The following is a 125,919-nucleotide window of genomic DNA, read 5'->3' as shown; positions in this document are numbered from 1 at the left end:
TAATTACTTCATTATATCCTCCTCACTGAGACACATAGGTGTGTCTTTAGATTCCTAATTGGACTTGTCAAGCAGGGATTCCTTCTTATAATAAAAATAACAAGAACTGGGAACAAAACTTGCATGGAAATTGAAAAGTATTTGACGGTCCAAATTCTATGGTGTGAATATGATTAAAATAACTCACGGAAGTTATGTCATAACTATCTTACCAGAGTATACACACCGTTTTTGTCTTTACTTAGTAAGCAATTAAGTATTACAAACACAATTTTGATAATGCATTTGAAACAGGAAGTTATAAACTTGATTTAATTAATATATTGCTATCACTAATCATGTTCTCATAAGAGTCTCAATCAAACAAACTAGATATTAAAAGATATTAAATGAACCTGAATTAAGTGACAAACTAGATTAAAAATAGAATAACTCAAATTATTATTAGATTAAATTAATTCACCACAGTATAACTAAAGAACTCCGAATTTAAAGATATGAAAATATGTTCTTATATGTTAGTTTAAATTTTAAGTTTTTAATAATCTAACTCTTTCCAATTACTTAAACTCTAAAACATAAAATAAGTATATAATATCTAACCAATTCTTAAATCTAGTTTAGTTTAGAGTTACATGGAAAAAAAAGCCCTTACCTCTAAGTGCTTTCCTTAATGATAATTCTTATGAATACTCTCTCAAAGACACCGGAATAAGATGAACAAGTAGTTGATGATGGAGGTTGAACAAGCAGAAATATTGTGATCACTTGGTATTGAGCTTAAGATAAAAGTGGACTAACAAGACTACCAGTACTTCATGAGTGTTGAATTGGAAACAAAGCAGGATCTTTATATACAGTAACAATTCGTTCTAAATTTCAGTCATTGCGGTATACTTTTTGTCTTCCCTATCCTTCTTTATTAAACGCTACAGACACAAACAAGTCAAATTAGCACCAAGATATATAATGACAGAAGCAAATTTTTAACAACTTTAAGACAATCCTAGTTACAAGAGACTCTACCTCTGCTGAGTATGCACGAAATATACGCAAGAATCACCATTGGCAATAATAATTAAAGATAAGAGTGAGTACTGGTAGAGGACGCGTCCAAGTCGGAGTTGGAGAAAGTTTTTTTATGCATAAGAACTAGAGAAAATATCATTGAATCGTGTACGATAGACCAGAATCTTCACGCAGTTTCATACTTTGATGTATATACATTTATAAATTGCATAATACAAAATCATCACATCAGTGCAAGCCATGTAAAAACCATTTTCTTTGAGTCTCACATACATTATTCACGTCGATAAAATGACTTTTCAAGATAAGCATACAAAGAAATCTGACTTGGTTTCGGTAAATGATGTATGCGAGACAGATAAACCAAGAGGAATGGTAAAATTAGCGAAGCTAAGAAGAAATATGAAATATCAAGTCCAAAGAAAAGGATCCTTGGAAGATCTCTGTTGTAAGGTATATACCTAGCTTCGAATTCACTTTCATGCTTTGTGAAGGGACTTTTTATCAAACTGAGAATGAGATGAATCATCTGAAATAGTTCCAATGAAACGTTTGTCTATCCTGTAGTGGCAATGTAAGTAATAAAAAATGATGCTAAAGTAAAATCAATATAAATTAAATTAAAAAGACATGGAAATAGAAGATTGTATCATAGTTAGTTGTTCATTTAGTATGCAATTTTAGACTTGAATATTGTGTATACCTGCGCCGGGACTGCAACAGTTAGTTGTTCTGTAATTTCCAACAGTTAGTATGTATATATATATATATATATATATATATATATATATATATATATATATATATATATATATATATATATATATATATATGTATGTATGTATGTATATATATATGTATGTGTATATATATATGTATGTATGTATATATATATATGTATACATACACATACATACATACACATACATATATATATATACATACATACATATATATATACACATACATATATATATACACATACATATATATATATACATATATATATATATATATATATATATATATATATATATATATATATATATATATATGTATGTATATATATATATATATATATGTATATATATATATATATATATATATATATATATATATATATATATATATATATATATATATATATATATATATATATATATATATATATATGTCAGGTGACATACACCTCGCAAATTATTGGAGTTGCGCGGTGCAAACCACCTCTCAACTCAGTTTTTTTTTAAAAAAGTATATAAATGTTTTTCCATCTCGCAACGGAGGGAGGGAAATTTGAAATTTTGAGGAAAACGTTGCAGAGTGTTAATCACCTCGCAACAATGTTTTAAAAAAATTATTGGAAAATCAAATATTACATTTACTAAAAAGTCAGGGTGGCAGGTGACTGTTTGGTGATTTTACTGACACAAAAGTCGTGATGTGCAAAGCACCCCGCAAGTCTCAAGGCCTGTGTGTGTTGTTGGGTGAGGACCACTTCGCAAGTTTTTTTTTTTTTAAATTTTGGAGAAAAATAAATTTGGCAATTAATGATGACACAGAGTAGCAGGGGTGCTTGTCAGACACATAGGTTGCGGGGTGGAATGCACTTCGCAACGTGCAATGACTTTTTTTAATTGCGGGGTGATTATCACTATACAAGTTTTCTAATAAAATTGGGGGGAAAATAAATCTGAAAATTAATGATGGTACAGAGTAGTGGGGACATGTGTCAGAATGGAGGTTGCGGGATGATTAGCACACCGCAAGTTCCAACGTCAAAAATATTTGCTGGGTGTTTCTCACCTCACAAAATTTCTTCAATAATACTTTTCATTTTCATTTCCCATATTCAGTACTCACCCAAAAAACCCTAAAACTCATCGTCTTCACCCCAACACCACCAGTCTTCACCCCAACACCATTGTCTTTAGTACTCACCATCAAACCACCACAAATTTTAGTCTCTTTCGCTTTTTCCCTAAAAATCACCGCCTTCAGTTCATCTTAATTCTATTTTTTTCTACAAATCAACACATCAAAACAGCTTCTAATGCCTTGTTGGATACCTTCGCTCAACAACAACTTCTAAATTTCGAAGCATAATGTAAGCTATTGCACTTAATTTTAGGGTTTGTTTGATTTCACTTATTTGAGTTAAATTGTTCAATGTGAGTGATTTTTGTTTTTTGTTTTTTTTGCATCAGCTTATGTTTATAAAATGAGGCTTGCAATTTCTGTTTCAGGAGTTCTATAAGGTTGGATTGGAGTGTTAGGGTTATTAGAATTACTGCTTTGGTTTTTGCAGGAAGCTTTTCTCTTCCAGTTGCTTAACTACTCTTTGATTGTGATCTTCAACTTTGTTTGTGAAGAGACCAGATAGCTCTTGGTATAGATACCGAGAAGTAGAAAAGTTGGCATCTCTTTTAGGAATTTAACTAAGGGTATGAAAGTCCATTTCTGTATTTTCTATGCTTTTTTGCTTGAAATAATTTTGAGAATTATGCAATATAGATAAAACTGACTTTACCAATTTCCTGAAATTTGATGTGAATGTTTAGTATCTGTTATGAGTTTCATATTAAACGAGATAAGATCTGAAAATGAAGATCAAACATATGCATGACTTGCTTGTGGGCTGGGGTGAGATTAACAAAACAATCCACCAAAAACTAAATATGCTATTGATGCAATTCCTTAAACTCTTGTTCATTTCTAAACATGAACATTGTCAATGTTTTTTTTAATGAGCAACAGAGAGAATATTATTAGACCAAACATTTTTAGAACAACACTTGCTTCTAGGCTGAGACTAAAACCTTCCTGACACTATTAGATTAGAAACAGTAGGGTTCTTCCACTCTAAAGATCCATCTATAAGAACTGTGGTTGAATGTGAAAGCTTGAAGAACAGTGATGGTATAAGAAAGTAAAAGAAAATGGGAAGAGACATTACGATGAAAATGAAATGGATTTGTTTTTTTCTTTCAAGGAAAATATTAGAGAGAAGTTAAATGAGAAGAGATATTTGTGGCCTTTATGTTCTATGAATACTAGTAGAAGATCCATGCGTCCGCACGGGTACAATAATATAATTGTTAGAAGGTTGAAATAATAAGAAAAGTGTAGACATTAATGTTGTAGATAAAATGAGGGATAAGACTATAATTACATAAGATAGAATGATTAAACAGAACTTAATTATACAAAATAAATTAATTAATTAAAAAATAAGAGGGAATGTGGATGTGGAGGGTTAGCTTTATATATGAGTTTTTTATTAGTACGTGGGATAGTTTTTTTTTTATTATTAGTTATTATTGATTTAATTAGTTTTTTATTTAATTAATTTTTACTATTATTTTTTTTGCGAAAAAAGGAAATGCACTGACAGTGTAAAGTATTTTTACACTGTCAACCAATGAGAGACATGCATCAGAATAAAGTCCATTTTTAATTTTAAAAAGCTATAATTACATGGCAAATTAAAGCATTTTGATTGGTTGTATGTGTAAAACTGATTTACACTGTCTTTAAACTCATTTTTTTTTTATATAAGAAATGGTTAGTGGAGTTAGTGGGTTAATAAACAGTATATTATTAATTTAATTTATTTTTTATTGTTAATTTTGATTTAATATTATTTTAATTATTAACTAATAAATTTATTAATTAATACATAAATTAGTTTTGGAGGGAAAATTTTATAAGAGAACTTATATGATTATAATTTAGTATGATGATAATACTAAATTTTATTTTATAATTTTATAATTAAATTTTTAATTTCTTTCTCAAAATACATCCAATTTTAATTTTAATTTATTTATAAAAGTTAAACTTTAATTCCTTTTTTTTTAATAAGCAATTGAATATAAGAAATGGCACTAGGGGTGCAACCCTTACATCAAGAAAACGTTAGGAATGATAGTTACATTGTAAAGGAAATTTGTACCAATCGTAAAAATTGGTCTTCCGCAAAGGTTCCCTACTACTAACCCATCTCCAAGAGAAAAACATAATATTAGAAATCACCTCCTCATGACTAAAAATACCACTATCAAATATGATTGTGTTTCTCATATTCCATATGCACCAAATTAAAGCTATCCATATAGAGTTTAGAATCTCTTTGGTTTTGGTGTTTTTCACCTTTTCTTGGATCATCCCGAAGCTCTTGAAATCCTCTTGAGATAAGTTAGCAACCTTGCCCAACCACAAGATAATTCTATTCCAAACCTCCTTTGTTACTTGGCATTGATAAAAAAGATGATCTAACGATTCCGGAAAAATAGAACAAAAAGGGCAATTAAACTTTAATTCCTGATAATATATTTTATAAAATTTCACGATGCATGCATCAAATGATTTTTTTTATAACATTATCATTGATCAAATTTTATATTATTTAAATAGATTTTTTATTTAATTACTAGTATAATTTTTATTTTAAAATCTTAATGTGAATAATAATCATTTATTTCTAATTTGTATTTATTGCTTGTATGTGGTCGTTATAACTTTTATTATAAATATACTTGAAGGATGACTAGCATATCTCTTACAAATCCATTATGAAAATGACATTGTCAACCAAAAGTATAAGAGTGAAAGTTTAGATATCTTTTTAGAACTATTAGGTATAACACAAATTCATTATCAATGTGATGTAACAATTTGAGATTATATTTGAAACCTATATATGATTTGGCTAGAAGGTTCAAAAATTCGAGATAGATGATGATGATACTAAGGAATTGATAACATTAGCACGGCCCTGAGCACGTGGAAAGAATACTACAGCACAGGGCCTCAATATTGTAGGGGCCTCCAAAAACAAATATATACTCCCGAGGTAAATTAATTAAACAGTTATGAAAAAGTTAGTTTCTTTATTGGAGACAGTTGGATACTTTATTTATAGTTTATATTTTCTCTTACTAACTACCTCTTTGTTCTATTCATGTCATAAGTATTTTTATTTTAAACAATATATCATATAAATATTTTAACCTCAAAGAGTTGGCTCAGTTGGCAAATGAGCTTTCTCCAAAAAGGGACGGAACTGACAAGTACCCGGGTTCGATCTCGGCTGGGACCACGGTGCCGTCGCATCTGAGTCCGGGTCCGGATTAGTTACGTGGGGCCCCTTTCTCCCGCGGATACCGATCAGTTAACACCAAAAACAAAAAACTCAATAAAAATCTTAAGACCCGATTTTTTTTACTACTAGATATACCAAAAATACAATAAAAATTTAGATGAACCAAAAGTCGAAACGATTATAATTGCACTCATTTTTTTATTACTATTATATAAAATGCATTTTTTATGCATCATTTTAATTAGTAAAAGTAATTTTGTTAATTTGAACCCAATTTTTAATTTAAACAAGGTCCCCAAATTGTTCCGGTCGATCCTAAAAATAGTTTTGAATAGGACTGAGAATGAGTCGAGTCGAGTCGAACTCGCCTCAGCCCAGTTCGATTCGTTAAGAATGGTCGAGTTCAAGTTTGAGTTCGTGACGAGCTATTTTTTTAGTTCAAACTCGACTCGTTAAGAATTGGTCGAGTTTGAGTTCGAGTTCGAAATAATCACGAATTTTTTTCAGCTTAAACTCGACTTGTTAGTAATTCACAAACATCTCGGTTCAACTCATTAGGTTTATCTTGTTAGGTTCAACTCGCTTATTTCACGCACTTGAAAATAATTTTTAAAGTCTACTTTAATAAAGTAAAAGTTATAAGATTGAAATTTATACGAAGTTAATTTTATTTGTAGAAATACTTTACTCACTTGAGAATATAAACTATCAATTAAAATCGTTAGTTTTAAAGAAAATATGATACTAAGATTTAGAGCAAATCTTAAACTTTATTCTTAAAGACAATGTAATCTATCTCATATATAATCGAAATGACTCATGAACCTAACGAGTCAAACTATGTATAGTTCAAGTTCAACTCATTTAGTTAACGAACTTAATTTTTATCTCATATTCAGCTCATTTGGTTCATGAACCTAGTTCAACGATTTAATTTTCGAATCGAGTTTCGAACTATTTTCGAGTTAGTTTGGTTCATTGTTAGCCCTAATCTTAAGAATGTAGAGGATGATAATAAAGGCTTAGTTAAAGATTAGCTAAAATGTATATTGTTTTATAGTGCAATTTGTAATAAATCTGTGCATACGCACGGGTTCTAGTTTTGTATGCGCATTTTATTCATAATATATTTATTTTAAATAGAAGGTTAAAAAGAAAAAACATTTAACTCAATAATAGATTTTTTCTTATATAAAATATTTAAATAAATAAAAAAATTTCCGTATATAATTTTTGAATCATAAATACCATCTTTCGTATATAAAAATATTCAAATTTAATAATAGATTTTTTCCTATATACAAATATTATTTATGTTTCAAGTTCCTGAATTATCTCACTCAGGATACTAGTTTTTTCCCTTTGGTTCAGGATAGCTGGCAGCAAGAGGTTAGAGGCTCAGCCATGTATTGCCTATGGAGTAAACTTAAGAGACTACAACATGTTCTTAAACCTCTGACCAAACAAATGACTGGAATTCAGGTTCAAATCCAACAGGCAAGAGATAGTCTTCTGCAAGCTCAGACCAACCTGCAACAGGACCTGTTTGATAATAGGGCTATAGAGCTGGTGAGAAGTTGCACTGAACAGTTGGAGAAGTTGAACCAGATGAAGGAAAATATGCTGATGCAGAAGGCTAAAATTGATTGGTTGAAGCTGGGAGATAGTAATAATTCCTATTTCCATGCTTCCATCAAGGAGAAAAATAAGCACAAAGGAATCCACTCTATGACAACAATGGAGGGAAATAAAATCCATACCCCTGAAGAGATTGAGAATGAGATCCTTCTTTTTTATAACAAGCTTGTGGGGACCAGATTGAGTAAACTGGAAGGAATTGAACTACCTGCTATTAGAAATGGAAATAGCTTGAGTAGAGAAAGTGCAAAGAGGTTGATCAAACCTGTGGAGGATAAAGAAGTATGGGATGCTCTGGCTAGCATTGGAAACAATAAAGCCCCTGGCATGGATGGGTTCAATGCCTATTTTTTTAAGATCACTTGGAGGATTATAGGAAGAGATGTGACTGCTGCAGTGAAGGAATTTTTCCAGCAAAAGTACATGTATAGAGCCTTTAATTGTGCCCTTGTGACTCTCATCCCTAAACATGCTAGTGCTGAAACTGTGAAAGACATGAGACCTATATCATGTTGCAGCATTTTCTACAAGATTGTGTCTAAAATTCTGACTACTAGATTGGGACAGGTGCTAACAGAGGTGATAGATGATAGCCAGTCTGCATTTGTACCTGGTAAACTCATTCAAGACAATATTTTGATGGCTCAGGAGCTGGTCAAAGGGTATGGTAGAAAGCATATCTCTCCTAGATGCATGGTGCAAATTGACATTCAAAAAGCCTATGATACTGTAGAGTGGAAGGCTTTGTTCAAAATCTTGCAAGAGCTAGGGTTTCCTAGGATGTTTATTGAGTGGATAGCTGCTTGTGTTACTACTGTATCCTACAGATATTCTATTAATGGGAACCCATCCAAGCTACTCAAAGCTAAGAGAGGCTTGAGACAGGGGGATCCCATCTCCCCCTCCTCTTTGTCATGCTCATGGAATATTTGCATAGACTTCTCTTAACTCTAGAAAACTCACCTAATTTCAAATACCATCCAAGATGTGACAAGCTGCATATAACAAATTTATGTTTTGCAGATGACTTGCTTATTTTTACCAGGGGAGATCTTGGATCAGTGCAACTTATGATGGGGAAGATCAGGAAGTTTTCTGCCAGCACAGGACTTGTTGCAAGTCATCCCAAAAGTAAGATCTACTTTGGAGGGGTGAAGGAGGATGTACAGGATCTTATTCAGCAAGAAACAGGTTTTGCTATAGGAACTTTACCTTTCAAGTACCTAGGGGTACCATTAGCTAGTAGGAAGTTGACTATCCATATGTGTCAACCTCTGATTGAGAGAATGACTGGCAGACTAAACCATTGGTGCACTAGGTTACTCTCTTATGCTGGTAGAATTCAATTGGTGAGGAGTGTGTTGTTTTCTATAACAAATTACTGGATGCAGGTTTTTCCACTCCCAAAAAGAGGAAAAGAACTGATCTCCAGGAAATCTCCTGTGTCTTGGGATAGCATGTGTGATCCTGTAGCTGCTGGTGGTAGGAATATGACTGATCTGAACCTATGGAACAAAGCTACCATAGGCAAGCTGTTGTGGAATGTATGTGCCAAAGCTTACAAATTATGGATAAGGTGGATTCATCTATACTACATAAAAGAAAGAGACTGCAGCAACTTTGTCCCTCCTCAACAATGTTCTTGGGTTGTGAAGAGTATGTTCAAACATGGCATGGACCTTAGAGGGACTCAGGCCTGGGTTGGGCGAATAACCAGCAGAAGTATAGCACCAAAATGATGTACAAGAGTTTGCAGGGGAGGAAGCCAAGTGTGCCTTGGAGAGGAGTTTGTTTTGGTAATGGTGCCAGACCAAGAGCTACCTTTATTCTTTGGCTTGCTTGCAGAAACAGACTTCCGACCAAGGACAGAATTTGCAAATTTGGAGTACAAAATGATGAGAAATGCATCTATTGTGGAGAGAAGGAAAGCTGTCAACACTTATTTTTTGAGTGCAGGGTAACAAGACTTGTTTGGCTGCAAGTGTTGAAGTGGCTGAAGATACATCATATGCCCCACGGATGGGACCTAGAATTAGTATGGATAAGCAAAAATGCTAGCAGGAGCAATGGTAGAAGCAGAGCACTACAAATAGCGATAGCTGAAGCAGTGTATGTTGTGTGGAGTGTGAGAAATCATAAGATATTCCAAGAGGACAATCATATGGAGCTGGATAGCAACCAGATTATACAGAACATAAAATGGAGAATGAGTGGGAATCCTAAATTGGAAGCATATTGCCATACCCTTGATAATGAGTAGTTGTTTTGTATTTTGTTTTATTAGTCTGTTTTGATGCCTGGATCGGATGCGATCGGCGTGTACTTAACGTTCAGTTTTGGAATAAAATTATTCATATTTGCTCCCAAAAAAAATTATTTATGTTTAGGTATCATTTAGAAACATTTCTGGATCAATAGTAAATTTTCGTATATAAAAGTAATAGATTTTTTCACTTACCGTTTTTGAATAAAATTTTTTGATCACAAATACCATTTTTCATATATAAAAATATTTAGATCATTAATAGATTTTTCCCATATACAAATATTATTTATGTTTAGGTATCGTTTACAAAAATATCTAAATCAATTGTAAATTTTCGTTTATAAAACTATTTGAGTCAATAATAGTTTTTTTCCGTATAACTTTTTAGAATAAAAAATATTTGGATCATAAATACTATTTTACGTATATCAACATATTTAGATCAATAATATATTTTTTCCCGAATACAAATATTATTTTTGTTTAGGTATCATTTACAAAAATATCTGAATCAATAGTATGTTATAATTGAATAAATAATACACATTTTCCACACACACACACACACACACACACACACACACATATATCAAAAAATTGGCCTCACGATAGATGTGAGTTATCAAAAAATCAATCGTAAGAGTGTGTCATACCCCAAAATTCGCCCTCCTCATTTCATCTTCAATGACTCAAGGTTCAATGGTTAAACTCAAGTCACTCTCTCCTAACCAAAGGGTTTTCAAATTAGGGTTTTGGATTTGCTAAGGAGAAAAGATGTATCTGTGAGGGCAACGGTGTAGTTTTCATGATGTCAAAATATTGTGAATCAACTACAACTAGAATGGAATCATAGAAATCAAGTAAATGCAACAAAGACAAGTATTTTTGGCTACAAGACATTAACAGGTCGACTCATAAACACTATAGGTCGACCTACTGCAAGCATTTTCTGAAAGATTTCATGTAAGGGCTGAATGCGTCGACACATTACCTCTTCAGGTCGACGCATGGACCTTTGGTGCAATCTCGGGTATGCGCACGCCGACCCTTCAGGTCGACGCATCAATTTTGGGTGATTCAAGTGCAAGATCAAAATGCGTTGACGCATTGATGGATTAGGTCGACACATGGCATTTTGAGGAACTCACGGGAATGCGCACGCCGACCCTTCAGGTTGACGCAAGTGTCACACTTAACTCATCTCCAGGTGCAATACTTTCAACAGGTCGACCTATGCAGGGGAGCAGGTCGACCTGTCGCTTCTCAAATTGGTTTTTGCTGTATTCAAATTGGTTTATGCAATGTGTATGGTATAAATATTCAAATGATCATTCTCAAGCATTTAACAAGAAACGTGAAAGATATACTCAAGCTTCTTCTCATCTTCAACCTTTCGCTTATTGATCGAAAATCACACATAATCATCTTTTTCGATCGGAGTAAGGAACGTGTGTTGATAAGGTTCGACGGTAGACATTTGTCTTGTTTGAGATTCGACGGTAGACATTTATCTTGTTCGAGTGAAGATTGTTGAGGGTGTTTCTTGTATAAAACCTTAGGGTTTTTCCTTCTTCATCAACGATTTTGTACGAAGGTTTTTGAGGATTGATTCGCTTTGGTAATCAATTCAGCTGTGCATAAGGGATTGAGGGATTGAAGATCCGCTCAACAAGCTTTCTACAACCGGAGGATTGAGAAAGGAACGATCGGGGTCTTGATCGGTGAAGATCATTGACATTGACTTGATTCAACTTGAATCAAGGTGAGGATTGAATTGTATTCAATTTTATTGCATGTGTGTAGTTGGTGATTGGTACATTCTATCCTTGTTAAACATTTTGCAATCAAATAAAACTTTCCTAATTTCATTTGAAATTAGGGGCAGACGTACTCCTGCAAGGACGATAGAGGAACTGCCTTAACAAATCTCGTGTTCTTTATTGTTCTTACTTTTATCTTGTTTCTATTTGTTTCGTTTTATTTCCATTGTTGAGCAAAAACTAAGGTTTAGTAAATATCGATCACCAAGTGTTCGATAAAATTACTCAATCAATTTTTGTTCTAATTTTAGTGTAAACGTTCATTGTGAGTAATATACCATCAAGTGTGCAATTGAAGCAATTGATATATTCGTTAAAACGTAGTTCATTATTCGCCATTTTTCATCCGTTCGGTTTAGTGCACATATCCGGTCCCCAATAACGCAGTCGCTCTTAGACGATTGAGTGATTCAGGGAAGTCACGTTTCAAAAGCTAAAATTTTCTTAAGTCGGAAAAAGGTGGTCTATTCACCCCCTCTAGACCATTCCTATCGTCTAACAGTATCAAGGGTTCCAATGGATTTCATATGGTTTATTAGGGTTCAATGTATCTCTATGTCAAAATTCAAGCTTCAATTCCAAGGATGGCTCATTCAATTGCTCAGATGATCCTGTTGCACCCTGATTTTTACCCTACGATCTTATTTCATTCGCATCATTGCATTTCATCTGATTGTATCATATTTTTACTAATTTTATTGCTTCATAATCATCTGCATCATTTTTTATTTGCATCTCATTCAAAAAAATTCAAAGAAAAATATATACATACATTCATTTTGCATTCATAATATTTTTGATCATTTTTACTAATACTTTCGATTTACAATTTTAAAAAGATAATTCAACTTAACTTTTGAGTTGAATTTCGATTTAAAATTCAAAAATCATCTTTTCTTTTACTTTTATTATCATTTTGTTTTTTTGTTATTTTTATGGTTGTTAGGTCCAAGACTTTTGCAAGGCCCATTGTATTTTTCTTTGGTCCAAGCCATTTCCATCACACTTCTAGAAGTTCACTAAAGACAAAAATGCAAAATTTCTCTTCCTCTCCAACTACACGGTTTTTGTCCTTCCATCCCACTACTCTGCCATTTTTCAAAATTCTGCAAAACCACCTCCACTACTCCACTACTCCACAAAATCAGCCTCAAATTTGTACAACAAAACAGAAAATGTTCCCTTTGATCTTATCCCAATCCTCATTCAAATTTCTTATTTACCCTCACTCTCATTGTGCTATAAAAGAACACACTCATACACACTGCAAGGGAGGAAGAAAAAGATACAAAAGCTCTGCAGAAAACTTGTTTGAATCTTCCTCCAATTTGTCTCCAAAACTTCAATACTTCCATTACAAAATTCTGCATAATCCTCATAAATCTCCACAAATACCACACCACCGTCCTTTCATCACTTTAAACAACAACTTTTAACATACACATACCATAACACATACAACTTCTTCAAATTTTCATAAACTCTGCAAAACCGATTCACAGCCACACTTACAGAAACAACATCATCAGTTTAACGAAGCATCAGACTTACACAACAACTCAGCACCGCCACTCATCAATTCATAACCGAAGCAACATAATCTTCACGGATCAATTCAAACGCTTGCGTCGATCTACAACAGCAATTATCTTCAATTTCTCAACATTAACGCTTCAGTTCAACTTGGATTCGTCACCCCGGTAACTTCCGGGTGGTAATCTTTCTCATTACTATTATCACTCGAATTTAATTGTTGTATCTTGTACTCATACTTGCATCGATTTCGTGTTTGGTTTGTTGTCGATTTGAAATTGCATACTGTTCTTGTTATGATTTGTGTGAAGAATAGAGAGGATAATAGGTTGTTTGTGTGGACCGAAAAAAGTAAAGCTGGAAGTAGAGAGTTTTAGATTGAGATGTTTTTTGTTGTTTGTTCATGGAGAGGCCGAGAGATTTGTGAGCGTGAGAAACCAAGAACGAGATCGAGAGAAGCAGAGTTTTGGCTTGAGAACAAAGTGAGAGGGACTGAGTGATGAAGATGAGATGGTGGGGCGGTTTTGCTCCACTTTAGTTTTAGGGTTTCTTCACAATTTCGTTTTGGGCTTATTGTAGATAATAGAGGCCCATCCGTTTTGCTCCAATACACTGCATGTTTACTATTCGTACCCCCTCTGATTGTTATAATTTTAACCTTGGGCTTGCATCCAGAGGCCCAGCGCCCCATTCTCTTTTATCACCCCATTTTACTTTTTGTTTTGAGCCCATTTCATTTGATTATTTAGTTTCATAGTTTCCTTTAAATTTTTGTTTTAATTTAAAAAAAAATACAAAAATATGTTTTAAATTTAGTTCTTTTATTTTCTCTTATTCTTAAAAATACAAAAAATATGCTTTTAATTATGATTTTATTTTCTTGTTAAAATCCAAAAATATTAGATTAGTTATATTAGATTAGTTTTTAATTTCCAACTTTAGGTAGAATTAGATTAACATAACAATTTTAGACATAGAATTCCCTCATTCGTCTTTCATTTTAGTTTTCTTTTCAACTTTTAAAATACCTAATAATTATCAAAAGTGGAGAAGGGTGAGTATCCTTGCATTGGGATTTAATTCACCACTATTCACATTTCCCTTTAAAAAATACCCAACCATAAAACACACTTAATTTACTTAATATTTTTAGACTCTTAAAAAAGTAGAGAAGGGTGAGTATCCTTGTATTGGGATTTAATTCACCATTATCTACATCAAAAAATACCAACCAATTCCATTTTTCTTTTTCTTTAAGAACATGTTAATTCCTTTCCACGACAATTGTGTAAGTCTCCAAAGGTCGAGCAGCAGTGGAATGCGACGTTTAACATCGTTCATTTAAAAAAACATAAAAACATATAAAAATTTGTAAGCCGAACTACGGCTGCTCTGATTCCTTAAAGGGATACGTAGGCATTGGGTCGCGGGGCCTGAACGAGCACATCTTTGTAAATATTTCTTTCTTTTCCCCGTGTTTATTTTCTTTTCTTTCTTTGTGCGTTCCCTTTAGCTTTTAGATAACACCCTTAGATTTAGACTAGCAAGAGCGGATCCCGTCGAGTACGACGGACGTGAGGAGTGCTAATCCCTTCTCCTTGCGTAACCGACACCCTTACCCTTTTCTCTGGGTCGTATGACCTTTGTTTGTTTTCTCCCTTTAGGTTTTACTCGATGTTTTTCCTTTCCCATCTCTTGGGATAAATAAACAATTGATGGCGACTTCATTGATCTTTAATCATCAGTTGATGTTCGATCCAGTTGTCACAGATCCACAATCGACTAGGTTGACATAAAAGTCAACTGTGGTCAAAGTACTGGCAAAACTCCTGATTTTTGGTCAACATCAACATTTTATGTTATATTCATCATTTGATCAAAGTTTAATCATGATTCATCAAGGAGAGATCAGAAATTGACAAAGCTCATAGTTTCTAAATTAGGGTTTTATAGGAGAAAGTCAACTCAACTTTGACTGGCCATAACTTTCATATGGAGTATCAAAAATTTCCCAACCAAAGCCTATTCTGAAAGAAATTGGATTCTCTACAACTTTGTCTCTACATGCCAAGGCCAGAAATGCTTCATTCAAGAGATATGGTTCAAAACATTACAGGTCCTTCTAGAAGATCGCAAGAAAGCTGTTTTTTGTCAGGAGCAATATCATCAAGATAAAATATCCAAATGAAAAATATGTTCCAAAGTGGCTTGTAGAGGACATCTTGAGGTTTCCAAAAAGTCCTAGAACTCTTCCATATCTTAAAAATTGAGGGAGATATGCCTTGTCAAAGTTGGGCAATTTTGGAGGCAAAATGTGAAATAAAAGTGGTTCAAATTGGAGTTTCTTGCGAATGGGCCCAACTTTATAAGGATTCAATTTTGATCCACAAGTTATCCAAGACTCCAAATGTCATTACCACGAATTTATATGGTTTATTGGATTTATTAGGAATTTTTATTCATTTTAAAAAAGATTAAAATCAAATAAATCAACGGAAAATCAAAGATATGATTCAAATCCATATTCCAATCATATTCAATCAATATTTAAGTCATATTGTGTATCCAAATTCGTGCACATGGTAATTGGAAAGATTGAATGGAATTTAAACCAATTTAGAAAGATTTCATAACTAATTTCAATCAAGTTTCAATCAAATCTTATTCATGGGAAATACTTGATTCAGTCCAAATATGTTGACCTAAATCAATCCCCTATAAGTATATAAGAATTTCAGATGCCAAGGGGGGAGGAGGGGACAGTCAAGCGTACATTGGAGCATCCAAAATTTTCAAGAAAGAGCCAAGGTTGGTTTTGGAGATAGGAGTAAATTCAAAGCATTTAGAGGATTCAAACGCGTTCCTTAATGATTCATGAAGCTATTTGGATTATCACCAGACCTTCAAGCGCTCAGAATTGTCCCCAGGTCCTCACGGTTTGGTCCAATATTCTCTAACTCGATTTCATCTTTTTATGTGTCCTGAATGAATTTCGATTGCATATTTGTGATTATCGTGATGCTGTGGGTGATTCTGAAAAATTAATTTCATTTCTTCGCTCGTATGAACGATGTGCCATGGTTAGGGTTTGGGAGCTTGAATGAGGAATTTTTGTTTTAGGATGAATCACTTGAAATTGCAGGTACCAATGAGTTGAGAAGGATGAGACAAACTCATTCATGGTTTCAAATATGATTTTTGTTGCGTGTGTGTGATTTTATGTGCTTGCAGAGCTATAGCGACGAACAATGGTCGTAGGAAGAACCCAGAACCTAAAACGACGGTTCTGGGGAAGAAGGTGAATGCGTGGCTCGTGCCCATTGGTTTATTTTGAATTTCGCGCATTTTTTTATCATCTACCATATGTCTCATATATTAATTAACGATTGTACTTATTAAACAAATGAAAAGCGTAGCACATCTGGCAAAGGGGTAATTTGTGAATCATGGAGAGCATGGGTTTGATACCCAGGGAAGACTTTTTCTTTTACGTTTTTTTAGGTGTCTTTGTCATCACAGATCCTGTGTGCGCTACTAGGGGAAGGTTTATGATACGTCCTCGCACCAGGACCCTTGAAAGACTTCAAGGATTGATCTAACGACCATGGATCTGGAGGCGCACGGTGGACACTTAGAGAACCACCACACCTGATCCAGCGCCGGGTTTTATAAATTTCTATATGTTTTATTTTTTTTTGATTTTGTTTATTTTCATGTTTCTTTTTCCATTTTTTTTGTAATTACTCTTTCCTAAAATTAATTTAATTTGACTTTTTTTTTTCTTTTAAAACTAATGATTTCTTTTAGATTAATGATTTTTATCAGTTTGAATTTAATTAATTAAAATAGGGTAAATCATTAAGATTAATTTAATTAGGATTAGGTTTACTATAATTAGGTTTAATTCGTTATTTATTTTAATCAAACCTATTGATTACGATAATTAAAATTCTTCATTAACTTATTAATCGTTTTAATCAAACTAATTGGTTGCGATGGTTAATAATAAAATAATTCAATCCCCAAAAAACAATTCAAATAACCTATTAAAACACATCAATTTGCTAACGGTGATAATCGAATCAATCGATTAGAATAATTAGCAATTCTTTATTAAATCTATTAATTATGGTGATTAAACCTATTAATCATCGCGATTAATAGAACATATTAAAATCAGGGTTGTACGCCATTCAAAACACATTTTTCATCTTCAAACTACGGATTTTCAAAACTGCGATAAGGTAATTTAAAATACCTTGCAAAACTGCGAATTTCACAACTGCGATAAGGTAATTCAAAATACCTTCGAACAACCTCATACTAATTCTAAGGCGTACAATCCTGCCCCAAACTATGTAGACTCTGATCCTCCCTAAGGAGGTACGTAGGCACTTGGATAACCAAGGCGAGTCCCCTTCCCCAAAATCTCACTTTTCACCCTATTCATTTCCTTAGCTATAAACCCTAAACCTTAACACTTTTAGCCACAAACCTTTGCCTTAAACTCAAAAACCTTAGGAAAGGGTTAAGGGTGCCTAACACCTTCCCTGGACCTGAATATAATAACTTACCCCGAATCTCTTAACTGCGTAGGGTTTCCTATTCGCCCTGGTAGAATAGGTGGCGACTCTAAAATCTTTAATTTTTAGGGCACGTTGCTACAGAGTGTAGTTACGACAATGAAGCCAACGAGATTTGATGCACAAAGGCACAAGGTCAATCCGACTCAATCCAATGCTTCCTCCAATTAAGATCTTTGGCTTTTTCAATAGCAATCATGGCCGGTGTAAGCTCTGCAATATCAGCTCTACCCCCACCAATAAAAATGCCACCACAAGAACTAACCGCTGGAGAGCCAATAGCCGAACCGTCGATGTTGCACTTAATCCATACAAAAGGCGAAGGTTTCCACGAAATGTTTACGGTGGTGAGGGACTTACCAGGATTAATTATGATATCAATTTTCTTCAAGAATAAAAAATTAGAGATTGAATTGTTAGACCTTCTGTTAGTATTGTTCCCAATGAGCTTATCCTGAGTTGAGATAAGAATAATACAAGTTTTCCAATGCATATTCTTGTCTTGGTATCTTCTTAAATTCCTAGACTTCTAAATATGGTAAAAAATGTTGACAGTACACGCCACCACCACAACCAACGCTTGAGGATTCCAATTGTCATCAAGCAAACGAAGGCAGTCTTTCAAATTATGAACCGAAAGATGAGTATCTAAATTTTTTGCAACCACTTCCTGATGTTTCTAGCGTATGAGCATTCGAAGAACAAGTGATTTAAAGATTCTTGCTAAGAGAAGCATAGAGAGCAGACTGAGGGAAAGGAGAAACCTCTAATGCGTAAATTGTCATCAGTGGGAATTTTGTTATAAAAGAGTCTCCAAACCATCATGGAATGGGAATGAGGGATGTGAGGATTCCAAGGGAACCTTTTCCAAAAAGATTTCGGAGATAGGCATTTTGGAAAATCGAAGGATTGCTTGAGACTCAGCAGGCCATTATCAGAATGTTGCCAAACCAAAGTGTCATCCGATTCTGCATCAGGCAAAACGTAGGAGACCAATTTGCTTAAACTAGGGAAAACCAAAAGCAGATTTGTAGGAAAAACCCAATCATTATCTTGCAAGAACTCACCAACTTTGGTAGTTAAAGAGCTACGAAATCTTTCTAGAATATTTAATTTCTTCGCCAAAGTATATCCCCTCCAATTATCAAGCCAAAAATTCACCCTAGTGCCGTCATCAATAAACCATTGAGTATTTTCCATGACAGTTCCAAAATGATCTTTGATGCTACTCCATATTGACGATTTTATAATGTATTTAATAATTCTATTGTTTCTACGCACTCTGGCAGCCAAGACTTTAGACCAACTGCATATGTCGTTAAGAAATGTCCGCGGATAAAATCTGTCACGGGTACGAGGTGGATAGTTTAAAAGATATTCACGGATAAAATAAATGGATATTTTAATACCTGTTTATTAATGGATATGGATACGGGTTTAATGTTATCCATACACGCGGATATCCGTATCAATTAATAAATTATAAAAATTATTTAAATATTATTAGTTCATTATACTCTATCTTTTCATCCTCTAAAAAACTAGAAAATTAGTCTCTTTTATATTCTATACAAATTTTATTTGTCATTTCATATTTAAGAATCTTCTATACTCCATACCTCACTTCAATAATTCCATTGTCCAACCAATCAGTACCGCTCTTTTCCCGTCCAACCAGTGTCATCCTTTCTACTTCTCTGTCGTCCGTTCTTCCACCATAACTCACAATCGCAATATCATTGTTTTTTTGTTAAAAATAAAAGGGTTAAATACTATTCACCCCCTGCCAAAGTAGCGAGATTCGGTTTTCCCCCTTATTAAAAAAAAATTTAGCCTTCACCCCTTAGAAAACAAGATTCTGTTTTCAGGAACCCCCTATCACCTGTTTGGCTGACTGGGAGTGTTGAGATGGCGCTGAATCTGTTGAGCTGACTGGGAGTGTTGAGATGGCGCTGAATCTGCTTGCTTAGGTGGCGTGGATAGGTTGCAAAAATCCCAATTTGTTTTGCAAAACCTAGGGTTCGAACCCAGATCTTAATGCATATAGGGGGACCCTCCAACCATTGCACCATTTTCGTTTTCTTATATATGTGTTTATTATTACTATTTATATATTACTTTATTTATTTATTTATTAATATACTTTATTTATTTATTATTAATAGTTATATATTACTTTATTTATTATTATTAATATTTAAATTTAATTTATTTATTAAATGGTTTATTATTAATATTTATATATTACTTTATTTATTTACTTATTTATTATTAATAAACATATATATAAACATATATTAATAATAAAGTATATTAATAATAAATATAAAAAAATGTAACATATATATATTACTTTTTTTAATTTACGTTTTTTTAATAATTTTTTTTTAATTTTCGTTTTTTAATAATTTTTTTAAATTTACGTTTCTTTAATAATTTTATTTAATTTACGTTTTTTTAATAATTTTTTTAATTTACGTTTTTTTAATAATTTTATTTAGTTTTTTATTTATTTTATTTATTTATTTATTTATTTATTTATTTATTTATTATTAATATTATTAATATTTATATATTATATTTATTTAATATTTTATATATTACTTTATTTATTTATTTTATTTATTTATTATTAATATTAGTTATGTATTAATTAGTTATTATTAATATTATTAATATTTATTTATTACTTAATTATTTATTATTAATATTATTAATATTTATTTATTAATTAATTTATTTATTTATTTATGTACTTAATTATTTATTAAAAAACCGTAAATTAAATAAAATTATTAAAAAAAACATTTAAAAAAAATTATTAAAAAAACTTTTATATAAATTAAAAAAACTGAATAAAAATATTTATGAAAATTATTAAAAAAATGTTTATATAAATTATTAAATATTACATTTAAATAAAATTATTAAAAAAACGTTTATATAAATTAAAAAAACTGAATAAAAAAACATTTAAATAAAATTATTAAAAAAACGTTTATGTAAAATAAATAAATAAATAAATAATACATAAAGTAATATATACATATTAATAATAAATTTATAAATAAATAATACATTATAAATATGAATATATACTTTTATTGAAAAAAAAGTAGAAAAGTAGAAAATATGTTACATATACAGATCCTTCCATATGTAAAACATGAAAGCTTCTATAGCCTAGTGGTAGAGGGAATGCATGTGAACCCCTTGGAGTTGGGTTCGAATCTTGGGTTATGCAACTTATTTATTTGCTATTTTATCTCACCTATAAAAAATCATGATGTCATCGACATAAAAAGTGTGTGAAGGACTAAGAACCTCTTTTGCAAGGCAAAAGAGGAGAGGAGACAAAGGATCTCCTTGTCTAACCTCGTTGGAACATTTAAAAAACCCAACTTGCTAATATTTACATTGATAACATATATTTGTGAAATGACATTAATAACAAATAATTTTTCTAATATTTAATTGTGCAAATATTATTTTAATTGTATAAACTTTATTAATGACATATATCAATATAATAATATTTTGAATCATATAAATTAAAGCTAATAATAAATGACACAATTTTTGTATTTTATCCAATAACACACCTTTTCAAGTATATTTTTAAAAATTTTTTAATTGAAATAAATTTTTAACTAAAATTATTATTATTTTCTTAAAAAATATTGTATCTTAAAATAAACATTATTTTAAATTATATTTCTTCATTATTAATATTCAATTACTAAAGTTAATTTTTAAAAACTGAAATATTATTCTAAATGTAAATTAACAATCATTTAAAACTAAAAACCAAAAAAAGACTTTTTTTTCCCAAATTATTAATTTAGACTAAGCTAACAAAAGTGTATTTTTGTGATTTCCATAACAACAACTTTTCTTATATTATAGATTAGAATTTATCGGCAAATGAGGGAGAGTTTGTTGCGGTGGTTTTGTATTTTCGATGTAATGGAGAAGGGATTAATCTACAAGATTAGAATTCTAACGCTTAAGTTAGTAAGAGAGTGAAAGTGATGTTTGAAGAATGAGTTTCAATATACGAGGAATGACGTGTTTTCCTTCTAAAATAAGAGAAACGTTGACAACTAAAAGAATAAAGTGAGGCGTGGATCACGGCCAGCCGTCAAATTGATCTGGACAGTCAATAGGGCTTTCGTGGGCTTTCGTATGCAGAATTGCCTATGAAAAAGAGAAAAAGGTCTATATGTTCAACGCTTTAATCCTTTGCATTACTATTAGGCTTTTATCCTTGGGCCTCATGGTGGCGTATAACACTTGCCCCTCAAGCCTTTGTTTCACCTTTGCAGGATGAAGATTTGCAGCACGTGCTCCTACATGCCCATTAAACCTGGGAATGTGTGTTGAACATGTGACACCATATACCTAAATGATACTAACAAGTAGGACTGTTCAAAAAAAAATTATAAACTGTACCGTCGAACAAACTTTATTGAATTTAAAATAATTGAACTGTTATGATTGATTGGTGGACTAAACCATATTGTACAAACAGTTCTAGAACCGAATCAAAACTATAACCGAATTGATTCAAAATTATAAGCGTACAGAACCGAAATAGAAAATGAAAAAATACAAAAAAAAACAAGTTTTATTTTTTTTTAAATATTAAAAATAGTTTAATGATTCGGTTCTTTAATAAACGGTTCGGTTAAGAAAAATTAACTTTTAAGAGTTTGACACGATTCAAAATTTCAAAACGGTATACCAAACCAACAATGATTATGGTTCGATTCGATTCTGACTAAATTAAAATGGTTTGGCTCAGTTGAATAAATATTTATTTATGATTTAGTTCGATTCAGTTTGATTTTCTCAATAAACCATACCATGAACAACCCTAGTGACAAATAAAAAGATGTACCATTACATCAAACATTTAACCAAATGTTAATTAACATGTTATGAATTATCGATATTAAAGAGATTTTGTATTATAAAATAAGTAATTCTTAAAAACCCCCTCCTCTCAAAACTCTCTATTCTTTATACTTTATTATTCTTTTTCAAAGTTCTCCCTCTCAAAACTTAGAAATACTATAAAGTCAGACCCATGAAAAGTAATATATTCTACTTAGATTTTGATGTGAAACAACGCAATTTGGAATTACCCAAGTCAAAACTATAAAAAATGTATTTTCTTTCACCAATGCCACAAGTTTCCAATCTAATTTTTTTGTGACGGACGCAGCGCCGCATTTCGTACACGTTCCCGTTTTGCTTCAATAATAATCCTCTTTATAGTCCTTTTATTATTTAAACCCCCAACCGTGTGGCTTGTTTTTGAATAATAATAATAACAAGCTTATATTAATATATATGACTTCCTTGAACAAACCCACCTTTCTTGAGCTCCAAGAAATTGATTCCCCTTGTGTATTCCTTCACGTCAAACTGTCTACATTTGGAATGGGTTCATGTGAGTTAGGCTTAGAGTTATTATTACATGATTAATTACAAATTGAATAATGAGGAAGAAAAATTCATTATATGCATAGAAAGCTAAAAGTATATCAACAAGTAGAGTAGTCAAAATGGGCTCGGCCTATTGGGCCAGCTCATAAATCCAACAATTTAGCACGGGTTAGACTGCAAAATATCTTAAAAAACACAACCTTGTCTTTTGGGCCAGTTCATAGGGCCTATGTTTATTCATGGACCGGGTTGGGCCAAGCAGGCTTTGGGATGACCCATTAAAAAAAGATTTTAGTAAATTTTAGAGAAAAAAGATTGAGATAAGTAATTGGGTCGGACTCACTTTATGTAGTCCATTAAGTAATTGGGTCGGGTCAGATTAGCCCATTTAAATATATTGGCCCGTCGAACTGAAGCAGTCTGGGCCGGACCGTCCCATTTGACAGCTCTTTCAACTAGTTAGGTTAAAACGGGTCAAAAAATAAAGCACCATTATATATTATTTCTAGGGGTCAAGAAAATTATATATTACTTCTAGAGGTCAAGAAATTTTACCAATGTAAAAGTTTTTTAAATAATAATATTATTTCTAGAGGTCAAGAAATTTTACCAATGTGAAATTTTTTAAATAATACTCCCTCCGTTCCAAAATACATGTCATAGTTGGTCATTTCACATAGATTAAGAAAATGTGATAAATAAAAGAGAGAAAATAGTATTTTTATAAAACTATCCCTGTTTATTATTGGTGTATTTGAATGATCATAAATGCAGAGTGAGAGAATAATAAATTAAGAGTATTAATTAGAGGACATAACTGGAAGATAAAAATTAAAATTGCATTGGAAACTTAAAGTGACACTTATTTTGGGACAAATAATTTTATGAAATACGACACTTATTTTAGGATGGAGGGAGTAATAATTGGTCAAGTCATTATTTTTGAAAAAAATGGTTGTCAGAACTTGAAAATTAGTCGTGATGTCAAATTATTGCTCTCAATTGTGATTCTTTTTATCAGAGATAAAAACTTTGTATCTTAACTTAGGAGGTCGCATATGAAGCATGCTACTGATAGGAGGGAGGAAGATTGGTGTAGCCTCTGGAATATTAAAGCTCCACCAAGAGTCAAACATCTCTTATGGAGAATTTGTAGAGACTGTCTACCGACTCGTATTAGACTTCTTCAGCATTATGTCCCTTGCCCGTCAATCTGTCAGCTTTGTGAAAGTAGTAACGAAGATGATTGGCATGTTCTCTTTGGATGCAGTACGACTAATCGATGTTGGAGAGTAGCGGGTTTGTCCAATATTCTAGACTCTCGCTTACACTCTTTTAATAATGTTAAATTCATTATCCTAGACATATGTAGTTCAGGGGATAGAAAGGTTGCTGGGAGATTTGCTGTTATGTTAGAGATGATATGGAAGAATAGAAATAATCTTATTTGACATAACGAAAGTGAGGGTGAAACCAACTTGGGTAAGATTGCGTTTCATAATTGGTAGTATTAGTTTAAGGCTCAAGTAGAATAAGATAACGAGAATGCCCATCATCACATCCTGAATTGGAACCCGCCACCTGAAGGGTGGTTAAATGCAATGTAAACGCAAGTTTCAATAAGCAGCGTGGTACTACGAATAAGGGCTGGTGTGTGCGTGATAACGTTGGGAATTTCATTTTTGCAAGTGTAGCGTGGGATTTCGGCACCCCCACCATCTTAGAAGCTGAAGCCACGACTCTTAAAGAGGCTATTCATGGAGCCATAGCTATGCACCTTGACAAAGTTACTTTTGAAAGCGACTCTCAACGAGTGGTTCAAGCCATTCAGTCTAAGCATAAGGGTGATTCTGAATTCAGTTTAATTATCATGTCTATTATAAATTTGTTACATGTTTTCCCCAACTTCGAGGTGAAGTTTACCAAACGCCAGGCGAATTTGGTTGCCCATTCTCTTGCGAAGACGGTCAATTCCTGATCTAGGCGTAGTTTTATAAATCTAATTCCTCCTTGTATTGAACAACAGTTGACTAATAATATGCATTGAGTTTGCTTTTGTCAAAATAAAAACTTAGATTTGTTAACTACTCTAAAGAGTGTTAACTGCAAAAAGTTTTTAAAGCTACATTAAAGAATGTATAAAATAAAGCAAAAAGGTGAAGAAATAAATGTGAAAATAATTTGTTTTGATTGAGTTGTGTCACTCTATATAAAATTTTGCAATGTTTTATCTTCTATCAATGTAGGATTTGGAATTTCTCCAATACACTCTCTCACGCCTAACACTCTTTTGGGTTTGGTGCTTGAATATAAACAGTTGGGGGCCCATGATCCGATGGATATAAACATGTGGATTTTAACGAAAAAACTATTAGAAAAAAATCGTATATTAAAAAAACCTGCGACCTGTATAAATATATTTTCGCAGGAAAAGTGACAGGTTTTGTAGAAAAATTCGCAGGTAATTAGCAAATAAATATAAGAGTGGAGATTCATTTTGGTCCCTCACTAAAACTACAAAACCCAAATTAATCCCCGATAAAAAGACTTGATTTAATCCCTTATAAAATTTACTCGGGCCTATTAGTCCCTCTGTCAATATTTTTCTCAAATTGATTTTTTTTCCTACTTTTAAACCGTGATTGGACTGTCACTTAAATTTTATTTTTATTTTTAATTTTTTAAATACTTAATTGATTTTAATTTTTTATTTCAATTTTATTTTTTAAAAAATTCATATTTAAAAACTTAAAAAAAAAAGTTAAAATTTTTCCTAAAAGAATCGAACCAATGACTTTTAAGCCACATCTTATGTCTTTACCACTAAGCTAACGAACAGAAAAATTTACTCTGTACCCCTACAATTGTCTTTGTACCCCTACAGTCAAAAAATTTGGACGAAATTACCCTCATATAAATAAGTAACTTTTTTTTTCACATTTTCACCATTTGTTAGCGAAAACGCTTTGAGAAATTTACAATACACAAACCGGAACACTTTTTGCAACTCATCTGGTTCTCTATTCAAACAAACCAGAACGCTTTAGGTAAGTCTTTCGGTTTTCAGAAAACACATCGGAACACTTTCAAAGTCTGTTCCGATTCACACACAATACACACTGGAACGCTTTCAAAAACTCTCCCTGTCCGCTTGCCTTCACACCGGAACGCTTTTGGAATCTGTTTCGGTTCATTTGCCTTCACACCGAAACGCTTTTGGAATCTGTTCCGGTTCAGTTGCTTGCAGATCGGAACCTTTTGGAAACTGTTCATGTTCATCAAGTTAGCACACCGGAACACATATTTGAACTGTTCTGGTTATGTTTTTTTCTGATTTTTTTTAATGTTTTTTTTAAGATCAACAACATGCGTACACTAGGATCAAACGGGAGGCCTACTAGCCGACGACGATGCACCGTAGATGAAGCTGGTCCTTCTGTACAAGTTCCAGAGCCACCACAGCCAGCTCCAGAGCCACCACAGCCAGCTAGGTATCATGGAGGACCTTCAGATCTGTCATTACTTATTCGATACGAGGACCATGTTGCTCGCCGTCTATGGTTCGGGGAGGTAAGTAAAATAAATTTATCTATTTTATTCTACTTTTATTATTTTAAAATAAATTTATGATTATATTTCATTATGTGATTTTTTTATTTTCAAGAAAGAGGTCCTAAAAAGGAGCTCAAAGTTGCAGGACATGGGACGAAGCTGCAAGATAGAGTTCATCATTTGCTCCCACCAGAGATGGAGGATTTGGTTTCTAGGTCAGGTCTGACTTCTCTCCAGAGAACTAGCCTGACAAAGATAGATGTTAATCTTGTCTCAGCATTTGTGGAGAGGTGCCATATAGAGACATCGTCATTTCACATGCCATTTGGTGAGATGACGATTACATTGGATGATGTTGCTAGTCTGCTGCACTTTCCTATTGGGGGTTTGTTCTGGTATCCAGAGGAGCATGTCACTGAGGAGATGGCGGTTGAGCTTGGCATCGAGTACTTGGGAGTAGAGAGGGGTGAGATGGCTCGACATGTGTGTGACTGCAGGGGATCTTATTATTCAATATAGTGGTTTGTTGTGGCGGTAAAGCGGCAAGCAACAAAAGTTTTGGAAATTTTTATCCGGGAAATTATCGTGTCCATAGAGATCGGTGCTACTGAATTGCCGTTCGGCAGATTCTTAGTTCTAGAGTTTGGGTTCAATGGGTTTAGACGTTAAAACTGAAAAGTAACTATGAACATAAAAAGAATTCATTCTTCAAATAGAAGAAACTATCAAGTATAGCATATAATCTACTCTTCACAAACTTAAACTTATTGACCGAATATACTCAACTTATAACCTATCAATATTACCACATGTCAACAACACAACCCAAAACATTATGTAAGTGACGATCTCTCAGACACCTAAACAACACGTGAGAAATTCGAACTTCCCGTAAATGTCGATCTCTCAGACAAACACGACCACTCAGACGCATTAAGCACTGACACTAAATGATTATCAACCTAATCCATCTCTGCAATTAAGTTAATAGAAAATCATCCTAGATAAGCATTAGAGCCCTACATCTCTATAGCAACTCAAACACATAGCCACAAAGCAACAATCTAAGACAATAATCCATAAAAATATGAAAGCAGGCTTTATATAACATAAAAGTCAACAAATATACATGAGATCAAAGTATATATATACAAAACCCACAAATGAAACCACAAAGAGAAGAAAAGAAGAAAAACCCAAAAATCTCATGGTTTGTCGGCTCCGATTGATGAAGGATTCAACCTCGGATCATCCATTTGACAGCTCCAATGTGTTTTCTAGCATCTTTCCACTCAAAAAATGCTATTGGATGGATTGGAGCTCTAAAATATCCAACCATGACCTAAAAAATCTATTTTCCCCCTATTTATACAATTCTGGTTCTGGTACAGCGCGCGTCGCACGCAACTCGCTGAGTTGAAAAAAAACAGCTTTTAGTAAAAATGGCGTAACTTGAGAACCGTAACTCCGATTTGCGTCCGGTTCGAAGAGTTGGAAAGCTTATTCAATTTCCCATCTAAAAATGACAATATATCAACCAAATTGGTGATTTATTATTCTTTGGTTTTGAGCTTTATTCGCCGAATGAATTGATTCCGCCGCTCAAAATCGCGCGTTTGAAGCCGTGTCTTAGCCACGTTATTGCTCATGCTCCAAATACGCCTCAATACCTACAAAATGAATAGAAAACTATCAAAAAGTATAAAAGTATATGAAAATACATCTATTCACAAAGTATACATATTTATACACAAAACGGGGTATTATTCGAACGGTATTAACAAAAAGTATCGATAAGTGTCACTATTTACAAACACAAAATAACTACATTTTGGCACTTAACAACTCTCCCCAACTTGAATTTGTTTGTCCTCAAACAAGGCCAAACACTCATAGAATCAAAAGTAAAAATCCAAAGAATCAAGAATCAACACAGTTTAGAAAACAAAACAATTGCACAATTCAAACCAAAAACTTACAAACAAAGTAAAAACTTACCACAATCCTACAACGACGCATGAAAATGAAACCAATCCTAAGTACAATAATCATACAAAACATTCTAAACAAAAATAAGCTCAATAATGAATCACGCCTAGCAAAAACTCATCGGTAGATGAAAAACACCGAAATGTGAGGACTTTGAACACTTATCCAACAACCTTGCAAACAAAAGACAAAATTATGCGTTCATCTAAAAATAGTATTGAAAATGCAACGACATGAATCACAAGGGCTTTCAAGGTTGTAATGTGGCTCGGTTAACAAACAAGTGATAAGTCCTAAAGCTAATCGAAACAAAAACTTGCCTAAACCTAAGGGAGTAATTACTTCCACAAAGTTTCAAACAATACAATTCCAATCCAACTTTCTTCTTCAACACAAGTTTCACACCAAACACAAAACTTATTAGCACACTCTTATTCATACTCTTTTTGTTATTTTCTTTTTCAAACTTTTTATCTTTTTTCTTTCTTTTTCTTTTCTTTCTTTTTCACATTTTTTCTTTTCTTTTCACAACCTCATAATCAATCAACCAAAAAAATAAGTAAACATTCTCTCCCCAACTTGAATTCAACCATATTATCAAAGTGTGAATACTCCTTACTTTCTTAGGCAAGGTAAAAATTCAAACCAAAAATCATAGATGAAGGGTCAAGAAAAACGATAATCAAAATCCATCAAAAAGGTGAACCAAATGCTCATAGACAAGCATTAAGCAAAAACAATATGGATATTGACCAAAGGCTCAAAGTAGGTACTAATGGTCACACACTCACAAGGTGAATTGATATTTGGCTATGGTAGTTGTGCTCAAAATCAAACAAGTGCCTTGATCACTTTCGTGCATTCACAAAACCAATACAAACGAAAGATTAAACATAATAATATCCATTTAGAACAAGAAATGTCGGTCTCTCGCATATATATACAATGGAAAGCTACATTTATGGTAAAAAGGGGAACTAATTGTGATTCAAGTCATGAGCAAGTTAGTTATGCAAAAAGAATGAGTAATATGAAAATTGTACAAATGAAAAGTCTCCTAAACATGTTATGCTATAGAAAGCTATAAACGAGTACCTTTCTATGTAAAAATTTGATCAATCATTACCGCACAACCGGCATGTTGAACCAATCAAAATCAGAGAATTACCAAATGCGACCACAAGCGAACAGGCCAAAATTTGAATCTAAACACAAACAAAAGATTTAAACAAAAATTAAAACTATAAAATACTATACTATAAAGCATTGGTGTAAGTGGGAAAAAGGTGGGCCAAGCGAATAATTAAAAATAATTCACTAGCCAAAAGCAACACAGCGCGCGACGCGCCCTTAAAACCGCGCGACGCGAGCTCAGTTCTGCCTAACCAAGCTCTTCAGCTCCCAGGCCGCGTAACGCGCGGATGAGCGTGCGACGCGCGCTACACCAGAAAAACAGAACCAACTTAGAAAAATAGAATTTTAGTGCGCCACCACTTAACACCTACACTACTCATTTACAGAAAACTAAACAGAAAAATAAAACCATTGGGGTGCCTCCCAACAAGCGCTCGTTTAACTTCGTTAGCTCGACACCTTTATTGTTTCGCGAATGGTAAGTAACTTCCCCGTGGTACGCCAATGCTTTCGCCTCAAACACAACCTAAAGAAAGCGACCTGCCCAAACACTTAACAAATGAATCAAAAGCAAAAGTATACACAAGTATGTGTAAAAACACAAATATACATAAAACGCAATATTTACAAAATCCTTAATTGGCTAAACAAATTGAAAAGTGAAGATTTAGAATTTACGAACTATCCGAGTTCAATTTGTTTAGCCAACTTCACCTTGCTAAATAGAAAAAGTGAAGAGGAACAAAATCAAACACACAAACATGTATAAGTATGAAAATATAAACATGTATCAATATACAAAAATATACAAGTATGAGAATATGCACAAAATATACGATATTCACAAAACTCAAAAACAAAGAAACTATCGCAATGCGAATTCAATAGAAACACCAATCCCCGGCAACGACGCCATTTTGTTAGAGCGGTAAAGCGGCAAGCAACAAAAGTTTTGGAAATATTTATCCGGGAAATTATCGTGTCCACAGAGATCGGTGCTACTGAATTGCCGTTCGACGGATTCTTAGTTCTAGAGTTTGGGTTCAATGGGTTTAGACGTTAAAAACTGAAAAGTAACTATGAACATAAAAAGAATTCATTCTTCAAATAGAAGAAACTATCAAGTATTGCATATAATCTACTCTTCACAAACTTAAACTTATTAACCGAATATACTCAACTTGTAACCTATCAATATTACCACATGTCAACAACACAACCCACAACATTATGTAAGTGACGATCTCTCAGACACCTAAACAACACATGAGAAATTCGAGCTTCCCGTAAATGTCGATCTCTCAGACAAACATGACCACTCAGACGCATTAAGCATTGGCACTAAGTGATTATCAACCTAATCCATCTCTGCAATTAAGTTAATAGAAAATCATCCTAGATAAACATTAGAGTCCTACATCTATATAGCAACTCAAACACATAGCCACAAAGCAACAATCTAAGACAATAATCCATTAAAATATGAAAGCAAGCTTTATATAACATAAAAGTCAACAAGTATACATGAGATCAAAGTATATATATACAAAACCCACAAATGAAACCACAAAGAGAAGAAAAGAAGAAAAACCCAAAAATCTCACGGTTTGTCGGCTCCGATTGATGAAGGATTCAACCCCGGATCATCCATTTGACAGCTCCATTGTGTTTTCTAGCATCTTTCCACTCAAAAAATGCTATTGGATGGATTGGAGCTCTAAAATATCCAACCATGACCTAAAAAATCTATTTTCCCCCTATTTACACAATTCTGGTTCTGGTACAACGCGCGTCGCGCGCAACTCGCTGAGTTGAAAAAAACAGCTTTTAGTAAAAATGGCGTAACTTGAGAACCGTAACTCCGATTTACGCCCGGTTCGAAGCGTTGGAAAGCTTATTCAATTTCCCATCTAACAATTACAACATATCAACCAAATTGGTGATTTATTATTCTTTGGTTTTGAGCTTTATTCTCCGAATGAATTGATTCCGCCGCTCAAAATCGCGCGTTTGAAGCCGTGTCTTCGCCACGTTATTGCTCATGCTCCAAATACGCCTAAATACCTACAAAATGAATAGAAAACTATCAAAAAGTATAAAAGTATATGAAAATACATCTATTCACAAAGTATACGTATTTATACACAAAACGGGGTATTATTCGAACTGTATTAACAAAAAGTATCGATAAGTGCCACTATTTACAAACACAAAATAACTACATTTTGGCACTTAATATGGTTATATGATAGATTTTTGGAGCATCGAGCTGCTAGTAGCTGGGCATTTGCAACCAGGACATATCTTATGATGTTGGTGGGTTCTACGATTTTTGCTAACAAGAAGACTTTTACTCTTGTTGAGGCCCGATATTTGCTGTTGTTTAGAGACTTAAAGAGACTTAATGCTTACAGTTGGGCATCTGCTGCACTGGTCACTCTCTATCGACATATTGGAGATGCATCTCTATTTAGTTGCAAGTAGCTAGGCGGATATCCTACTCTTCTACTGGTAGTTATGTTATTTTAATTTTTATCTTTTAATTAATTGTATGTTAATTCATATATTTTTATTTATATTCTTTAATATATGTATATTAATTTATATGATATAATTTATTTGGTAACAGTGTTGGATTACTGAGTACTTTCCCACACTTGGAAGGAAAGGAGAGAATTGGCGTCCATCTGAAAATCATGGGATTCCTCGGGCGATGAGATGGTCGTACAAGCAAGGAGCCATGAAGGTGGATGAGTTGAGTCCAGTTTTGGACCAGCTGACACCTACAGACGTCATATGGCGCCCATCTGAGGATCACAGACGTCACCTTCCTTTTGACGAGCTATCTCTGTACAGAGGTTTTCATGTTTGGGGTGACATGCATGTTCCATACTTACCTGACATGTGTCTTCGTCAGTTTGGTCTTCATTAGTATATTCCGCCCCCACCTCTTGCTGGTATGTTGAGCGTGGTAGATGTGGTTAGAGACACCGCACCAGTTAGATACCCCTATGAGACGGTTGTAGGATATTTGCAGTGGTATTACCGTGTGTCACATCCTCAGTTGGTTCCACCCCCACCTCGTGCACGTAGAGAGGTTCCAGTTCCTGTCTTTGATGCAAGACTCGCTGATCAGGATTGGGTTCGTGCTTCCACATTGGTTCACTATTATCTCCGACAGGCGGAGGCAGCGGAGGATGATATAGCATATGCTGATTTGTTCGAGGTTTTACGCATCGCTCGTCAGCATTGATTATTGTTGTATTTTATGATTTTTTTTGTTTTATTTGATACACTTTATGGATTGTGCTTTATTTTGATACACTTTGAGATTTATTTTGTGTTTTATTTTATACACTTTATGGATTGTGCTTTATTTTGATACACTTTGAGATTTATTTTGTGTTTTATTTGATACACTTTATTTGATACCCATTTGCGTGGATAAGATTGCACCGACACATTAGCGTGTATAAGATTGCACTGGCAGTGGATTGCATGGATAAGATTGCACTGTCATTGGATTGCGTGGATAAGATTGCACTGACAGTGGATGGCGTGGATAAGATGGCCTATAAATAGGGGTTAATGTTGTTGAGAGAAAATATCATATTTTCAAAATGCCTCTTTATAATTTTATGGTTGACACAGTTTTTTTTTACTAGAACTAAGGTTCCCATGAAGTTTCCCATACCTGATGGATGCGGGAACCTTAAGGCATTGACAACTTGGTTGAATGAAAAATTGCCTGAAACTGATAACTGACTGGTAAGTAAAATCCCGTACCGTGAAAACTGGAGCATGGACATTGATGGGAGGGTAAGTTATAACGTTGTGGAGTTGAAGTGCGATGCTGATATGAAAGACATGTGGAAATCACACCAACATAAGATAACTAATGGGCCGATCGAGTTTCCTAAATGCACAAGAATGATGTTATACCAATTCGCGATCAAATAGCCCATGTCTGGTAGTGACAACCATTTCTCCGGTGGTTGAAAACAAACATTATATATCATTAATCCATTTCTCACTTCGGATAATCGAGTGTCGAACAATCTCTCATATAAGTCCTTCTTTTCTCTTATTTCCATGTCCAAGTCACGACGAACCATTGCCCAACCATCCTTACTATACCCATGAAATGATGCAATGGCTCTAAATCCACAATTACCATCTGATTCAACATTAACAATCTCAGTAATATATGGCCTAATATGACAAGAAAACTGAAGAGTAAAATCCTGCTTCTTTGACTGTGATTGCTTCTTTGACTGTGATTGCTTCCTGGAAGTTTATGATGCTTGCAATTGTATTAGTGAGGATTGAGACGCCTAGTCAGCATACTCAAAACCCGAGGGATCCCTATAAACATCATACCCAACTGGTTTCTTCCCTTTCCTCTTCACTCCTCCTTTAGTTTTTATTTTCTCAGGTGGTGGACACAATGAAGTTGTTGTGGGATATAAAACTTCACAAACCCTACTTTTCAATGCTTTTTTTCCAACAACATCTAGTGATTTAAACCTTCTCCACAATTCATCAATTGCATTACCCATATCCACCTCTGAATCAGCTTCCTCATCTAAAGGCAACTCACCTTCCATAGATAGTATCCTCCATTGAAGATGAACAAATTCTATTGGTAATGGGAGTCCAACAACAAAATATTTTCCCATCTCACAAGCACAAGATAACCCATAACCTGTTCTCATACTACAACCACATCTTTCCCTACTATTTAACACATAATCAAGCCTCAATAACTCTTCAGCAATGTGTCTCAAAGCAGATCTCGATACCGAACCACGCAAATTACCATAAAATGGACTAATGTGTGTGTGCTGAACCTCATAAAAACTTTTTTGAAATGAAGCTCGAATATTACCTATTTGTATTTTCAGGTTAGAATTCATAGCTTCCCAGACTTTGACCATGTCACCAAGACTGTTCCCTATCATCTGCTTTAGCTTCCAATGTGTAGACTCAACCCTAAAAATAGACAAACCAAGTGTTTTTCACGTAATCGAGGATGTCACTATAAGCAAAGCATGCTTGCTCAAGATGTTGCAACCGTACACCATACTCAACCTCATTACTGGCTCATACAACATCTTTCCACAATGTGTCTATCGGCTCTTGCATGTCTTTCATTACATATTCCTTGCATTTCATCCCAACATTTTTGTTAATGTGAAAATGACATAGCAAGTTATGCGTCGTTGGAAACACAACTTCAACTTCTTTCATCAAAGCAAGATCTCCGTCCGTCAAAATCACTTGTGGACCCACATCTTTCTTTATAAACAATTGCTTCAGCTTATCCAAGACCCAACAATAACTCTCTGTCTGCTGACACTCCATATAAGCAAATGCAACTGCAAATGTCAACTCGGTCGATTTCATGCCAGCTATTTCAAACAGAGGTTGTCTATATTTGTTGGTCTTATATGTGGCGTCCATAATCAAGACAGTTGGAAAAAGATTCAGCAACTTTACTGAATCTGGATGAGCCCAAAAAATATCTCTCACAACTTCGAATCATCCCTTTTCCTACTCCAATAAACATAGTTCGCCTCCTCTATAAGCTTAAGAAAATGTTGTATCTCACTTCTTGGACCTCTTATCTCTACTTCTATCACACTCTTATGCTTGTATATTTGCGTGATCCGAGTGACATTTTTAGGATCTCGCTCTTGCAAGGAAATCAATATGTGTCTAGGCGGAACATGTCTCTTTGTCAAATCAGCAATATTCTGCTTCTCATTTGTGGTCAACCTACCAACAAAGGAATGACCTTCTAATCTATCTAGTAAACCATGATTATGAACTCCACATTTTACATCAACCTTCCATCCAGACCCATCTTTTGCTGGGGTCGACCTGATTTTGAACGGACATCCACGTCTCTTAGTATCACTTTGAGTCTCACTTTTATCCTTATATTTCCCCCCTTTATCGCACCCAAATATCACTTTGTTGCTTCTTCCTCTTTTTCCTATTTCGGTGTCCGAACTGGTGATGATAACGGTCTCTTTAACCCATCAGATAACCTCTTGCCGTGTGACAAATCTTTGTGAAGTTGTGAAAGCATCGGTGGTATCTACAGTTGTGTTGTTTTTTTGACAAATCTGGAGAAGAATGTCCATACCTGAAAAAAATCAAAAAATGGAAAAAGCATTTCGGAAGACATATGAAAAGAGTTCCGAAAATGCATTCCGGAATACATTAGGAAACTCTTCTGGTTTGTAAAAAAGCGTATCGGAACACTTTATAAAAGTGTTCCGGTTTGATTTTCCCCTTTCCGAAACAATTTTAAAAAGACTTCCGAATTGTTTTTCTTGTGAACCAGAAGATTGGGGAATGAGTTTCGATTTGTTCATTTACATACCAGAAGACTTGCATAAAGTATTCCGAAATTGAGGCGCGTAGGGGTGCAGTTTTCAGTTTTTTTTTTACTTTTTGAGTGAATGGTAAAAAGTAAAATGGTAAAATAGTTAATAACTTTAGAGGGTAAAATTGCCATTTTTAAAAATTGTAGGGGTACAAAAGCAACTGTAGGTGTACAAAGTAAAATTTTCAAATGAACATTCGTGACAAATAATTTTCATGATCTGTGGTAATATTAAATATTTCCAAACTTAAAATAAAAAAATATGAACCTAAGTCCTTTTAGGTTAAATGGTAGTTACTTTACAACTATACCAATCGGTTTCTATTGTTAATATTTCTAATGATGAATACTAAATTAAATAATTCTGAATAAACATTTACTTATTTATTTATTTCAAAAAATACACAAATTTAAAAATAAAATTAATAAAATATAAATCATAAATATAATTAATTAAATAAAAATTAATATTTACATGAATTACTATTTAATTAATTTATTTTTATTTTATTTTAATCAAATAATACTTTTAAAATTAATTGATTATTTAATTTGAATTAATTAAATATTTTAATAAGTAAATAAATTGTTAAAATTAATTAATTAATTATTTAATTTTAATTAATTTGAAACAAGTAAATATTTTTTTGTGTATTATTTAATTTCAAGTAAATATCATTAAATTTATTTCTGTTTGATTAATTATATTTATAATTTACATTTTATTAATTTTATTTTTAAATTTTTGTATTATTTAAAATAAATAAATATTTATATATGAATTATTTTAAGTAAGTAAATGTATATTTTAAATTATTAAGTTAGACATTCATCATTAAAAATATTAAGAACAATTAGTGTAGTTCAAAAATAAGTATCATTTTATCTTATAAATTTTTTATTTTTTATTTTAAATTCAAAAATGTTTAATATTACTACAAATTATTGGAGTAATTTCTCATCAATGTATATTAGTCTAGTGATCAAAGCATATAAATTAAAGCATATGATGTGCTTTAAAGGTTCTTTGTTTGATTCATTTAGGAACAAATTTTGGCTTTTTTATATTTTTAAATATGAGTTGTTTAAAATTAAATTGAAATTAAAAATCAATTTAGTGTTTAAAAAATGAACAATAAAATAAAATCCAACGTGACAGTCCAATCATAGTTTAAAAGTAGGAAAAATATTGATTTTAAACAAATATATACGAAAAAGACTAATATGGTCCGGTTAAATTTTTCAAGAAATTAAATCGGATTCTTTTTTTGTCAAAATTATTTTGAGTTCTACAATTTGTGAGGATCAATTTGGATCTATACTCTAAATCGGGTCCTTTTTTGCCGAAGCATTAGTATAGTAACAAATATATATATATATATATATATATATATATAAATTAAAAAAGAATGGTAGTTTGGTGAAAAATCCTATCTTCGACTATGATTAGGGTTTTTTTCGGTCCGAGTATGCAGGCTCCCGAGGAGTGGATCGGAACCCTAATCGGGTAAATCAACATCGGACAATAACAGTGATGGCCAGAAACCAACAGATATCAGACCGAATTTAAATTACTTGCCTTATGATAACCGAGACCGGTCCGATGATTTTTCATTTGGGTAATCGGACCACTCGAAATATAAGCAAAAAAAACTTCATAATTTCCAACATATTTAATTGACAGTCAGAGTTTCCAATTTGTTTGAAAAACTAAATAACAGAATTTTCAACATAATATTGTGCATGAATTCGATACGAAATTCACATTATATCATTAGACATTATATTACAAAATCAACTCAAAAAACTTTTTAAAACATAAGTTATGAAACTTATGTTTTCAAAAAAATACAAAATATCATAACATTATATTAATATTGCCTCAGAACAATCTTATCATTGGCATTGCAAGTACAAATCTTCAAATTGCAGTTGTAGAAGAAGCGACACCTGAATCTTCACCAAAATGATATGTCAAAGTTTCATCTTGTGGTTCCTCAAGCTACAAATGGAAATGTATTAATGAAATAGAATATTAAACAATATACATATTAAATTAAAAAAAAGACATGAAAAATTTACTTACAATACTAGCAATGCTTTCCTTTTTAATCTCATACTTCTCCTTCACCTAATCACCTCCGCAAAGTACCATTTTAACTGTCTTAATTTTCATAGATGATCATTTCGGATCAATAACCCTTTTCCAAGCACTAAAAGTTGCTTCTGAAGCAGTAGTAGTAACTGGAACAGTTAGGATATCCTTTGTCAATTTAGTAAGTACAGGATACTTGACTTCATTCCCCACCACCCATGATAAAACATCAAATTTAGCTTTAGAGAAAACTTTTAAGGGAGACTCCTCAAGATATAATTCAAGATCAGATTTCGACTTATTATTACGTACCCTAAATAGTTTCTAAAATCCTCTCAAAATTCCTCCTTCTCAATCCAGAAGTAGATCATACTTCTAGACTTTCAGATACAACAGGGACAAACTCATCATTAGTTCCATAGGTATCTTGATACAATTGGAAGAGGAAATTTAAGTTGGTTGACAACTTTTGTTCATAGGCAGTTGCTTGAGTAGGATTTAGATACAAGAAAGGATATACCAATTTGATGAAGATCATCTTATACCTATTGGATCAAATAGAATATAAGGTGACAATACTGTCATAATTCACAAGACAACATATTAGTAACTAACTCTTAAATCGGAGAGTCTTTGATTTCGACTAATACTTTAATAAATTTAAAATATAAACATAAATAAATCAAATAACAATATTAGTTTAACTATTCATTCATTCGTCTCTTCGCATTTGGCTAATAGCTTAATACTCAAGTAATATTCTATGTGATTATGAAATGATGTCATGTACTTCTTACAACTTACAAAACTATAGTACCTTACATTGAACCAAATGATCCAAACCCTAAGAAGAGTAATAAAAGTTAGGCAACCAAATTTGATAAACCTAGCTTACATTAAATAATGACTCCCATTCAACAGAAAGCAACCAAATCCTCAGTTCTTACCATCTTTCAAATCCTTCACGTCTCCTCTTTGCTTCACAATATAGCATGTATCAATGAATTTGAGAATTTAATTAATTTCAATATTCAATGCATAGAATATGCAAATTCTACATGAGAGATAAATATCCAAATGATTGAACAAGCACACAAGTCAAAACCTAAACAATAATATAATGTCCACGTATCAATTTATAAACATATCTTAGTGTTGAAAAATCATGAATCCCTCCATAAACCTAGCTGGTCAATGCATTAATAATCAAGTTTCCAACTCATGTAATCATGTTAAAGCAAAATCTTAGCTGTCAGATACCCTTCACACTATATCTATAGCTTTATATATAACTTCACTCATGAATCATAATATTAATATCTATTTCTTTTTACCTCTTTGTTCATGTGTTTATACCAAGATGGAGAATATTCACGTTCATAATAGTAATAATAATCATCATCATCATGCAAGTGCTGAAGAGACTATTCTTGAGAATGTTTGGGCTAAGATTACAAGCAATGATGATGGAAGAACAAAAGGAAATGAAGGTGAATGTTCTAACACATGGGAAGATTTGCCTAATCTTGGTGAAAGAGATAATGGATCCGTTGAAATTCTTCAAAGACTACCGAGTTTAGGAAGATGGATATCAATGGGAGCTGATTTCTGGGAAGAGGTGTTAAGCAATGGAGAAGATTTTTCTAGCAACAAAAGCACGGAAAAAAGTGAAAGTGCTAATAAATCAAAGAAAAAAGTAGAAGATGTTGTGGTGAGAAAAGAGAGAAAAAGAGATGAAAAACATTATAGAGGAGTGAGGAGAAGGCCATGGGGTAAATATGCAGCTGAGATAAGGGATTCTTCGAAGAAAGGTGCGAGAGTTTGGCTTGGTACATTTGATAAAGCTGAGGAAGCTGCTTTAGCTTATGATAAAGCAGCTTTGAGAATTAGAGGGTCAAAAGCATGTCTTAACTTCCCAGTAGAGAGAGTTACTAATATGAATACAAATGCTTTAGGGTGTGGTGTGAAAGGAATTGATGGTGTTGCAAACAGTGAAAGGTTATTGGATTCTAGGAAGAGAGGATTTGTTGATGTGATGAATATTGAAGAACCTGCAAGAAAAAAGATGGTAGAGTTGGAAGAAATGTTGGAGAATGATGTTTTTGTGTTTCAGGACTTGGGAGTTGATTACTTGGACAGTTTGTTGTCTTCATTTTGACAGAAAATAAGTTATGTTATTAGTTTGTCTTAAGTGCTAGAAATATTTTAGCAATTCATTTATTTATTGCGTATATTTGTGTATTTTGTTATATTTGTTATCAAACTGAGAAATTGATGTAAACTTAGTTTGATCTGGTTAATAAGGTTTCAGTTCACATTCTACAAAGATATGAGTTTAAATTCTGATGGATAGAGGATATGAGAACTATTCATACTTCCATGGAAACTAAATTGAAAACTGCAATTATGATTCATGATTACATGTCAAACTAATGAAGCCTGAGCCATCGATGGATCTGTTAAAGCATTTCTATCAACATTGAGGACTATGGTATCATCATGGACGAGCTTACAGTCCACATCTCTTAAAGGGTGATCTGAGAACCATAGGACACACCACCATAGACTTGCTTGTTGGAATTAAGGTTGTTTTCTGTGTGTAGGGCAAGTGTTTAGAAATATTGGAGGCTTGAATAAAAATTTGATAGGTAGGAGAATTTTTTATGGAAGAAAGAACTTTGTATTTTACTTGATGCAAATGTGTGACATTACATCTCTATTTATAGTACTCTAAGGAGAACTCTAGACTAATTAATTCTAGAGAGTTCTCAATCCTAGAAATTCAAAGAGTATTCTAGAGAATATTACAATAATAAGAAAAATCTAGACTCTCCAAATACTGAAAGAATTCTCTAGAAACTTTACCCAAAATTACTTAAGCCCAAAATAACTAAGCTCAAAATAACTAAGCCCAAGAATACCAATAATAATTAGGCACAAATCAAGTTTATTATTTCAACATCCCCTTAAACTTGATTTGTGACTCTAAGCATGCTCCTTAGCTTCACGAAAGTTTTCAACTTGAGTGGCTTGGTGAAAATATCGGTAGCTTGATCTTGAGACATCACATACTTCAACTTCACCTCCTTTCTCTCTATGCATTCTCGTATGAAGTGGTAACGTGTGTCGATGTGTTTACTTCTTTTAAGAAAGACGGGATTCTTTGCTAAAGCACGTGATGATTTATTGTCAACACATATTTCCATAGGATCTTTTTGTGGCATCTTTAGCTCTTTCAACAAGTTCCTTAGTCAAACTGCATGAAAACACATGACGAGTCGGCGACATACTCGGCTTCACAAGTTGATAGTGTGACTATAGGTTGCTTCTTTAACATCCAAGTGAAAGCAGTATCTCTCATAAAGAACAGAAAACCAGTAGTGCTCTTTCTATCATCAAAGTCTCCACTCCAATCACTATCACTATAACCAACAATCTTATAATTATTAGAAGAGTAATAGTGCAAGCCAAAGTTTATTGTACCTTTGATGTATCGAATGATTCTCTTTGCTGCCTTGAAGTGAGTTGTTGTTGGAGCTTCCATGTAGCGACTTATGACTCTTACGGCATAAAGAATATTCGGCCTTCTACATGTCAAACATAAACTTCCAACCAAACTTTTGTAAGGAGTTGGATCCACAATCTCTCCATTTTCATGCTTGCTTAACTTGCTTCCACATTCCATCGGGGTGCCAACTAGATTGGCGTCATCCATCTTGAATTTCTTAAGTACTTCTTTGGCATAGCCTTCTTGGATGATAAAAATTCCTTTGCCTCCTTGCTTTACTTCGATGCAGAGATAATATGCCTTAAGCCCCATATCTGTCATCTCAAATTCATTTGACATTTCTTTCTTGATCTCTTCGAACATGCTTGGATTGTTCCCGGTGAAAATCAAGTCATCTACATACAAGCATACAATCAAAATATCTCCATTTTGCACTTTGATATAAAGTGCATGCTCATATGGACACTTGATGAAGTTCTTGTCTTGAAAGTACTTGTCGATTCGAACATTCCAAGCTCTCGGTGCTTGCTTGAGACCGTACAACGCCTTCTTCAACTTCAAGACTTTTTCTTCTTGCCCTTTTACTTCATAGCCCAATGGTTGCTCGATATAAACTTCTTCTTCGAGGAAACCATTCAAGAAGGCCGACTTCACATCCATTTCATAGATCTTCCATTTATTTTGGGCTGCCAAAGAAATGATCAGTCTAATAGTTTCAAGACGAGCAACGGGAGAAAATACCTCATCATAGTCAATTCCTTGTCTTTGACTATATCCTTTTGCCACCAATCTTAATTTATATCTCTCCACGTCTCCTTTTGCATGCTTCTTTACCTTGTACACCCATCTTACTCCGATTGCTTTGTGTCCTCGTGGAAGTGTAGTAAGTTCCCACATATTATTCTTTGTGATTGACTTGATTTCTTCGTCCATGGCGTCTCACCACTTTATGTTTTCCTCCGCTTCTTGATAGCTTAGAGGCTCACAATCACCAAAAAGACAAAAGAGGTTAATGTCGTTTAGGTTTTCGGTTACCTCATAAATCTCTTCAATGCTCCTTAGTCGCGGTGTCCTCTCACTTGATTTTGTTTCTTCCAACCTTGGTAGCGGTGAGGTCGGTGGTGTAAGATGTTCCTCTATCATTGGTTGTTCAATTTCTTCTTCTTCTTCAAAGTAAGGAAGAAAATCATACCTTTCTTCTTGAACACTCTAATCCCAACAATCTTCTTCATCGAATTCCACTATTTGGATTATAAAGCTTGTATTCTTTGGAGCTTGAGTCGTAACCTACGAAGACATATTTCTCACTTTTCTCATCGAGCTTTGTTCTTCTTTCGTCTAGAACATGGGTATAGGCAATACTTCCAAACACTTTAAGTTGGGAGATCCCGGGCTTCCTTCCACTCCATGCTTTTTGTGGTGTCTTCTCGTGCACACTTCTTGTTAGGGAGCAATTTGTCAAGTAAACTGCACATGCCACTGCTTCGGCCCAAAACTCCTTCGGCATCTTCATGCTCTTGAGCATGCTTCACACCATGTTAAGTATGGTTCGGTTCTTTCTCTCTGCTACTCCATTTTGTTGTGGCGATCTTGGCACAGTCAGTGGACAACAGATTCCATGATCTTCATAATATTTGTTGAACTCATTTGAAGTGAACTCTCCTCCTCGATCAGATCTCATGGCCTTAATGGAAAGACCACTTTCTTTCTCCACAAGGGATTTGAACTTCTTGAAGTTTTCAAACACTTCTAACTTCTCCTTCAAGAAATAAACCCATGTTTTTCTGGAATAATCACCAATAAATAGGAGAAAGTAATTACTCTTGCCAAAAAAGTTGGGTTTGATTGGCCCACAAACATCTGCGTGTATGAGCTCTAGCGGCTTTGTGGCTCTTGATGTTTATTCCTTTGGAAATATTTTTCGGAATTGCTTCCCAATTAGAAATCTTTCGCAGAGTTGGTCTGGGTGGTTGATGCTAGGCAAGCTTCTCATCATCTCCTTATTTTTCAAACATTCTGACCATCGAAGTTGAGATTCCCGAATCGTAAATGTCATAGCCATGAAGAATCGGTATAGCAAGTCTTAAGACACTTTGCCACATCATTTTGAATGTTCAAAAAGAACATTCTATTCTTTGACATAGGCACCTTAGCAATCAAGTTATGTCTACAATCTCTTAAGAAAAGACTATGTTCTTTCAAGTGGATGTCATAGCCTTTCTCTAATAAATATTATTCTTCATGTTAGGCACATAGTAGACATTGGATATGAATTGATGACTACCATTCTTCAAGCGTATGAGAATTTTACCTTTGCCTTTGACCGATATCTTTAAGTTATCTCCAAATGAAACATCACAGTTGTCGCTTCATTGATCTCTACAAAACATGCTTTGATCTCCGCACATGTGGTTGCTTGCTCCAGTCTCGAGGTACCACTTGTTTCTTTTCTCTTCAACTTGGTTTTGACATGCGAGTAGCAAAGTTTCTTCTTCTCCACCTTTTTCTTCTACAAAATTAGCTTTCTCTTCAACCTTCTTCGAGAATCTACACTCGGATGCATAGTGACCATTCTTGTTGTAGTTGAAGCACTTGATTTGTGATTTTTCATACCTCGACCATGAATTTCCTCTTCCACGACCTCTTGTCACTTTTGGATTCCAAATTCTTTCTCCATTGTTGAAGTTGTTAGAGTAGTTGTTGTAACCTCCTCTTCCTTCTCCTTCATGTCCTCGTCCATGTCCACGATCTTGGCCGCGACCTCGTCCTCTTTGGATCTTGTAGTTTACATAGTTTGCTTCCTTTATGTTGACTTGTAGTAGTTGCTCTATAGCCTCCTTTTGTTTAGTTTTTCTCTTTTGTTTTTCTTCATATGCTTGTAAGGAACTCATGAGTTTCTCTATGATTATGGTCTTTAAATCCTTGTTTTCTTGAATGTTGGTAACAATGAAGTCAAAAATTAGATTTAAAGTGCGAAGTATTTTCTCCATGACTTTCACATCATCAACATCTTCACCATTTCTTTTAAGTTGATTGACTACGACCAATACTTGAGAAAAATAAATAGAAATTGACTCGGATTCCTCCATAAACAAACGTTCAAAGTCACCTCTAAGAGTTTGAAGACGAATCTTTTTTACTTGCTCAACTCCTTTGTTGCAAGTTTAAAGCTTGTCCCATGCTTCTTTGGCCGTCGTTGGGTTGGATATCTTCTCAAAAGTATCTTTATCCACCGATTGATAAATGATGAATAGAGCTTTCTTGTCTCTCTTTCTTGACTCTTTCAACGTATCTTTCGCACTTTGGCTTAACGAGGCTTCATCTTGCTCCATGAAGCCTTTCTCAATGATATCCCACACATCTTGAGATCCTAGTAGCGCCTTCATCTTGATACTCCAATTATCATAGTTGTTCTTTTTGAGCATCGGTATTTGGAAAGGGAAACCTCCATTCTCCATTTTTTGAGGACCTTAAAGCTCTGGTACCACTTTGTTGGAATTAAGGTTGTTTTTGTGTGTAGGTCAAGTGTTTAGAAATTTTGGAGGCTTGAATAAAAACTTGATAGGTAGGAGAATTCTTTATGGAAGAGAGAACTTTGTATTTTACTTGATGCAAATGTGTGAGATCTCTATTTATAGTACTCTAAGGAGAACTCTAGACTCATTAATTCTAGAGAGTTCTCAATCCTAGAAATTCAAAGAGTATTCTAGAGAATATTACAATAATAAGAAATATCTAGACTCTCCAAATACTACAAGAATTCTCTAGAAACTTTACCCAAAATTACTCACGTCCAAAATAACTAAGCCCAAGAATACCAATAATAATTAGGCCAAAATCAAATTTATTATTTCAACATTGCTATGTAAGATCAGTCGAACATTATGGAAAACTAGTTTATTTCTTGAACACCAATTGTTATGTTGAGAAAGATTTGTTATTCCTACACCACTTTTCTAGACCAGCACCTACACCATATATACAGTTCCCGTAATTATACGGTACGGAGAACAGTATTTTTAATAAAATAATATTATTTGTAAAAAGTATATTTTGTTTTTTTAAAAAAATTATTAACCAACTTCACAATTGTATTAACTACAAAAATATAAGTCATTAGTCAATTATTTTACTTATAATTCATTAACTATTTTCACTATTTCACTAACCAATAAAGTACATACTATTAACCATGTTCTGACACTAAATTATAAATGTATTAACCAACATTTACACTTTATTAACCAACTTTATTTTACTATTTAATATTTTTTAGTTTAGACAACTCATTAACCAAATTCTTTTTACTAAAAAAAATTCATTTATTCCAATTGATAGAGTACTTTGTTGCAATCCAAATTAAAAATCGCCAGAAATAAAAATCATGAATCTGCAAACAAATTCACTGCATCCATGTTAATAGCATAAAACAGAAAGTTGGATATGTTTACCAAATGTAACTATGACTATATTGAAATATCCATGCCTCCGGATCTGTAGCGTTAATGACACCAAAGTCATAGATTGAATTTGCACTAGATCGAAACTCATCTTGCAACCTGAAACAAATGAACACCGCACAAAGACGAAAAACCAAAATACAATGCATAAAGACGGAAAATTAAAACAAACAACAACACACTAAAATGACGAAATCACAAAAAATAAATAAAAGAAACACTACATATATGTGAAAATCGCTTATTTAACTAATAGTGAAACAAGAACGAGGAGTGATTTTAGATCAAAATCGATCCTAAATCAGCCCTCTGTAAGAGATAAAGAAGAAGAATAAAAGTGACGACGACTGACTCATTAACCAAATTACGAATTACATTAACCAATTTTATAAATATGATTAACTAAAGTCGGTACCATATATATTAATTTTATGTCAAAATATATATAAACTAAACTTTGTCCTATATTAACCAAGTTTTAACATTTCATTAATCAAAGTAGGTTTTAGAAAAAAAATATATTAAAAAGTCAAAATAAAATAAAAATAGTGTGTCTAAGGTGTGGTGTAAAAATCTGATGTAAGAATATCATTTTTCAAAATAATATAATTTACGGATAATTGATAGTCACATAATCATACTTTTCCTACACTATAAATAATAACAATAGAATAAGAATATATATATATATATATATATATATATATATATATATATATATATATATATATATATATATATATATATATATATTAAATTAAATTAAAGATAATACGCAAAAAAATTACAATCTCACCTATATTATATTATATAAAAAGTGATTAAATTCTCTTTTGAATTTTCTTTTACAAATATGTGAACAATACCATAATATATGGAGAGATTTTTTCATTTTAATATGTATTTTCTTTAATTTTATTTGTCAATCTTTCATTTTTTACTCAAGTGAATTGTGCTCTAACTAATACAATGCATAATGTGCTTGTATTGTACTTGCTCTAATTCATGCAAGAATCGCTCCATCCATAGTGTTTTTTGTAACGCCCAGTTATTTTTAATTATTTTATGGTGTCTTTTTCAAATTATTTGATAATTATGAGATTATTTAGTCTTATGTCATTTTATTAAGTAATTAGTAGTAATAGTATACGAGGTTACTAGCATTTGGGCCTAACTTAGAGTTGGTAGTAGCATTGCGAGGGTGTAAGGATTAAGCTCATTAGTAAGATTAGAAGTTAATGAGAATAACCGAAACAAAATAAAATTTGAGAAGTGAAAATAGAATTGACATTTGTGAAAGAAGGTAGAAATTGAAGAGAAGAGAAAGCTAGGACAACCCTATTGGAAGCTTAGGGCAACCTTCAATCCAAGGTAAGGGTGGGGTTCTTGCATTATAAGGGTTTGTATGATGATAGGTTATGGTGAGGATTGAATTCCATGCTTTAATATCCATGTTTGTATAATTATTGCATTTTTGATGTTGTTGAAGAATATTGAAATTGATGTATGAATTGTTGTGAAACTGATGCAATTGGTGTGTGTGTGTGTGTGTGTTTTTAATATATGTGTGTGTGTGTGTGTGTGTGTGTGTTTTTTTTTTTAATATGTGTGTGTGTGTGTGTGTGTGTGTGTGTGTGTGTGTTTGTGTGTGTGTGTGATACTGAGGTTGGACCTGAAAAATTACGACTTAAATCGATGTTTTGATATGTGAAAATGGAGTTTTAGGGGTTTTGGGGAATAAAACTCGTAGCAGAAAAAATACAGTTTTTGGCTCTGGTTCAGTGATGTAACCGGTTACATGTTTGAGGTAACCAGTTACATCCTATAAAAATTGGATTTTTGGGTTACTGGAAGTGATGTAACAGGTTACATGATTTGATGTAACCGGTTACATATTTCAAAATTGCGTAACAGAGGAAAATTCAGGGGGATGTAATCGGTTACATCCTTGATGTAACCGGTTACATTGCTGAAGCTGACAGATTTTCAAACTTTGAAAATTCATATCTTTTGACTCGGGTGTTCGTTTGACGCGCCGTTTGAACTTTCGAAAAGCTAAAATTATTTCCTATCTAATGAAATTAATTTGAATAATTTCTGAGAACTTTTTTTAAGTTGTATTTTCCCGGTATCGTGAGGTAGTATGAAGTTTAATATTATTGTATGTTGACATATCCTAATGATGTGATTGACATATTGTGAATTGCTACAATAGTAATGATGTTGTTGATGCCACTGAATATTGGCATTTGAGTTGGAGGTTATTCCTCGTTGGTATTTAGTCGATGTTGTTGCGTGTTATGAATGTTGTATCTTGTGAATGTTACATCATTGAGTCGTATCCGTTGTTGCATTGTTAAGTTGGCCTGGATTGGCAAATATGTTGGCCTGGATTGGCAAATTAAGTTTGCCTGGATTGGCAAATATGTTGGCCTCTATTAATTGGAAAATATTAAGTTGGGAGTTTTGCTCCGTTGGTACCACATGCATATGCATAGTAATGAGTCGCATATTAAGTTGCATTTTTGAGTAGTTGTGATGAGGAAGTAGTTGTCATGCTGTGTTGATGATATCGTTGTGAAGTTGAAATCGTTGTTATGCCTTGTTGATGGTTTTGTTATGATAAAAGTTGTATTGTGTTGAGAAGTGGTGAATTGCGTGTGATCTTATTCTCACTATAGTTATTATCATATGTTCCTTTATATTGTTTGTTATCTCACCCCTTCTGTTTGAACGTTACCCTCTGTTGGCAACGTGCAGGTAACCAAGAGGAGTAGCTATTACTGTTGTTAGTTCGAGTTGGTGTCTTTTGCTATGATACGTAGCACTCGGGGGGATATTGACGCTTGTTTTGTTCTTTGATATGTTTAAGTTGAATTCTTGAGTTGTTTCTGGAGAAGTTTAATTCTTTTTGTTTTAAAGTTAGACAAAGATGCTATCAGTTGAAGTTTATAAGTTGTGGATTCCACTGCATGCTTTTATTAAAGTTGATTTGTGTGTGAGGACTAATTGATTGTTATGAGTTTCTCCCTATTTATATGTGTTATGTATCTATTTAATTAGTTTTTTTATGCGGTTGTTTTAGAGTTGAAATGTAATACCTCATGTTGATTGGAACTTTTAGCACTCTGATTTTATTATAAACATTGGGTAGATTTGGGGTGTTACATTTCTTAGCAAGCATATGTTGTTTCAATGAACTATGCCTTTAATTTTAGGTTAAATACCATTTTTGGTCTCGTATGTTAACCTCGGGGTTTATTTTGCTCCCTTAACTTCAAAAAGTTCCATATTGGTCCCTTACATCTTCAAAATGTACCATTTTATTCCTTTTTGTCATATTAGCGACTGATTCAGCGACCGATTTTTTAGTTTTTCTGTCGCTAATTAGACAAAAATGACCAACATGATACGTTTTAAAGAGTTAAGAGACCAATATGAACCTATTTAAAGTTAAGGGAACGAAATGAACCCTAAGGCTAACATACGGGGCCAAAAAGGATATTAATCCTTAATTTTATTTGTCAATCCTTCATTTTCTATTCAGCTTAGGAGGAAAACCCCATCAATCCCCCCTCCCCCATCATTTTCGATTTAGGTTAAGGGCTCCAATAGTTCAGCAACTAACCTACACAACTCATATTTTTGTTTAAGTAAGGTCTTGGTCATCATATCATAAAAATTTTCAAGTTGTAATTGTTTGGATTCCAATATATTATGTATCTAATGATATCTCACGTCGATGTGCTTAAACCTCGAGTGAAAACTCGGATTTTTACTCAAGTGAATTATGCTCTAACTATTACAATGCATAACGTTCTTGTATTGTTCTTGCCCTAATTCATGCAAGAATTGCTCCATCCATAATGTTTCTTAGCAAGCTTATGTTGTTTCAATGAAATCCGCCTGTGTGGTATACAAAGAAATACACTCATGCAAAATTGCTTGACAAAATATAACTTACTCAAAAAATGTAATTAGGAATCCAAAAGTAGATTTCATATAATCAACATTTCCCTCCATATCTGCATATGTATAGAAAATCAGTTCAGGTATTATACTTCCAAAGCATGAACTCATTTTGGATGTTCCTAAGAGATATCTTAAGATCCACTTTACAACATTGCAATGTTCTTTTTTCTGGATTAGCCAAGAATTTACATACAACACCAATCACATATCTTATATTTTCTTATGTTCATACGATTGCGTATTTTAAGCTTCTAATAGTAGAGGCATATGTCACCTTGTGCATTTCCTCCTTTTCAATTTCACATATATGAATCTGCTTTGAGCTAAGAAAAAATGACTAACGAGTATAGTAACAAATTATTTTTACCTTTTCCATGTGAAATCGCTCCGATATCTTTTTGATATATTTTCCTTCTGATTGTCGCAACTTGTATTCCTTTCGATCAAGAAGGATGGACATACCAAGAATATGATGTGTCAATCCTAAGTATTTCATTAAATATTACTTCTTCATTTCATTCTTCAACTTGTGGATCTTCTCACTATTTTGTCGTACAATCAACATACCACCAACATACAAAAGTAGTATGATTAACTCATCGTCAACAAATATCTCTTCACAAATAGAATTCGGTCAATAGCTGATCCACGTCTCCCTATGAAATAGGTATTTAACGATCCACCATTTTCTGAGTGGGTGGTGACCTTTCCCAAGGATACCCAAGGCCCGAAGCATCTATAAATATTTCTCCCTTAACGGGAAAAAGAACATATCTTAATTATACTCTTATACATAAGCACTAAACTGAGATACAGCGCCTCTCACCTCAAGGGAGTAGGTCTTCTAAAACCACCATAAAACCAATGTAAGGGCTTCTTGAAGTCGTGGGCAAACCCAAACCATCACAAATTTTTATAAACCTATTAAGGTCTCTGAATACCCCTGCCCTTGCAAGGGTAACATGCACACCTGTACGTTTTGACCACTACAGTGGCGCCCGCTAAAATTAACATGGGCCACACATCTCTCATTTTGATTATTTCCATTTTCCTCCGAAGATGCTTGACAAAACTCTAATCTCAAATACTAACACCATAGCTGAAGGTTTTGCTAGTGGAGGTAGTTGTATCTTCTCTCGAAGGAAATACGCAAGGCAGATGCTTGCTACGAATGTAAAATCTCCTAGTTTCCCTAATGGTACACGACGAGAAATAGGGGAGCCATCAGAGTCAACCCTCACATTAATGATGTAAAGAATATGTTCATCATCCATCTTAACTTAGTTTTGATGAAGACAAAAGTGAAAATTCTAGTAGCACACGATGGATGTCTTATCGGATGTTATGACATCCACTTTAGAACTGATTATAAAATTGTGCAGAGAGTAAACAAAAACAGTAAAGAACACAAATGATTGTTTACCCAGTTCGGTGTACAACAACACCTACTTTGGGGGCTACCAAGCCAGGGAGGAAATCCACTATAAGCATTATTAATTCAGATCTAAACTACCCGTTTACAACTCTTCACTTAAGACCTACCCAATGCAATTTCAATCTAGTGCTAGACCTGAGTCCCTACTCACTCCCCCCCTCTCAATCACAGTAGTGATAACAAACAGAAACTATGAAAAGCAAATTGAAGACACACTTCAAACAAATCTTGATCTTGCTTAAAAGCTTCAATCAAGAGACACAGCACTCATGCTTAAAAGCTTAGAGTGACACAACAAATTACAACTCAAAAACACCCTACTCCAATACAATCATCAACGTGATAATTGCTTGGATTACAAGTAAACACTAACACAACTCTTCACGTAAAAATCTCTGCCTCCGAAAGTAGGATTAGCAATCTTCTTATAGGCGGCACTTGGGCCTTGGGCCTTCCAAACATAAATTAGGGTTAACCAAGTTAACCTAATTTCCACATTATCAGGGTGTTTACACATATGTTGTAAACGAGATAATTTAGCGCCAACCATACAACACAAAATATATTGTTTCCTAAATTGTAACCTGAGATAAATAAGGAAACACAACAGCTAAAATATAACAGCTACTGTTGTCAGATACTGATGTCATGACATCGAGCATGACATCAAACCAAAACTTGTATTAGCTCAACCACACAATCCTACACAACACTACACATAGTGTGTCATGAAATTAGTCAAGACATCACACACACACAGGAATGTTTTACCACAAAATGCAACCAATATAAAAGCATCTACAAACTCCCCCTTTGGCAAATTTTTGGCTAAAACAACCTGTCACCACATTATCAGAGAATCTTTGCAACAGAAAAACACATAGCACACAATCAATCAACCACACCTGCAGGAATAGCTTATACAACTACACATTACCACAAAACACTCATCAAGATTAGCTACCATTACAGCTACACTACCACATCAGTCTGCATGCATGACTACACTACATAGCTATACTAGTGCTACAACTACCAGACAGCAAACACATCACCATGCACATCTACACTACCATCATTCATACTACCACACAAATAAATCAATACTTTCATCATGCATCAACACTACTAACTACAGAAATAAACTGCAAAATTAGACTTCATTCAATAGCACCATCTAAAAAAATATTGATCACACACATTACTTGTTCTGGGGTGACATACACTACTCCCCCTTTGTGTCAGAAATGTTGCCAAAGCAACCTTGATATACAATTAAGTACAGGCCAGAATTAAAAGGAAACAAACATCATCCAGAATTAAAAATACAAATCACTATGAAAGACCAGAAAGACTCTAGTCCTCAGACTCAGAGCTACTGGAGCCAACACCATCTTCTTCATTTGTGCCATCATCTTGACTGGCCTCTTCTTCTTCATCTGAATCAGGACTTGCTTCATTCTCAGTAAACTCAACACCTTCTTCTATCTAAAGAGGGCTGATTAATTTTTCAAGAGTCAGCTTTCTAGACTCCAGCTCCTTGCATGTTTCCCTGAGCATTGCTATCACAGCAGCTTTACCTGTAGGTGTGTTGTCTTTGGATGTTCCAGCTGATGTTGTGACAATGTTAGGAATATGAGTTCCTTGAAATAGTTTGTAGTGAAATGATAGAGCACTTTCTCTCTTGCAAACAGAATAATTTTCACTTAGGATATTGGGATACTGATTCAAAATTATACCACATATGATAGATGGAAATGCAATAGGACCCTTCACACTATAACTCCCAGCATGCTTCATTGTCTGATCAAATATGTAAGTACCATAGTCAAACTTTTTCTTGGTTCCAGCGGCATATATAAACTTTCCCAACACATTAGCAAAAGTTGACTTGTGGTTTGTGGGCACCCAGTTAGCAGCTCCAATCTTGTGTAGCATTGCATACTTTATGCTGAGCTTGCTTGCAGAAATTTTTCCTTTTAGGGGTCAGGCTTTCACCTGCTTAGTAGTGATAACCTCACGTATTTTGTTGTCAGACACTTCCAGCTCAGGTTGGGCTTCATCAGTTCTTCCAAGAAAATTGTTGATAACAGTTGAGGAGAAGGTAACACACTTTCCTCTCACATACACTTTTCTGAAATCCTTTGATTTTCTATCAACACAGTCTTCTGATAGATTCACAATGAACTCTTTTACCAGAATTTCATAGCACTTGGGCAAATGAACAACAGTTTTCATTAGACCAGCTTCATGAATCAGGTCCATGATCTCTTTATTCTCAAGGACATTCTGAGCCAACTCCCTTTCAAGAGCTAACCTATTATGGTGAACATATTTCCACCTATTGACACTGGAAGGATAATGAAAAGAGATATTATCAATGGGTACCTCAGGAACACTAGAAGCCAGCTAGCTAGTTGTTGGTTTCTTCCTTAGTGGAATGTCTTGAACATCAACATTAACACCAGAGTTAGTGTCAACTATAGCTTGAGCCTTCCTTTTCTTGGGAATCACCTTGCTCCAAGATTTGGTAGGACCAACGGAAACACTCTGAGATACAGCTCTACTCTTTACGGGACGTGTAGAGGTACTTTTCTTCCTGATATAGTCAGCAGAGGGACTTTTAGAAGCAACCTTTCTCTTGGAAGAACTTTGTACAACAACTTTACCTTTCCTCCTAGTCATGAGCCTTTTGGCTATGCTAGGGTTCATAGCAGCTACCACATCATTATCAAAATAGTCATCAAGGTCCACAACATGTGTACCTGTACTTGTAGTAGTACCTGTACCAGCATCAACACCATTATTGCCAATGTCATTGACATCCTCAGTGACATCTGCATTGTCATTGTCTTTATAAACATCATCATCACTCTCTTCCTCCTCAGTCATTTGTACACCACCATCAGAAGTGTGTACGTCATCATCAACCATGTGAGCATCATCAACATTAGAGGATTTCCCTATGATGTTTTCCCTAGGTACAACAGTGGGTTCAAGAATCACAATTTGCAGAGGAACAGATATCCCAGGGACCTAATGTTGTTCATCCAAGATACGGGTAACAATTTTGGTAATTGCTTTGTGAACATACTTTGATCCTTCCTTGGGTAAGTTCGCACAAGAATTAGACACGGAAGGATTAGCGTCCTCAGTTTGAACAGTTTCCCTGGGTCTTCTTGCATGTGGAGTTTGAGATTTCTTGATCTTCATATTATCAGCACTAATCATTCTTAACGGAGCAACATCAAGAACTTGATTAGGGTTAACCGGTTCAGTTCTTGGAACAGGGTCAGGAGTATCGTGGGGGACAAATTCTTGGGAGAGGAAGAGTCTGATTGTTGCAACATCTCGAAGTATTTCAGAACAATTCTTGGGACATGATTGTGGAGAGTGAGAGAACAGTTCAAGAGCAAATTTAGGTTGTTGAAGACAATAGGGTAGAGAACAGCCTTTTGGTGAGATGGAGAATTAAGAGGGAACTTGATATAGTAATCAATTAGGGGATATTTCAAATACTGAATAATTAAAAAGCCCAAATTATATTCCCCAAATAAAATTAATGTTATAATTATTCATGAAGGCAAATGTCTAACCTACCCTTTAACTTTTCAAATTGATTTGCATCTGAGGGCTTTGTAAAGAAATCAGCAATCTGTAGATCAGTGGCCACATGCTTCAAGGTAATATCTTTGTTCTCCACAAAATCTTTGGTGAAGAGATGTTTAATGATTTTGCAAAATAATGTTACGACATCCTCTTTGACATTATACTTCAAAAGACTTTTTTGTATCCACCCTAATTTAGACCAGTCATTGTCTGTAGTTATGTGATCAACTTCAGTAGAGGAGATAGATACACAGTTATGTACATTGCTCGCCCGAGGTGTCTGATAGTTTTCAATGGGAACACATCCATTTGAGATGTCCGTACCCTTCTTATGAATCACAACAATCATCAGATTTACAGCCTCATTTGTGACAAGGAAGATCGTGTTCTTATTGCTTTCTTGATTTCCCAAGTTGATTTGTGAAGCATCTGCTCTCACATTCCAGGCTTTTAAAGCTTGGCCTATCGTCAGTGGCTCCTCCTTTAGATGAAATCCATGATCAATAGGTAGCCCCCTTGGTATCACGTTCCATGTTGTACTTCCCTTGAACAGATAAAATTCCTTTTTCATGTCTCTAGTCCAAATGCCATGAATAAGAACCACCATTGTCTTCTTTAGGTCAATGTTGCATATAGTCCAGGTAGTTGCAGATGTTTCCCTTGATCTTCTAATAGCTTCTGGCAGTTGGTTCCCAACTATAATCTCCTTATGGAGAGCACTTTGAATACTGAAAGATGAGCCTTTATCAATTCCAGAGGAACCTTTTATCTCAGTGCACACACTTGATTCTTTAGCATATTCAGATGTTAAGACATCTGTTTTGACATTCCCACAACATATTGAGATAGTAGTCTCAGCTTCTTCCAAAACACAAATCTTCATTGTTGGGTTCTTGCTTATAGCAGGGTTAACCTCCTCTTCTCTAGGACCTTCATCTTGTTTAGGTCTCCTTCTTTTAGAACTTCCTGTTTTGCCTATGGAATTCTTTTCATTTAAGCCAAAACTTGAGTGTTCAATGTCACCACACAATTCATGATGAGATGGCTCTATTATGGCCAGATTTTTCTGTTGAGAGATCTTCCTTCTGGTAGGTGGACGAAGTTCAGGACATGCGGACCTCAAGTGACCTATCTTGCCACATTGATGGCATCTCTTGACTAAGAGAGTTGTACCCTTTTCTTGATGTTTTTCCAGATGTCGGAGCCTTTGATTAGACATCTTTTGCTTCATCTTGTTAGGAATGACTCTTACCTTTGACTTGTTGATATTCATTGCTTGATTACTTCCCATTATTGCATGTTTGTTAGATCTTGTGTTTAGCAACTTTCTCTCCAGGGCAGCAATGTTTGATAAGGGACTTACTCTTTTTTCTTGTAGAAGTGCATGAGCATTCTTATACTCCACTAATCTTCTACATAGTCTTTCATTCCTTGGGCAAGTCTCGGAGAACCCAGCAACAAGTTCACTAATGGTGAGTTCTCCAACATAAGACTCATCATCAGATTCATCCACTTCTTCAACAGGATTCTTTATCTTGGTAAAGGGAACTTCTGGTTTGACAAGTCTTTCTTGATGGTTACCCTCAATTTCTCCTTGGGCCATAGAACATGCAGAGGAGTAATTTGAGGTTTTAGGCTCCCATATGTAGCAATTATCCTTAGATCTAGATCTCTTCATGACTTCCTCATTTTCTCCATTGGTGACAACACATCCTTCTTTAGTGAATCTGACATTGAACCCTTGATCACATAGTTGACTGATACTAATAAGATTTGCAATCAGTCCTTTTACCAGTAAGACATTATCCAGATTAGGGACACCAGGACCTTTTAACTTTCCAACACCTATGATTTCCCTTTTTGCTCCATCACCAAGGGTCACATACTTAGTGGAATGAGGTTTGATATCCACCAAGAGGTTCTTCATTCCAGTCATATGTTTTGAACAGCCACTATCAAGATACCAGTCTTTTTTGGCTGATACTTTTAGAGAGGTGTGAGCTATTAGAGCAACACTCTTGGCCACCCATTGTTGATTCTTGATAGGAGTAACCTGTTTGAGTTTGGCTTGATGAGTATTGTTAGGATATCCAAATAGTCTGAAGCAAAATAGCTTTATTTGTCCAAATCTTCCACAATAGTAACGCCTCCATCTTTGAAATTTCCTCTTTGTTTGGTTCATGCTTGTGTTTCCATGATGTTGTGACATTGGTCTTGACATCAGGTTTGACATGTGAGCTTCAGGATTTGACCTTAAATGGCGTCTGGTTTACCCACAAATCTTATTCTAGACATGTCTCCTGATCTCTGTCCAACCTGCAGAATTTCTTTCAGGGTGTCAGTTCTAGTGATCAGCATTCAGACAGATTTTGACATCTAATCAAGCTTGGAGTTCAACATGTTAATTTGACCATTAAGTGAGTCTATGTTGCAAGATGCTCTTTCTTCTCAGTTTCCAACTCCTTTATTTATTTTGCTTCTCCACTTGTTTACAAACTTCAGCACTCCTGACACATAGCTCTTTGTATGAGGCTGCAAGCTCATCAAAGGTTAGTTCTTCTTCACTAGAATCATCATCAGATGCACGTACACTTGTTAGTGATGTGATGTTTTTTGCAGTTTCTTCTTCAGACTCACTATCAGAATCTCCATCAGACCAAGTGACAGATAGCCCTTTCTTTTGCTCCTTAAGGTAGGTGGGACATTCAGCTCTAATGTGTCCATAGCCTTCACATCCATGGCACTGAATCCATTTGCCTTGGTTGGGCTTCTCTTCAGGTTTAGATCTTCTACTAGAGTTATAAGAGTTGTCGTTGTCAGAGGGAATGTTCTTGACATTTGATCTGGATTTCTGATCTATTCTCTTAACAAACTTCTTTAAGCCTGCTCTTAACTGTATGTCATACGGTGGGTGTTGAGTTACACCATAGCAGCTCTCTAATTATAAATACACATTGGGATCAACTTCTTTAAATGTGATATTAGCTATAATCCAATATCCATTGGGCCATTGTTGTTTCATTTTCAACCAAGTTGACTTTGCTCACTATTAAAGGATCTTATAAGTAACTACTATCTCCGGCTTAATGCGATCTTAGAAATGCACGAGGGAGGGGTGGATCACTTCACAAAAATAATTGTTTACAACTTTTTTCTTCCTTCAAACAATAACTATTCTAATTTTTCCTCACTCGTGATCTCACTTTTTGACTATTTTACTTCTTTTATCGAGTTAAATTCTATAGACAAGTTTGGTCAAATTTCAATGCGTGTGCTTCATAAAATAGACAACGTTCTAGAAAGTCTAATATTTTTAATAATCTCTTATAATAAATGGAAATACATTAACACATGATAATGTTATTATTGTGACTAATATATTAAAGATTATTTAAAATTAACTTTTTTCATTAATATTTCCATTTAATTTTTTCATGCTCCCTAAACTGTCTAATTTAATTTTACATCAGTTTTGACATCAAGTAATTTCAATCTCTTTCCTTTTCGATCACAGTTACGAGAAATCCAGCATAACCACCAGTAAAATACGATATTTGTTTACAGAGAAGGTGGAAGGACGCATGAGAGACACAATTAACAACAAAAAAAAAAAAAAACACTAACATTAAACAAAACAAAAAACATGACAAAAAGATAGGAAAAAAATCAAGAACCTTTATAACATATTTATGATCTTATAATTATAAATACAAAGAAAACCGAATTCAACTTTGTGATGAATGATCATTATGATTATGATTATTCAAGTTGAGTTTAGAACTAGGAAACTCCATTTTCATGGAAGCTGCAGCAACAGTTTCAGCTGGAAAATTAAGCAAGGCCTTCGAACCTCTCATTTCGAAAGCTGCTCTATCATAAGCCATAGCAGCTTCTTCAGCCGTTTGAAAAGTTCCAAGCCAGACTCTGGTTCCATGACGAGCCGAGTCGCGAATCTCGGCCGCGTATTTCCCCCACGGCCGACGCCGGACGCCTCTGTAGTGCTTCTTGGTGATAGCTTTCGTGGGCTCTAAGGCAGTAAGAGGTTGATGATTGTGGTGGTTTCTTTGTGGGAGAAATGTGTTGGTTAGAGTGTTGGCCTCGGTTAGGACTTGGTATATTACCATGTCTTGTGAATCGTTTTCGTTTAAGGGGAGTTCTGTTTGGGATTGTGATGATAGAACCATGGTTATGTTTTTGTGTTTGAGTTTGTTTGATTGGTTTGTTTTTCTGTTTTTGGGGCTTCGGTGTTGTGATGGTTTTTGAGGAATGAATGTGAGCTTGAGGGGATTGTGTCAAGTGGGTATAGAATTGTGTTATATGTAGATGCATGACAATTTGGCAAATGTGGGGTAGTAGAATATTATGTGGCTAAGAGGAAAGTTTATGGAACACAAAGAAAAGTAGAATTCCTTTTCCTTTTTCCACTATGTTTATTTTGCCATCACTTTTCATCTTATTTACAATATTGCACTTAATTTGAAAAATGTTTGTGAGTTATTTTAATGTTTAAAAAAAAGGTGGCATATATATTTAAAATGATGGATATACATAAAACAAATTGAGCCATATAATTAATGTCTTAGTTTTTGTTTGGAGATTAGATATCTCCCTTTTTGTAATATGAAGCATTGCCTCATTGTTGCTCTAGACAATTTCTAAATTCTCTATCATATTGATCCATTGTTTATTTCAATCAATTGTTATTTCTGGTGATCTTCATGCTCCTGAACATGTACTAATGTAATGTGTAAAGATATTTTTATGTACATGTTTGCAAAATAAATTAAGTTTAGATTAAGGGTGTGTTTGGACTGACGGTGAACAGAATTGATTCTAGCATAATTGAGTTTGGTAGAATTGATTTTAATAGAGAATTGATTTATATTTGGATACATTTATGTAAAAGTGAGTTGAACAATAAATTTCAATGTAAAAATTATCCAAAAATCAATTCTGGAGGTAGAAGTTACAAATTCTAGCTTCAAGTAGAATCAATTCTGAAGACAGAATCAATTCTACTTTTGATAAAACAAACACCTCAAAATCACCCAGAATCAATTCTACACCTCTAAAATTGATTCTGAATCTTCTAAAAGTCAATCCAAAGATGCTATAAAAGAAAGATTTGAAAATGTATCATAAGCTAAGAAGCAACAAGAGTATATATGATTTGTTTTACTCGAACACTGAAGACAACAAACAAGTCAAGAAATCAAGAAAAGAATTTAATATATGTTTTCAATATGTCAAACCTTAGTCTTTGGACTAAATGTTCTTGACAAAAGTTGTATTATTGTTGCTCCAAGAAGACTGTGAGGATTCCTCCATGAATATAAATAGAGAATTTCTTTGGCCACCTCCCAACCTTCTAGCTCACCTCTAGTGAAAAACCCAGAATACCCCTGACTTCGGAAATGAACTTCCGAAATGCAAGAAAAAGGTGTTTTCGGAGATGCATCTCCGAAAGCGCCTTTTTTTTATAAAAAAATTGACTTATTTCGGAAATGCACTTCCGAAAACACCATTTCGGAAGTTCATTTCCGAAATACTGCGCGTTTTGCAGATTAAGCAAAACAGCCCCCTCCCCCTAATCATTTACCCTAATCTTCTTCCAAACTCACACCCCAAGAGATTTTTGTGCAAACCAGTTCCAAGCTACCTCAAAGGCTCCAACTACTTGCTCTATTACATTCAAAAGTCCTCAAATCCATTCAATCGGTAAGCATTTTGATTTTAAGATCTATGATTAAAATGTATATTAGGGTGTTTACAAATAGCAAAAAATGTATTAGGTTAGGTTTATACTGATATTTAGGATGTTTAGAATGTGTAGACATAGGTTTGATGTTTGGTTTTGGGGTCTGCCATGGGAGTTGCAGAAAACTCCATCGCAGGGGTGTTTCGGAAGTTCATTTCCGAAAACACCTCCATCCCAGTTTTCGGAAATGAACTTCCGAACTGTATTAGAATTTCAATTATTTTTGTTTCTTCTTTTGTCTCGCATATTAATCGATTTCAATTGTTTACAGGAACATGTCAGGCAGCCAACCAGCACGCATCAGACAGGGGAGAGAGTCTCAGACTGCGTCGGCTAGACGCGAGCGGGCGGCGGCGCAGCTGGCGTCGACCCAGGGACGAGGGCAGGGCCGGGGACGCCGTGTGCGAGTTCCCGTGGACGTGGGAGAGGGTACATCTGCTTCAGGATCTAGGAGTCGGCTGGCTCGGGTATCTTCTTCCCGCCAGCGAGAGGAGGAGGAGGAGGAGGAGGAGGAGGAGGTGTCAGTGCCATACCACGAGCCGGAGGGTGTACCGGATGTTGACCCTCCAGCCGGGGAGGAGGATGAGCAGGAGGATGGCTATCCGGGAGGGCCCTTTGACACTTCCGTGCTGATTCACTACCACGATCACGTCGCTCGGCGGATCTGGGAGGGAGAGGTATTTTTTTAATTTAACCGTTTATTTGTCACCATTTTTTATAATCTAACCGTTTATTTGTCGCTTATTTAATATATGTCCGCTTATTTAATATATGTCGCTTATTTGTTTTTTTTTGTAATAGGAGAGAGAGCCGCTGAAAATGGTCAACCACGCCCGCAAGATTTTCGGTCTGTTTAAACCAGCAGCTGAGTGGTTTAACGACCATGTGCGAGGTTCAGGGCTCAGCTGGCTCTGCATGACGGAGTACACCACGATCAGCATCGGCATGCAGGGGGCATTTGTGGAGCGCTGGCACAAGGAGACGTCCTCTTTCCACTTGCCGGTTGGGGAGATGACGATCACCTTGCACGACGTGCAGTGTCTTCTCCACCTGCCGATTAGGGGGCCGCTGTTGACCCACTCCAAGATCCAGAGGGTGGAGGCCATTGAGTGGATGATGCTCTACTTGGGCATGGAGCACGAGGTTGCTCACTATGAGTGCGCCACGACTTCTGGGCCTCATGTCTGGTTCACCACACTGAGCACTTATTTTGAGCACCACCTGGACGCGGCTGCCGAGGCTGAGGGTGTGGGTAACGAGCTGTTCACAGAGTATCACCGCGGCTGCGCTCTCCGGTGCTGGTACATGCATGTGGTAGGCGCTGCATGCTTTGTGGATAAGAGTGCCAGGTACGTCGACGTGACCTACCTCCGCTACTTCATAGACCTGGATACCGTTCACCAGTGGAACTGGGGGGCAGCTACTCTGGCATATCTCTACCAGAAGCTGAATGAGGCCTCCAACTGGAGGACGAGGCAGTTGGTCGGATCCTGCACACTGCTTACGGTACGTTTTATTTTAATACATTATCGTATCTATTTATTTATTTATGTTTCGTATTTATTTTTAATACATTATCGTGTTTCTGTTTCAGAGCTGGATCATCTCCTACTTCTCCCGCATCCACGGCTTTCACATCGATCCTGCGTACGTGGACGCCATGCCCAGGGCCGCCAGATACGCTCTCCAGAGGGGGAACGATGCGGTGGGACCATACCGTCTGTAGTTGGACCGCACGATGCACGACGACGTCACCTGGAGGCCGTTCGTCGACTACGCTTAGATTGTCCCCTTTGACGGCATTGCTCTATATTCAGGCTGGTTGGCATGCGGGACCGGCATCATGGTCCGGTATCTCCCTGAGCGGTGCATGCGTCAGTTCGGATTCGTGCAGCGGATACCCAGGTCACCCTTTGAGGCAGCTCCCGACACAGTGACCCGAGTGCAGCTCACTGCCATATGGGAGGACTGGCAGCATCATGTGGTACCGCAGGAGTACCGTCTCACTCGGGTCACACAGGACTGGCACAGTGAGGAGGGGTACGTCACATGGTTCTACCGGGTGTCCCATCCTCTACTGAGACCCGACGTTCCCGGAGCTCCTAGGCCAGCACATGAGGAGATCCTGGAGAACCAGCAGGCCGAGGATGACCACGCCATTGATCTCCTGCCGATCTGCCAGCGGATAGAGATGCTTGGGAGGGACGCCTTGGATCGGGGTGTCGTTCTTCAGGGCGGTCCAGATGCAGTCGCCGTGATGGAGGCGATCGTCACTGATGCGGGCCGTGCGGCGGGGTACAGGCGGCAGAGGAGGGCTCAGGGTGAGAGGGTTAGGCACACCCAGTAGTGGTCGGGTTTATTTATTTTTTGTTTTCGGATTGTATATTGCGCACACTATTACTATTTGGTTCGGCTTGTATATATTATTTGGATTTTATTTATCGTATTAGTATTTTCTGTTTATCTGTTGCTTATTTTATTTGGCGTTTGCGTTTAATTAAAATGCGAGACTGTTTAAGAAATAACATAAAAAAAAACACAGTTTCTGCATAATTCGGAAATAAACTTCCGAATTCACCCATGAGGTATTTTCGGAAGTTTATCTCTGAAGACACCCCCATGAGGTGTTTTCGGAGATGAACTTCCGAACTATGGAAATTTTTTTAAAAAAAAAGCGCTTCGGAAGTTCATTTCCGAAGCAGGGGGTATTTTGGGATTTTCGCTGGGGGTGACCCCCATAGGGAGGTGGCTAAAGAAATTTTCATATAAATATTCAAGATCACATATATCCAAGAAGCCAAAGACATCAACATACTTGCTATAGAATAACTCAATAGGCGTGACATTGTCACATTTACCAAATTTAAATCTAAATCATTTTTATTAATAATTATTATTATGTCATTGATTAAAAAATTTATTATTATTAAAAATTTAAAAATTACTTAAATAGTGTTAAACCTTAATTCTTGTTGTAAGTCGTTCACCTCTTCTCCTCTTCTGTTCGTTACTTGTGTCATATAAAACTTAATGTTTTACGCTTTCATGGCTGAATCAAATTTTCATATGCTACAACGAAGCTGTTTGTGGAAGAGAGCACATTCTTGAATTTTGACTTCGGCATTAATTTTATCTCAGTTAGTTTAAAACTAGTTTCGTCTCAATTGTTGTTTTCACCATTTATTATCCAAATTATGGGTTAGCCCTAACTTTTTCTACCGCAATAATTTGATTTCAACTCGTCTTAATTGTGATATGGTGCTCGGGTCAAGCAAGTGAGAAAGAAACAATCTTTTAAAAACTTGATTGAATTGACCGGTTCAACTGATTGGACTGAAAACGGGAGCTGAATCCAATCTGATCAACCTTAAAAATCCAATAGTGGGTCAAAAATCAAAATAAAATCGAAAAATCCAGATTGAACGGTCTAAAACCGTTTGAACCAAAGAATCAAAGTCAATTTTGTAAAATTTTCTGGTTTAGTAAAATGTATAAAATTGGATTTTTTTTTTTAAAAAGTTTAATATGTCAATATCCAAATTAAAAATATTTCCCCCATTCACCAAAAAGAATTTCTTTTTTTCTATCACAACACAACTTTTTAAGTTCTATCACTCCGTTATAGTTTTTTTCTTTCAACCACACTTCATCATCATCACGTCGTCCCTTTCAAACATAGCCACATTGTCCAACTCAATATTGGTTGTTTCTCAATTCAATATATTTGTCGTTTTTCATCGTGACTTGTTTGTTGTTGTTCAACTCACAGTCGCTTACTATTGCTCATTAATTAAGTATATTGTTTTGCTTATTTTCAATAATTCAATCCTGTTTAATTTAGATGTTCTAATTATTTGACTTTTAATTTAGGTATTATGTTTTATTATTTTAATTTTGATTTGAAGTTTATTTATTTTATTATAATTTTATAATTTATTCAAATTATTCTTAAATGAAGTTGAAATTAGGTGTACAATTATGTTATTTTATTATATGTATCATTGATCTTGTTGTATTAAATTTGTAATGAAGTTTTAAAATATTTATTTTATTGTAGACAAATGAATGTGTATGACATTTTTACGAAATTTAACTTAGTGTAATTAATTTATTAAATTTTAAGAATCAATTAAACCTTAAATCGAAAATTTTACTGATTTAAGGTGTGTTCCGTTTTGTAAAACATTGGGAAGAACAAGTTTTGAATTATTAATAAAAATGGCATGAATTCAAATTGAGTAAATGTGGTAAAAACATATTATCATAGTTTCGTGTTATGTTATTAAAATTTTATCTCAAATTAAAAGGATTAAAATATCTAAAAAAACTAAAACTCTAATTTATATGGATGGTGTAAATGTCCTCTTAATTTTCTCATATACAAGATGTTGTAAGTTGACGTTTAGATGATTCTTGATTTTTCAACCTAAATAATAGGTTAGACATGTCATTCTTTAGATTTGTTAATGTAAAGAATATAGGTTAGACATGTCATTCTTTAAGTTTTGTTACTACCTGATAAATTTTGGTTGATGATTCCCCCTATCCTTTTTGTATTTTTTCCTTCTTTATATGGAAGCTTCTTTTAAAAAAAAATGGTTCTTCATTGTATTTGAGTTTGAATACACCCCTAATACTCATACAAGGCCGTCTTTGAGGGCGTGCAAGACGGGCTACTGCTTAGGGCCTCAAAATTTTTAAGGTTAAACTACCGGTAAATAGAATTTCATAAATTATTTGTCAAATTAATCTTGATTAAACAGGGCCTCTATTTATTTTTTCATAGATAAACTATAGCTAACCTACACAGGGCCTCCAAAAAATTTAAGACGGCTCTGTACTCATATATAATGTTACTTATCAAAAGAAAAAAAGAAAAAAGTTACCAGCAAAAATAAATAGATTGCAAAATGAAAAGAGCGAAAATCAGGAGGGGGTAAACTTGCAATTAGAACCCAATATAATGGCAAAATGGAGAGGACGTGACAACTCAACATTTAGTTGCCTCATTACACCTAGCAAACGACGTCATTGAGGGCATCACAGGGAAGCTTCTTATTTGTTGGTTGACGTAACCAATTTTGAAAGTTCATGGATCCCACAATTACAATTACTACAAGTCTTCCACCAGTCTTCCTTCTTGACTTTTCATCCCAAATTTATTTCTATTTTTTGACTTCATTTTTAATGATCTATCAATCATATTTCACGCAATTATGTCACGCACTATTTAGACTGAAAATACTTGATGTCAGAATTGACTCGATTCAATAGTATATTTCACGCAATTATGTCACTGTACTATTTAAACCGAAAACACTTGATGTCAGAATTGACTCGATTCAATAGCGAATACTGATTATAAAAAAGAAAACAATAATTATGTCTAATTTTTTTATATTAACCCCTACAATTACATGTATATTAATTAGTTTGTAAAAGAATTATAATGGAAAATATTTTTATGAGAATAAAAATAAAAAATATGAAAAAATAGTTCGTGTATTGTTCAACTAAAGGTGATTGATTACATGCTAGTAGCTAGTGTCCAATATACGAAAGTCACACGTGGTTTGAAATCTTGACCAAGGAAAGTAGAATATTTTACAAAGAAATCTTTCTTGTTTTACTTTCAGTTTGTTGGACGATTTTAGTAACCATAATCGAGGAAGACAAAACCAAGTTTGATGTTGAATGTCTTTTGCCTTTTGATGATAGTAATCGTAATCTCAATTTATTTAAATGAAAACAATTCAAAGTTGAGTTTGAATTGCATAAAGTTCTTCTAAGTTTGAATGTGCATTTAAAAGGAAATTTCTTTATCCACCTCCTAACCTTCTTAAACATCTCTGGCGAATTTATCAAAATACCATTTATTTCGGAAATACATTTCCGAAAACGTACTTTTTATTGAAAAAAAAGGTGTTTTCGGAAATGCACTTCCGAAAACACGAAAAAAAGGTGTTTTCGGAGATGCATTTCCGAAAACACCCCTTTTTGAGTTTTCGGAGATGCATTTCCGAAAACACCCGTATAAAATCAAGGTGAATCAACAAAATGAAGGTGAATCAATAAAATCAAGGTGAATCAAAATTTCCTAAACAATTTTAAAGTCAAAAATTATTTTACTAACTTATATAAATCAAAAACATTTTAATTTGTAACTTTTGAATTATATAGAATTAAATATAAAATTTATTCATTAAATAAAATTAAGACAAAATCTTTTTTTAATTTTTTTAAACTAAATAAAAAATTATAACTCATTTTTAATTATGAATCAGAATAGAAATATATAAATATATAATAATAATTATTAATTTTGTAAGTGAAATATATAAATATATAATATATAAATATATAATAATTATTATAAATTAAAATACTCATTTTCATAATTATTATATAAATATATAAATATATTTATAATTAATATATAATAATTATTATATAAATCTATAAATATATAATAATTTTTATAAATATATAATAATTATTATAATTATTATATAAATATATAAATTAAAACACTCATTTTTTTAATTTTTTTTGTAAATACAAAATAATTATTATAAATATATAAATTACTTTAATTTTTTTAATTAAAATTATTTTAAATTTTAAAATATGAATTATATCAAAATATATAATTATTATTATTCATTACTCATAAATTATATCAAATTTATGATATATGAATTAATTAATATCCTAAAATTCATTTTTGGGATTTTTAGATTTTTTTTTGTTTTTTCGGAGATGCATCTCCGAATTAATCAAAATCTCAATTTTTGGGATTTTTTCGGAAATGCACTTCCAAAGTCTTGAAAAAAAATTTTAAAAAAAAAATTCGGAAATGCATTTCCGAAGCAGGGTAAAATAGGTTTTTCGCTGGGGATGACCCCCATAGGGAGGTGGGTAAAGAAAAAATCTTTAAAAAATGTATTCAGTGTCCTTTCTTTCCCTTTTATTTGCTTATTGAATTGGGGGAATTTTACCATTATATTTTTGGAATAAGTTTTTATAAAATTATTAATTCACTCCGGTAAAATAAATAACATTACTTGTTGATAAATATTCCTTTTATTCTTTTTTATAAATAAATTTTAATTTTTTAAATTTATTAAATAAAATTAATATATTTAATTTATATAATTCAAATATATTATTTATTAAATAAATCTAAAATATCAAAATTTGTTTATAAAAGAAAAATAGAAAGAGTATATTAATAATTGTGTTTTTGGAATTTGAAAGATAAGTGAGAGAGTTTTTTATTGATAAGCAGAAGGTATGTATTATAAAAGAGTACCAACAGTACTCAATAGAAATACATTCAGTAAGCAGAAAAACAATCTAAAGGTGCATGGAACCAGTTGTACCACAAGGGACATTTTACCCCCTTGTTGCCAATGGAAAACCAAGACCAAGACACCATCTTAATATTGTCTACTATATCATCTAACACAGCCGGCATACCCTTGTATAAAAGGTTATTTCTAGCCAACCAAACAGACCACAAAGTGGCTAACCAAAACAGAGAAACCTGTTTCTGTCTAACCCTCCTATCAATAGCAGTGCAGAAAAACTCGAAGTGATTAAGCCCATGTCGACCATCCAGCCCCTTTACATCTAACCACACAGAAATGCACAGCCATATCCTCCTCGAAAAGTTGCACAGAAAGAAAAGGTGTTCTCGATCTTCACCCGCAGCTTCACAAAAAGGACATACCTTATCGGCTTCGTTGTGTATGATGTTTCTCTTTACCAACTGCTCCTTCGTTGGAAGACGATTGAGGACAAATCTCCATCCGAAAATTTTCAGCTTTGACGGGACGTTTGAGAGCCAAAAATGATTTAAAGCCCAAAGCGACATGTCATCTGTCACAGTCTCCAACTGTTTGTTGCGCATCAAAGAATAACCACTTTTAACAGAAAACAAACCGTCTGGATTAGGCCACCACTTGAACGAGTCCTCTTCATCCACCAACGGTTTGTGGATTGTTAATAGTTCCAACAACTCTAGAGCTTCCGATGCTGCCACCGGATTTTCAAGGATTGCGTCTGCTTCTATCCGAAAATCCCACATCCACTCCTCCGCCGACCAATCCCCCATATCGATCACCTTTCCAAATGGAGCTTGTGACAGACTGAATAGAGTGGGGAAACAATCTTTTAGAGGTATCCAACCGAGCCACCGACTGATCCAGAATAATATCGAATTGCCTTTGCCAAGGCTACAAGTTAAGCTACCTGCAAAACAGTCAAACATGTTAGTTTTTTCCTTGCTAATCACCATGAGGTCTTTCCACCATGTTGAAGCCTTTCTGTTTGCCTTATAGTCAGAACCCAACAGCACAGCCTTTGTCACATCACCATATCTTGTAACCAAAATATCTTTCCATAAAGTTCCTTCTTCGCTAAGAACCCGCCATTTCCACTTACATAGCAGAGCTTTATTGAAAGCTCCAATGTGTTTGATGCCAAGACCCCCTTCCGCCTTCGGTTTACATATATTGTCCCAGCTAACCCAACTGATACATTTTTTGTCTTCATTACCACCCCATAGGAATCTACTCTGGATTTGAATAATCTCCTTGATGATTCTAACCGGCGCTCGATAAAAGGACATTGTGTAAACAGGGATGCTTGATAGGACAGAATTCAATAATGTTACTCTGCCACCTATAGATAAAAACTGCGCCTTCCAATTTGACAGTTTACTTTTGAGAGAACGGACCACCTGAATCCACGAGTCACATCTTCTTGGATTGGAACCTACTGTGATGCCCAAAAATTTAAAGGGAAGCTCATCCCTACAGCAACATAAGAATTGAGATGCTCCCTCCATGAATTCCTCACTAATGTTCACCCCAAAAATCTTGCTCTTGAAAAAATTCACCTTCATCCCCGATATTAATTCAAAGCCCCTGAATATGGATTTAATGCTTCTTAGGTTATCCCAGCTGCCACTCCCCAGAATAACCGTGTCGTCAGCGAATTGCAGAATCTTAACGCTCAATTCTTCGCTAACTTTGTATCCTTTGAATCTCCCAAGTGCAGCCGCCTTATTAACCAATCCAGCCAGGATTTCAGCCACCAAAGTGAAAAGAAAAGGTGAAAGTGGGTCACCCTGTCTGAGGCCTCGCTCCGCCCAAAAATTTGGTGTTGGATAACCGTTGACGAGAATTGACATGGAGCTTTTGAAGATGCACGCGTCCATCCAATCACACCACTTACTGTCAAATCCGAACCTCACAAGCAAAGATCTCAGAAAGTCCCAGTTCACACAATCGTACGCCTGCTGGAAATCTGCCTTAAAAATGAAACACTCTTTCTTCTCCTTCTTTGCGTGGTCGATAACTTCATTTAGAGCAAGCACACCATCTAAAATTTGTCTGCCAGGAACAAATGCCGACTGGGAAGATGAGATAATCGAGCCCAAAACCTTTTTAATTCTGTTTGCCAGTATTTTAGAAAGAATCTTGTACAGACAACCCACAAGGCATATTGGCCGGTATTCACCAAGACACTGAGGATTGAAATTTTTAGGAATAAGGGCTAGAAACGATGCTGTAATGGCCTTTGGCAGAGTTGCTGAATTGTGGAATTCCACAGCAAACTTAAATATGTCGTCCTCGAGAAAGTGCCAACATTCTTGAATGAATCTGAAATTGAAACCATCTGGACCGGGGCTTTTCTCACCATTAGAATCCCAAACAGCCGCCCTCACTTCCTCCCGAGAAAAGGCAGAGACTAAGAAGTTATTGTCATCTTGTGAAATACACTTAACCTCCAGCCCACATAACTCTGGTCTGACTTTAATAGGTTCCTCGAAGCGGTTTTTAAAAACTCTTAGGATCTCACCACGAATAGCCTCCACCCCTTCAACTCTAGTACCATTGATGGAACATCAGTTACTTCCATGAGGTCGATGAATTCGTTAAAGTCAGCCATATCAGAGCTTCTGAACCCCATCATATTCCCTATTCTTTACTTCTTATCCCTTGTTGTATTAAAATCCCCACCCAAACACCACCACCCCTCCCCAAATCTACTCTTTAGAGCCAACAATTCAGCCCACAGCTTTCTTTTCAAATCTAAGGAACAGGAAGAGTATACATTCACGAAGTAGCATACCTGGCCCTTATAGCTTGCACATAAGCCCAGTGAACCTTCTGTTTTGAAACTGAATATGGGGATGATAACGTCCTTCTTCCACATGGTGATTATCCCACCCGATGCCCCGTTTGAATCTTTAGCCGTCCATTCCACTGTTTCGTTGCCCCAAAGACTAGCTATAAACAACTCCTTTACATTCATTGTTTTCGTTTCCTGAATAAATACCATATCAGCTTGACCTTGTTTAATCATCTGTCTTAATCGCCTTCGCTTCATTGAAATGCCACACCCACGGATGTTGAAAGACATAATATTCATGACACCTCTGTTTTCTTCGCTTCTTAAAATTTTTTTTCCTTTTTAAACTTTTTTTCCTTTTAAATTATTGTGTTTGAACGAAGATAATATTGCCCACATAAGTTGAGATCCTCTCAATTTCTTCGAGGAAATGGATAGTGTCATTATCAATATTTGTATGGTATAAATATTAAAGTATACAAAATATATGTCATATTTATAAATAATATAAATATATTATATTTCAAAACTTTAATAATGACATTTTCCATTTCTTTTAATAAATAGAGAAGATCTCAACTCTTGTCTACGTACATGTGGTTTGAAAAAAAAAATGTATTTAAATTTATATCTATCATGAGCACTAACATTTATTTATGTATTTCATTTGTTTTCTATGAGTATTTAAATATTCATACACATATCATTACCTTTAGAGAAGGAAAGATATCATACATTTGAACCAATCTAATCCGTCTGATGAATCAAATGGTTCAGAAAAAATTTACACATCCATCAAATTTTTTAGTGTAAAATAAAAAATATAAAACCCAAAAGAAAATTATTTGAATGCTAAACAAACGAAGAGCTATGGTTGAAGTTGAACATGAAAATGGAATCACACTCTGTGTGTAGGTGGGTGGAGTAATTATTTGAGGAATAGCATGAACATAGACATAAAAGATGGAACCAAAAAATGTTTTATCTTGTTTTCTATTTACTTCTAAACTTTGTTCTGTGGGTGTTGAGTGTTGTTTGGCATGCAAGTGATCGAAGTAGAGGTGTACAAAGATATAATTAATTGAATCATATATATTTTAAGCAATTTAGATAAAAAAATTAATTGTAGCGAATCGGAGCTTCGCTGGCAGTTCGTTGTAGCAAACTTACCTTTGTTGAAAGAAGGTTTGGCTTCTATAATCTAACATTCCTAATTATCTAATCATGGTTACATATGCATATATGAAGTGTTAAGAAGGAATTATAGTTAATTCTAAATTAAGAAAGGTTAGTTGGAATAGAAAGATATTGGTTAGAAACTAAAGGAATGACAAGAGTGTAAATACCACTTAGTTGAAGGATAAAAGGGACTTTGAACATTTAATTGCATGGGCTTAGTATTGTCATACTAGATCAGAATTTTATGAGAAAGAGAGTTGGAAACAAATAGGAAGAGATGGAGAACTCATGGACAAAGACCATTTTCGCAACTCATGAATAGCCTACACTAAATCAGTCATAACTTTCTTCTCACAACTCCGATTCAGGTAATTCTCGAAGATTAGGATTCTACACGAAATTTCCTTTGATTTAATATACTAATTCGCTTTAGGAAGTGTTTTATTGAAGGAGATAAACGAGTTCAAAGTTAGTGAATCCATGCTGAATTTGAAGAAGAAGGGGTTACAGGTTTGGTGAGCTTGAAGGTGAAGTTTTTGTCAAGAAGGAAGTTCCATGGCAGCAAGAATATCATTCTAACATCCATTAAGTCTAAGGAGAGTCCTTAGTTAGAGACTTTGGGGAAATTATGGGGAATTTCATGTTTGGGGTTTGGGGTTTGAGTGACAATCCATGAATCCATAATGATGAACATGTCTATGTGATAAATTGTTAGTTGTTCATGTCGTGTACTGGTTGTATTTTCCTTAACTCATCGAATGCAGGTGATTTGGAGGGGTAAGAACACCCCAATGCAGGTCTGATGTTTTCTGCATTTTTAGTAGAATTCGCAGGTTCGCTAAGCGGACCTCATTTCGCTAAGCGAGCACTGTTTGTAAATTCCAGGAATCGCGAGCCCGCTAAGCGGACTCAGGTCTCTTAGCGGGTGCTGCTGGATGTAGAAATTCTGTTTTCTTCACTTCAGTGGTTGGTCCCGTAGTCAAAACCGGACTCCTCCCCGACTAATAATGTGCACTTGTAGACTATATGCGGTGTTCTATAGTATGCAATTTCAGAATTTTATCCAATTACTCATGAATGTGTGTTATGCATAGTATTAAGTATATTAACTCAATTGTCCTTGATTACTTATTTATGCTTGAAAATGAAATACAATCATGTGATGAAACATGAATGTTTGTTGATGCCCGTTGTTTCGGTTAAACATTTAGGATTGATTGTATTGTGTGATTCGACGCTTGTCATACTTGTGTATGCTTGAATCGAAGTGGACCATGTACTAGGTTATGACTCGGACCTTATGGTCAATGGGTCGTCCATGGGACACCTTGATTGTGGATCAAAAGAGGCACACACCTGAGCTACCATTGCAGTGTGCTTGTGAGGATCGCGTGGCTTTTCCCACTTGGAGTTAACATAGTTGCGTGCTCGGTATGGTGGGGTTATGAGGCCATATCGGCTAACACATAACAGGTAACTAACCTCTAGTGAAGTCAAGTAGACTAAGCATTAGGCTTTCGCCCGATGGGCCCATGTGTCAAGATGGCGTGTTGTACTCGGCGTTAACACACGTGCGTGAAGATGGTTAATGGGACTATGACACCAATTAGGCTAAGGTCATCTCACGGCTATTTAGGCTTGTGCGAACCCGTCTAATCATTCTTGTAGTGTGCTTGTACAAGTCTCTTGACGATAAGGCATGAGAGGTAACCCATTGAGGGTGGGTTTGTAACCTAGTGGTGGTATTAACGCGCTTCTGGATTCCCCGTACATGGGTATGGGTTTGCATACTTGTTTATGTAATTGATGACAGCTTTCGAGAGCAGAAAGGCAGGTAAACCCGGAAGACTTGACCTCGAGGGTCGCGCCCGACAGGAGGCAGGCAGGTAAACCCGAAAGACCTATTCTGGAGGAAACTAGTACTTATGATTGTTTATTGATCCCATTGGTTAGTTAAGGGACTTTCAATGTGGGGAAAATCTGAATTCTCGGAGAATCCGTTGATTGCATGTACCTTATAGAACTGAGCGAACTCATAAGATAGGAGGACTCACTGAGATTTAGTAATCTCACCCCAATCATCTTATATTTTTTCAGGTTCAGTTTAGAAGCGTCTGATTGATAGTAGGTTTGGATTGAAGAACAAAAGTGGTGGTGGCTCGAAGACCTTGTTAGCTCTCATTTCCGCTGTGCAAATCCATTGGAGACACATGTTTTATATGATTTAATGAAAAATCTCATGTTGTATTTTGATATGGATCTTCTTGTATCTTGGCTTTTGTATATACTCGGTATCAGTTTTAACGTTTCATGCATAATATACTAGTCAGTTATGTGTGGGGTGTTAATATATATATATATATATATATATATATATATATATATATATATATATATATATATATATATATATATATATATATATATATATTTGATTTTCTTTAACGAACCTATGAATAAAAACAATGTTTTATTTTTATTTTTATTATTATTGTCATTAATCAATTTCAAGAAGCTTGATAATTTATTAATAATTTCATAATCTCAATATATTAAGTAATCGGTAAAGTTTGTCTATAAGCAAGAAAATCTAGCGTCTCCAATCAGATGAAATTTACTGTACCGTGTGATTATTTAATACTATAAACTATAAACATTATATTAATTAAATAAATAAATATAAAATTTTCAAAACTTAATGAGATTCCAAAAAATTGGTTTAGTGGATTTTGCAAAGTTGATGACTGTTGTAATCTATAATCTCAAAAACGCGTAATTTGAAATAAAATTTTAAAGTAAATTGATTCAATTTATAATATAAAACTGGTTTGTAATTACAAATTGATTTTAAACCAATTTATATATGCAAGCTAGTTTAAATTGGTTTATATCTGAACTAGAACTGTTTTATCAGTTAACTGAACTTTTATTAATGTGATTATCCAAAACTGAATTACATTATTTATATGGTTCAGTTCAATGCAGTTTATGAACCGCGAACACCCCTAGTCGAAGGTATGCAATGGCGAATAGTGACAATGTCTTTTTCCGTTGTATGCACAACATGTTTACCTTTTTTTCTTCTGAAAAATGTTGCTTGTTATGGATGGTTTGATTCATCGGACGAATTTAATTTGCCCAAAGGCACGGTGCCTTTCCCACTCTAAAGGCACCGAATTCTAATCCCATCACTCGTTTATCCATATTTCTAATAAAAAGTTTGATCAATTCTAATTTATCATTTTATTTTAAGTTTTTAATAACATAAAAAAAACAAAAGGATGTTATTGTTGAGTAAAAATTAAACACACAGTTATATTAAAATACGTACAAGTTTAATAGTGATAAGCATATGCGTGCGTATATAATAATAGAAATAAATAAATATATATTGTGAGGGTATGAGGCGGGGTGGGTACTAAAGTATCCTTACTCGTGCTTATACCCGCTTATTTTCGTGAATAATTGTCTGTGCTCATGCCCCTACCCATTTTGTGGATTTCTATCCTATCCGTTATGGGTAATTTTTTGCGGATACCCACTAGAAATGGATCCAATTGCCATCCATACCGCTAAGGAACCAAAGATAAATGATTAAGTGATGAAATGAAATGAAGCTCAAACATATTGGATCAGACCTTTGGTGCGGGGGATCAGACATATGATGGGGTGGAGAGGGGGTGAACTTATAAGGTTAGCACTCCAACACCCAATTAAGTGGATGAGTGAAAAGTAAATTGAGAGTGTGAATGAATTGAATACCTAAAATGACACAGTGCAGTCTTTACATAGTACGAGGAGTTAAAAACCGTCTGCATGTGATTCATGGCTCTGTGCGGGTTGTTGTTCAATTATATCAAATGGCGAGAGATGTGACGAAAGACGTGATAGTATTTCCTCGATAAGGATGAGAGTGCACTTGTTTCGTGTACATTCTTGTTCAACACTTGTTATTGGGTATCCTTCGAGGGCCTTGCAAACGGCTCGGAATAGTTTCCCTTAAGCCCATATTTATACCTCGTAGAATTGAGGCTTTGTCGAGTTCGTCTTAAGTCCGACCTCTAGAAGAAGAAAATGAAGAGCCTTGATGGGGTATTGATGTATTTGGGATTATAAGCATCAAATGTCTCCCTCGTGATTAGCAGCACTTTGCATGTACATTTCAACATGTGTCCCTACGTCTAAAATTAATAATTCCTTCTAGTCCTAGGGCTTTTGAATGTTATTGATATCCTGACCGTCGGTGGTGCTTTATAAATTTTCATACAAATTCTCCAAGTTCTAGTGTCAAAGCCATTTAATGGCAGATGTTGGATCTTATGTTTGTAAATTAGATGGCATATCCTAGAAGAAACTTATATGAAGAGGAAATTGGTAGCCTTATGTTGACAGTGTTGCTCCTTCGAAGAAAGTGTTGAGGAACCAAAAGAAACTGTTCATGGAGACATGCTTGTTGGTGGAATTTGCTTCAAAGGAGGATAGGAAAGTCATATTGGATGAGTAATGCAAGAAACTTCCTTTTTCTTTGGTGTTGCCTATTTATTTATTTTTTGTGTTCGATTTGAATCTATCCGATGTAATGTTTGTTGTAAATAAATTTCATGGTTTTTGCTTCTTGGCATTTTATTATTATGCTTACTTACCATTATTTTTACCTATTATGATGTTGTTTTAGTTCCCCGAGTTTGTTTCTCTAGAAATTTTCCAATGTTTGAGGTTTCACCTGGAAGTTTTGTAGGACGTCTCTAGGGACCGTGTTCATCCAAGAGTTGGTATCTCATCCATCTAGCCTTTGGATTATCTACCTTGTGGTATGTTGTTTTTATCAATGTGACTTTGACTGCGGGACTTTTATTTCTTTGGTCGTACGCTTGCGATGTATGCGACATTATCCCTGAGCCATTTGTCTTGGGGGTTTTAATTGCTTTAATTGTACACCTACAACATTTTGTGACAGCACCTTTGATTCATGATTATTCTTTAAGATTATAAGGATGAAAATTTAATGAAGCTTTATTCATTCATTAAGAAAAAGGGTATTACATTTATAATGAAAGGTGAGTTTTACATATGCAATAAAAGGAAAAATTTACCAAGTGATGTGATTGCTCCTTGTTGTCCCCATCCATACTAGTGTTGCACGCCATGGCCGACCTCTTTCTTTATTCAGGGTTGTCCCTTGAATTTATCAAGTTAAAAGTATTTACATCATACTTGTTAATGTCTATGTGTTGGGTGATTCTCAAGGTTTTGAAAATGAAATTTAAAGTTTGCGTTGCGGGAAGCAATTTGCAAAAAAAAGACATTGTGCTTATTTTAGAAGGAATCACAAATGCAATTATACTACACCACAATTATCTTTAGATTCTTCATAGACAATAACAAAATGTTACAAACTATATTGAATTGATAAATTGCAAAGTTTCACAAGAAGTGTTCTTTACAAAATTCATTTTTCTATAGGATTCTAACACCAGAGTTTGCAGATTATAATCAGCACTAAAACACAAATAGGTTTCAATTCTAACAAAATCTACACTTATGTAATTAATCTCTACCAACAAGAATTAGCGATAAACTACACTAAGAAACGATTACCCACACATACAATAACTAATGGGTGAGAGAGAGAGAGAGAGTACACCAATATGTATAGTGGTTCGACTCTATTTTCCTCGTAGGAGCTTACTCTGCTCTCCAAGGTTTCTCATTGAACGTTGTTTTCCCAATATGTTTTGAAAAATATCACACAAGCTCATACAATCATATAATCCACATTAATGGTCATCTTGACTTATATAAAATATTAATGACAAACTCTTAGCAAAATCTTTACTCGATTATTGCTTCTTGAATTTTCCAGCTTCATTAATCTGCTCAAAGTCTTTGTGTGTGGCAATCACCTTGATCTCATCGATCTCTTAAGCGGTGAACTAACTGAAAATTGAGAAGAACTCCTACCTTATCTGTATCTTCCACACTTATGCTTAAATTATGTTTAGACCAAATTCAAATTAGATTATATTGAGATGAAACTAATTTTAGACAACCTCTTATACTCCTTATTCTACATTGTCAATTAAATGTATTACTTTATTTCATTATCCATTCCTAAATTTATCTAATTCTAATCTCTTACAATATAAGATTAAACATTTAATTAAGAAAATATGAGTTATATATATATATATATATATATATATATATATATATATATATATATATATATATATATATATATATATATATATATATATATATATATATATATATATATATATATATATATATATATATATATATATATATATATATATATATATATATATATATATATATATGCACACTAGAAGTCCACCTGCGCGATGCGCGGCTAAATTTTATTAAATTAATATTGATAAATATTAATATAAAAAGTATAAATATATTTATAAGTTTATATTTTATTAAAAATATTAGCAACAATTTATTGTTTAAATCTTATGTAAATAATATAATCTATTACATAATTAAAGAAAATAGAATTATAATAAAATTTTTCAAATGTAAAAATGTTAAAGACAAAATAAATTTTTAATTTAATTTGTTTTATAAATCATTGGTCTTGTAAAAATAGAATATAAATTTAGTAATTAATTATCAATTGTGGTTGATATGTGATGTCTTTAATTTGTTGTTAATTACTATCAATTATCCAATTCAATCATAAATATCAATAAATAGTTAAAGATATATTTGAGTTTTACAACAAACTATGACAAATAAATGATGATAAATAAATGTGAATAAACCATAAGTGGGAGATTTATAATGACTAATAAGATTAATACCAATAACTAGACGTCTACCAGTGTGATGCACGGGGATGTTATGTTGAATTAATAACAAATATAAAATCAACTTAAAAGATAAATATAAATTTAATAGATAAATTTCGTAAAATTTAGAATATTTAAATGTTAATTTTTAATAGGTATGTTGTATATCTTGGTATAGCTTTCTCTTTTCCTTTACAATTATCACAGTAATAATTGTTTCCATCAACATGCACTTTTCAAAAACAATTTTTTGTATAAATTTAGCACCTCAATGATCTTTGCGAGAATTGAAATAAAACACTTCTGAAATATTGAATTATTTTTTAAGAAATTAACATATAAATAGATATTAAAAACTCCTAAAAAAATTATTTATCAAATTGATTTAGGAATTGATTAAAATAATAATAGATTGATAAAATATGTATGATATATACTTTAGCTTATATTCATTGATTTCCTTGATGTCAGCATTGAAGAACATCTTAGAAACAAATAAGACATTTGAAATTTCCATTATTCCTGTTAAGAAACATTAAACATAGTTGGACAAAATAAAAAAATAATAATAATAAGTATAGCGAATAACATTGAGAAAAAAATATCAAAATTATCATTCAATTTCTTTAACTTAGGATCAGATTCACTGTGATTTTCAAGATATTGTTGCATTCGCTAAGCATAAATTCCCCATAAAGTGCAATTTATTCTTTTGCTTGTGTGATAATATGTGATTAGTAAAAAGAAAAAAATATATACCATAAATTAAGTTATGTAATTAAATATAGTGATAAACCATTATTAAATCTTACTCTAAATCTTCAAGGACAATTTCAATGAGCTTGAAGTTTTTTCCATTCTTTTTAGTTTCTTTGATGGTGTTCTTTTCGACAATATGTCCAATCACGTCTGTTAAATTTAAGGAAAAAGTACAAATAAGTTGAGTCTAATGAATTATACAATTTGATTTGTAAATTTATAAATAAATGTGAAAGTAAATATAAAATAATATAACAAAAGATGTATACCAAATAGTTTATCATCATTTGTAGTAGAGAGGATGTCTGACAAAGCAACAAAATCAAAATGATTTGTTGGAATTTCATTCGCAACTATTTTACTGCACTTTGTAGCTCCCATGAAGTTAAATTTGAACTTGTGTGTTGTTGGTTTGAATTTCATTTTATTTCTGGTAACTAAGAAGTTTTCAATTAAATAAGTTGGGTTAAATAAGTTTTTGGTCCCTCTAAATATAGCGGTTTTCAATTTTAATCCTTCTAAATATTTTCTTCAAAGAATGGTCCTCCAAAAAATTTTAATTTTAACTTTTAGTCCCTCTTGCAATTTAGCGACGATTTTTACAAATTAGCGACGATTTTAGCGACGGTTTTTTATTTAGCGACGAAATTAGACACTGTTTTAGCTACGATTTGGCCGTGAGGGACCAAAAGTTAAAATTAAAATTTTTAAGAGGACCATTCTTTGAAGGAAATATTTAGAAGGATTAAAGTTGAAAACCGCTATATTTAAAGGGACTAAAAACATATTTAACCCAAATAAGTATAACCTTCTTTTAAGGATTCTTGAAACTGTGTGATAAGTCCTTTCTTTACCGTGACCTGAATCTTTCTATACTACAATGAAAAAGAAAGATAAAAATGCAAAAAAAAAAATATAGATTGTAAATATTATTATGAAATAAAAAAATATAAAATATGTATACCTTTTCATTAAGTAAAATCATCTCAAAACTATTTGTCTCTGATGGATTTTTGAATTCAAGTTGAGTCCACATACGAATGATTCGAATCTTCAAATTCCAATCAATCTTTCCGGCATGAATGTTATCAATGAAAGTAATTACAGAAAGTACCATTGAATAAACCTTGATATTATGTAATAAAAGTAATCTTGAATATTGATGAGATGAATTTATATCATTTTGGTGGAGGAGTTACGAATAAAGATCTGTTTGGTAAAAATAGCGGTTGACTGATAAGCTAGCTGATAGCTTATAGCTTATGACTGATGGCTGATGACTGATGACTTATAACTTATAGCGGATGGTTGAGACTGATAGCTTATAAGCTAATTGAAGTGTTTGGTAAAATTAGCGGTTCAATTAACTTATAAATGTAAAATGACATAAAAGATATTTAATATATAATTATTTTATTTTAAATTAAAATAAATTATAAGGGTTAAAAATGGATATTAATTAAAATATTAAGGATAAAAAAGGAAGAAAAAATAATAAGCTATAAGACATAAGCTAAAACGCTATTTAAAATAGCGTCTGAAAAATAAGCTATAAGCTCGTGATGAAAAGACCGTTACCAAACGAGTCTAAATTATCATATGAGCTTATAAGACATAAGACATAAGCTATAAGCTCGAAAACATGTTTTACCAAACAGAGTCAGAATGAGTTTATGATTTGGAACATGAGATCATGATTTGGAAAAAACGTGGATTTATGATTGGAAGAAGTAGTTTTTATAGAGTTTTATTTATTTAATAATAATAATTATTTAATTATTAATATTTATTAGTATATTTTATCGTTTTCAATTAACTAAAAAATAGGAAAGTAATAAATATTATTTTAGGAGATTAATAGAGAGAGTGGAGAGAAGTTTTATAAATAGAAATAAATTACAAATATTTTTATAAATGGACACACGAGTTGTAAAACCTTGCCCCTGCCTTGCAAAATCATGGGTGTGAGGCGTGGCGAACACACGAGCATTGCACCTTTTATAAATAGAAAAAAAGTTAATTGTTGATACAATTATGTCTCTCTGTGCAGCATATTACACCACATTCTCATATACTCTTCAACATAATTTTTATGTATATTCTGACAATAACTACATCCTGATAAATTAAATTAATATTTATATGATAATCATTATTTAAATTTTTTCCACTTAATTCATATATATTTTTATATATGATTTTTTATCCATAATTATATAATATTTATTTAATATTTATATCAACTTTGCACGAACTGTGCGAACGCACAGGTCGCACAAATCCTTTACTAGTTGTTATTAAATTTTATTGATTTGGTTTGGGTTCTTGCCCGAACTTAATAAATGTTCAAATCAAACACTATAATCTAGTTGATATTCTAATTTGGTTAGGAACTAATAAACCCTCCTCTTCGCCGATGCCGAGTTAGTTTATGTTTTAGTGTCTTCGGGTTGACAGTCACACATGAACACCTTCTAGTTTTCCCTTGTGTCAACTTTAGCTCCATCACCACAATAATCGCCGCTGCACCCTTACTATTCGAACTCATTCACTCAATGCGCAATCTCACTTCCTCTTGTTCCATAAGACCTTTCGCATTTTCTCCACTTCACCGCTCCAATCATCTTCGTTCTCTTACCCTCAATTCCAGTAACTTCTCTCTTCCTCCATTCTCTTCTCTCTATCAACCCTTTCTTTCTCATGTTAATTTCTAACCCTCTTTCTCTATTCAACAACAGGAAAATCACTACCTTCAATCCAATGCGCCGTTCAATTTCGCCCCTGCATCGACATTCACAAGGTAACCCTTTAACTGACTATACATTATTCCCAATTCATACAAAAAGGAGCTATTTTTATGTTTGATTTTTGGGGGAATGTGATTTGAATTTGCTGCTAAGGTTTACTCATTGTGTTTGTTGCAGGGGAAAGTGAAACAGATTGTTGGGTCAACGCTGAAAGATTTGAAAGGCGATGATGGGTCGGATCCGGTTACCAATTTTGAGTCTGATAAATCAGCTGCTGAGTATGCTGCGCTTTATAAAGAAGATGGACTTAAAGGGGGTCATGTTATCATGCTTGGTGCTGATCCTTTGAGTAGAGCTGCTTCCCTTGAGGCTTTGCATGCTTATCCTGGTATTTCTAGTTTGATGACAATATTTTTGTTTCTTGAATGTGATGCTTGGTGGAAGGTGATTTTGATTGTTTATATTAGTTTTCAATTTTAATAAATGTCACTAGAAGATTATGAAAAAATGATTAATTTTGACTTACTACCTATCGAGCTTTGTAGTAATGACGTCTCTGGAAAAAAAAAGGTATTGGGTTCGAAACTGACACTGACATTTGTGATTAAGTTAAACTTATTCATTTTTTAGAATTATTATCAGTGCCGATGTTTTGTGTCGTGTTTCCGCAGTGACCGTACTTCATAGCTAGATAGCTTTGTAGTAATGACGTCTCTGAAAAAAGGTGTGTCCGTATTAGTGTTAGTTTTGGTGTCCGAAACCAACACCGACACTTGTGATTATATTTAATTTATTCATTTTTTAAAAATCATTATTGGTGTCGATGTCTCACCGTCAGGACCGTGTTCCACAGTGACCGTGCTTCATAGCTATCTAGGAGGTATTGCACTCTCAGTTTATCGAATAATGTTACATATGGAAGAAAGCCAAAATCCCACACTTTTAAGCTGTCATAAAACACCATACTTCGCAAATTGACTATAGAGGTTGTCAAAAAATCTGTCACCGCTGTTTCCCGTTACCGATATTTGACAACACTGACTAGAAGTAAGGAAATTTGTAACCATAAATCTAATGAGATGGGTATGACACTTGTGTTTGTGTAGAATGATAATCAATGACCATGCATCAAATTTGAAACCCAATTTTAAAAAAATGAAGAAGTTACATGACATAAGTGATATGACTAATTTGAAATTATACATTTTTTTTTATTGTTGTTGAGAATTTTTTATTGGGTGTTTTTAGGATATTGAACTTCGTATTGTGGTTAACCATGAAAATGATTGACTTCGTGCTTATATTTGTCAATACTAGTATAACTCTAGAGAATGCTTTCAAGTTGTTTTGCATTGCCTTTGTCTTTCATGGATGATGATATCTTTTAAAATTTTACATTTTTCCTGTACTAAACTTGTTGTCGATGAATGGTACAATTTAGGCGGTTTGCAAGTCGGAGGTGGAATAAATTCTGACAATTGTTTGAGTTACATTGAGGAAGGAGCAAGCCATGTCATTGTGACATCTGTAAGTTATATATCTTCTCTCCTTTGGGTTATTCAACTTTTACGAAAGGTGATTGTGGTTTGTTACTTTGTTAGCTAGCCAATCATAGTTAGTTAGCTAGCCTTAGTTTGTTGACGGGGTTAGGCTGTGATATTATAAGAAGGGACAGAGAATAGATTTAGAGGAATCTGGAAATAAGTCAGAACTGGGAGAGTTGAAGTCACTCTAGAAGTAGGCCTAGGGGTCAAAGAAAAGAACATATATTCCTAAGTCGCAAGAAAAGCACATCAGTTTGCATGGTCGCTAATCTTGATCTGTATCTATGCAACCTATCAATTACATTATGGGAAAAACACGTGGTATTTGTTAATAGGAAGTTATTCCATTTCTATCCATGTATTTATTGATTCAATCATTACAGTATGTATTCAACAATGGACAAATGGATCTTGAAAGACTTAAAGATCTTGTTCGCATTGTTGGAAAAGAGAGGCTTGTGTTGGATCTCAGTTGCAGAAAAAAGGTACAAATTTTTCTCTTTATATTTGAAAGTGAATTGCATTGAAGAAAAAAGGTAATGCATGGAGAAACAGAAAGAAGAAATATTTAAATAATAGGCTAAGCATTCGATTCACAATGCTATTTCACGTGTTCATAATTTGATATGCATGTTAACAAAACAATATATGATGTTAAGGGTCCCAATTCTTCAGTGCATTTGATCATTTAATCGAACATTTATTTTCGAGCACTTATGGTTTCGAGTGCTCAGGAAGGTAAATATGCAATTGTCACCGATAGATGGCAGAAGTTCAGTGACGTATCACTTGACGCTGAAGTAATGCAGTTTCTTGCCAACTTTGCCGACGAGTTTCTGGTTCATGGTGTTGATGTTGAAGGAAAGAAGTAAGTAACAACTTTTAATGTCTAACGGTATTTAATTACATACAAAGACATAAATTCTGATGGTGAATGATTACTCCTTGTAGGCTGGGAATCGATGAAGAGCTCGTGGCTTTGCTTGGCAACTATTCACCGGTTGGTAGCAATATCCTTGATTTCATTTCATGTGAAGCGTGCATATTACTGATGCATTTTTATATTGTCAGATTCCTGTGACTTACGCTGGTGGTGTGACTGTGATGGATGATTTAGAGAGGATAAAAACAGCTGGAATGGAAAATGTCGATGTTACCGTCGGAAGCGCCTTGGACATTTTCGGGGGAAACTTGGCTTATAAAGACGTTGTAGCCTGGCATAACCAACAAAAGGTCCTCGTGGCTTAAGTAAGCATTGTCGAGAAATGTAAGGGGCAAGGGTGAGTGAGCTCTGAGCAAGGTTTGTTTCATTGTTTCTCGTGTTACTAACCTTGAATCTGGTGATTTTTCCAGCAATCTGTGATTCTTGTCGCGAGATTCTTACATGGTTATCATCTGCTAGTTTGTACCACACTTACATCTTTGTAATGTATGTGTAAGGCAATGCATGCAGATTTTTTAACACTTGTCAACTGTATTCTGAATAATGTAACCATATATTTATGTTTTGTTGACATACAAGCTTTCCTAGCTGAAGAAGCTCTATTCAAGAAGCAGATAGAATCTACTGTTTATGTATTATATGTGAATGTTTCTTCTCCACCTGATAAGATTAATGACAAATCTTTGTTTTATGGTGCTGCCTCAATTTACAGTAACTGTTCTAATGTTGGTCTTTCTCAGTTTGAAGTTTGAACAAGGAAGAAGACGCTGTAACATTAGTTGCAGTGGTTTTCACCCTGCTTGTCAATCGTTCAATTCTCACCATAGGTTTGATATGAACTTTGTCCTTTGACCTCTGTAACAACCTAATTTTATCAGCTATCTAGCATCATGATGCTAGTGATGCACCTCTTTCAACCAATAATCAAACCCTACATCTTCACTGGCAAAATGTTAGTCATGAATATTTTTGCATTTTTGGCTACACTCTAGTTCCTCAAAAATCTTTTGATCCATTGCCTTGGTTCCTGATTCAGGAGCATCAGATCATGTGGCAATTTATCCTCAGAACTTCCTATATAAAGTACAACCTAAATGCGCCATATATCAAAAGCTAGAATGTCTTCTGTTGGTTTCTTTATTTTTACTTCACCTATTCATTCAAACAAAATGAAATATGGAACTTTCTAGAAAAAAAAAGAAGAAATATTTCTACCTTAATAGATTAAAGTTGTAGACCATATCATCATACATGTCACACGGTTTCAATATTTTAGGTGTGTAATAGAAAATGACAGAAAAATATAAGGGAACGTAAATCTTCGAATTCAAGCTGCGTTATTGAAATGGAGGAGAGTTTCATGGATTTTGTGTAGCACAGGTATCGTTCAAGTTGAAGGAAAATTTTTATCACACTATTTTAGGCGGTTAAAAATCAACACGAGAATAAAGTGTTGCAGAGATGATGAGGTTGCGTTGGATGTGTGGTAAGACTAGATAGAATAAAATTAGAAATGACAATATTTAAGAATGTTAGGGTAACATCTATGGTAGAAAAGATTGTTGAAAATAGATTTAGGTGGTTTGAATATCTATTGAAAAGATTTCTAAATTATGTGGGAAGGAGAGTAGATTAGATGGATAAGAGTCAAATAATTAGAAGAAGACAAAAATTATAAGAGAAGTTATTAAAAAAATCTTAAGATTAAGATTTTGGATAAAAACATGGTACTAAATAAATTAAGATTAAGGTTTTGGATAAAAACATCATAGTAAATAAATTATTATGGCCAAAGTTAATTCATATAACTGAAGCTACTTAGTAGAATATTGCTTATTTATTTGTTGTTGTTCTTGTATCTAGCATCATGATGGTAATGAACCACCTTCCTTCAATAATCAAGCTCTACTACATCTTCACTAGTAGAATGTTAGGTCATGAACCTTTTTGCATTTTGGGCTACACACTACTTCCTCTAATATCTTTTGATCCATTGCCTTGTTTCCTTATACGGGAGCATCTATCCTTTAGAATAGGGGTGATCAAAACCAAACCAACCCAATAGAAAACCGCAAACCAAACCAAACCAAACCGAAACCGCAAATAACCGCATTTGGTTCGGATTAGTTTGGGTCATCTTTTAACAAAACCGCATGGTTCGGTTTGGTTTGCGGTTTGTATTTTATAAACCGAACCAAACCGAATCAAACCGCATTATGTTACAACCTAACTTTTACTTAACTCACATCCAACCCAAACATAAATCTATAATACCTTAATCTTATGATTACGAACAATTTTCTCGTCCTTACACATGTTTTTAGTCCCGATCTTTTCAAATCTCTAATAGCATTATCGCGTCTTCTTTGCCACATACATCTTCCCTCTTTTTCTATAATCTCTACTCTCTTATAATCTTTCTTTTTCACCTTCTCATTTTTAGGCAAATGTTCCCTATTTCAGTTTCGTTTTTATCGCACATCTTCTTCTCTAATCTCTCAACTCTTTTGTTTTTTCTTTTTCACCTTCACTAATCTCTCGTATCTTCTATTTTTTTTGTTTCATTCTAATAATTTTTATATTGTTTTATACTATTATTTTATGTTTATTATTCCACTTTTGTCTAATTTAAATTTTACATATTAAATAGAAAGTTAATGTTAAAATATGACGGGTTTTGTTGTTATTTAATAGTGTATGAATGTCTAAATACAAAGTTATGTTATCATCTATATGTATATGAATGGTTCAATAAAATAATTCTAAAAAACCGAACCAACCGCACCGAACCAAACCGCATTATGTTGGTTTGGTTTGGTTCGGATTTTTTTTAAACGTCAACCAAACCAAACCAAACCGCACGATTTTTTCTCTTGCGGTTCGGATGATTTCTTTCGTCAAAACCGCCCAAACCGCACCGCGATCACCCCTACTTTAGAACTTCATATATGAAGTACAAACCTAAATGCGCCATATATCAAGTGCTATAATGTCTTATGTTTTACTATACCTATTTAATCCAGAATTCTGATACATATTGGGAAAAAAAAATAAGTTCACAGATAATTTATATAGAGTGACAATTTTCATCTTACAAATCAGTTTTGTAAAGATGAGTTAGACTAAATTTTAATTCTATCATATTGTATCACGCGCCTATCCATTCGGGCCACCTATCATTTATATTCTCAAAAAGTCCAATAGTGTTGAACTCAAGGGGGTGTATTGGAAAAATTAAGTCCCGCGTATTGAAAATTCGGGCTACCCATCGTTTATATCCACACACCAAGCCTAATAGTGCTGGACGTGAAAGGGTATATTGAAAAAACTAAGTCCCACGTATAAAAAATTTGGGCCACCCACAGTTTATATTCACGCACCAAACCTAATAGTGATGGGTGTGAGAGAGTGTATTGGGAAAAATCTAAGTCTCAGATTGGTTAAAGATAGAGCCCACAAATGATATATTGAGTGACATCCATCACTTTACAAGCAGGTTTTATAGGGATGAGTTAATTCAATCATGGTATCACAAGTCTATCAATTCGGGCCACCCACAATTTATATGCGCACCAAGCCCAATAGTGTTGAGCGTAAAGGGGTATATTGGAAAAACTAAATCCCACGTATCGAAAATTCGGGTCACCCACCGTTTATATCCACACATCAAGCCTAATAGTATTGGACGTGAGGGGGTGTATTGAAAAAACCAAGTCCCTCGTATCAAAAATTCGGGCCACCCATCGTTTTTATTCACGCACCAAACCTACTAGTGATGGGCGTGGGGGAGTGTATTGGGAAAAATCTAAGTCTCAGATTGGTTAAAGATAGAACCCACAAATGATTTATAGAGTGACATCCATCACTTTATAAGTCAGTTTTGTAGGGATGAGTTAGGTCAAACTCTAATTCAATCATGGTATCACAAGTTTATCGATTCGGGCCACCCACAATTTATATGCGCACCAAATCCAATAATGTTGGACGTAAGGGGGTGTGTTGGAAAAACCAAGTCCCACGTATTGAAAATTCGGGCCACCCACCGTTTATATTCACGGACCAAACCTAATAGTACTGGGCGTGAGAGGTGTATTGGAAAAAAATCCAAGTACACATTGGTTAAAGATAGAGTCCACAAAAAATTTATAAAAAGTGACACCACTCACCTTACAAGCCAGTTTCGTAAGAAAGATTAAGCTAATTAATCATAAATGTTAAATTTTTATAAATATTTTACTTTTAATTTAATCACATCTAAAGCATCACCTACGAATGGTTGTGATACAACAATCATATGATATTTTTTATATTAATAGGGCATGTCAATTAATCTCTTTAATCAAACACTAATTTTTCACTTAATTATATGTTGTTTGATCAATTGATCCATCTATTAGCAAAACTTCATTCTCTATTAGTTTGTGGTTCACTTTTGTTTTCACATTGCTATGTGTTTGGTTAAACCTCACTGCTCACATCAGGTACTCTCAAAATCATCTGTTAGTTCAGGTTGACTTTATTATTTTAATAAAATACTATTTACCAGTATGTCTTTATCTCATATTTCTGATGATGCAACTATTTCCCAGTTTTCTACTATTTTGTAACAATTTGGACTTTCTTCAGGTAGAAAGCAAAAATGAAAAAAATGTGCATATAATCAAAGATTTATTGATTGCATTGAAACGACCGCACTATGCAGTGAGGAGTACAAAGTAATATGTATTATTGGAGAGGAAAATTTGTAAATAATTATTCTAACAAATATCATGGACATGTATGTTTTATTTATTTTTTGAATAATTATTCTTTTTAGTAATACATATTTTTGTTTTAAGAAAAATTATAATTTTTTTTTAAAAAAAGTTTCTAATAAAAATTATTTTAAACCATTTTTTCAATGCTAGTTTAGGTATTTCATCATTTTGCTATAATTATTTTTAAATATTAAAATTTCAAAAAATTACTTAAAATTCAAACTAATTTCAATGATTTTTCATAAAATTATTTTTGCGACATCTTTTTAAAAAGTTATAAATTTCGAAAAAAAATGCATTAATTTTTTTTAAAATTTTGAAGTTTTATAAAAATCAACTTAAAAGTATTATAGAAAAATCTCTTTTTTAAAAACTAAAACAAGCAAGCCCATATCTTCTAATAACATCTCTCCATCACATAGAAAGAAGTATATTGTTATGTATCATATTTTGGAGCATCATTTGCATAAAATATTTACATGCTAGATTGTCTAGAGAAAGAATTCAGTATGGGTTTTCTCTAGATTTGCATGCTAGATTGTCATTTGCATAAAAATTATATACATAAGTTTCTAATTCCAAAGAATTAGCTCAATTAAGGATCCTTGTTTTGACTTTTTTAAAAATGATTTTTATGGTGTTATATAATTTTGTGAAAAAAATTTTTACAAAGAAACTTTTTATAAAAGTTTCAAATAAAAATTGTTTGAATAGTTTCAAAAATCACTTAATTTTGTTTGGATATCAAAATTTTAAAAAATCACTTAATTTTGAAGCTATTTCAAATAGATTTTCATAAAAATCAATTTTGAAATACAACTTTTTGAAAAAATAGCGATTTTGACTAAGTTTTGGTCTTTATAGTGTATGTTTAAGTTATAGGATGTCAAAATTAGTGTTTCATTTTAGAAAAAACAAATATAAATAAATTTGTAATATTTTGTAAAACGGTTTTGAAAAATCTATTTTCAAAAATACAAAGAAAAAAACCATTTTTTTAAAGCTGAAACAAACAGACCCTAAACCATATTAATTATTTGAAACATTCATTTTTATAGGACTTTTGTATACCCTGTGCCGCTTTGTATGTCAACCTAATTGTGCAACAGTTCATGGGTTTTGGATTGAGATTAGGGGTTGGATTGAATCGGGTTTGGCCTAATCCGTTATTCAATCGGTTTAAATATTAATGAGTTAGGTTCGTTGTCCAACCCCAGTTTCATTATCCAAACCGACCCAGACCGACTCGTTAATTTATATGTTGGGTTGGGTTCGTGGGTTGTATTTCAAATTAAAAAAATTATTATTTTTTCAATTTAAAAATATTGTAACACAATTTAATATATTTATACTCATTTGTAACATACAAAATGTATAAAACACATCATATAATATCTAATAATATTCATCTACATGACATAACACTGGATAATAGTATATTCCACAAGACACATTATTTTTATAAAATACGTAAGTTGAAAATCATACAAAAGAAAATAAGAAATACAGTAACATTTAGTCTTAGAATTACGTAACTCATTGATCTAATATATTATTGGTGGAGAATAAAACATTTTTGAAAAAATTATGGTTAGTACAGAGATAAAAATTTATATTTCTATTTAAAATAATAATATAAAATAAGAAATTACCAATATCACATCAATGAGTTGGGTCAACGGGTCCGTGAATTGCAAAACTCAAACCCAATATCCGAACCAAAACTTTATAGGTTATTGCAGGTTGGATTGAGTATACTTGTAAATGAATGAATTCAAATAATTTAAAGAATTTCTTTGGAGACCCCTCTATGGGGAGAATCTCCAGCGAAAAACCAAAAATACCCCTACTTCGGAAATGCATTTTCGAAGTAATTTTTTTTTCAAAATTTTTTCAGAATTCGGAAATGCACTTCCGAAAACATGTTTTCGGAGATGCATTTTCGAAAACACCATTTTCACATTTTTGAATCATTTCGGAGATACATCTCCGAAATATGCAGAAATTGTTTTATTTTTGTGTTTTTCTAAACAACGTTTAGTCCCGTATTTTTAATTAAACAAAAACACTTGCAGTAAACAGTGCTTGATATAAATGAAATATAATCCGAATAAAATACTAATAGTGTGCGAAAATGTACGTAAATGTCAAGAAATACAAACCGAATACAATAAAGTCCAAGAAAAATAAACCGGAACCCCCTACTGAGTATGCCTAACCCTAACGCCCTGGAACCTCCTATGCCTGGTATATGCTGCCGCACCGCCCGCGTCACCGACCATTCTTTCCACGACTACAACCGCCTCTGGACCGCCCTGCGCGATGATACCTCGGTCCAATGTGTGAATACAAGATTACAATCACAAAGATGTTTTTGATTCATGGCAAACTCAATAAGCATACAAGCAACAAGGTGGAAGCAGAAAACTCAAAGAAAAGTAAGCATTGATCACTCATGACAGAACAGGTTGATCTATTATGCATATAGGTCGACTCAACACAAGCAAAACAAGAAGAATGCAGAAAAGCAGAGTTAGGTCGACCTACCATCAACCCAGGTCGACCTAAAATGGAGAAAAATCCATATACTTCTGCTAGGTCGACTCACACATCATCTAGGTCGACCTAAATTGATGAAATCTACATACCAGTCTGCTAGGTCGACCTACACAACAACTAGGTCGACCTAATCTGAGAAAATGTCCCCAGAATGCATCAGAAGAGGATTCTGGTCGACCTACTCCTTTAACAGGTCGACCTAACTGGGAGCAAAATTCTGCAAGTTCTGCTAGGTCGACCTAAGCACTAAAAGAGGTCGACCTAACTGATCAAGAAAGTCAAAAATTCTGTTTCTCTCATCTCCAACTGTTAAGCTATCATATATATTGTCCAAGGTTCATTATTACAAAAAACACCAACGACTGAAAGATACACAAAGGCTTCTCATCTTCGTTCTTCGTCATCTCCAACGCAATTACACATAATCATTCTTGCGTTGAGGGTTAGTGATCGAGTTCGATAACGTCCATGGAACGGAATTGAAGATTCCTAGTGGGTGAAGATTTGTGGGGTTTTTGGTGAATAAAATCTGCGGGTTTTGTCCTCCAAGATAGGTGTTTCTTGGGGGTTTTTATCAAGAGGTTTCATCGAGGATCCGGCTGAGTGTGAAGATTGAAGAACAAGGGTTCGAGGGAATTGAAGACACTGCAGAAAGGGATCAAAGTGAAGCTCTTGGATAACCTTGATCTGATTCAAGATTAAGGGGGAAGAAGATTCAAAGGATCGACATAATTGGTTTATGGTTTATCGCTTTGTTATCTTCTTTGTATATACTACTTTCAACATTAATGAAAGATTACCCAATTTCAATTTGGAATTGGGGGCAGATGTAGTCGTAGCGAGGACGATCGACGAACTGCCTAAACAAATATCGTGTTCTTGTCGCTTTTACCTTTTCATTTACGTTCTGTTCATATTTGGTTATAATAGCAAATTGATCAACGATTCGAGTGTTAAGATTGTGAATTAAGAACTTATATAAACATCACAATCCATCACATATTGAATCACCGTCAATTTGATCACTATCACCAAGTGTTTGTATATTTGTTTCTATCACTCTTACTGCATTGCAAACATTGTCCATCATACAAGAAGTTAATCTGATTTTCAATAAGAGCAACGCTTTGATTCTGCAACGTATACTCTTATCACTTACCTCAAGTTTTTGACTGGTTTTAAACACATATACAATCGTTTCGATAGTGGTTCGGAATAGACGCGAGTCGATTCAGAATCACTTCCGCTGAAAAGTCGTTTAACTCCGTAAAACTGTGAACGATCTATTCACCCCCCCTCTAGATCCTAAGGCCAGCGTCTAACAAGTGGCATCAAGAGCTCTGGTTTATTCCGTGCTACGTGAAACACTTATTGGAAAGATGGCTTCCGGACCTAAAGGGGCTCACAATAGAGCTCCAGTTTTCAACGGTGAAAACTATGGCTATTGGAAGGATTGTATGTGTGTCCACATCAATGCAATTGATAGGAACATCTGGACAGCTATTGTCAATGGTCCCTTTCAGATCACCATGACAAATGCAGCTGGTGCAGTTGTTCCAAAACCAGAAAATACTTGGGATGCTGAAGATGAAAAGAGATATGCATACGATTGGAAAGCGAGAAACATTCTAATCTCAGCTCTAGGAGTTGATGAATACTATCGCGTTTCCCATTGTAGATCAGCTAAAGCTATGTGGGACACATTGCAAGTTGCCCACAAGGGAACGAATGATGTCAAACTAGCTAGGATCAATACGTTAACTCAAGAGTTCGAACTCTTCCACATGGAAGATGGTGAATCCATCGAAAACATGCAGAAGAGATTCGTTCACCTGAAAAATCGGTTAAATTCTCTTGATAGACCTGTTTCCAATGCAGTTGCTACTAACAAAATCTTAAGATGCTTGAACAGGGAATGGCAACCCAAGGTTACAGCAATAAAGGAAGCAAATGATCTAAACACCTTAGACATTACCACTCTCTTTGGTAAACTAGAGGAACATGAACAACACCTTAAATGCCTTGACATGCATGAGAAAAGGGCAAAGAAAGAAAAGAACATGGAGAAAGAGGTAGAGAAGAAGTCAATAGCTCTAAAAGCTTCAAGCTCCAAGACCTCAAGACAAGAGCCAAAGGATAGTGTTACAAGTGATGACGAAGACTCCGATGATGAGGAAATGGGACTGTTTGTGCGAAGATACAACAAATATCTAAGGAAAAATGGAGCAAAACATTCTGACAAAGGCTTGATCAACTATAGAAAGCAATCAAACAATTTCAAACAAGATGACGACAACAAAGGAAAAATCAAAGGTCTTTGCTTCAATTGTGGGAAAGCCGGTCACTACAAACCGGATTGTCCATACCTTAAAAAGGAAAAAGAGAAGAACCAAAGCAAAAGTCATAACAAATCTAAAAGAGCCTACATAGCATGGGAAAGTGATTCATCTAGTGAAAGGTCATCAAGCGATGAAGAAGAATCAGCAAACCTATGTTTCATGGCTCATCAACACAAGAAAAAGAAAGCTGAAAAGTGTCTTGACATTGCCGAAAGGTTGTGGTTCCTTGATAGCGGATGTTCAAGACACATGACGGGAGACCTATCTCTTTTCGTTGAGTTTCAAGCAAAGAAAAAGGGGTATGTCACCTATGGAGATAACAATCGGGGAGCCATACTTGGTAAAGGAAGTGTAGGTAACCCTTCTACCACTACTATAACTGATGTGCTGCTAGTAGAAGGTCTTAAACATAATCTTTTAAGTATAAGTCAATTGTGCGACAAAGATTTTAAAGTAATGTTTACAAACTCTGGCTGCACAATAGAACATACTAAGAAAAGAGACATTATGTTTAAGGGCTTAAGAGTAAACAACATCTACATGCTAAACTTGGATGAGGTATCTAAGTCTAGTACCAAGTGTCTAGTTGCTCTGGGCGAAGACTCATGGCTTTGGCATAGACGTCTCGCCCACATAAATTTTGACTTACTTAACAAAGTTGTCTCAAAAGATTTAGTAATCGGCTTACCTAAAATGAAGTTTTCAAAAGATCATCTATGTGATGCTTGTCAAAAGGGAAAGCAAACAAAAATCTCTTTTAAATTAAAGAACGTGGTTTCAACATCACGCCCTCTTGAACTACTTCACATGGATCTCTTTGGCCCTTCAAGGACTAAAAGCATAGGTGGAAACACCTATGGTTTTGTCATTGTCGATGATTACTCTAGATTTTGTTGGACAATCTTTTTACCTAGTAAGGATCAAACTTTTCCAGCTTTCACACAATTTGCAAGATTATGTCAAAACAAAATGAACAACAAAATAGTTGCAATTCGAAGTGATCACGGTGGAGAGTTTGAAAACATTCTTTTTGAAAAATACTGTGATAAACATGGAATTGAGCATAACTTTTCAGCTCCTAGAACACCTCAACAAAACGGAGTAGTTGAACGTAAAAATCGGGTTCTAGAGGAGTTGGCAAGAACAATGCTGAATGAGGGTAATCTACCAAAGTATTTATGGGCTGACGCGATTAGTACAGCATGTTATGTTTTGAATAGGATAATAATACGTCCTATACTGAACAAAACTCCCTATGAATTACTAAAAGGTAGAAAACCAAATGTATCTCATCTCCATGTATTCGGTTGCAAGTGTTTTGTCTTGAACAATGGGAAGGATAATCTTGGTAAATTCGATGCTAAAGCTGATGAGGGCATATTCCTTGGTTACTCACAATCTAGCAAAGCATATCGGGTATATAATAAGAGATTACTTATAGTAGAAGAGTCAGTACACGTGTCTTTTGATGAATCTTATGCAAAATATGTCGAGAAAGGTCTTTCGTTTAATGGTGCAGGTCCATCTACTGAAGACATTGTCAAGGATAAGGAAGATGAGAATGAAAGTATTGTAAAGAAAGATGCTGAGAAAGAGAAAGATAAGTCTCACGATGAAAATGAAAAAGAAAGCATCTCAAACAATGAAGAACTTCCCAAGGCCTGGACAAATGTGAAAGACCATCCAATTGACAATATAATAGGAGACATCTCAAGGGGCGTTACAACACGCTCAAAGATAAGTAACTTCTGTCATCATTTTGCTTTTGTTTCACAAGTTGAGCCGAAAAACGCTAAGGATGCATTACTTGATGAGCATTGGCTAATGGCCATGCAAGAAGAATTAAACCAATTTAAACGGAATGATGTTTGGGACTTAGTCCCTCATCCGGGAGATCATCAAGTAATAGGCACTAGATGGGTTTTTCGTAACAAACTTGATGAAAACGGCGTTATTACTAGAAACAAAGCTAGATTAGTTGCCCAAGGTTATAATCAAGAGGAAGGTATTGATTATGAAGAGACATACGCTCCTGTAGCACGTCTCGAAGCTATTCGTCTCTTACTTGCTTATGCTTGTTCTAAAGACTTCAAACTATTCCAAATGGATGTTAAAAGTGCCTTTCTAAATGGCTATATAAATGAAGAAGTCTATGTTGCTCAGCCACCCGGCTTTGAGAATTACATGTATCCAACTCATGTCTATAAGCTGAAACGTGCTCTATACGGTCTTAAACAAGCCCCTCGGGCTTGGTACGAACGTTTGAGCAAATGTCTCCTTAGTCAAGGGTACTCTAGGGGTAAAGTTGACACTACTCTCTTTATTAAAAGAAAAGATAAAGATATTCTCTTAGTCCAAATTTATGTAGATGATATTATATTTGGGTCGACTAATGTAAAACTTGTCAAAGATTTTTCTAAGCTTATGCAGAGTGAATTTGAGATGAGTCTCATGGGTGAGCTAAATTTCTTCCTTGGCCTACAAATCAAGCAACTCAGTCATGGAACGTTTGTGAATCAAACTAAATACTGTACGGAGCTGCTCAAAAGATTTGGAATGAGTGAAGCAAAGGAAATTGACACACCTATGGCAACAAATACTAATCTAGACAAAGATGAGAAAGGTAAAGAGGTTGACGTGAAATTATACCGAGGTATGATAGGTTCACTATTGTATCTTACTGCCTCAAGACCAGACATTATGTTTAGTGTGTGTATGTGTGCAAGATATCAATCTTGTCCAAAAGAATCTCACTTAAAAGCTGTCAAAAGAATTCTGCGATACTTACGTGGAACTACTACATATGGTCTATGGTATCCAAAGGGAAATGAGTGCCATTTGGTAGGATTCTCCGATTCAGATTTTGCTGGCTGCAAATCCGATAGAAAAAGCACCAGTGGAACATGCCATCTATTCTCAAATTCATTGATAAGTTGGCATAGCAAGAAACAAGTATCGGTTGCATTATCTACTGCTGAGGCAGAATATGTAGCTGCTGGAAGCTGCTGTGCACAAATATTATGGCTCAAGCAACAACTTCTTGACTTTGGTATTAAGCTTGATCGCATACCTATCATGTGCGACAACACAAGTGCCATAAACTTGAGTAAAAATCCTGTCTTACACTCACGTACCAAGCATATTGAAATAAGACATCACTTTCTACGAGATCATGTAGAGAAAGGAGACGTTACATTTGAACATGTAGAAAGCAAGAAGCAACTAGCTGACATCTTCACCAAACCTCTAGCAACGGAGCAATACTTCAACATTCGTAGGGAATTAGGGATACTCGATATCTCTAATTTGGGCTAATTACGCTTGTTCTCTCTTAATATTATTGCTTTACTTTATATATATATATTTTTTGCTAACATTTCTATTAGCATAGAGGTAGTTCATCATCAAGCCAGGCGTCATTCCATATTAACTAAAGGCTGCCATCAAAGTCGACACCTACATATTGAAAAAGCGGTAACGTAATTGTGGTTCACTTCCAAAAATATTATTGATACTATAATATGCTATCAATTAACATGCTTATAGTGACTTCATACCTATATCTCTTTTGCTCATATATGTGTCTCATCTTTAATACACCTTTAAACATATTTGACTCTCATGATATCACTATCTACCTTTTCTTTTCTATACTATGAATGCTAGCATTTTATCTATGTTTCTCGCGTTACGCTTCTATTTTCGTTGTATCTCTTTTTGATGTTGACAAAGGGGGAGATAGATGCTGAGTGTACGGGGGAGCTTTGTTGAGAGATTGACTTGTTGAGAGATAGATGCTGAGTGTACGGGGGAGCTTTGTTGAGAGATTGACTTGTTGAGAGATAGATGCTGAATGTACGGGGGAGCTTTGTTGAGTCTTTATCACTTACTACCAAAGCTTCGATTACTGGTTTGCCATCATCAAAAAGGGGGAGTATGTGAATACAAGATTACAATCACAAAGATGTTTTTGATTCATGGCAAACTCAATAAGCATACAAGCAACAAGGTGGAAGCAGAAAACTCAAAGAAAAGCAAGCATTGATCACTCATGACAGAACAGGTTGATCTATTATGCATATAGGTCGACTCAACACAAGCAAAACAAGAAGAATGCAGAAAAGCAGCAGTTAGGTCGACCTACCATCAACCCAGGTCGACCTAAAATGGAGAAAAATCCATATACTTCTGCTAGGTCGACTCACACATCATCTAGGTCGACCTAAATTGATGAAATCTACATACCAGTCTGCTAGGTCGACCTACACAACAACTAGGTCGACCTAATCTAAGAAAATGTCCCCAGAATGCATCAGAAGAGGATTCTGGTCGACCTACTCCTTTAACAGGTCGACCTAACTGGGAGCAAAATTCTGCAAGTTCTGCTAGGTCGACCTAAGCACTAAAAGAGATCGACCTAACTGATCAAGAAAGTCAAAAATTCTGTTTCTCTCATCTCCAACTGTTAAGCTATCATATATATTGTCCAAGGTTCATTATTACAAAAAACACCAACGACTGAAAGATACACAAAGGCTTCTCATCTTCGTTCTTCGTCATCTCCAACGCAATTACACATAATCATTCTTGCGTTGAGGGTTAGTGATCGAGTTCGATAACGTCCATGGAACGGAATTGAAGATTCCTAGTGGGTGAAGATTTGTGGGGTTTTTGGTGAATAAAATCTGCGGGTTTTGTCCTCCAAGATAGGTGTTTCTTGGGGGTTTTTATCAAGAGGTTTCATCGAGGATCCGGCTGAGTGTGAAGATTGAAGAACAAGGGTTCGAGGGAATTGAAGACACTGCAGAAAGGGATCAAAGTGAAGCTCTTGGATAACCTTGATCTGATTCAAGATTAAGGGGGAAGAAGATTCAAAGGATCGACATAATTGGTTTATGGTTTATCGCTTTGTTATCTTCTTTGTATATACTACTTTCAACATTAATGAAAGATTACCCAATTTCAATTTGGAATTGGGGGCAGACGTAGTCGTAGCGAGGACGATCGACGAACTGCCTAAACAAATATCGTGTTCTTGTCGCTTTTACCTTTTCATTTACGTTCTGTTCATATTTGGTTATAATAGCAAATTGATCAACGATTCGAGTGTTAAGATTGTGAATTAAGAACTTATATAAACATCACAATCCATCACATATTGAATCACCGTCAATTTGATCACTATCACCAAGTGTTTGTATATTTGTTTCTATCACTCTTACTGCATTGCAAACATTGTCCATCATACAAGAAGTTAATCTGATTTTCAATAAGAGCAACGCTTTGATTCTGCAACGTATACTCTTATCACTTACCTCAAGTTTTTGACTGGTTTTAAACACATATACAATCGTTTCGATAGTGGTTCGGAATAGACGCGAGTCGATTCAGAATCACTTCCGCTGAAAAGTCGTTTAACTCCGTAAAACTGTGAACGATCTATTCACCCCCCCTCTAGATCCTAAGGCCAGCGTCTAACACAATGCATCCCGCCCAAGCATCTCTATCCGCTGGCATATCGGTAGGGGATCAGTGGCATGGTCATCCTCAGCATGCTGGTTCTCCAAAATCTCCTCATATGCTGGCCTAGGAGCTCTAGGAGCGTCGGGTGTCATTAGAGGATGTGACACCCGATAGAACCATGTCACGTACCCCGCTACATAATTCCACTCCCGGGTGGCTTGCATGCAACGATACTCCTCCGGGACCAAATGATGCGCCCAATCCTCAAATATGGCAATGAGCTCCACTCGGGTAATTGTGTCGGGAGCAGCCTCAAACGGTGACCTCAGTATCATCTGCACACGTCCGAATTGCCGCATGCACCGCTCCGACAGATACCTCACCATGGTGTTGGCCCCGCATGCCAACCATCCAGAGAATAATGGGATGCGGTCAAATGGGACAACAACAGTGTAGTCACTGGCGTCTAACGAATGTCATCGTGAGTTGTGCGGTCGAGGTACCCGCGATATGGTCCCACTGCGTTGTTCCTTCTTTGGAGAATGTATCGGGCGGCCCTGGAAAAAGCGTCATCGTACGCAGCATCAATGGAGAAGCCGTGGATGCGGGGGAAGTATGAGATGATCCAGTCCTGAAACACAAATACGATAACATGTTAAAAATAAATACGAACCATAAATAAATGTGAAATAATTAAAAAGAAACGTACCGTCAATAGTGTGGCAGATCCAGTAAACTGTTTGGTCCTCTAGTTGGAGGCTTCATTCAGTTTCTGGTATAGGTATACCAGAATAGCTGACCCCCAGTTCCACTGGTGAATGGTAGTCAGGTCCATGAAGTAGCAGAGATAAGTCACGTCGACGTATGTTGCACTCTTGTCCACAAAGAGTGCAGTGCCTACCAAAAACATGAACCAGCATCGGAGAGCGCAGACACGGTGATACTCTGTAAAAAGCTCGTTCTCCGTCTGCTCGAACTCGGCCACCGTCACCAGGTGGTTCTCATACAGCTCTCTCAAGCTGGAGAACCGAATATGGGCCCCACTCGTCGTCCTACACTCAAACTCAGCCATGTATAGGTCCATACCCAGATATTCGACCATCCACTCGATCGCCTCGACCCACTGGATCTGGGAATGGTGCATCAGTCTCCCTCTAATCGGCAGGTGGAATAGACAGTGAACATCGTGTAATGTGATCGTCAACTCCCCAACCGGTAAGTGGAAATAAGACGTCTCCCGATGCCACCGCTCCACGAAAGCCCCCTGCATGTCGTGGCTGATAGTGGTATACCCGATCATGCACAACACACCGAGCCCAGAAGCAGTCACCACATCATTAAACCACTGCGCATCTGCTTTAAACAGATCAAAAATCCCTCGCGCGTGGTTCACCATGTTTAGCGCCGCCCTTTCCTGTTACAACAAAAACAAAAACAAAAAAGAATGTTAATTAGACTGCGTAAAGAAAATGTGAAATAAAAAACTAAATAAAAACCGGTTAAATATTAAAGTCGGTTTAATTAAAAAAATACCTCTCCCTCCCAGACACGTCGAGCGACATGCTCGTGGTAGGAAATCAGCACGAAAGTGTCCGTAGAACCTCCCGAGTAGCCCTCATCCTCCTCCTCCCCTCCCCGTGCGGAGGATCAACATCAGGTATCTTCTCGTCCCCCTGGTATCTCACCTCCTCCTCCTACTGTACCTCCTCCTGCCGGGAAGAAGATACTCGAGCCAGCCGACTCCTCGATCCAGACGAGGAACCAGGCTCATCCATCTGGACGGTTACTCGTAATCTACCACGTCCCTGCGTCGATGCCAGCTGCGCCGCCCGCTCGCGTCTAGCCGACGTTGTCTGTGTCTCTCTGCCCTGCCTAAGTCGTGCGGAGTTGCCTGCCATTTTTCTGAAAAATTGAAATCCATTAGAAATCCATTGAAAAATTGAAACAATAAAAAATTAAAAAAAACATTTATGGATGACTTCGGAAGTACGTTTCCGAAACTGGCCTGGGAGGTGTTTTTGGAAATGTACTTCCGAACCCCCCCTGCGAACACCATTGTTGCAGAACCTTCCCCCTTTGCCCTGCGTGCTTCAAAATGCAATTTTTCCTATCTAACTATACTCAATGACATATAATAACTTAAATATACTACATTTTACTAATTTCTAACACCCCTAAAATCAAATTCAATCCTAAATTTCAAGTTTTGAAAACTTACAGATTTGAGGTGTTGTTGGAGGTGCTTTAGAAGTGGTCTTTGAATGTTAGAGAGCAATAGAATGTTATTTTCAAGTAGCCTTTGTAGTGTGAAATGCAAATGCTTGAGAAATCCAGAAAATTTGAAGTTTTAGGGTAAAATTGAAATGGGGGGAGGCTGTTTTGTTTAAACAGCAAAACGCGCATTTTTTCGGAAATGCATTTCCGAAGTGGTGTTTTCGGAAATGTATTTCCGAAATCATCTTTTTTAGGTAAAAAATGTGTTTTGTAAATGTATTTATGAAATAAAGGGGCATTCTGGGAAATTCGCCGCAGGTGACCTAGAAGACTAGGGGGTCTATAAAGAAGTTTTCATAATTTATGGGTTAATTCGATTTGAGTTAGTAGTTAGTAGATCGACCCTCACCCATGAACACCCTTAATTGAGATTAACTCTTCTTCCAAAATCAGTCTAAATTATATTTTAATGAAAAGTGGTGGAACAAATAAAGAATATATTTTGGTCTTGGTTTATTAATAAGATGCAGTCTTCAAATTGATGAATAACCCAATATACAAAGCATCTCATTGCACTCTTTCGATTGTAAAGTATTTGAGTACTCATTGTATTATGTATAATTTATTTTTACTTAAAAAAAACTAGTTGGAGTTTTAGTTACCTCACTACACTTAATCTTTTCTAAATTTGGGAAAACATACAAAGGAAAAAAAGATAATGTAGAGAAAAGTTATCGGATAATCTTGAAGGGTGTGTTTAGTTGTGAAAAGATTAAAAAAAGAAAGAAAAAATATGAAAAAGATAGAAAGAGATAAGAAATGAAATAGATTTAGTATATTGTTTGATATATAATAGAAAGAAAGAAAAAACAAAAGAAAGAAATGTTAATTATTTATGAAAGTACAAATATGTCCCTAGATAAAAGGTCTATAAAAACCATTTTAATTTTTATTTTAATTCAATTAATAAATTATATTACAATTATAATTATAAGAAAATATATTATTAATATATTTAGTTATGTAATTAATTATATGAATTCAATTTTAGGAGATTCAAATAATTAAGTTTCTTAGTTGTGTTAAAAAAATTAGAGTGATTATAAGAATTTATGACAATTGTGTTGTGCTATTGAAAAGGGATAGTTATGAAATTGAAATAAATATGCACTTTATTGCTCTTTTCTTTGTTGTCTAGGGGGGATTGAAAAAATGTTGTGGACCCTATGAAAATTCTATCTTTCTTCTTAATTTCTCTGCATTCTAACCAGGAGGAATTGAACATTTCTCTTATACTTCTCTCTTCACAACTTCTATAGTAACAAACATTTACATGGCATATGATGCATGAGGGAATTTTGACAAAATCTAGACGTCACAAGTGGAACCCAACAATCACCTCTGATTGAAAATGGTGTAGTGACACTAAAAAGACTTTGGTTCATGTGATTTGGGACTGCCCTTACGCGCAACACATGTATGGATTAAACTTATTCCTTCCAACAAAATGACTCACTGTTTTATTTTTCTTGCAAGAACTGGATCACGTACAATCTCACTGAAAATATGATGGTTTTTAATAGAGGAAACTGGAGGTCTATTTTTATGATATCATGTTGATACTTGTGGAATTGGAGAAAAAATATTGTTTAAAGATGGGTCTCAATGATTGGACAACCCAACACATACAATAATTCATATGGTCAAGGTGATCGAGAATGACAATAATGTGCATTACAATGTTAGGTCTCTGAACCTGAGATCAAACATATTCATTGATATCACCCATATACTAATTAAATTAATCTCAATTGTGATGACACTTACAAGAAGTCTATGTCCATGGTAGAATATGGAGGCCTATTAGAGGATTCCTTTGGAAACTTGTGGAGGGGCTATGCTCGGAAAATTAGGTTGTGTGATGTTTTCATTGCAAAGATGTGTGTGATGCTGCATATGATAGTGATAACAAGAAATCATATCGGGTTTTTAGGCTTATTGCGCAAGTTATTTGTCTGTATTTCAATATATTTTATCACCTTTTAATTCGTTCTTATATGTTTTGTAGTTGTCAGCAAGTTCCTGTACAGATTCACGAGCAAACTAGAAAAGGAGTGAAAGAGCAGTAAAAAGAGTAGAATCTACCCATTTTACTGATATGGCGTTCGCCGTAGAGCTATCAAAATGGGCTAGCACATATGGGCCGGCCCGCCCAGTCTGAAAAATCACAGGGCTTGGGCCTTCAAATTAGAGCCCATATTTTTAAGGGCTTTTTTAGCTCAGCCCTAAAAAGCCCGCTACCCATTAGGGCTACCCCATATGGGTCGTGGGTAGCCCATTAGGCCCGCATTGCTATAAATTTTAAAAAATTATATTAATTCTTATATTATGTTACTCCAAAGTAACACATTGATTTTTCTTACTTCACTAAACTTTGTCTCTATTCTATTCAATCTTTCTCTTTTAAATATTATAAACATTAATTTAATCAACACTCTTTCCTTGTATTCTATTAGTTTCTCTTGTGTTAAATATTTTGAGTATAATTTTATATAATTTAGACATGTATTGTATATAAAAACACATTATAATATTTATAAAAGATAATATATTACTTAAAAATGTATTATATTTAAAATAATTTTATTTTTTATTTTATTTATAGTCAATATTATGATTTTTTTTATTTTAATTTTTTATTAAAAAAAACCCATTTAAGGCCAGGTAGCCCGAAGCCTATCTAGTGTCGGGCTCGGGTAGTAATTTTGAGGCCCATATTACAATAGGGCTTTTTTGGCCCAACCCTAAAAAGCCCAGGCCCATGAGGACTGGCCTTAAATTGCCCGGGTAGCCCATTTTGACAGCTCTGGTTCGCCGTGTGCATATGGCGTTCTCCATTGCTCAAGCTTGCCACGTAATTTAATGAAAAAGACAATGGCGTTCGCCATTTCCCTAATGGCGTTAACCATTATCTCTCAGATGACAGTTTTGCAAAAGTGGCTGTTTGTAGCAATTTCTCCAATTTCTTTTCTCTCCACTCTTTTTGCACGACCAGAGGAAGTTACCAGTACCATATGCTTTATACAATGGACCTATGTGGGAGTTTTTGGGGCATCCAAGTCGTGCGGAAGCACTGCCGAAATGCCGAAATCACAGTATAGTCTTAGGCATTAAATTACCTATAAAAGTAACAATAACTCACATTGAGAGATTGTCACACTTTTTTCTTTCTATTTTGTACTGTACTCTTGGATAAAAAACAAGCCTGCTGGCATTTTCATATCAATTCAAATTTTTGTTTCTTTAAATTCAAGTTTTTATCGTTTATTTATTTAAGCTTTCTATTGTTGATATTATATTGCATGATATGTTAGTTTTATGTACAATTGCTTCGAACATGTCGATTTTAATTATAATTATGTCTTGCTTAATTTACTTGAGTTTGGAGTATGAGAACCGTTGTTACCGACAGGATTCAGTAGAAAATTATAGGTGTGGAGTTATGATTATATGTTGTTTTGGTTTTAGTTTCCAATTGTATGATTTATTGTTTTTGACACGAGAGTGAATAACAAATTAATGTTCAAGCCGATAGTGCGAGAGTGCGAGGAATGAACCGAATAATAGAAACTAGGCATCGATCCTAGAAATAACAAGAGCGCTTTAGGTATCGTTTAAGATCTCATTGGCTTTCAAAATATGTTTTCTAATTAGAACAGGTGAGCGAGGGAAATATCCTGTAGTTATGAGGTGTGGTTTTTGTCAATAGCACGAGAGTGTGAGATGAAACCTTTAAGTCAATATTTTCTACATAACACATTTAAATCGTAATTAGCACCCGAATTCTACAAGTCCCTTAGGAGTACGGAATCCATACTAAGGGATCTCTTTATCATTATTTTCAAACCTTTTGCAATTATCATTTACATTCCCGTTCGCATCCTTTTAACCTTTAGCCTTAGCTTTTTACTATACGATAGATAACATTAGTTTGATTATTAATCTTTGTGTATTCGACAATATTTTAAAACTACACGATCAATTGTATATTTGCAATTATTATCGGACAAACACATTAGTGTGCGATCATATATATCTAGCTTGGCAGGAGAGAATTAAAAATTTGGTGGTCGAGTGACTCAAAAGTTTCGATATCTATGTTCAACCAAGAGATTGGAGAGGACAAAAAATTCCTAACCTTAGTCCATAGAATCGAAAAAGATGATGCAAAAGGATTGACATATCAAGTCCATTCCTTCATTGCGTGAAAATATTGTTGTTGTTGTTGTTTAAAATGAGGTTGATGTTATAGGTTTATTATTGATGTTGTTGTAGTTTATTTTAGAGATTGTTTTCATGTGTTGTTGTTTAATGTTAGTTGTTATTTTTGAGTTGTTGATGTTATTGTTTTTGTTGTTGTTGTTGTTGTTTGGATGTTATACTTTCTAAATTTATGAAAAGTTATATGTTGTAGTTTAGATGTTGTTATTGAGTTTGAGTTTGAGATTGATATTAAGATTAAGTTTTTGTGATTCTTTGTGAAACTCTCATTTTGTCCCGTCTAACATGTCATGAGGACATTATAGTGACAAAAAATACATATGAGTTTATTATATCTAATGTCGATTGATTGTTCCACTAACCCCACTTTGAACATATAACATAATAAATTGATTTGAGAAATAATAATATGAAAAATTATGTTGTATTTGAAACACATCTTACACTAATTAATGTTTCTAGCATTTTGTAACTCATCATTCATCTCATGTTCTTTTATGGTTAAAATCTCTCTAATACTTCTAGTTTTCATTCAACTTTCTTTCATACTTGTTCTTTTTGCAATACATCAAATTTTATGTTTTCAAGAATGAATTAGTAGAAAAGGAAGTGTTGAATAAAGAATTTGAAACATTGAAGAGATTATATTCATTAAAGAACATGATATGAATGATGATTTACATAATGCTCGAAAATTATTGATTAATGTAAGTTGTTCTTCTATTATAACATAATTGTTCATATAATTATTTTGTAAACCAATTTGAGAAGTTATATGTTCAGTTATGGTTTAGTGAAATAAGCAATCCACATTGGATATAATAAACTCAATTATGTTTTATCCGTCAGTTAAATGTCAAAACCGAGGGGTATGCTGTTTTCGCATTTTAAAAACTCCTAAATCGAGGTCTCCTTGGAGATTAAACCCATGACCTATTTACACATTATCTGATGGTGGAACTAAAATCGAGAGGCAATGTGTCGCACTTTTTATGACGCCCTTTGTTACCTCGCATTTGAAATTAAGGTAACACTTATATCCAACTGAGGTTAAATGTGTTTTTCGTAGTAGTGTTAATGCATTTTTTAGCTATTTCACGACTAATTTTACAAGATAAACCACAAATAAATTCATTGGTGATCAAATGATAAAAACATTTAAGATTTCCATATTAGATAAATAACCAAACATAATTCATTAATATAACAATATCACACTACTACGGAAAACACAAAGAATGACAGTTGCAAAATACATATAATGACAGTAGCACATCCATTACTAGGTAGCGTGTGATTGTATGTATGTTGGTTACCACAACGGGCGTGTGACAATTGTTATAAATTAGATAGTGCGCTACTTATAACTAAGGTTAATGGAAACAACTGTTATGTTATAATAGAAAGGTCCTGGGTTCAATTCCTACAACACTATTTTTTGGGTTTTATTATTCTACTTATAATAACAGTTGAATTACCAACCGTTGTGATATTATTGCTAAATAATTTTCAATCATATCATACCACAAACAACAATACACCCATTTTTAATTGAAACTTGTATTACATCAATGACACAAATCCATTAGGAACCAAATAACCTATAAAGATCAGAGAAGAAACAACAATACACCAGTTATGCGTAAGAAGGAATATCAAAACTTTCAAATAAGAGAAAAAGAAATTTAAAAAGACAAAGAGATGTAATCATTCAACAGCTTGAGATTTCCAACTTCCAAGAGAAGAAAACATAGAGAATTAAAGAAGAAGTAATGAGAAAACTTGACATGCGTGAAATCTTTTGGATTTAAGATTTTCAAAGTTCAGAGAAGATCAAGAATCAGAAGAACCAATATAATAGCAGAATTCTCTTTGAACCAAAACACAAAGAATTTCATCCAAAGGGATTAGAGAAGAGGAAGAATCAAAATGAGTACTTCTGCTGAAACTTCCAATAATGCTAAGAGAACAGAAGCTGATGTGACTGTAGAGGCCATAGCTCATATGCAAAATCCTCCTCAAAATCAAGAAGATGTCCAAGTAGTTGAAAGCTGTTGCGGTTGTACTGAACCTTTGAGACCTAGAAGAGCTCTTAGGAAGAGGAGATCAAGAAGAAGAAGGGTGAAAAGGCCAGTCATCATCGGTTCTGATGATGAAGCAAATTATACTTGGTCGAACATTCTCTCAGTCAGAGCATTTAGATATGATTAATAAAAAAATGACTGACCTTTTTGTAAGTTTTCAACTTAAGATTCATTCGATGAAAGTTGTATTCAAGGAATTCTATAAATTTTTCTTATCTGTTAGCTTAAGGTTGCAACTAATATATCCACATATTTTGACGTACACAATAATCTAGGGCTTTCATCCTATGGTTTCAAGAAATTCAAGAACTCCTTTCCCATACACAATAATCTATCAGCTTTCATCCTATGGTTATATGCTACAAAATTTGAATAAAATCAAAACACAGTTGCAACAAAACAAATATAAAGAAAATGTGAATGTCACAAAATCTAAAACATGAACAATACACATTCATAAGAACATAAACAAATGCGGTAATTCTAAACATTCATAAGTGTCAGAGAGAGAGAGAGAGAGAGAGAGAGAGAGAGAGAGAGAGAGAGAGAGAGAGAGAGAATGAATCTGCATAAAACTAAAACACAATTGTAACAAAACGAAAATAAAGAAAATGTGAATCTCACAAAATCTAAAACACGAACAATGCACATTCATAAAAACATAAACAGATGCGGTAACCCTAAACATTCATAAGCGTCAGAGAGAGAGAGAGAATGATGACACACCAAAAATGATATTCGAAGAGGATGGTGAAGATTTTCCTACCCCTGTGTGTTATGAACGAAATAAAGTACCTGCAATGTTCAAATTTTGCGGGAATTTTTTTTTTAGAACGGTTGCGAGCTTCAACCGTAGTGATATATGAAACTTATAATCACGGTTGAAAAAAACAATCGTAATTATTATAGTTTCAATTTTTAAATAAGAAAATGTTAAAGAACACCCGCTTATTCTTACTGTAAAATGGAAAAAAATATTGATGTTGAGATTCGAAGCTTACCACCTAATTTATATGACAATTGTTCTTTATAGGATTTATGATGAAAAATTCTTTAATTAAAAAAAACAAGTGCATAGAAAATGTCATATGATTACGGTGAATGTATAATCATGGTAATATAATGTCACTGAAAGTGTATTCCGTAGTAGTGTCATATAATTCAGTAGAAGTGTCATATAAAGTTACAATGTTATACCTTAGGAACACGAACTCATCCTAACAAATAGAAATTAAACAATCAAATAGAATAATCAAATAGAATAATCAAACAATAAAAATAAAGTTTAAAAAAGTGGTGAATGAATTAGACAATAAAATATGAAGTTTCAATGGTGAAAGTAACACCGTAAAATTATAGTTAGAATGAGTCTGTGATTTTCTACTATATCTTAAAAATTCTATTATGTTTTACTCTATTTTTAACTATTTGATATGCACTGATAGTGTAAAATATTTTTACACTATCAACCCATGTATCTAAATAAAATACAATTTTAATTTAAAAAAACTAACATGACATGGCAAGTGTAAGAATTTTAATTGAATGTATGTGTAAAGTCAGTTTACATGCACTATCTTTAAACTCAAAACTAAGTTCTAATATTATATTAAATTTTTTATATTAAATCTAAGGTTTTTTCTTCACCCACCTCCTAACCTTCTTGCCCACCCCCGGTGAATTTACCACACTACCCCTTGTTTCGGAAGTTCATTTCCGAAAAGGTACTTTTTTTGTTAAAAAATGTGTTATCGGAAATGAACTTCCGAAAACGTGTTTTTTTTAATATAAAAAATTGGTTTCGGAGATGCATCTCCGAAATAAAGTTACATTTTCAGAAAATGTGGTGTTTCAGAAGTTCATCTCCGAACGCACCCCCCTTGGAGAATTCGGAAATGAACCTCCGAAAATATGTCTGGACAGAATAAAATGAAAAACAACAACAATTCGCTTTATTTAATCGGGTGAAGATTACAACGATAATAATACATAAAATTAAAGTTACATATTGTTGAACACGGGTAGGTGGGGATGAGAGAGTGGTGGGGAGAAAAAAAGGCTTCCAAATTTCAAAAGGTGTACTACTGTAAGTAACAAATGACGGAGGAGGTGTAACTGGGGCCGGAACATATGACGGAGGAGGTGGATGTCCGGAGGAAGAAGAACCGGAGATACGTCCACCGCGAGACAAAGGAGCCAATCAATGTAAGCTATAATTTATCATTATCATCAGGGGACGTCATTACAAAAAATTGGGAAATTTTTTTTATTATTTTTAATCTTGATTTTTTAGAAATGACGTCCCCAGATGATAATGATAAACTATAGCTTACAATGATTGGCTCCTTTGTCTCGCGATGGACGTACCTCCGGTTCTTCTTCCTCCGGACATCCACCTCCTCCGTCATATGTTCCGGCCCCGGTTACACCTCCTCCGTCATTTGTTACTTACAGTGTACGTATTCTTATTAACATGATAAATCCAATACAAAAACACTGTGCGATACAATTCGAAATCCGAACAAAACAAAACAAAACACGTCAAACAAAACAAAAACATGTTATTCTGCCCGACGAGCGTTACAAAATACACATCAAACAAAATAAAAACACGTTATTCTTCTCGACGAGCGAACTCCTCCGAATGAAGATAATTATACCAATCTTCATCCCACTCAGTATCAGAACCATCAGCGTTGATCACGCCTGAAGGCTGAGCCTGCGCGTCCGAGCCATGGACTCCCAGGGGACGAGAAGCAGAACCAGTCAAAAGCTTCTTCTTCTCCTTCACCACCTTCACCACCTTCACCTCCTTCACCTCCTTCACCTCTTTCACCTCCTTCTTTGAACTTCTTTGAAGAACCCTTTCTTCCCTTAGCGCCCTCTTTAGAAGACGCAGTCCTGCGTGCTTGTTGGTTGCCTGACATGTTCCTGTAAACAGTTGAAATCGATTAATATGCGAGAAAAAATAAAAAACAAAGAAATTTGAACTTCTGATACAATTCGGAAGTTCATTTCCGAAAACTGGGAGGGAGGTGTTTTCGGAAATGAACTTCCGAAACACCCCTGCGATGGACTTTTCTGCAACTTCCATGGCAGACCCCTAAACCAAACTTCAAACCAAATCAAAATGCTTCTAAACAACCTAAATACTACTAACAACCTAACCATATATCATTTATGCAATTAAAACCCTAAATAACATGCATTTGAATAATAGATCTAAAAATTTCAAAACTTACAAAGTGTTAGGATTGAGGGCTTTTGAATGTTGTTTAGCAGTGTGATTGGAGCCTTGATGCAGCTTTGGAATTCTGTTTGCACAAATTTTCGCCTTTGCCACTTTTTGTTTTGATTTAGGGTAAATGATTGGGGGAGGGGGAGTGTTTTGATAAATCTGCAGAAATCGCAGTATTTCGGAAGTGCACTTCCGAAACCCCTGCTTCAGAAATGAACTTCCGAAATAAGTCAATTTTTTCAAAAAAAAAGCGTTTCGGAAGTTCATTTCCGAAGCAGGGATATTTTGGTATTTTCGCTGGGAGTGACCCCCATAGGGAGGTGGCCAAAAAATTTTTCTAAATCTAATTATCTTTAAAGAACCAACTTAGGTGAAGATTATTACCTCTATAAACACATTTTTAAACTCTATAGAGTTTACTGCGCTATGCATATAGAAGATCCAAAACTGTTTCTCATTAGCTTTAAGTTAATAATACAACAAAAATCTCCTCTCATTTTCTCCTTATGATAACAAACAAAAACCTCTAGTATTTCAAAATAATGAAATAAATGCTACACCACCAACAAGTGGCACAACTTTCTGTCTCTAACTGATCCAAATTTTTCTGTGCCAAGAATATAATATAACCAACCATGCTTCCCTCCTCCTCATGTGCATTACAACACCATGTGCATCCAAATTATATCATTCAATATCAACCATGTTGTGTATTTACTTCATGCATGTTATTAGCATTTAGTGACTGTCATTGCCACATCTTTTCCCACGTCACACTTCTGCATTACATTAATTCATCCCAAACTTCTATTCATAAGATCATACTTAATCAAATATTTACGTTAAAAGCACTTTACCTTTGTGAAAAAGCATGTAGTGACATGTCTAGTTTTATTTAATGAAAACTGATTAATTAATATTTCATCAGAAGAATCAAATCACTTTTAATTTATTCCATCACAGTATTTAGAACTCTAGTATAGTGCTAGTAGCTAGGTAAACCCTAACCCTAACCCTAACCCTAATCACTGACTATGAAAACTCCAATCATTTAGAACTAGTAGTAATTTAAAGCTTATAGTAATAGTAATAGTAATAATCATGCATGGTTATTATCTTATCCTTCCAATAAGAAACCTACAGAACACAGAAAGCTTTAACACAGATGATCAGAAGAAAGATGTCATCACACAGTGACTTGACAGAAGAAAAAAAAGAAGTTCAATGGTGTGTGGTCCATGATTGATGAACAGAAGACAGAGATGATTTTAGTCTCATTTTTGGTGCAGACAGAAGGGTGGGAACAGAAAAAGGAGAAGATGATTAGAAAGGAAAATAAAAGAAAAAGAAAGCAATAAATGATGTTATATAGAGTGGAGTTTAGAGCAGAGGAGAGGATCAAAACACTGTCTTGTGTGTACAGAAGCTATAGAGCTAGAACTATAGAACTAGAAGTGAAAAAGAGATGTTAATTAATGCTATCATGCAGAAAACTACAGGTAAAGGTAAGGAATGGGTATCAGCAAAACAATGCCTTCTTCTTAGTACGGATGTATAGCTTGTTTTTCTTTCATTGGTACACTTACGTCTGCACTTTTACACTTTTTAGAGGTATGTATTCATTTTTGATTTTTTCTAATTTATAGTTGCAATAATATTCATGATCTTGGTACATAATTGGAACCCATGATTTTCAATTATAAGACCATTCTAAAATATATTTATAATTTTTAGATACATCAAAATTAATATATGAAAGTGACCTCGACTAAAATTTAAATAAGTTCTTACATTTTTGTACTTCAATGGGTAGAAGAGTCTTGATCTACCAGTAAAGTGAGACATTTTTTCATATGAAAGTAGCCTCGACTCAAATTAAAGGGGTTATAGGGATTATTAGCACTCGTGTGATCTTATATCCATGATTCCACAAGCAATGCTAGTATTCATAGCTAAAGTTAGATGCACAACTTTTTGATGCATTGTCTGATTTTTATCTTCAAGAAACTCTCATGGTTTTAATCTAAATTAATAGACAATCTGGAGAGTAGATGAATGTGTGTTTGATTTTATAAACTAAGTAAGTAATAATTGACAGACGCTTAGACTGGTCCAAAAAGCATCAAAGAGAACTATATGGAGGCCTTTGGTGAAGATATCAGCAATCTGATGCCGGGAAGGAACATGAAAAATGCGGAAAAGGAAGACATGGTGATTGACAGAGAGAGGTGGCACGATAAGAGAGCGAGAGGGAGGCGCAACGGTTGCTGAAGGCGGCAATGGGTGGCTTGGTGGAAGTGGGGGTGACGCAGAAGGAGGGGCTGCGGCGGTAGCGGTGCGGGAGGAGGAGCTACAACGGCAGTGGAGGGAGAGCTACAACGGAGGAGACGATGCTGGAGAAAGAGCTGCGACGGCGGCGGCAGTGCAGGAGAAGGAACTACGATAACGGGAGGTACTAGAGGAGGAGCTTCAATGGTGGTAGTGACGCTATGAAATGAGCCACTATAGGGACGACTTTGATTAGGTTTGGATCATTACCCTCAACTAATACCATGTAAGATATTTGTTAGACGCTAGGCTTTAGGTTCTAGAGGGGGGTGAATAGAACCTCAGAATTTATTCGGATTTCCTTTAAAAAAATTGCGAAAGCGTTTTCGGATCGACTCGCGTCTATTCCGAACCGCTACTGGAAGTATTATATATGTTTTTAACCACAAACTTATTATGATGTGATGATAAAAACTTTCAGAGAATCAACAAGTTGTAGCTTAATAAACCGTTTACGTGATCACTTGATAACTTGTTTTCAATGACTTTGATATATGATAGAGGCAATATATCAAACACTTGGTGATAATGTCCAAATTGACTTATGAATCAAAGTGTGATGACTTGTGATGTTTATGCAGAATGTTATCACACAAGTTTAACACTTGATACTTTAATCAATTTGCAATTATGACCAGAAATAAGCGTAACAATCACGAAAAGATAAAAGCAATACGAACACGATATTTGTTCAGGAAGTTCGTCGATTGTCCTCGCTACGACTACATCTGCCCCCAATTCCAAACGGGAATTGGGATGTCTTTCATTTTGATTGAAATAGTTTGTACAAAGAAGATAACAAAGCAATAACAATAAACCGATTATGTTGATTCTTTGTATCTTCTTCCCCTTGATCTTGAACCAGATCAAGTATCCTCCAAGAGCTTATCGTTGATTCTCTTTCTGCAGTGTTGTGAATTGCTCGAATCTTTGTTCTTCAATCTTCACACTCAGTTGAATCCTTGATGAAGCCTCTTGATAAAAACCCCCAAAATTCACCTATCTTGGAGGACAAAATTCGCAGATTTTATTCACCAAAAACCCCACAAATCTTCACCCACTAGGAACCTTCAATTCCTTTCCATGGACGTTATCGATCTTGATCACAAACCCTCAACGCAAGAATGATTGTGTGTAATTGTGTTGGAGATGAGATGAAGAACGAAGATGAGAAGCCTTTGTGTATCTTTCAATTGTTGGTGTTTAAAATGAATAATTAACAGAAAAAGATATATATAGGTGCTGGTACGTTGATGCAGAGCAAACACATAATTTGGCAAGTTTTGAGGAGATAGGTCGACCTACTTCATTGATTGGGTCGACCTAAATGGCGCAGATTCAACCAAGTTATGATTGTTGCCAGTTGGGTCGACCTGTTGGGGCTTTGGGTCGACCTAAGATCAGTTGAAACTGGTTTTTGGGATTTTTCTTCAGTTTAGGTCGACCTAGGTACTTGGTTGAGTCGACCTAAATGGGACAGAAGTGAATCTTCTTTTTTTGCTTCAGTTTGAGTCGACCTAAGGACTAGCTGGGTCAACCTAACTGATACAAATCCATATGCTGAGTAACTGAAGCTTTACAGGTCGACCTGAGCATGTGGTAGGTCGACCTAAAGTGTCTTAGATAGCCAAAATCCTACTTTTCCTTGAGTCATTCACTCGTGCTTTTGTATTTGTTCACTTATGATGTTTGCCATGAATCGAAAACTTCTTGATGAGTGTAGGCTTGTACTTACAATATTGAGAGATATTAAGATCAACCGTGTGGGAATAGCACTACGGAGATTTTATTATATATTTATATATTAGATTTCAATAATTCAGAAGTTGAATTAAATATTCTTATTAATTAAATTATTTAATATTTGATCTAATAACTTCAATTGAACGTACAATAAATTATGTTCAGAAAGTGAGGTTGTATTTTGGGGATGAACGTATTATGTAAGTCATCAAAGTGTAGGAAGGTGACCAGTTAGGGCCGCTCCTTTTTACTCTTGTGTTACACCCTTTTATTCATAAGATAAAACGTAATTGCAGGCTTTTTTCATGTCTGCTATCTTGATGATGTGATTATCATAAGAGATTAAGAGGAGGTGACTAAATCCCTTAATAATATCTGGTAGACAAATCCAGAGTTAAGGATTTGAATCATAAGACTCCTATCTTTCGCCTTTCATGTGATGACAATAAACATCGTGGGGGCTGTTCCCTTTGGATATTGGGAGACTGATGCTGGCAAGGTTGTTGAGTTAATGCATCTTCTCTCACAATTAAGGGATCTACAAAATTAGCTTTTTCTACTTTCACTACGCCAAATTTGGTTTTTAGCAGCACCCCTACGAAAGCGCTTTTAGGAAAAGCGCTGGCATAGGCTTCGCTAAAGACAAAATTAAAAAACACGCTAAAAAAGCGCTCTAATAGTGGGGGGGGTATGAAAGCGCTTTTAAGAAGCGCTCTGGTAGGGGGGGGGTTATGAGAGCGCTTTTCAAAAGCGCTCTGGTAGGGGGGGGTACGAAAGCGCTTTACAAAAGCGCTCTGGTAGGTGGGGGGAACGTGGGGGGAACGAAAGCGCTTTTTGTCAAAAGCGCTGGTATAGCCCAGGCTATGAGAGCGCTTTCCAGAAGCGCTTTAGTAGCCTTATTACTAAAATTAAAACCAAAAACACGCTTCTACTGTTTCTCACTTTCTCTCTTTCTTTTTCTCTCTGCACGCGAACCAGAAACCCCACCCCTCACCGTCGTCGGTCCTCCGTCCACCACCATCGCGCGAACTTCTTCTCCTCCGTCCACCACCATCGGATCTTGTACAAGAAACGATCAAAATGAGAATGAATCTTGTATTAGAAATGATCATAATGAGGGTATTTGGATCAATCCAACCGTCCGCATTGTTAAGAGACGCGTAGTACACAAACCTACCAAGAAAAGAAAGAGACGTTAGTGATAAAGGTAATAGTATACATAGTCCGACTAATTTGTTTTATTCAATTTGGTGCATATTCTCGTTTTGTACATAACTTTTGAACCATGTATCCGCTTGTTGACTTCTTTACATGTAACTATACTATTTTGACGATTCCGGAGCTGCTCATGCACTTATCTTTACATTTCGGGACTATTTTTTTATCGGTTTTGCTTCTGCCCGTAATCAAAAGTCGGGCTTAGGGTCTGAATTTCGGAAAACCGACTTTGTTTTTGAGTCCGTGGCGACGTTTTACCATAGCCATGTAAATTTCGTTCAATTCCGATAACTTTCTTTTTTACGCTTATTTTGATTTGTACCGATTTCGTTTCCGATTTACTTGTACATGCATGGTTTGACTTCCATTTGACTTGTATAGATTGTTAGCTTATTAATAGTGTACTAATGTGCTTTAGTTTGTTTGATACAGGTTCAATGGCTTCAGATAGAGATGCTCCACCTGAAAACCCACCTGAAAACTTACAAGAAAACTCACAAGAAAGAGTTGCTTCGGATACAAATGCTCCACCTGATACTGAAGCAAAAGAGGTTGCACGAGGCATCACTATTATGAGGAGTATCATACGACATAGAGACCAAGGATTAGTGTACCGATTGGAATGGAATTCTGATAAACAACCAATTGGTCCTAATTCTGCAAAGTTGACAAGTTATATTGGTACACTTGTCCGTATGCATATTCCGGTCTCCATAGCTACCTGGAAATCGAAAACGAAAAATTTAGAATTGGAGGAGAAAAAACAAGCGATTTGGGAAGAGCTTCAGGTATATATCATATATGGTTAATTGTTGTTATTATCTTGACGATAAATTGTTTAAATTATTTATACTAACACACTATGCGTACGTTTTTTTGCAGAGGACTTTTGAGATACCAGATGAACGTAAAAGCTACATACTTAGTTTGGCCGGCAAGAGATATAGAGGGTGGAAAAGTTTTTTGACAAACACCTATCTTAAGGATAAAGATGGAAAATTTCTTGAAAATGCACCGGGACGGCCAACAAAGTATGCGACCTTCATTGATGAAGCAGATTGGGCTGAGTTTGTAAAGCAAAGAGATGAAGCTTTTCAGAAAAAGAGTGCCACGAATAGGGAGAGAGCATCCAAACCCGCGTATCCATACAAAAAAGGGCGTTTGGGATATGCACGCTTAGAGGATAAAATTGTAAGTAAATAGAAATTCGATTTAATTAATTGTCTACATGTGCATGTTTTAATTGACGATTTTATCGTTTGTGTCAATGCATAGTTGGAGGAGACTAAAAGTGAGGAAGCTTCACTTCCTGTACATGTGTTGTGGAAGGAAGCTCGTGTGGGCAAGAATCACGCTGTCGATCCCGATGTTCAGAGAGTTTATACTGAATGTGTAAGTATAATACTATGTCTTTAATTAAATCAAATGTTTTTTAATATATAAATGACTTTTTATCTCCACTAATAATTATTTAAATGTAAATGAATTACAGGAGACCTTGTCGCAATCGGCATCCACCGGTGAGGAGAGCGTACTTAGTAGAGTACTAGATGCTCCCGAGTATCCCGGTCGGGTGAGGGGTAAGGGTCATGGTGTGACTCCAACCTCTTTTTACAAGAGTCCTAGGAGAAGAAATCCTTCAAATGAAGAAGTGTTGCAAAAGTTGGCGGAATTGCAAGCACAAGTCTCTGAATTGCAAAGAGATAAAGAGGCGTATATGAGAGAAAAATGCAACACTTCATCGGTGAAAGAAACTAGTGATAAGGCTAGTATCAACTATCAAAGGAAATTTCCCGAGGTAATTATAATTTTTTTTCCTTTTAAATTGTTCTATTTTATTAATGATAATGACTTTATATTTACTATTGGTTTAGGGCATTTCATCTTGCCAACTATACTTATCGGAACCGAGTTATCGACTAGTTGGCAAGGGAAAAGTGCACAACACTTCGGGAGATTTACTTCACCACAGACCGCTCCCGGATGGACACCTGAAAGTATCGGTGGATGTTGTATTAGATCGTGATGCGATTCTACCGGTACCTGACATGGTCTCAGAGACGACATTGCTGCGAGATGCAATAGGATCGTTTGTTGCATGGCCCTCGGAGCTCATTACCATTAGTGATGAGGTAAATTGAAAACGATTATGAATCATTTAGTTTTCGAATGTCAATTCTAAACCGTTTATTAATTATGTTTTACATTTTATTTTTAGACTGCTCCTATAAAACCCGCAATTAAGGGTAAAGGGATTTTACAGGAGGAGGAGTCTGTTGCATCGCTAAAAGAGGTACATTTAAAGTGTTAATATATAATCTGAATCAAAATATGCATGATTTTATATTTTACCTAACTTATATGATTTTTAGGCATCCGCTCGGGAGTCACAACAAGTGACGCAGCAGGTTCGTAGCGTACCACCCAGTGGTCCTCCGAAGCAAGCGGCAAGAAAAGGCGGTGCTTTTGTGCCTCGATACCGGGCGACACTCGCAACAATGGTTGATATGTCCGATATGAAGGATGGTGCTTTACGGGAAATCGATATGGATGAAAGTGTCTTCGGTATTGAGTTCAAGTCACATATTACAATTGATGACTTGCAAGAGATTTTTAACCAAGATCAACTAGGCGTCAGTAATATGCATTCATACATCCGGTAATATTCACTCATCCGATATATTATTTAATTAGTCCCACAATATAATTTATTTACACTTTTCAATGAAAAGAATCTAATGTTTATTATGTTTTTATTTAAGGTTGTTGTATGACAGAGTGTTGCGCGGGACTGCATTGTCTAACAGATTCCGGTTCGTGTCTTCCGCCCATTGCAGCGGAATGGAAATTGTTTCGGATCCGGAATCTGTTAGACAGCGCTTAGTCGATAGATTCATGTCCACCGGCAATACAGAATGTCTGCATCTTTGGGCGTATAATACCCGACCAGTAGGGTTAGTTTCTCATTCTTTATTCATCTAATCTCTGTTTCTTTAGTGTATAGCAATATTTTCATATAACCTATTGTTTTAATTTATAGAGCACACTGGTTGCTGCTTGCTATCAACCCGATAAGGGAAGTCGTGTATTATCTGAATTCGGTAAAGGGTGAATGGACCAATTATCCGGCCATGAAGGAAATCGTTGATTTGTAAGTAGGATCGTTCTAAATATATATTCGTGTATATTTATATATTTACTTATTTGTGGGATTGATCTAAACATATGCTTTTATATATTTGTTAATTAGATCAATACAAGTATTCCGTAGTCAACGGGACGCACAGGTATCCCGGACTAAATCAAACAACATCACCTGGATCGAAGTGCAGGTACATTACTTTTCACAAATTTGCTTATAATATTTATGCTACTTGGTAAAACAAGACAACTTATATAGAATCTTATTTGTTTTTCTATGTAGTGTCCGCTACAGCGTAACAGTTCAGACTGCGGATACTTTGTATTGAGGTTTATGAAAGAAATCATTCAGGCGAATCAATTAGAGATTCCTCCCACGGTATAAAGTTATAACTTAAGATAATTTCATATAATTTATTACATTTACCTAAATATATTATTCATATTATGTTTTTGTTTTATAGTACCTTGACGAATTCCGTGCTGCTGGGTACTCGAAGCTAAAGTTAGAAGAAATCAAAGAGGAATTGTGTCAATTTTATATTAAGCTATTTTTCATGCAGATTTGAACTATAATATTGTTGATTTTGTAATGATGTATATATATAATTTTGTAATGATGTATATATATAATTTTGGATATTATAATGGTATATATTAGTATATATATTGTCTTACTGATGGCTGAAATAATATAGTCGAAAATATATTACAGGTCGAAAATATATTACAGGTCGAAAATATTACAGGTCGAAAACATTACAGGTCGACTGGGAGGATTAAATTATAGGCTGCACATAAAAATACCTCATTTAGCAACTACAGCGCTTCTAAAAAGCGCTCTTAAAGGTCCACATACTAGAGCGCTTCTTAGTAAAAGCGCTGGCAAAGACCAGTAAAAAAGCAAAAAAAATTAAAAAATTACGCAGCATACAAAAGCGCTTTTGGAAAGCGCTCTGGTAGGCCCCCCTATGAGAGCGCTTTTTCTGGAAAAAGCGCTCTCATAGGGGGGCCTACCAGAGCGCTTTCCAAAAGCGCTTTTGTATGCTGCGTAATTTTTTAATTTTTTTTGCTTTTTTACTGGTCTTTGCCAGCGCTTTTACTAAGAAGCGCTCTTAAAGGGGGGTCTACCAGAGCGCTTTTTCCAGGAAAGCGCTCTAATAGGGGGTCCTACCAGAGCGCTTTTTCCAGGAAAGCGCTCTTAAAGGGGGGGTCTACCAGAGCGCTTTTAAAAGCGCTTTCGTAGCCTACGCCAGCGCTGGCTATGGCAGCGCTTTAAAGCGCTGTTAAAGGCCAAAAAAAGCGCTGTGAAAGCTGTTCCGTGTTGTAGTGTTTGATCTTGCACGAGTATCACCGAACTATTTTTTATCCTAAGAACGTGTCGATCGATTCACATACAACTTTTTGGTTTGAAAAAAGAGTTGTGAAAGGCAATTGAATACACCGTGATTGGTGCAGGTTATTTCTTCAAGGATCCTTAATGGAGGGTGACTTCTTTACTTATTAGAGTTGGAGAATTGAGTTTGTATTCAGTAGTGGAGGTTGCCTCGTACACTTTTATAGCTTTTATGGAGGAATTTTGGGTGTTGCAAATTTTGACAATGCTTTAAATGGTCTTTGTGGTACGATTCTAAATTTTGAAATAAGTAATTTTACTAGCATGGACATCCTCCTAAAGCCCACCATATTTTGGCTAGTGCCTATTTTTTAGTAAAAGTGTTGTGGATATGAAAGTTATGTTTGACATGACCAAAAGAAAGAAATAAGTTTTTGGATATTTGCAAGCAACACATGCTTGAGATTTTCTTCTAACTAGAAATATATTGATGGGTTAGATCAACATATGTCATCGGTAGAGTATCATAATATCCTTAAATATCAACTTATTATTCATTTATTTTTTATTGATGATGTTTTCCTTGTTTGTTAGGTATGTATTTTAGGAATCTTTATTGACTGGACCACTTGAGGGAATATCGATACTTATGCCAATAAATTGTGGTGTACATATGGGTTGAAGCGAAACATGCATGTGTGACCTTCACAAGGATTCTCCCATTTCTTTATAGCATTTGTATTTGACAGTTTTGGCTTCCTAACACCATAGATATTAGATCTTTTACAAAAAGTCTAGAGACTCATGCATAACAATGTTCTGTCTCTTAGGACTATAAATGTAGTCTTAAAGAGGATTTATTTCACCATTTAAATAGTAGTCATGTGGCTTATTTTCCGTTTGTATTCTATTTTATGTAATAATTGTTTATTAATGATAGATAGTTAAGAAAAACATAATTAGTTCCAGTGAGCATAAGAAAACAAATAAGGAGTTCTCATTGGATAACACTCATGCCCGTGAAGTGGTAGTAGTTGAGCTTGATAAACCACCTGATGACCCCTTTTGGATTGGTGAGAGTGTTAGAACAAGATTTGTTCTGATCAATATTCTATGTTTTGATGATAACATTATATATGAATTTTGTATAAGATAATGTGGTACTCTAATCCTTTGCATTTTCCATTTCAGGAAATACATAAAGAGTATGCACAAATCAGCGCTCAGAAGCAACTGACTCAGAAAGTTCTGGATGGCTTCATCAGAACATGCTCTGGCAAGACATCAGAAGATGGTCAAGCAGAATCAGAACATGAACTGAAAGCATCAAGAGAACGAAGTCAGAAGCAGAAGCTCTGAAATTCTGATGGTATCACGCTCAAAGCTCTTCAAAGTCAGAAGACAAGAAGATGCTCTGCACCAAGCTGTTGACTCTGATATTCAAACGTTGTTATTCTACAAATCTGAGTCCAGAAGAAAGTACAAGATGACAGGCTATTAAGTCTAATCTCTGACTGACAAAAGGAACGTTAGAAGCTACAAAAGGCAAAGTCAGTAAAAGCAGGAAAAGCAAGGCTCGAGGTAGTTGACAAAAGTGTAAAACATTAAATGCAAAGCTGTACTATTCACCCAAAGCATTAAATGCTCCCAACGGTCATTTCCTCTCAGCGCCTATAAATAGAAGTTCTGATCAGAAGCAAAGAAGAACACTTGCGCATAATATTGAAACGCTGTCAAAATCAAAACTCATGAACTTCATCTTCAACCTCACAAACTCTTGTTAAGCTTAGAACTTAAGAGAAATATCACTGTTGTGATTATAGCTTTATTAGAAGCAATCTTACTCTTGTAAACATTATTTTACATTGTATGTAAAAGGTTCCTAGAGTGATCAAATTGTGATCTGTAGACTCTAGAAGACTTAGAAGGTTTCTAAGTGAAGAATTCCTAGAGTGATCAAGTTGTGATCTGTATACTCTAGAAGACTTTGAAGTTATCTAAGTGGATAACCATTGTAATCAGTTGGATTAGTGGATTAAATCCTCAGTTGAGGTAAATCACTCTAAGGGGGAGGACTAGAGTAGTTTCGTTAACAACGAACCAGGATAAAAATAATTGTGTTCATTATTTTTATCTTACAAGTTTTTGAAGTCACACTTATTCAAACCCCCCCTTTCTAAGTGTTTTTCTATCCTTCAATTGGCATCAGAGCGCCGGTTCTAGGTGCAAGCACTTAACCGTGTTAGATAAAAGATTCAGGGTGAAAAACACAAAGTCAATATGGTTGAAACAACTTCATCTACTCCTACACCTGAATAAAACAACAATGGTAATGGAAGCAATAGTTTCAATGGCTATAATAGACCACCAGTTTTTGATGGTGAAAACTTTGAGTACTGGAAAGATAGACTCGAAAGTTACTTTCTTTGTCAAGATGGTGACTTATGGGATCTAGTGATGGATGGTTACACACATCCTATTAATGATCAAGGTGTCAAGGTGTCAAGACAAGCCATGAGTGATGCTCAAAATAAAGACTTCAAGAATCATCACAAGTCCAGAACAATATTGCTAAATGTTATTTCTCATGCTGAATATGAGAAGATAACAAACAGAGAAACTGCTCATGATATCTTTGAATCCTTAAAGATGACTCATGAGGGTAATGCTCAAGTTAAGGAGACAAAGACCTTAGCATTAATCCAGAAATATGAAGCATTCAAGATGGAGGAAGATGAAAACATTGAAGCAATGTTCTCAAGATTCCAGACTCTGACTGTTGGATTAAGAGTGCTAGATAAAGGCTACACCAAAGCTGATCATGTCAAAAAGATCATCAGAAGCTTGCCCAGAAGATGGGGCCCAATGGTGACTGCATTCAAGATTGCTAAGAACTTGAATGAAGTGTCTCTAGAAGAGCTGATCAGTGCCCTGAGAAGTCATGAAATAGAGCTGGATGCAAATGAACCTCAGAAGAAAGGTAAGTCCATTGCATTACAATCTAATAATAAAAATGCACTAACGCTTTTCAGGCTGAAGAAGAAGAAGATTCTGAAGAGTCAGAATCAGAATCAGAAGAAGAAGAAGATGAACTTTCTATGATCTCTAGAAGAGTAAATCAACTCTGGAAAAGCAAACAGAGAAAGTTCAAGAACTTCAAGAACTTCAAAAGGCCTGAAAGAGGAGAATCTTTTGGACACAGAAGATCTGACAAGAAGAAGGTGACGTGCTATGAGTGCAAGGAACCTGGACATTACAAGAATGAGTGTCTAAAGCTTCAGAGGGAAAAGCCCAAGAAAATTTTTAAATAGAAGAAAGGCTTAATGGCTACTTGGGATGACTCAGATTCTTCTAATCAAGAGTCAGACTCTGAAGATGAGCAGGCAAACATAGCGCTGATGGCCACTGTTGATGATGAATCAGAATCTACATCAGACTTAGATTCTGAAGAGGTATTTTCTGAACTTTCTAGAGATGAGCTTGTTTCCAGCTTAACTGAACTTCTGGAAATCAAGGCTAAACTTAGTATCAGATACAAAAAGATGAGAAAGCTCTTTGCATCTGAAACTAAGAAGCTTGAAATAGAAAATGCTGAACTTAAAGATAAAGTTTTAAAACTATCTAAAGATGCTGAATCATCTTCTAGTTCAGAAAAGTCTATTCCAAGCGTGAACAATATTCTTAAGGAATATGACTTGAGTTTCAGGAAGTTTCTATCTAGAGGTATTGGCAGAAGTCAGCTAGCCTCTATGATATATGGT

The 125,919-nt window shown here is 34.6% G+C and overlaps 5 protein-coding genes across 7 annotated transcripts; 4 read left to right on the top strand and 1 right to left on the bottom strand.

Annotated features, from left to right (window-relative positions):
* Positions 1–9,503: 9,503 nt before the first annotated feature.
* On the top strand, positions 9,504–10,028 carry LOC131632553 (uncharacterized). The gene has a single exon (XM_058903293.1). The coding sequence runs from the start codon at positions 9,504–9,506 to the stop codon at positions 10,026–10,028; it is 525 nt and encodes a 174-aa protein (XP_058759276.1).
* Positions 10,029–26,787: 16,759 nt separating this feature from the next.
* LOC131632552 (protein MAIN-LIKE 2-like) lies at positions 26,788–33,349 on the top strand. Its single transcript, XM_058903292.1, has 5 exons — positions 26,788–26,995; positions 27,086–27,419; positions 32,349–32,529; positions 32,726–32,962; positions 33,029–33,349. Exons 1-5 carry the CDS (start codon positions 26,788–26,790, stop codon positions 33,347–33,349), a joined length of 1,281 nt encoding a protein of 426 aa, XP_058759275.1.
* A 6,570-nt stretch (positions 33,350–39,919) lies between these two features.
* On the top strand, positions 39,920–41,444 carry LOC131632550 (ethylene-response factor C3-like). The gene has a single exon (XM_058903289.1). It carries the CDS (start codon positions 39,946–39,948, stop codon positions 40,741–40,743), a length of 798 nt encoding a protein of 265 aa, XP_058759272.1. The 5' UTR covers positions 39,920–39,945; the 3' UTR covers positions 40,744–41,444.
* Positions 41,445–59,072: 17,628 nt separating this feature from the next.
* LOC131632547 (pathogenesis-related genes transcriptional activator PTI5-like) lies at positions 59,073–59,898 on the bottom strand. Its single transcript, XM_058903287.1, has one exon. It carries the CDS (start codon positions 59,751–59,753, stop codon positions 59,295–59,297), a length of 459 nt encoding a protein of 152 aa, XP_058759270.1. The 5' UTR covers positions 59,754–59,898; the 3' UTR covers positions 59,073–59,294.
* A 22,713-nt stretch (positions 59,899–82,611) lies between these two features.
* On the top strand, positions 82,612–86,148 carry LOC131632559 (1-(5-phosphoribosyl)-5-[(5-phosphoribosylamino)methylideneamino] imidazole-4-carboxamide isomerase, chloroplastic-like). Of its 3 annotated transcripts, none has more exons than XR_009293045.1 (9): positions 82,612–82,872; positions 82,962–83,023; positions 83,148–83,358; positions 84,412–84,497; positions 84,898–84,999; positions 85,249–85,382; positions 85,466–85,514; positions 85,586–85,814; positions 85,868–86,148. XR_009293045.1 is itself a non-coding variant. In XM_058903297.1 (9 exons), the coding sequence occupies exons 1-8, from the start codon at positions 82,779–82,781 to the stop codon at positions 85,760–85,762; spliced, it is 915 nt and encodes a 304-aa protein (XP_058759280.1). In that variant the 5' UTR covers positions 82,612–82,778; the 3' UTR covers positions 85,763–85,794; positions 85,868–86,148. The 3 variants fall into 3 exon arrangements, 2 of the variants coding, with proteins under 2 accessions (XP_058759280.1, XP_058759279.1); XM_058903297.1 differs by having other exon boundaries at positions 85,586–85,794; XM_058903296.1 differs by having other exon boundaries at positions 85,586–86,148.
* Positions 86,149–125,919: the final 39,771 nt, after the last annotated feature.

This window comes from Vicia villosa, unplaced genomic scaffold, assembly GCF_029867415.1.
Source record: "Vicia villosa cultivar HV-30 ecotype Madison, WI unplaced genomic scaffold, Vvil1.0 ctg.000960F_1_1_1, whole genome shotgun sequence".
NCBI classification, from domain to species: domain Eukaryota; kingdom Viridiplantae; phylum Streptophyta; class Magnoliopsida; order Fabales; family Fabaceae; genus Vicia; species Vicia villosa.
Note: the sequence above shows the minus strand (reverse complement) of the source record. Positions and strands in the feature narration are given on the sequence as shown.

Coding starts and splice junctions, on each gene's coding strand:
- LOC131632553 (XM_058903293.1), top strand. CDS start 9,504: ATGATGTACAAGAGTTTGCAGGGGAGGAAGCCAAGTGTGCCTTGGAGA.
- LOC131632552 (XM_058903292.1), top strand. CDS start 26,788: ATGCGTACACTAGGATCAAACGGGAGGCCTACTAGCCGACGACGATGC. Junction 26,996..27,085: donor TCTATGGTTCGGGGAGGTAA/GTAAAATAAATT, acceptor TTTATTTTCAAG/AAAGAGGTCCTAAAAAGGAG. Junction 32,530..32,725: donor GTTGGGCATCTGCTGCACTG/GTCACTCTCTAT, acceptor ATTTGGTAACAG/TGTTGGATTACTGAGTACTT.
- LOC131632550 (XM_058903289.1), top strand. CDS start 39,946: ATGGAGAATATTCACGTTCATAATAGTAATAATAATCATCATCATCAT.
- LOC131632547 (XM_058903287.1), bottom strand. CDS start 59,753: ATGGTTCTATCATCACAATCCCAAACAGAACTCCCCTTAAACGAAAAC.
- LOC131632559 (XM_058903297.1), top strand. CDS start 82,779: ATGCGCAATCTCACTTCCTCTTGTTCCATAAGACCTTTCGCATTTTCT. Junction 83,359..84,411: donor GGCTTTGCATGCTTATCCTG/GTATTTCTAGTT, acceptor GGTACAATTTAG/GCGGTTTGCAAGTCGGAGGT. Junction 85,000..85,248: donor ATCTCAGTTGCAGAAAAAAG/GTACAAATTTTT, acceptor TCGAGTGCTCAG/GAAGGTAAATATGCAATTGT.